Below are 144,179 nucleotides of genomic sequence, written 5' to 3' on the forward strand. Positions count from 1 at the left end.
ACCCAGTTGTGCCAAGTCTGTGTGCCACCGTGGTGAAGTGTCCATAGTGTCACCGTTTATCATATATTAATACTCTCAGAGAGCCAACACGGCGCCAGTGTGGAAATGACTGTCCTCTCAAAATGCCTCCACTTTTTTGCTGGCCAGTCCCTCCTAATCCCCTGGGGTCTGGCTTATTTCCACAGAACTCTCTGGAAACTTCTTTCAGGCAGCTCATAAACATTCTTCCTCTTGTAAAATCCCAGTGGCCATACTTCATCTTGTTTTTCCTGGGCCTCCCTTCAGGTATGCTAACAGTCCTTTTTTCTGAACTTTCCCCTCTCTGGATATTCCCATTTTCTGGCTCTTTTTCCTCCTTCCGGACTGTGTTTCTCAAAGCTTACTGTGTAAACCTTACCTCCTCTCTCTGTTTTCCCTCTAGAACAACCGGGTTTTTTTTCTTATTTTTTTTAAGTAGGCTCCACAGAGCCCAACTCGGGTCTTGGCCTCATGACCCTGAGATCAAGACCTGAACTGAGATCAAGAGTTGGACACTTAACCAACTGAACCACCCAGGCTTCCTGACGTAACCAGATTTTAGAGAAGAAGGCAACTTTAGTTATAATGTAGTCAGCTTCGTACTGCAGATGACTCCATCTCTGACTTCTACGTGAATGATTACTACTCATTCATTCATTCTTTTAAAAAAAATTTTTTTTAACATTTTATTTATTTTGAGAGAGAGAGCACACGCAGGGGACGAGCAGAGAGAGAGGGAGACACAGAACGCAAAGCAGGCTCCAGGTTTGGTCAGCACAGAGCCTGACACGGGGCTTGAACCCACAAACCGTGACATCATGACCTGAGCAGAAGTTGGACGCTTAACCGACTGAGCCACCCAGGTGCCCCTCATTCGTTCATTCATTCATTCATTCTTTTAACAAATATCACCAAGGGCTTCTGAGTACAAAGGATTGGTACCATGAGGGAATATGACAGCGTAGGCAAGTTGGTGAAAGTGTTATGGCCTGCACAGAAATAACCACCATGCAAAGCTAACTGTGAAAAGTTTGAGGAGGCAGGAATAAACTCAGAAACAGAACTATAGTGTGCAAGAGCGAGATGGATGAGGTGGAAGAGAGGGGGTGGGATGGATAGAGCAGGGCGGGGTGGGCTTCACGGAAGAAGTAGTTTCTGTGCTGGGTCTTTTCAGATACGGCAGGGGAAGAGGAGGGCCTAAACAAAGGCCTGGGGAAAGGATGACCCTGTGTGGCGTCATGGAAGCCTGAGCTGACTCATCAGTGAGCCGGGGTTTGGCCTCCCCACGGGGGAGCAGTGGCCGATGAGGTGCGGAAGGCAGGCAGGAGGGCCAGCGGGGTGCTCAAGTCCGGCTGGGCTTTGTCTAGTAGGCAGCAGAGTGACAGGACTGAATCTGAGCTTTAAGGGAAAAGACCGGCATTTGAGAGACTGTTAGGATGTCATTAACAAGAGTCACTTCGGTCTTAACCTAGAGCAAGAAAAGGGAGAGAAGAACAAGATGGATACAAGAGACCTCGCCAGGGCAGAATGGAAAGCATTTGACTGGTGTAGTTACATCCACAAGATAGAGAAGAAGGAATTCGACAAGAGTTCATCAAACGTTCGCCATGTTCAAGGGGCTCTTCTCACTGCTGCAACCTCAGAGGGAGCAAGCAAACAAGAATTGGGGCCAGCCCCTGACCAGACAAGAGGGGCGGATATGCCAGGTTGTGTGCCAGACCTGTTGACTGTCCCCCAGTGGGCACCTCCCAGGTTGGGAGGTGATCTCAGGGTTGTGAGTTCGAGCCTCACGTTAGGTGTAGAGATTACTTAAAAATAAAAATCTTAGGGCATCTGGGTGGCTCAGTCGTTAAACATCTGACTTCAGCTCAGGTCATGATCTCATGGTTTGTGAGTTCAAGTCCCACTTTGGGGGTGAGTTCAAGCCCTGCTTCAGGTGAGCTCGAGCCCCACTTCAGGGAAAACATGAGCCTCACCTCGAGTGAGCCCCACTTCTCTCTCTCTCTTTTTCTTTCTGCCCCTCATGGGATTCTCTCTCTCTGCCCCTCACTCACTTGCACTCTCTCTCTCAAATAAAATTTAAAAATCTTAAAAAATAAGTAAGCCAAAAAAAAAAACAAAACTAATTAATTAAGAGCTGTTTCTCCTCCTTCGAATCTAGGCTGGCTCTGTGACTGGTTTTCACCAGAAGTGACATTCAGGGACTTCCCAGCCCGGGGTTTAAGAGGACTGGCAGCTTCCATTTCCTTCCTCTTAGAACACTTACTTTGGGGATACTCCTTCTGGGAGCCTAGTTGCTATGTTGGGAGAACCCCAAGCCACAGTCAGGGCACATGGAGAATGGAGTTGTTCTAAGTAACATCTCCAGCTGAGCTCCCTGCGGGCCAGCACCAGCTGTGAGCCATCTAGGTGAGCCACCTTCGATGTTCCAGGCCAGTCGGCTACTTCGAGTTGGGTTCATCCCTCAAAACCAATAAACCCTGATTAAAATGCTGACTCAGTATTTCTAGGAGGACTAAATCAACATTGCGTATGACCACACCCGGCCCGTGGCCAACCATCAGTAAAGCGGTTTTCTTTCTCCTTTTCTCTTCCCTACCAGCACCTACACTCTGAGGAAGACTGTGGCTGAAGGGGATTTAAAGAGGGATAAAACGTAGGGGTTTTCTTTTTACCCTCAGCTACACTGTGGGCTACTTGACGATAGGGACCGTTTCCTTCCCATTCATGCTGCCCATGCCCAGAACAGGATCAAGCACGGAAGGGGGACTTTAACGTGTTTGTTGAAAGAGCAAGTGAATGAGAGGCCACATCTTCTGAGACCAGAGAGAAGGGTGTTATGTTCTGTTGAGGTGGAGAAGAGGGAAGTTGGGGGAAATCACACGGGATGATTTGGGTTCCTTTCAGCTTCCACACATCACACCTCCCTCCACGCATACACACCGATGGCAGCCACATCTGAGCAAGTTACCATGCTGGCCGGACGACTGTTCTAGACGGTGTTCTCTGTCTTCTCTTTCAACCCCCATATGCTGGTGTCTTTCTTATTTACCAGGACTTGCTCCACACTGACTTCAGGCCCCTCCAGACAGTACTCTTGACTCTCTTCCTGGGGGCTTGGGTCTCACGTCTTCTGTACAACTTCTGGGCCCACCTACTGTTCTGGGTTAGGACTCCCCACTGCCCCTCTGGCTCCTGCTCCCTTGGTTCACTGGGTGGTTCATAGTATGGGAGGTTAGTAATCCTCTCTCAACAGTGAGGTGTGTAGGTATAAATGTTGGATGAACTCAATCTTCTCAGAGAACAAGAAATGGTTTTCACTAAAACAGAGGGTGGCCCTTAGGAGATTGCATGCTATAGTGACCAAAGAGTAGAAGGTTTGAAATCATATTGTTATGAGTTCAAATCCCAGCTCTGCTTAGCCATCTATTAATTGTGCAAGTATAAACAAATTACTCAACCTCTCCGAGCCCTGGTTCTGATTGCTCCGGGAATTAGAGCTAAAAACCAGAAATAACATTCCCTACCTTTCAGGACTGTCCCGAGAATTAGAGCTAAAATTTGTCGAGTGCCTTTGCCTGTGGTAGGCATGCCATTGTTAGTAGCTCATGTCATTCTTAAGGGGGAGATAAATCTGGACTGTGGAATGTCACAAGGAGTTTGAAGTCCACCTGTCACTCTTTTGCTTAAAACCCACCAGTGATAAATTGGATTTCATCAAAATTAAAAAAGCCTCCTCTTTGAAAGACACTGTTGGGAAAATAAAAAGGCAAATGTTCACAATACGCATATGTGAAAAAGGATCGAAAGAACTCATATAACTCATTAATAAGAAAACACTTTTAAAAGCGGGCAAAAAGTCTTCTGAAGCTGATTTGCCCCAAAACAAATGAACCATTAAACTCATTTGACTTTATCAAGCTGTGTCTTCTAAACCAAAGAAGAGTTTTATTTTAGTAGAGAACAAACTTAAAGTTGATGGAGGGAGGAGGGTGGGAGATGGGCTAGATGGGTGATGGATACTAAGGAGGGCACTTGTGATGAGCACTGGGTATTGTTTGTAAGTGATGAGTCACTGAATTCTACTCCTGAAACCAGAATTGCACTGTATGTTAACTAAAATTTAAATAAAAGTAATTATTTTATGTTAAAAAAAAAGTGGGCAAAATATCTGAACACTTGACAAAAAGATACAGTAATGGTCATATGCAAAGACTGTCAACATCTTTGGTCATCACAAAAACGTAAATTAAAACCACAACGAGCTATCACCACATATCTACTAAAATGGCTAACATTAGAAACAGTGACAATACCCAGTGCTGACTAGGATTTGAAATAACGAGATCTCTCATGCATTGCTGGTGGGAGTGTGAAATGGTACAGCCACTCTGGAAAATAGATTGGCAGTTTCTTTTTTTAAAAAAAAAATGTTTATTTATTTATTTTGAGAGAGAGCATGCATGTGTACTTGGGGAAGGGGCAGAGCGAGGAGAGAGAGAATCCCAAGCAGGCTCCGCGCTGTGAGGACAGAGCCCGACACAGGGCCCTATTCCAGGAACTGCAAGATGGTGACCTGAGCCAAAATCAAGAGTCGGATGCTTAACTGAGCCACCCAGGTGCCCCCGGTAGTTTCTTATAAGGTTAAAGATATATGCTTATCAGATGATCTAATAATTCCGTTCCTAAAATTTCTTCCTAAAAAGAAATGCAAATGAATGTCCATAAAAAGACTTCTACACTCATGTTTGTAACCACTTTATTTATAATAGCCCCAAACTGGAGACGACTCAAATCCTGTACACATGTGAATGGAAAAACAAACTGGCATATTCGTCCAATGAAATCCTACTGAGCAACAAAAAGGAAGGCACTACTGATATGATATCAATATCAGTATTTGAGGATGGACCCAAAAACATTAGGTTAAGTGACAGAAGTCCGATGGCAAAAGATCACAAACTGAATCCATTTACAAGAACACCAAAAACAGGCAAAGCTATTCTGTAATAACAGACATGCATCAGTGTTTGCCTGGGCCAGTGATTGAAAGGGGTGGGTACTGACTACAAAGAGGCAGGAGAGAAGCGTTTTGGAGTGACGAGAATGTTGTGTGTCTTGATTGTGGGGGAGGCCACACAAACGTACCTATTTGTGAAAACAAAACACTAACAAAAACCAGAGCAGATCTATCACCCTCAAAAAGCACTCATGCTGCACCTTTGTAGTCAAACGCTCCCACACCTCCAATTCCTGGAACATCTTTTATCTGTTTTTGGTTCCTATAGTTTTCTCTTTTCTGGAGTATCGTATAAACAGAATCATAGCATCTTGTTGAGCCTGGCTCCTTTCACTCAGCATCACGCCTGCGAGATTCTTTTTTTTTTTTTTTTTAATTTTTTTTTTCAACGTTATTTATTTTTGGGACAGAGAGAGACAGAGCATGAACGGGGGAGGGGAAGAGAGAGAGGGAGACACAGAATCGGAAACAGGCTCCAGGCTCTGAGCCATCAGCCCATAGCCCGACTCGGGGCTCGAACTCACGGACTGCGAGATCGTGACCTGGCTGAAGTCGGACGCTTAACCGACTGCGCCACCCAGGCGCCCCTCGCCTGCGAGATTCTTTCAAGGGTTGCACGTATCAGTACTCCATCGTACTTTATTGCTGGGTGGCATTCAGTTGTATGGATGTACCACAGTTGCTTAAGATTCACCCATTGAAGGGCTTTTGGGTGGTTCTACTTTGGAAGGGTTATGAATAATGTTACTATAAGCATTTGTGTACAGGATTTTGTGTGAACATAAAATTTCATTTCTCTTGGGTAAATTATAAGACACTGTCCAAATTCTTTTCCAAAATGGAAGTAACTAGTTTACATTCCCAAGTAGTAATGGAGCAAAGTTCCCGTTGCTTTGCATCCTCCCCAGCATTTCGTACTTGAAGCATAATCTTAACACATCGCTATCAGTCAATGACAGCACATATACTCCCGATCAAGTATAAAACAGACATTTGGTCAGTGTAATTACAACACAGTTAATGTTGCATTAATAAATATTTCACGTCCATGTTTGTACATGCTAGTGAAAACATCTTCGTTTCAAGAATCTGTGGAACATTTGTAAAAACAGATCACATTCTAGGCCACAAAGAAAACTTTGACTCATTTCCCAATGTAGAAACTGTATCACAATTGTAATAACTGCTGAAAATAGTAACAAAAATTTAAGCAGCGATAAAAATAACCACATAGAAGTTATAAACCACTTGCCAAAATAATTATTACTTTGGGTCAAAGAGGAATTTTTCAATTTAGCTAAAGTCTATGTAGAAAATAATGAAAATAAGAGCACCATTCAACTACAAACTCAGGTTGAAATGCTTTTCTTATTACATTTTCCTTATTATGTTAGGAGGAAAAAAGGAAAACAATTCTCAAAGGGAACATAAAGGAAATAAAGATAACCAGATATTGTGACTGTCTGGTTACTGTTCTCTCTCCTGATAAATCAGACTTTTAGGGGGCAAGGCCATATTCTTTCAACTTTTTTTTTTTTTTTTTTTTTGGGGAGAGAGAGACAAAGAATGAACGGGGGGGGGGCAGAGAGAGAGGGGGACACAGAATCGGAAACAGGCTCCAGGCTCCGAGCCATCAGCCCAGAGCCTGACGCGGGGCTCGAACTCACGGACCGCGAGATCGTGACCTGGCTGAAGTCGGACGCTTAACCGACTGCGCCACCCAGGCGCCCCTAGGCCATATTCTTATTCTCCGCTACAGTGGACCCTGGAACAACATGAGTTTCAACTGCGTGGGTGCACTTATTTGTGGATTTTTTTTCCAATAAATACAATAGAGCACTGTCAATGTATTTTTCTCTTTATGATTTTTTTTTTTTTTTTTTTTTTTTTTAGGGAGGCTCCGCCGCCAAGGTGGGGCTTGAACTCATGACCCTGAGATCAAGAGTCACATGCTCTACTAACTGAGACAGGCACCCGGTCCTCCTTAGGATTTTCTTTGTATTTTCTTTCCTCTAGCTTACTTTGTTGTAAGAATATAGTATATGATACCTATAACACACAAAATATGTGCTAATTAGCTGTTTATGTTATCCATAAGCCTTCTGTCAACAGCAAGCTATTAGTAGTTAAGCTTTGGGGGACTCATAATTTAGTCAGGAATTTTCCACTGCTGTGTGGTGGGTACCCTTAACACCTCCTCCACCCCCTTCCCTGTTCAAGGGTGAACTGTAGTGAATAGTGTGCCTGCCTTCAATATGAGTTCAATATTTAGAGCCATTTTTAATTTTCCCAAAGTTCGGCATTCTCTCCTTTGAGCTTCCACAGTAGGCTGTTCACAGCTCTATTTTACCATTTATCATTTATTTACTTCTTTAAAAATTTCTTTAAAAAATTTTTTTTCAATGTTTATTTTTGAGAGAGACAGAGACAGAGAGTGAGCACGGGAGGGGCACAGAGAGAGAGGGAGACACAGGATCCGAAGCAGGCTCCAGGTTCTGAGCTGTCAGCACAAAGCTAGGTTCGGGGCTTGAACCCACAAACCTGGAGATCATGACCCGAGCTGAAGCCCATGCTTAACTAACTGAGCCACCCAGATGCCGTTATTTTAGCATTTATTAAAACGCTGCACTCACATAAGTTTTCCACATCACACCAGTCCTTTAAAAACAATTATTTGTTTACCATTCGGCCTGTGCCAGGGAACTGACAATAATCCATTTAATCCTCACGACAGCTTTTTTGAATATTCCTATTTTCCTGAAATCGAGGGTCATCCAACAAATTCCTCACAAATTCAGGATTTGGTTGCACACACCCTACTTTCAAACATAGGCTTTTTTTTTTTTTTTACCCAAACAGGTTACTTTGAACTCAGGAACAAGGTTAGATTGTCACCTTTATACGCTCAGCTCTTAGCCTAGCTCCTGGCACAGGATGTCTCAAACAAGTGACGCATTAGTAGGGTTCTATTTGTAAACGTTCCTTCCGCGTACTGTGGCGAGATGTGCTAATTACAAGCCAGCGACGTAGACTCGGAAAGAAATCCAGAATTTACGGACGCTGCAGGACTCTCGGTCTTTCTTTCACTCCTATCTCTATGGTTAGCAAGTGACCACTCTACACTCTGGAGGACTCAGCGAGCGCAGAAGAGCCCCAGGCGACCTTATTGGCACGTGACCGGAAGTCTGACTTGCTATTGGTTAATGCTGGTAAAGCCCGCCCAACAGCCTCCTGTCAGCTCCTTTAAGTAGACTCCGTGGGGAAGCGCTCAGTCTTTCGGCGACTGTGAGGTTCGAGAGGTGAGGCTCTGTTTGTGGTGGGTCCTGGCGCCTAGGCCCGGGTCTCCGGGCCCTGGAGCCGGGTGGGTCGCGGGCGCCCTGCGGTGATGACATGCCAAAAAAAGCACGTGTTAGACTGCTGACGCGGGTGATGCGAACTACAGTCTGAGCCGAGCCTCCGCGGCGGCGGCGGGGAGGGAACGGACCTGCGGGCGCATGTCCTCTAACCCACTGCTATCGTTCTTGCAGATTCCTGCCGGGCCGAGAACGTAGACCACCTTCTACTCCCCTTCGCCCTTTCCCCGAAGCCTTTGAATAAAATGGTTTGATCCCAGCCCGGGTCTTGGTGTTTCTTTTCGCGACGCGCTGCCTTTGAGCCCCCGCCGCGCCTGCGCGTGGCGCCGGGGGTCAGGCTGCAGCGCCAGAGCACGCGCTTGCGCATAACTGGGGCCGCGCGGTCCTCCGCCGGCGGCCCTTTTAACCGCGAGCCACACGTCCGCACCCGGCTGCAAGGGGGTAGGCGACGTTGTGGGAAGTGCCCTGGAGAGACTACGGGGATCCTATAGGCCCCGCTACTCCGTTTCCCGCACATTCCTAGTTCTTTTGTGGAAGTCCTGTCCTCTCCGTGATTATCGGGACCTGCAGGTTAACCGCGGCGTTGGGGGGGGGGGGCGGGGCTGAAGGGAGGGGAGTACGTGGCCTTGAGCAGTTTAAGGACCGCGGTGTACTTGACAGGAACTGGTTTCGGTCCTGATGGTGCAAGAATAATTCACCTGGCTGAGGTGTGGCAGTGATCTATTTGAGAATAACTACCATTTAGGGCCAACTGCTTATTTGGATACTGTACCAAGCATGGGAATAAAAGCTTGGACAAATTAATGTGTCCCAGTTAGCCTCAAGAAGGTCGTTGGGAAGAGAATTTCGATTTTCTGCATTGCCGGGCACGGCAGGCACCTAAGTAAACGCACACTCCTCCCGGGTCCAGATAGGGGAGTAGCGATGTCCCCCGGGTTTGGGGGAAATGTGCATGAGTTCGTAGTACAAGGCAGCACATGTTGAAGGCCGAGGATGCACAAGTGCAGTGTATCAACTGCTTTGGCCGTAATAACCGCAGGGGTCCCCAAGTTAACAGGATTGCTAGACTGTTGAGGGTCTGCCTCAGGAGAGGGAGATTTTGTTCTAAAGATTTTAAGTAATCTGCACTGAAGGTGAAGCTAGAGCTTACGACCCCCGAAATCGAGTCACATGCTCTACCTACTTTGCCAGCCGGGCACCCCGCTCCCTTGGTGTGGTGAGGACCGCCTTGCAGTTTAGAAAACCTGCCCGGTGGTCACCAGGAAATCGAAGCTGCTTTGGCAGCTGAGTGACCCAAGTGGCCTGTACCCACTGCTTAATTGTCTCCCTATTACCTAAAAAGGATTCAGTAGAAATAACTTAGATGCTTATCTAGTATTTGACATTGAGAGATTTATTTTGTGAAACAACGCAAGCGACTGTAAATCCCCACATACTATTGGGTTAAGTGCAACAGGGGACTCGTGTAATCTACACAGTAGTGCATCTAGTCCTTTGCCTTTAGTTATTGCACAAAAATTCTAATAGACCAGTGAACAAGACTGACAGGCAAATCGGCCTACACAATGAGAAATCAGAACAGTACACCGACTGGAATGATCAAATAATTTAAGTCAAATGTTTTAATGGTGCGATTAAAGTAGTCAAGGGTTCAGATATATTTTTTCAATATATTAATTTCTTTAAAGTCAGGTTCAGGCAAGGTGCTGTTTAAAAAACCACGATTAGCTTTGTCCACAGATGTAAGTCATCAAAAGTTACCCATGGTAGTTCTGATGTTGAATGCAGCTTTTAAACAATAAAAAATTGTGTTTTAAGTGTACTTCTCAAAGCAAATGATACAACTAGGGAGCCCCCAAACTTGTAAACTAAGACCTTCTGACACAAACGCACAAAATAAGATTGGCAACGTTAAAGAAAGGTCACGTGAGTTCTGAGCTAACGTAGTGTTTAATGTTGAGCAAAACTTGGTCTCAACTCTCAAAGGTGGTAGAGAGTTCTCGCCTTTGGCTGTCAGAAGAGGAAACTGCCCATAACCTCAAAACCTCCCGAACCAGTTAGATTTAACAAAGCATTTAGACGGCCTGTAGAAAGCACAGGGCACGTAGGAAGTGCCAGATAGACGTTGCTCTGGCTTTCCACCCCCTACCCCAATTCTTTATGTGCAGTATTTGCCATTTTCACATACCCTCATGTCTCAGGAAAACATTTGGGATTAGTTAGAAACCAGGTGATCGTACCTCAGTGGTAGAAGGCTTGGGATGGTTTGATCTCATGGCTTTGCCTGATTTCACATAAATCTCGCTGTCCCCACCCCAGCTGATAGGATGTTAGCGTGTGTATGTTCTATGGCTACTTGCTTCCAAAACGCACAATTTAATAGGAAAGGTAAGTTGCTACGCGTATCTCTTTATCAGTGAAATGGTTCACAAAGTTCCACTCCCCACCCCGCTCACGTTCCTGAACAGACATTCTCTGGAAGCGTGGAGAGCTGTATCACCTATGGACTAGAAGTGCAAAAACGTTCCATTGTGCACTGGCTGCCTGAGGAAAAGCTTTGGAGGAGTCGGGGCAAGTAAGCTTTGCTCGCACTGTGCTCTCGCTGCCACAAATACTGGAGCCATGGTGTGAGTCACCTGTCACCTCTGGATCCACCATGGTCGTTCTTCCACAGTCCCTTTGCTGAGTCAAAGCTTTGCAGCAGGCAGTGCAGACACCAGTTCCCGGATGCGTGGAATGACACCGCACAGTGGAATGGGCACCGGCAGGCAGAGGGCAGAAGCTGTGGCACAAGGGCAGACCAGTGCTACGGCGCAGATAGCAGCCAAGAACCCCACACTTTGAGCCAGATCTCGTAATACTGGGAAGGTCAGATCTTCACCCATCACAGCTGGTCAGCAGCCTCCACAAGTGGGTCTTTGAGGAGGCAGGAAGCGGAGCGAGGGTCCATGGCTGAGTGCATTATGGGGATACAGACGTCATCCATGTTTGGCATGACAAAAACCTTCTGTAGAAAGAAATTAAAGAATAGCCGTGTGGAAGGATGCTCGGGTTCCTCGGGCTGTTGCCCTACTCTGTTCTGATAATTTTAGGTTTCAGATAAGTTTTAAATGTACATATGAACCAACTTTTTGTGCACATTCTAAACTAATTCCTCTGCCACATTTAAATAGTTGAGGAATCACAGTGCATGAACACAGGTCTGAGGCAGAAGCAGCCTTTGATTTCATGTACATATAATAAAACTACTCATGAGTTCATAAATATTTAACACCATTACTTTAAGAGGACTGGCTTAAGTTGCTCATAATATTTCCAAATTACTATGTCCAGAACACATATTCCAAGTAAGTTTATTCACTTAAACCCTAGCAAAAAAATGTAAGCTAATTTTTTTTTCACACCAGAACCAGACAAAGCTATATATGAAAGAAATTCTACCATAATGAACACGTGAAGGATCATCAGCGATTGATAATGATGGTACTTTGACTATCATGTTTATAAACTAATTTTATGCAAGTGAATCCTGGCAATGCATTCAGTCTTCAGTAATGCCCTCTTACAAAAGCAAAAAAAGGTGGCTATGGGAGGGTGTAACAGTCACCTGTCAACTTCCCAACTTGCCTCAAAAATACCAGGAGCCAATCTCTGACCCTTGGCCTTTCTTTCCCCCTTGTACCGCAATACCCCTGAAAGAGATAACCCACTCTAATTCCTATTGTAGGTTCTAGGGAAAAGAAAAAAAAAAAACCTAAAGGTTGCCTTTCCTCTCACTAGGGTCAAACTACTTTTCTGCTTGGTGATAATATTAAGCTTCCCAGAAGTTGGTTTTCAGTTAAAGTTAATCCATAGCTTTTGTTTATTCATTTGAGAGAGAGAGAGAGACAGAGAGAGACAGAGAGAGACAGAACACGCACCACATGCGAGCCGGGAAGGGGCAGAGAGAAAGGGAGAGAGAGAGAATCTTAAGAAGGCTCTGTGCTATCAGCACGGAGCCTGACTCGGGGCTTGATCTCACAAATCGTGAGATCATGACCTGAGCTGAAATCAAAAATTGGACACTTGGGGCGCCTGGGTGCCTCCGTCGGTTGAGCGTCCGACTTTGGCTCAGGTCATGATCTCACGGTCTGTGAGTTCGAGCCCCGCATCGGGCTCTGTGCTGACGGCTTGGAGCCTGGAGCCTGCTTCAGATTCTGTGTCTCCCTCTCTCTCTGCCCCTCCCCCATTCATGCTCTGTCTCGCTGTGTCTCAAAAATAAATAAACATTTAAATAAAAAAATTGGACACTTAACCAACTGAGCCACCCAGGTGCCCCTAATCCATAGCTTTTAAATAAAAACATAATTTTTCAAAGGCGGTATCTCAAAACATACCACTGCAAAAATACGGGTCTCCTTCAAACGGTGACATTTATTTCAAAGTAAATTGTTTGCTAATCCATAAAACGTTGACAGACCTCGAATATCTGATAAAAATTTGGTAGATATAGCTCATCCCAGGGCCTCGGCTACATTATTTCCTTTGGTGGCAGAAAGCAGAAAACAGGCTTGGAGAATGAGCTCTGGCTTAGTGGACCCAACTTAGGTTTCCTCTGAACTACTTAACAGGGTTCTGTGGCTGAGGCTCTGGGTTTCTGAAATCGTACCTAAGATGTTATGCCTGTCTGATCGTAACACGTACTTTCCTGGGATGAGGGTCCATAGCTTTCATTAGATTCTCGAAAGAGGATCCTGACCCAAATGAAATTCAGAACCTCTGTTCTGCCCTGAGCTTTGAGACTCGTGTGAAACACACACCAGATGATACCACACGTTTACCTGAAACTCCTGTTCCAGTTTCTTCTCTATCCAGTCTGTCACATGAACTAGAGTCACTTCTCTCTCTCCAAGTTTTGGCCGAGCTTTCAGCTCTACATATGGTGGCTTCCGGAAACCATACCTTTTTGGAGAAGACAAGTAGCAAACAACTGCATTGAGAGGCAGACAAGGAAGTAGACAAGTACCAACAGCAAACATTCTTCGTGTACCCAGGGCTTCTCCCCATGTGAATGTTCTCTTACTCTGAACACCCCCTCTAAAAATGATTCAAGGCAGCAAATAGGAATTGAGAGCTCCCACGTCCCTGGACCAAGTGTAGGGCTGTGATGATCTGAGAACAGTTCTGACAAACTGGGAGAGCCAGGAAGCACCACTGGAAAAGTCTGTGACCTGGGCGTTGTTTTCTGGTCTTTTGCTTCTCCTGAAATGGCAAGGATCTCTTTTGTTTCTGTTTTAATAAAGATAGTGTATGTGCATTACAAAACCCAAAATATACATATGTATTAAGTAGAAAGTGAAAGATACTGCCTCTCTCAGAATCTTATCCCCAAGACAGGACCACTGAGAGAAGCGGGGTCAATTTCCCCCATACTCTTAATATGCATATGTAAACAGAGAACATTCTATAACCTGCTTTTTCATTCCATCCTCTACAGCATGCTTATTCAGGCTTCCCAGTGGAGCTGACTGGCACTCACACTGTTGGTAAAGGATCCAGACAAGAGGCTGTGTGTTATCAAACTACCTAAAAACTTCCACCTGGCATGGACCAATGTTTTAAAAACTACAACAAAAACATCAAATTGCTATAAACATATCTAAACACTCTCAAGATCTATACTTATCTGTGGATTAATAACAAATGTACTGGGTAGCACTATCCCAGAAGCCTTTAATTTCATCTTCCACTGAGCAGTGGCATCTGTAACCGATACATCTTAAAGCATGAAATTATGTAAGTGAAGGTATGTTGTATCAACTCTTACTATTAAAAATTTTTTTTCTTAGGTTTGGAAGACTGTACAGTAAGATATTAACAGTGGTTATTTTGGGATGATAAGATTATAGGCTTTTTTACCCCTCTTTTTTTTTTTTTTCATTTGTTCCTTTTTTTTTTTTTTTTTTTTTTTTTTCAATGGAATATTACTCTCTAGAAATAAAATCTAGGGGTGCCTGGGCGGCTCAGTCAGTTAAGCATCCAACTCTTGATTTTGGCTCAGGTCATGACCTCATGGTAGTGAGATTGAGTCCTGTATTGGGCTCATGCACGGAGTGCAGAGGCTGCCTGGGATTCTCTCTCTCCTGTCTCTGCCCCTCCCCTGCTCATGGGTGTGCTCTCTCTCTCTCTCTCTCTCTGTGTCAAAATAAAGAAATACACTTAAAAAATTATTTAAAAATAAAACCTAAAAAGGTATTTTAAAGTTTTTACTGGGAAATACCAGCATCCTCATCAAATGGTCAATTCAAAAAATTTTCTGATAAATCTTTAAAATTTTTTTTTAATGTTTATTTATTTTTGAGAGACAGAGAGACAGAGTGTGAGCAGGGGAGGAGCACAGAGAGAGGAAGACACAGAATCCAAAGTGGGCTCCAGGCTCCGAGCTGTCAGCAGAGAGCCCAACGCGGGTCTCAAACTCGAGAACTGCGAGATCGTGACCTGAGCCAAAGTCAGAGGCTCAAGCGACTGAGCCACCCAGGCGCCCCCAGAATGTCAATTTTAAACTGGAGTTCACAGATAGTGATGTTCTTCTGCTGGATCCATGAATAGGACATTTCACCGGTTCTCAATCCTGGCTTAGTTCTCCATGCTATGGATCCTGGGGGCTGGGTGCATCTCCATTTTTAACAAGTCTCCAGGTGACTGTGATGTGCAGTTTGATTTGAGGGCCACTAGTTCATTCGATGACAACTCCTCGGATAGACCTCCTCCCACAGTAACCAAGTGCATAGGTTCTGACTCCTTAACACCTCGCTCTAACCCAGGGAGCCTTCCCTAAGCACCTCAGCCTCTGCGGAACGCGTGATCCCCCTCTGTAAAGCAGGGATAACAGTGGTACCTATCTCCGCAGGATGTTGTGAGGCACTTACACCCCAGGCCAGGCAGAGAGTAAGAGCTCTACAGAGGGCAGCTCTTCTAACTGGTGGAAAGAACTGGCTTTAGAGAGGAGGAAGACCGAGAATAGAAACATGTGAAGATGAAGCTTTAAATGTGAATGAACCGTTCACAGAAGAAAGGAGAATTGGATTTGTGACAAACATTAAGGTTCCATGAAAAATGTGTGTAAGTGCTTCTGCCCAGAGGGCACTTTCCACAATGTCAAGGGTACGCAGGCTGGATTTTTATGGCCACGCAACAGGTTGTACGCACCATATTCGGTCAGTCGGGGGAGGTGGAATGTTGACCGCCAGGGTTCCTCTACATTCTTGCACTTCCACAGTGAGCAGCAGGGGGGTATTGGAGACTTCTTCAATCTTCTTTTTAATGAACTCTGTCTCTGTTGCTTTTTGGAAATATTTTGACTTGGTAATTTTATCAACAAACCTCATAATCTTGCTTGTTCGATGACCCCCAACATACCTTTAAATGAAGGACACAGATGTTAGTATAAATTTTGCTCCTTCATAGACAAAACCTCTGTGGTTCTTCGTTCACCTTACTCTAGACCAGAGTTTCCAAACCTAAGCACTACTGACATTTTGGACTAGGTAATTCTTTGTGGTGGGGGCTGTCCTATGCACCATACAATGTTTAGCAGCACCCTGGTCTGAGCCTTCTAGGTGCCAACAGCATGTTTCCCCCAGTCATGATAATAAAAATTGCCTCCAGACATCGCTAAATGTCCCCTCGTGGGCAAAACAACCACCAGTGGAGAAACCACTACATTAGGGAAGGTGTAGACATCAGACAGGACCCAAGTCTTGACCAATGGAGAGACAAAGTTCTTGCAGTGCAGAGAAGGCATCCCACCTGTCCTCCTTAACAGCCCTCAACTACTGAACATAAATCCCGAGTTCTCCTAGAGAAACTTCCCCATGTCTACACAGCAAATTGGAAATTGTGCTGCATCTGACAGGGACATAAAACACAGTCATTAACTGATTGTCTTTTAGGTGATGGCATACCAACTTTCAGTGGCAACTACTTTTCAAAGGGCTTAGAACTTTTTTCTAAAGAAAAATGTTACCTCAGGTGGCATGCTAGAAGGCCACGAAGCAAGCTTTTGTATCAAGTCCTATCAACCATAGGATTGCCCTAAGGAAAGAGGGTATTTGCTTTTTAAAATCCTCTGGAGTTCCAGAGTGCCAGGAAGAGTATGTGTATATGTGTAGGGAAAAGCAGTCATTCTTAAGGTCAAGAGGGTAGATTTTAAATAATGAACTCAAGTGTTAGTATCAACCCTTCCAACGTCTGGATTCTCTCCATCTTCTGTAGGATCTCAAAAGTGAACAGGTTGATATTTTCTTACAAATGCTTCTGAATCTCTGGTTTCTTTATAATCTTAGTTGCTTCAACTCACTTCGAATAATTAAAAGATTCTTACAGAGAAGCTGTTTAAGCACTCCTATTATTCCACAGTCCAAGTTACAGGCAAAGGGAGCCCCGAAAATGAAGTCCATGACCCAAAAGATCAGCTAAGCAGCCCACGTCTTCAAAATTCACCAAAGAAATCACCCAAATGTTCCAGCCTCGTAGGAACCAGCAGCTCAATGAGCAAGTGTGACCCAACTGAGGGCAGCGATGCTCTCCATCGGGCACTAGGGGGAGGTGTTGTGTAAGCTCCTTGCACTAAACACGCCTTTCAATGCTCTATTAATAATTTTCTTCACTGGCCCAAGAAAGCCATGTTGATGGGGATCTTCTTAGCTAAGGGAAGAATACTTGGGTCTTTCTGCTTTGGGGGCTGGAGTTTTAAGCACTGACTCTGGGTTCTTAATGTAAAAGTCACTCACTCAACACGGAGGAAGAAGAAAGATTATATAGGACACCCAAGTTGGTGCCCTGAGCCCTGGAGCCCTGGAAGCTGGATCCACTCACCCTTCAGCCCCTGGGAGGAGCGGTTTGTCTCCCGCGCTGGGCTCTGGAGCGTCGTCTTCATCAGAGGAGCCAGCACTGGAGGACTCCTCATCACTGTCCGCCAGACAGTACGCCCTGGGCCTGCAACTGATCAGGGCAGAGTCACCACCGTAGCCTGCCCTTCAGGCTCTGCTTAGAAAGAGAACACACATGCTCCACCGCCATCACCGCTAACATGTCCTCATTCTCCCAACCCACCCAGAAAAGAAGAGGCTGGATCCAAGAGCCCTCGGGTTGGTCAGGTTACCCGGAGACTCTTCAGTGCCAAGTGCCCTGAGAGCAGCACAGGACTTGGGCCTCAAGAGTTCCATTCTGTGCATGCGTCCGGACAGGTGGTGGGAGTGTGATGCCGTCCACACAAAATGCAGTGATCTCATCGACAGTGCAGCAGTAGCCAAGTGGCGGGGCGGGGGGCGGGGGGATGGATGGAAAGCACGATGGTTGCAAGGGTGAGGTGACAGCTGATGTTGGCGACATAACCTCCTCTCACACATGACGGGATGACGGGGATGTTTAGGCAAGTCCCTGGGCTCTGCCTGAGTTCAGTGACTCTGATACTTTCTGCCCTAGTTACCTCCAGATTAGTTTTGACTCCAGACTCCTTCCTAGTGAAGTTATGTGTCTTATCCCATACCTGCTCTAGCTCCTAAAGGCCACAGAAAAAGCCAACAATCGCAAGGGACAAACCTCAAGGGACTCTAGGAAACAACCGACAGGACAGCCTAGGAAGTTTCCCGGAGAAATACAAATTTAAAAACCATTTAAAAAAAGAAAGTGATACAAAGCCTCGTCAGTGAGCAACATTCCCCGTTAATCTTTCCAGGGATACTCAAGTTTCCAGAGGCATGGGGGTTACTAGATCACCAGCAGTGGCGAGGGCCACTCCAATGGCACTAGGTGGGGGTTCTTGGCCGGGATTCGGCCCCACAAAAGGCAGCTCCCTCCCTGGATGGCGGCTTTGCTTCAGAGAGGCAGACAGGTAGGGCCCACCTCTGAGGCTCGGAGACTTGATTGGGATGAAGCCAACGAGGGACAGAGTAGTCTCTGAACACTACTAAGCAACCAAATGGTCACAAAGCAGAGCCTTACATTTCTGATAAGGACAAAATTACTGGGAAGGCAGCAGAGCTTAGGTCCAATCCCTACAGGTGTGATCCCTACGGGGTTTCCCTCCGATGCTCACAGGGGGCAGTCATCTCCTGGCCAAAAGCGGCCAAGGGCACCCAAGGGCAGAGCACACACGCTCGTGCAGACTTGAAGGCCCAGCAGAGGCCCCAGCTAGAATGGTGGAGCTGAAATCTCCACCCTGTGAAACAGGAGCCTGACTGTAAGAGGACCTCACAAGTGTCCTCCCTGGCAGGACACCCGGATCCTCCCCGACCCCGGCTCTGAAACATTAGAGCCAGCCGTTCCACCAACAGGCTTGCGTACAGTTAAAGGGAAACTCCCTGTGCACATACAAAAGCCTCTCGTCCCTGACCATGGAGACAATACCTAACTGACTCTTTCTTCCTCCTTCCGTTAGAGTCCTGGCTAGTCCGGGAAATGCTATGGGTGTTCACTGGTCGCAAAGCCATTTCAGAGCTTTCCCTGGTTAGGCAGTCCTCACAGAGATCTTCTTTTATATAAAATGTGCACAGCAAAATATTAGTCCCAAGAAAGCCTATAAATTGGGTCTTGAGATGAGGAAAGTCAGGGAGGCAAGTCCCCAAGATAACACAACCATCTGAGAAACCCATCTCACTTGTCCATCGGCACGAGGACTGCTTCCTGGCTCTAGATGTGCCCTCAGACGAGGAGTCTGTGTCCCGCCAGCGCAGGTAGCCTGCTCCCCCTCCACGCAGCACAAAAAGCTGCCTCAAGATCTGTGACCGCAGCGAAACCTGCTGAGCCACCAGCCCCTCCTGTTCCCCACTGGTATTTGTCATCTGGCAGCCTCCAGCCCTGAGGCAAAAGATGCCAAAGGCTGAGCACTGCAGAGAGCTCTCGGGTTCCCAAATTAATCCTCCGCAGGACAGAGAACAGGATAAATTTTGCGGCTTGAAGTGAATAATTTAGACAGTGCCATATCAGTGCAAGTGGATCAGATGACATAAAATTCTGATTTTGACCAAACGGTTACCCCAATGTGGCACCCAATCCTTACTAACTAAACATGTAACTGTTTGGCTGATATTTAGTTTTATAACTCAACATGAATTTTATGATCTCGTGATGTCAGCATGAACTTCAGAGAAAGATACCCTGCACATTCTTATATAAGATGTGCTGGGGGGGCACCTGGGTGGCTCAGTCGGTTCAGTGTTTGGCTTCAGCTCAGGTCATGATCTCGCAGTCCGTGGTTCGAGCCCCGTGTCAGGCTCTGTGCTGACATCTCTGGGCCTGGAGCCTGCTTTGGGTTCTCTGCCCCTCCCCCACTCATGCTCGGTCTCTCTCAAAAATAAACATTGAAAAAAAAAAATGAAAAGATGTGCCGGAACGTTAACAAGCCTAGTTTTTTTAAAACACACCTTAGAATCCAGATGAGTATGACATCCTCTCAAAGAGCCGCCTTAAAGGGCTAATTCTAGTTTTGCTGCCTCTGCTAAAAATCTTTGGATACGTGCTTGGAGCCAGACACATAAGAAAAAATGAATTATTTTATCACTGATACTCTATCTTGGACCAAACATCTTATTTCTTGGTCTCAAGATCACCATCACCCCTGAACAACTTCTAGCAATTTCTCTAAGATCCAATCCATCTACAAAGCAGGATGATTCGCTGATACTCAGAACAGTTAAAAGAATGTCACAGGCTCTGGAGGCAGTCCTAAAAGGCAGCTTCCAAAGAATGCTTTAAGTGAAGGCTGCATAGTTACATTAAGCAGCCCAGTGAGGTGGCCACGCACGGGAGAACGTGTTCACTTTCTCTAAGTGAAATCAGCACCATGCATCTGCCACAGACACACGCGTGCACACACCCTCCCAGCTAGACCGAGTCACAGTGTGGGCTGCAGGCACTCGGCTCCCAAAACACAGGGGCTTCGGGGTGGTGGTGGTCCGGGCTACGCTGTGGACTAGTGACCCAATATGGAGGTCACAGGGGCCTCCCTACGGGGACTTGCACACCGGACCCAGGCTGCAAGGGTAACGCATGAACAGGTTGAGTGCCTTACAGGACATGCCCTACTCCAAAGCCACGGTTCCGTTAGACAGCGGCCAACATGTAGGATGTTTCCCTTACTGACTCGCTCTGGTCCTCTTCAGGTCGAATACAGTTATGGCCGCTCAGCTAGCTACCTGAATTCCACTTTGAGCACATTATCGCCCAGAGTTATGTTAATGACAGCGTGCCACAGGATGGCTATTTGGGAAATCAAGACTGAAGGAAAAATGCCTAAAAATATAAAGTATACACATATTTCAAAGAGAAAGGGCTTCACTAGAATAAAGCCACGCAGATTTCAATTTCTCACTGTCATCCTCAGGGTAATAATGTGAGGACATGAACAAACGTTCTACCAGTAAGGAGGACTTCCCACAGGTTGAGCAGCATCTTCTAGAGACTCCCCCGGGGGCACAATCACTTGCACACTTGAAGGGGGACCGAAGAAGGCGGTGAAACAAAGCAGAGGCCCCGCCAGAGCCTAATCTCTGGAGAGATTCACTGTGGAGGGAAACGTCGGTACCAAAGATCGCGTGCTGAACAGTAGCTACCACGTACACTGACGTCCGTCTCTCCTCGGTATTTAGACTCAGGGTGATTCCAATATGCTCATGACTGAGGAAGTGAAGAAGTGGACTCTAGAATCACTTGTGGGATTAGGTTCTTAGTTATGGATGGGCTTTCAGAGGCTCTCAGTGCACTCAGAAATTGTGAGCCAGATGGAGTGGGCATTTTCAGGGAGAAGGATCCAGAGCTCTCAGATTCCCCAAAAGGGGTCCTTTATGTAAAAAAGAAAAGGCTAAAGGTCCATTTTTCCAGGCCTTTTTCTCCCAAATGAAGCACTTTTGGGAATGCATGTTTTCCTTGCCTTTAAAATTAAATGACAGCCCATTACACATCAGCATATTTAACACCCTCACAGGAAGAAGCAAAACATTTATCCCAGTCTCTACTAGGAAAAAAAAAAAAAAGGTACTTTCTAAGTATATTACAGACAAATACCATCGTATTCCCGGAGCAGAGGAGATTTTTCATGCAGTCTAGTGAAACACTGCTTACTCAGAAACAGGTCCGCCTGTTCAGCCAGGGCTTATGAACTTGAGATTGTGCCAAGAGAGCCACGTGAGTAACAGCACTCATGGAATACCTAAGTGGCCAGGATCTCAGGGACTTGGATGTATTGGGGTCTCATCTGCTGCCCAAGACCTCCCTTTCTATTGGAGTCCCAGCAGCTCTGTGCTGGGCACAGGGCTGTGTCCAGAACAGGCTCCTTCCACAAGGTTCTGACTGAAGTTTGCTCTGTCCTGCTCCTGTGTAGTTAGACCTCATTTTCAAGGTTGCTTCTGCCCAGAGTCTGCTTCATCTCATAGGCTGGATGGCTGATAGTGCAGCTGTGCAGGGCAGTGGGGTGGGGGCATCCAGGCACAGGAAGTTGAGTCTGATTGGATCAAACGCCCAGCAACTCAAATCAGGGAAGTTGGCAAGATTTTCCCTCCCAGGAAAGCCTCTTAAATACCCTGACCTCAATCCTCTCAGGTCTATAAACTGAGCCTCTACGTCCAGGAACATGTTAAGGACAAGCTTCCTAGTGGTGTCACACGAGACCAAACAAGACTCAGCACCTACAGGGCATGAAATGCTACATGGAGAGTTAATAAACACCACTCACCAGAAAATACAATCCACAGATTGCCGAATCCAAATACATTTTAACAAATAGCAGAAAAATGAAAGGAAAATAGCACAGATACAGGTTAGATTGCATACGGCAGGGGAAACTTTCCAATCATTAAAATAGGAACATTTCATTAAGTAACCTGGATAAATCAGAGTAGGTAAAAGCACATTCTCAAATGCAAGACCCCCCCCCCCATCTACTGTTACCACATGTATGAATACAATCATTAGGTCAGCATCATAACTGAACAAAAATCTAAGAGTCTGTGTCTCATATTCAGACCCTGACAAGGTGGGTCCTTGTGGGGTTTTCCTGTCATCGTACTGTCAATTCCACACCAAAGGTGTAAAGAGATGAGAAATAGACTCCACTTAGCATTTTTAGTTTGGTAAAAACAATAATCAAATTTACATTTTCAGTCAGAAGCAGTCATTTTTAAGGGGTATGGAAATGTACAAGTTCCAGCTTATCCATTCTAAGGCATCTAAGGAAAAAATAAATCAACCTTCATTAACTATCGCACAGATTTGAAATATTTACTCAATCAGACAAACTGGGCAGCAGATGCAGCGTCTTCTACAAAGAGAGGAATTTACTACTAAGCAAATCAATGTTGTATTATTTAGAGAAAATACATCCCAAAACACTTTAGGAGCACCCTCTTGGCTACAAAATCAATTATCTTATTATAAATAATTCTGACTTTGTGATTACAGCAGATAGACCCCCCAGGGACCTTCGCATTGCCCACACATTGCTGTTTGTGGGTGGAAGGAGGACGTTTCCAAACGATTCCCTTCACAGAACATTTTATTGTGCAGATGAACCTGCCCCGCCGGTCTGAGTCAGTGATGCTTTCTGGATAATCGATGCTGTGTCCCCCAATGGCAGCACTGAGGCCAAAAGGTGCTGAGCAGAGGTGGGGACTCACAGCTTTTGGGGGACGAAACTACGGAACCATTCCCTGAAATCCTCTGTGGTCCAAAAGCAATCTCGTGGAAGCTCACCCAACATAACATCTGAGGCCACTACACATCAAAGCTGCTTCTCAAATGCTAGAGGGAGAGGTTGGTTCCCCAGGGTTGGATTAGTAAATCCATATGGCCCCTTACCCTTCTTTGCCAATTTCTCCAACCTTCAGGGCTTCAACAAGAGGCTCTTTCCCCAGTTTGGTCAAATTCATTTTGGTCTCGAGAGTCATCAGAAAGGACCCATTGTAGGACATTCCCAAATCGATCCAGAGTCCTGCAGAAAGGGCAAAAAACAGAAGGTTTTTTCCCCCCAGGAAAACAGGACTATCAACGACAGTATAAAAATTTATATCACATTGATGGGGCGCCTGGGTGGCTTAGTCCGTTAAGCATCCGACTTCGGCTCAGGTCATGATCTCACGGTCCATGAGTTCGAGCCCTGCGTCAGGCTCTGTGCTGACAGCTCAGAGCCTGGAGCCTGCTTTGGATTCTGTGTCTCCCTCTCTCTCTGCCCCTCCCTTGGCTCACGCTCTCTGTCTCAAAAATAAATAAAACATTAAAAAAAGTTAAAAAAAAATTTATATCACATTGAAAGTCTATAGATTTGTATCGCCTGTACTACTACTGCATGCAAGGGGAGGTCATGCGAAGAAAAGCTCCTGGAAATGGTTCAAGCGTTTGTCAGCTTGCCAACATGTAAATATCCAGTACAACAGTCACAGTGAGCTTAGCGAACCTGTCAGCATTGGAAGGATCCAGTCCTCTGGGTTCTTCTCACATTTAGTAAGAAAATACACTCCCAACAGGAGATGGCTTGACCCAGGCAAAGCCAAGAGAAAGTCTGCTGATTCCCAGCCAGTTATGAGGTGGAAGAGAGGGGCTATTCTTTTTTTTTTTTTATGTTTATTTATTTTTGAGAGAGAGAGAGAGAGAGAGAGAGAGAGAGAGAGAGAGAGAGAGAGAATCCAAAGCAGGCTCTAGGCTCTGAGCTATCAGCAAAAAGCCCAACACGGGGCTCGAACCCATGAACTGTAAGATCATGACCTGCGCCGAAGTCGGACACTTAGTCGACTGAGCCACCCAGGCACCCCAAAGCTGGGCTATTCTTTAAAGACACATGTGAGAACCACTGTCTTGAAATTATCTCATGTTGGTGGGACAGTGGAGCACAGAAAATGCTCCAGATTGAGCTCAGTATGATAAAGATAGGGACAAAAACTTTTAGCACCCTTTTCTCTCTGGAAATTGCCTAGTAATGGAAATAAAATAATTAATGTTCAAGCCCCAGAATTATCCAGATAAAGTGGGGTAACCACTTTGTACCCTAGTTTACAATACCACTGTCAATGAGATCATATCTAAGTTTGTGGAATGTCACTGGGATGGCCCACCAACAGAAGTGGTCACTGACCAGAAGTCTAAAATGCAAACAGGGATCATCTCATGACCTTCTACACCAGGATTCTGTGATTTGGCAATAGAACATGCTAGGCTGTGATTTTTCAGCTCAGGATTCTGTAACACTTCACGGACTTTCAATCAAAATGTGATCCTTCATGTGGGTGTTTAAATGTTAATAAACTTCATAGATCCTCATTAGACACATGACAACATCTGAAAGGAAGCAGGAAACTAATCTAAAACCATTGTTCACACACAGCAGCATTTTCAAGCAATTACAGTAAATAACTTATCCCCTATTTGGCCACCATTTCAGATAAAAGCTTTGCTTAACCTCAAGAAGCACTAATGGTATAATTCTTCACTAAAGGCAGAATAATTTCCATTTTGTCTTCAACAAATTCTTTTCATCATAATTGAAGGTAATTATTTCCCATGAATGACATTAAGTGATATGCAGATCAACTGTGACTGTCTTGTTTGTCACAACTCACAAAACTGCATTATTTCTTGCTTATGTTAAGCAGTTAAAAATCATCAATTAGCTTGCTCTTCAAAGGTACTGTTACTGGAAACAAAGGGTACGTCTGCTTTTATAAAGACATTTAGTCAGAATCACTTCCAGGAGAAGGGAATAGGGCAAAAGGCTAGATATTAATAGGTTTTCAACTCAATATAGATAGAATATCAATAAAGAAGATATTTATTGCTGTATAATACCTCCACTTTTTTTTTTTTAACTTGAGAATCGATACAAGTCAAACTACCTGGCTGCTGTATATATTCAGAAATAACTTCTTTTGAAAACCCTGGTCAGGCTTCCAATAAATATTAATAGCATATAGTGCCTCTGAAGATGGTCGTGTTAAAGGCATCAGAATTTTACTTCTTATAAAGTAGGTTTTGTTTGTTTCTTTAAATGAGGAGGTGTGACTATAGCTTAGTGCACTGCTGGCTTATGCCCCAATAACTGGGACATTCAGCCCAGTGATGTGTGGTCCAGAGCCCCCTCTGCTAGGAGCTGGGGTGGGGAAGGCAGAGGGAAGGCGCACATGGAGCCCTGGCATGTGGACTGGGGCTTGAGTTCCACTGGAACTTTCTAGACCTCTGTTTACGGGCTTCCTAATGGGCACAAGGGGGCTGCGCTGCCTCTTCAGGGGAGGGCGATGTCCATCCCAGCTGGGGCTCTTCCCTCTCTCTGCTGTCGCCAGCCCACTTTGCTACTTCCATGACTCTATGCTCCAGCCTAGGTTCCCGCTGTTGCCATGGCAGACGGGGACCAGCCCAGAGAAAGCCACGGGGCCAATGGGGCACTAGGTAGGCAGAGAGTCCTGTCTGGGCTGGGGAGAGCACGAAGCATGGACATCTATCTGATGGAGCCTCTGCCTGAGGAGCAGGGTCTGTTTTCGTATCACTGTGTATGCCCCAATAGGCCCACCCACAGGGCCATGTTCAGCCCTGGTTCTCAGGGAGAATATGCAGGAGTCAAGATTGGCCTGAGAACTTTTAAAACCAGATATAAACTGCAGCCATTCCAACAGATTACTTTAATATGACATGCTTGCATTTAGATGAGGGGAAGACTATTTTAGCATTAGGTGCAAAGAAAAATCTTCTTCTGTGACAATGATTCAGCAAGCCAAAAAGCATCCTGAAAAGCCTGGAGCTCACACAACCTGGAGCTGAGACCACACGGTTACATAATGGGTGAGTCAGGATGCTCCTGCCAGTATGAGTGAAAGATGAAATGAACAGTTACTAGAAAGGCTGTCTTCTCGGTGCGGACAACCTGCGTCAACAATGTAAGGATGGGAGCACGCCCTGCTCCATGACCGGGGTCTCAATGCTCACCAAGCTGAACACGACTAGCCCGGATGAATGTAGGTGCAGAGAGCTCTTTCTTTTGTGCTCTGGACAAACGTTAAGACCCTTTCGCGAGGCATTTCATTTAAAATGCTCCTCTCTACCAAAGCGTAAGAGACTCTTAAAAACTGAGAACAAACTGAGGGTTGATGGGGGGTGGGAGGGGAGGATGGGTGATGGGCATCGAGGAGGGCACCTGTTGGGATGAGCACTGGGTGTTGTATGGAAACCAATCTGACAATAAATTTCATATATTGAAAAAAAATAATAAGATAAAATAAAACAAAATGCTGCTCTCTATAACCGCCTGCTCTTAGCACTCGAGGACAAAAACCAAACGTTGAGCCGGACAATTCTGAAGCCTTTAAACAGGAGTATGGCAATCAGTGTACAGAGAGGTTCTCCAGAAAGGCCATGAAAACAAAGGGTCTCCTATTAGCCTGCTTGGGCCGCTATAACAAACGGCCATAAACTGGGTTGGCTTAACGACAGATACTTATTTCTCACCGTCCTGGAGGCTGGAAGTCCAAGATCAAGGTGCTGGCCAATTCAGTTCCTAGTGAGTTCCCAGTGAGAGCCCTCTTCCTGGCTCGCAGAAGGCCACCTTCTCACTGTGTCCTCACACGGCAGACAGAGACAGCAAGCTAGCTGGCTGGTCTCTTCTCATAAGGGCACCGATGCCATCAGGAGGACCCTTCCCCCTCAGGACTTCATCTAAACCCGGTCACCTCCCCAAAGCCCCACCTCCAAATGTCAGTACATTGCAGGTTAGGGCTTCAACATTCGAAGTTGGAGGGGGGACGGGACAGGGGACACAAACATTCAGTCTGTAACAGATCTCCCCCACGTAAGCGGTCCTCATGTGAAGAGTAGTAGCTGATGACTAACAAGTCCCTGTACCATTGGCACGTGATGTGGCAACATGGGGAACAAAACGGACAATGACGACTTCAGTCGGTTTTCATGCCAGCACCTGTGAGGAGCTCCGACGGCTGTTTTTCCGCTCTCCAGCTTCATGAGGGAAGGAGCAGTCACCATTGCCACTGCTCAGAAGGAGACTGAGGCAAAGGTCACAGCCTGCCCCACCGAAAATGTTCCTTGAGTTCTCAGTGCAAGATGTCAGAGCTGAAGCCACTGAGATGAATCCCTGCCCTCAGGCACCTTATGCCTGAAGACGGACAAAGACGGCCTACGGCCACCTGGTGCAGACTGGCCGGAGGTGTCCTGGGAGACAAGCACGCCTTAGTGAGTGTCACCAGAGACAACTAGAATACGGGTCCTTTGGCCTCCTCCTGGTATTCTATTTGACAGACGCCATGGACACAGGAACAGTCTCACTGGGGCCACATAAATCTAGTAATTTCTCGGGGCGCCTGGGTGGCTTGGTCGGTTAAGCGTCCGACTTCGGCTCAGGTCATGATCTCACGGTCTGTGAGTTCGAGCCCCGCGTCGGGCTCTGTGCTGACAGCTCAGAGCCTGGAGCCTGCTTCGGATTCTGTGTCTCCCTCTCTCTCTGCCCCTCCCCTGCTCATGCTCTGTCTCTGTCTCAAAAATAAATAAATGTTAAAAAAAAAAAAATCTAGTAATTTCTCTCGGCAGCTCACGGTTTCGCCACTGTTAAAGTAACTAAAAGGCATCAGTCTCACTGGAGTAGGTTAAACAGGGCACCCGTTCCTTCGGCGGGGTTAGAAGAACCGAAAGCCGCGCTCACCTGAACTTGGCCCTTGTGTCATCTGCTCCTCTGTTTCCTGCTGATTTTAACTGTTACTGGTTGGTTTCCACTTTGAGAATCAACATTTGGCATCCAAAGAACAAACTTCTTAAAATGGAACATTTAATAATATATTACTAAGAACAGACGTTGGAGTTACAGGTTCTGAGAAAAGCACACCAGGGACTGTCTTGTTCCTGATGCCATACTGCTCACTCAAATACCACAGAAAACCAGCATTCCTTGTATCTGGGTGTGTCTCTTAGGACTGATGCCGCTCTGTCTACCTGTAACTGTTCTCGGAAACTGCTCCGCCTCTCAAGATTGATTGAATCAGTCTCCTCTCTTCCATCCCAACCAAATTCCACAAAATGGTATTTTTCTCCCTTTCCACAAAAAAGTAATTTTTCCTTCTGCAGCATGATCCGGTCAGAAAGTGTGGGCCCATTCCTGTCAGGGCTGAGCCCCACAGTCTGGCCCTGTCACTGTGCTCAACTCTGGGCTGCTGTTTTCCTGTATCTTCTTCTTCTTCTTAATTTATTTTGAGAGAGTTAGAGTGTGCACGAGTGTGTGCGGGGAAGTGGCAGAGAGAAAGGCGGGGGATGGGGGGGAGGGAGAATTCCAAGCAGGCTCTGCACTGTCAGTCAAACAGGGGCTTGAACTCACAAATCGTGAGAACACGACCTGAGCTGAAATCGAGTCGGACGCTTAACCGACTGAGCCACCCAGGTGCCCCTCTCCTCTTGGTTCTTTTTTTTTTTTTTTTTTAACGTTTTATTTATTTTTGAGACAGGGAGAGACAGAGCATGAATGGGGGAGGGTCAGAGAGAGGGAGACACAGAATCTGAAACAGGCTCCGGGCTCTGAGCTGTCAGCACAGAGCCCGACGCGGGGCTCGAACTCACGGATAGTGAGATCATGACCTGAGCCGAAGTCGGCCGCCCAACCAACTGAGCCACCCAGGCGCCCCTCTCCTCTAGGTTCTTAACAAGGGCGTAGTGGAAGGAATGGGCAGGTCACAGATCGGCTCTGGTTCCAGTTTTCTGCAATACTCAGTGGGAAAGTAACTTCGGTCCCAGCACCTGATAAAAGCACCAGGCACTAAAGGTCAAGGTCCGGAAGGCAAGTCGTAGATGGCAGATACCACCGGTCATGACCAAAGGCATTTCTGAAAACAGACAAGGTTTCTGTTCCTGTGGGACACGGTACTCTTGCCACAGAATCCAACACCTTCTGTCAAAGCTTATTGTTATTTGGGAATCTCGAAATAGATGGCACTCTGTCTGTGGTGGACGCTCAGTGCCTATTTGTAGGTTTAAATACATGCAGTCAAAGTCCTGAAGACAAATGAATTTGTGAGCCTGAGGGGTCAGAGCCCACATCCTCGGTTCATCCTGACATTGACTGACATGCCTGCAGGTGCTGCTCTGACCCTCCAGGGCATCTGACTGCCATGCGGCCTGAAGGAAGAAAGGAGACCCACGCGTGGCCTTTTCAAGTCAGAGGTGTGTGTGGAGTGTGCAGGGGTCAGAGATGAAGCAGCAGGTGCACAGCCAGTTTCCAAGGGACAAGTCTTCCCCTCTTCCAGCCACCTGCAATGATGGGGAGCGAAGACGCCCCTGGGGAAGGTGGTCATTCAACCTGAGAAACTGGCTGTGTGTCCTGGGACTCAGACAGGCCGATGGTGGCCGACATGTGATTTCATTCGGAGGAGCTACAGACGTTGCTCCTTTTAGTGGCAAGGCCACGACAGCCGAGGATGGCCTTTTTCTTTCCGTGTATTCCTGTAAAATGGGTCAACTGGGCACCATAGCCACCTACACTCTAAACTCTCCCAGAGCAGCAGCAGCGAAGGCACCACTATCAATGGTAAAAATAATAGCCTGCACTTACCGCGCTCCCTTGGCATCACACCTTCCAGGTGCCTTCCACGCACTAACTCACTGAGTGCTAGACCAGCCTAGCCCATCAAGTCACAGTCTCCCCACTTCAGAGAGGGGTTAGCGAGGTTTACGGAAACTGCTCAAGGACAAGGAGCTGTGAATCCCAAAGCCCGGCCCCAGAGCTGTGCTCAGAACCACCGTTCATCGCTCATCCTGAGGACGGAGTGATCCAGTCAGCCTTGGCCCGAGTATCTGCACCCCCACCCCCCAGCCATTGTCTCCAACAAGTAAGTTAGGAAACAAAAAAGGGGGGGGGGGGAAGGGTGTGTGGGGGATTCCCCCAGAAGGTGCCCCATCTTTAGGGCTGTGGAAGCCTTCTTCATTGGGCTTGTATTTCCCCGGAAGGTGAGCTCTGCTTTCCAGAGTCCATTTTAGCCAGTCACTCTTGATTTTCATTTCCTTCAAAGTGAAGTTTCCCTTAGAGCAATGGAATCCAAAACAGCACATTTCCTTTACATTTATGTCTGTTGTACCATCATCACAAGCATCCTTTGCAGACTTGGGAAAACCTAATTTGATCAAACTTTTAAAACCCAAAGGCTTTATGTCTTTTATCATTCCTTTCTTTCATAACATTTCCTTCCTTATTACATAAGCAGGCAGATGTCTAAAGCTTGCCCTGAAAGGAGTTAAGTGAGCCTCGAATGGATTAAAAACTGGCAAAGCTTTGATCTGGGTAGTGAAATGTCTTGCTCCAGAGGAAGAGGAAAGAGGCTTAGGCATTTGGTGAATTTCACTCAAAGCCTGACCAAGCTGCCCTGGGAAGCAGCAGAGTTCAAAGCTACGGGGACACTCCTTAGATACAGCAAAGCCCAGCTGTGGCCCTGCTTCTTTCTTGCTGGAAATTTCTATTAATTCAACAAAGGACAGAGATAACAGACTGCTAACACATTAGGAAATACAGCACGTACACGTATTATTTACTTTCTTTAAGCCTGAGGTGTATGTTAGCTGATCATTTACCAGCCTGTTACTAGTCAATTCCTCACAAAGCCAAGAGCAAAGGGGAGCCCAGAGCCCACCAGAGCCAGAGGAAGACAGGCAGGCAGCCCTCATACACCGATGAGGTGGAGATCCTAGCTAGGTGCTCAACATACAAATAATGTACCTTTAAAATTTTCACATGTAGTTAAAAGAACTCTAGCTAAACCGTTGTTTGCAAATTATCTTTTCTAGAATTACCCTTTGTGAACCATAAATTAACCAAACCCAGGAACACTCAGATTTACCAAAGTGTAGACATGATCAAGGGGTTACAGGTGATCTTAACATGCAGGTATTAGGTGGACTTTTGGACTTGTACATAACACTCTGGTCTATCTCTGAAATCCATGTAATACTAAAAACATGGAAATATGGGCTCACTGTAGGCTGAAATATTGCTAAAGAGATCATCAGAACTGCAATAATTGTAGGGCTAGAAAAAAAAATCTCTTTATATTCACATCAAATGTATACAACACTGAAAATGATTTCATTAAATAAACTATTCAAGAGCCATCTGATACAGCTATAGAGAGACAAAAACAGATGCTATAAATTTACCAAACATTTACTTCAAAACAGATAATCACCCTCGGAAAGTTGTAATTATTTTCTCCCCACCTTGCTCCTGTGCCTTTGAGGAATAATGTCAATCTGGTTTAGGTGGAAAGAGGTGCATCTGGAAAGGAATACTACAGAAAAGAAGTCGAACACTTCCACGATGGAGACATTTTCCCGGCCTGTTCATGGACTATTCTCGCCTACCTGGCTTGCGCCTCTGATTTCCCCCCATTCCTGTGTACTAAATTTTCCATCACGGTTCTTTTATTTTTTTTTTTAATTTTTTAAACTTTTATTGTTTTTAATGTTTATTTATTTTTGAGTAAGAAAGATAGGGTGCAAGTGGGGGAGGGGCAGAGAGCGAGGGAGACACAGAATGTGAAGCCGGCTCCAGGCTCTAAGCTGTCAGCACAGGGCTGGATGTGGGGCTCGAACTCATGAGCCGTGAGATCATGACTTGAGCTGAAGTCAAGTCTGATGCTCAACCAACTGAGCCACCCAGGCACTCCTCCATCATGGTTCTTTTAAAATCACGTGACACAAAATACACACAAGTCTTTATGTCCATTTTTTTTTTTTTCTTTAAAGTAGGCTCCACACCCAGTGCAGAGCCCAACATGGGGCCCAAATCCACAACCGTGAGATCAAGGCCCAAGCCGAGATCAAGAGGCAGACGCTCAAATGACTAAGCCACCGAGGTGCCCCTTTTACATCATAATTTTATTTAAACTCTATACATCCTAATCAATTCTTTCTGCCCCAACTCACAAGAGCAGGTGTAAATAAGGTGTCAGGAGCATGTCTGAAAAATCAAATCTGAGCACCCTCCCCCAGCAGAGACAGATACTCTCAAAATATTGCTGACAACGCGTCTTCATTTTTTCAAATACTTACTGAGCGCCTACTAGGCGTGGGAAGGAACATCAAGATGTGAAACATGAAGGTCAAAGAATCTGCAACCTAGAAGCTGGGGCAACGCAAAGGTGCGAATGCATATGAAGAATGGCAGCACCTGGTAAGGGATGAAAGCTGGGGCAGGTGCACGTTGGGGGCGAGCAGGGCTGAAAGCCCTCGCAAGGGCTGCAGCCATCCGGGGCAGGGGCTATTTTCTAAATCACACAAATGCCCAGGCCCCACCAACTGGTACATGGGCATGTTTGGGCTGGGTGAGGACCTTCAAGGATCTGAGAGACTAGAAGAATTAGGATCTATTCCCTATCGGCTGAAAGCTGTGACTGTTAAGAACAAAAGACAATTGACATGAGACAGATGCTTCTTAAAAAGGCCCCAAACTCCCTCTATACACAAAGCTTTGGTATTCAATCTGCTGTGATGGAGACATTTTAAGACATTTTAACACCCGTACAAATGGGCGATTCTCTGCTAGAGGCAATTAAGAGTTACCTTGGTGATCAACATAAGGCTTGAAGGCCTGAAGGATTTTTGGCACAGCCACCCCCATGTCAAGTTCCGTCAGAGTTAGTTCATTCATAAAGTAGGGGAGCTGGAGGAAAGAAGTAAACAATGAATGAGACATTAGTTACCCAGTCAATGTTAGAACTCAACATACTCTCAGAAGGAACGAGAATAAGAAAATTCTGGGGGAAAGAAAGGAGAGAGACTTGCCAGATTTTAAAATGCATTATAAAACTACAGTAATAAAAGCAGTTTGATAGTGGTAGGAAAAAAACAGCTCAACACAGGCTCCAGTGTACTGAAAATCTCATATTTAAAAGTGGCATTACAGGTTACTGGGGAAAGTATTGGTTGTTCAGTAAGACACCTGACTAGCCATTGGAAAAAAATATTAATTTATGTCTTATACTGAAATGAGGAGTGGACTACAGGTTAAAAATAATAATAATCCATGCACATACACAAATTCAGGTGAAAGAAACATGGATGGGTTAATTCTGTCATCTTGAGGCAAAGTAGGAATTTCTAAGCATATTAGTACTCAGATTATTTTCTTTAGAGCAAATTCCGACTGATGCTATATTAGTGGGAGTCCCAGCAAGAAACAGCACACTCAAGGGGAGTAACCTGAGAGGAGAGTTGATTCAGGGGAAGGTTTATAATGTGTGGGCCAGTGTAGGAAAACCAAAAGGGACAGGGCAGGACCCAGGGCTGGCAGCTCCCTGTAGGGGAGGGTTACCGCTCCCTGTAGGGGCAAAAGCAAGGAGCAATTACCAGGTCTTGGGCAGCATGGCTGTGTGGAGAGGTTGCCTGTCTGACAGGAGTGGTGGCCTTCAGCAGAGGGAGGAGACAAATCCCTGACAATACTCTTCCCCATGTTTTTTTCCTACTACTATCAAACTGCTTTTATTACTGTAGTTTTATAATGCATTTTAAAATCTGGCAAGTCTCTCTCCTTTCTTTCCCCCAGAATTTTCTTATTCTCCTGAGTTCTTCTCCATTTAAACATTAGAACAATTTTATAAAACTCAGAATGTAATCGTGAGTTGTTGTGGTTTGTTTTTTGTTTTTTGTTTTTTTTTTCAATGTATGCTAAACATTTCCTGTGAAACGAGGTAGCATTTAGCCAGGCATGGATTTAATGCCTACTTTGGCTGGACCTCTTCAGTTGTCGATTCTGGTGACGATTCACTGGAGAATTCCACCTCTGCTTTTCTGCAGGGGTGGGAGGTTTAGAGAGGTTATGATGGCTGTGATGGACAAAATGTGACTAGAGACAGTACTCAAACGTGCATGTGAATTGGTGGTTGCTGTATTTGGAAAACCTTTTTCCAAGGCATCAATGTCATGTGGCAGTTGGCCTCCCTATCAGCCTACAGAACGCTACTTGGCCAAGAATGTAGCCAAATTCTTGCACCCTTGCCCCAGACTGTTTTGTCTATTATCAGCACTCTAATACCCAGTGAGTCAGGGGCACGCTGTGTTTCTGTGGGAACAGCAGTCCGACACTGACCAAGGGGAGTGAATGCAGAGATGGTCTGAGTTCCCAGACTCCTGTCCAACATCCCAGTCCTCCCATCCTGTGCCCTGCAGTTCCCCGCAAGGGCAGAGGAGAGACCTAAGACAAGGGAAGGGCTGTGGGACTGGGGACTGAGAAAGACTCGGTAGGGCTGAGCTGGGCTCTAATCACCAGTAAGCAGAACGGGGAGGGACTCAGCAGGACCTGGCTTCCTACTTATTCACCAGAGTGCCCAACTCCAAGATTCTAGAACATCTCTAAGCACCCTCTCCCTCCAAATCACAATTGATCTGAATCAAAACTCTCAGGTCCAGGCCCTAGCCTGGTCAGCCTCCTTCCTACTCTGTAGGGGAAGGCAAGGAAAAGTCACTCCTTCTGCTCTTTTCAACCAGAAACTCTCTTCTTCCCACCCAAAGGCACCACTGTGAGGTAAGAACCCACTGCATGTTCTTTACCCTCCCGAGTAAACCCAGCTGGACATCCAGGTGTATGGAACATTCTCAGGTTGGTGGGGGGAACGCTGGAAGTTGTCTGCGACAACAACATTCGCTGACCCGGGGCACAAGAGGCCCATGATGGACTGAGGCCCCATGGCGGTGTTGGGAGGGGCCGGCTGGGGCCAAGAATGTACTTGCTTGTTGGGGCAGAAAGTCAGCTTGCTTTAAACCATCACTGGGCACCAGATCCACACACAGGGCTGCTCTTTCACAACATGAGTCACTCTCACATGGGAGGGTGACAAACTGAGACTGCAGGGCAAGGACATCAAAGAGTTCTCCACATGTCAGGCCTTCAGGGGAAAGCAGGAGACAGGGGAGATCTTTGTCACAGCAGACAGCTGTGCGGGCTCTTGTACCGGCCGTTCACCAACACTCGCTACCAGGTTTAGTCCTTCCCGGGATATCTGGATACTGGTGATAGTAAGACTTCTCTTGGCAAGGGTGGTAGGAGGTTCAGAATTGGAGTACTATCCTACTTCTGTTTATTTCATCACGTCCAGGGTGTCCTCTGGTCTGCAGGGGGGAGCAGCTCAGGTCCGGGTGGAGGTGCCGAGGCTGGCGATGGAGGGGGCGCAGCCCCTGCCTCTGAACGGCTGGCACTACTGAATCTAGGCCACTTTTCTCCATCCTAACCTTCTAGCGCTTCTGACCTCACAACACAAAAGGCAGCTTTAAGTCTGTAAACTGAAAAAGCCCGTGACCAGCAGGGGGAGAAGATGAAAACGACAAGGACTTTCCCTCAACTCCCTCTGGGATGAGAGAGCCCACCGATCTCCGCCAGGAGGGCAGAGGTTCCATGGACTTCCAGCACCCGAGAGAAGCGAATGTGTGTAACAGGGGGCACAGTGTCCTGTCTGGAGCTGAGGTATGCCCCGCTCTCTGCCTCCCATGCCAGGGACCCCGGCCTCCACGCTCGGGGAAGGGCCTCTGGCAAAAGAGAAGTGTTGGCGCCGCTTGCGTGTCTTGACCCAGGAACTCAAGCTCTCCACCATTCTCCAGAAAGAGGGAAGAGGTTGAGTGAGCTCCAGCGCGGCTGCCTGTTTACAAACACGGGAGGGTTACCGCCACTACCTGCCCTCCTCTTGGACCCGGCTGGCAGAGCGGTTTCGACCCTCAATCTACCTGAAAAACAACAGCTGGCCTGTGTCAGCTGAGCCCCCCCAAATCCCTGCCCCGAATTCTGCCTCGAGATCCACTCTTGCAGCTCAAAGGCAGCCTCTCCTCTTCATCAGGGGTTAGGGAAGAGAGGACACTGGCCTCCGGCTGGCACACACAGCCTGCCAGGGCTTGATCTGTCACCCAGGGCTTGGTCTGTCACCCAAAGGAAAGATGAAAAGTCACATCGAAGCTTCTCCATGCCCACACTTTCCTTCTAATGCAATTTTACCTTAGCTCACCGTTTCCTAACCTGGAGTCCTTGAACTCTCTGAAGTCATGGGCAAAATTCTGCATCACCATGCATTTTTCTATGGAAAGAATCCATTCATTTCTGCGTCTCAAAGGTATCTATGACCCAGAAAGATCCACTGATTTAAGCTGCTGACTGTGCAACTTCTCAGTGACGATTTGGGGACCGAAGTGACTCTTCCTTGGCTGGGTCTTCGCTTGGTCAAAAACTTACTTCTAAGTAACCTAAACAAGGTCTCTGGGTTGGCAGAGGTGGTACCAAGTTACTCGTTTAGTGGCACTCGTGAGTAATATTTATGCAGTTTAAAATTGCTTCCAAGTGGGCCCTTGATCAGCACCAGGACTGGTTTTTTTCAGCAAAGAGAGAGCCCAAAATAAAATACCATCTGGCCAGAAGTAAAGGTCAAACCCAGACACACTTAGAGTTCCATGCTAACTTTCCCGGCCTGGAGAGGCAGCGCGACTTGGGAAAGAGGTTTGTAGTCTGGCACTTTTCTCAGCAAGGGATGGCACGGCCCCTAGACGGTGAGACTAGGCGGGCTCCAGGAATACAATTTAAGTTCCTTACTAATTGAAGGACAGCAGTGGTCTACACGACAAACCAGCTACAAAAGCTCACATTTTCCCACATCAGATTCTGGACTATCACCTAAAATAGATAACAATGTGGGCAACAAAAAGGAAAGTGTAAACAGGAACATTCATTAAGTCCCTAGGTATGGTCAGTCATAGGGCCAAGGTCACAGCTGTTGTTCTCATATGTTATATGCTTTAAGCCAAATTATTTTTCACTTACGATATAATGATACAAAACTTCCAAATTAAGAAGTATGAAAACTGGAAGCCTCTTGTGGGGAAAACGATACCTTTATTTTGCTGAGTTTCATTTGGATTTTCTTAGACACCAGATCAGACCAATATTTCTCTCCTAAGAAGTCCCAAAACATTCTTCCAAGCAAGGCATTCACCCAGGCTTCCTGTTCTTCCTCCTCCGAGGGTGGAGCCTCTGGCAACTGGCAAAAGAAAAGGAACCGAAATTAGCTGGAAAGCAACTGGAGAACAAGACAGGTGCTTATTTTTACAAAGTCACTGAAGGTTCCCTTCCTATAGAGATGGGCGATCACGGGGGTTGTATTTCTTTCCTATAAATTATAAGTCTCACATTATGTCAGTGAATAGAAAAAAGGAGAAACAAAAGCCACCACTGCAGATAAAAACTCCTCTTTGTCTGTTTTCTTCTACTACTACCAGTCATCCTGTGAACCAGCTAATATTTCATACAATCAGTTCAACCAGATTGTCCTGCCTCCCAAATTACCTTGGTACCCACTTTTGACTAATGACATCTCTGATTAAATGTCTGCCTATCTCTTCCAGCTGAGGCTTCCTAGACATATAACCATGAGGCTGGTCCTCACAAAGCAGCCCGAAAACATCCCATGCCCAGGACTCCTATAGTCAGCCAGGTTCTTGTGAACCCACAGCCCTCTCGGGCGAGAGAGAGGCAGGGAGGGTGCTTACACTGGGCCCTATACCCAGAGATACTCATTTTAAATTTTTTTTTTTTTTTAACGTTTATTTATTTTTGAGACAGAGAGAGACAGAGCATGAACAGGGGAGGGGCAGAGAGAGAGGGAGACACAGAATCTGAAACAGGCTCCAGGCTCTGAGCGGTCAGCACAGAGCCCGACGCGGGGCTCGAACTCACGGACCGTGAGATCATGACCTGAGCCGAAGTCGGACGCTTAACCGACCAAGCCACCCAGGCGCCCCAGCAGAGCTACTCATTTAAGCGGGTATCAGAATTTTCAGAAGCTCTCTCATTGATGTCCTGAACAGGTGAGGTTGAGAACCACAGCCCTGGATTAGAGAGAGCTCGCTCTCGAGAATTCTGTGTAATTCCTACAGCTCTTCTCCCCAAGTCAGCCCACTGAGATACCCTGGGTCTCACCTCCACTTGGTACAACCTGTCTTAAAACATCTAGCATGGCCAGCGTGTAAGGCGGGAGAAGGACAAATTTGAGTTAGTTTCCGGTTTCCAAGGCTAATCATCAGATGACGGACCCTGGCAAGGAGAGGGCCAGGTAGGGTGTGGCAGGGCACCTGGCAGTGCAGGTAATGCTTGTTGACCACCACCGTGGTCACTGTTGCTGCCCCCTGACCCTGCGCCAGGCCCCGTGATAAGACTGTTTCTCAGGCTCCCTCATTTATGCCCTACGATGCCCCAGAAACATGGAACCCTTACTTCTATTTTAGGGATGAGGAAACGGACTTGGAACCATTCAGTGTCCTGCCTGAGGCCCCTCATTTATCAGCACAGCCTGACTCAGAGCCTCCTTCTCCCTGATCTCCACCTGCTCTGTCCCGAGGGAGGAAGGTGGTGTGACTGAAACCTGGTGGGACAAGACATTTCCTTATGCTGAGGTCTCTAATTAGACTACGGCCTTACAGAAACAATTTGCCTTGGAAAGCAAAGAAACACAGAAATCAGCGAGTTGTTCACCCTTTCTCTTCCCTCTTCCCTCTACGGTTTGTACAAATGCATCTGCTCTGACCTTATGGGCTGTCTGCGGCCATAACGCACGTCAGACGCCCTCGCCCTCTTCACACTTTTAGTGTGTGTGTGCTCATGCCGGCGCTGTCTGTGGCGGGCAGCTGTGACTGCCCACATCACAGCTGTGTGCCTTGGCCAGGGGGACTGTACCCAGGTGGCCTGGTGCTCGTGGACCTGACGCTTGGAGATCTGATGACTTGTGAGTACCCCAAAGGCCTGTGGCATGTACCTACATGGACTTTTCTGAAGCCTGGACTTCTGAGGGTCCGAGGCAGGGGAACCGGTCACTGAGCTTGTACAGGGCCTAGTGGACTGAGTGGCACCCACCTGTCCACTAGTCTTGTCAGAGCAGATGCCGTCTCTCTCTTTGGGGGTCTGGGAGTTTGCTTGTGGTTTTTAATCTAATGTTATCGCACCTAAGGGGAGACTATCAGGGAACATTTTGTGTTCTAGGAGTCCTTTAAATTCGGGTGTTTTCACGGGTGTCCCTTAGGAATGTTGGTGAGTCTCATTAAAAAAAAAAAAATTGGGGCGCCTGGGTGGCGCAGTCGGTTAAGCGTCCGACTTCAGCCAGGTCACGATCTCGCGGTCCGTGAGTTCGAGCCCCGCGTCAGGCTCTGGGCTGATGGCTCGGAGCCTGGAGCCTGTTTCCGATTCTGTGTCTCCCTCTCTCTCTGCCCCTTCCCCCGTTCATGCTCTGTCTCTCTCTGTCCCAAAAATAAATAAATAAACGTTGAAAAAAAAATTAAAAAAAAAAAAAAATTAACTCTGGGGGCGCCGGGGTGGCTCAGTCGGTTGAGTGTCTGACTCTTGGCTTTGTCTCAGGTGATGATCCCACGGTTTGTGGGACTGAGCCTCGCATCGGGCTCTTTCTCTCCCTCTCTCTCTGCTCCTCTCCTGCGCACACACTCTCTCTCTCAAGATAAATAAATAAACTTTAAAAACAACTAAACTCTTGTTTCAAAAATAATACATGTTGGTCATTCCAACACTTCAATGGATATACAGTACCTCTGTTCTTTCCAGTGCTGTAATATCTTTTGATATTAACCAAGAATTTTTTTTTTTTTTTTTTTAAGATTTTAAGTAATCTCTATACCCGACGTGGAGCTTGAACCCAGAGATCAAGAGTCACATGCTCTACCGGCTGAGCCAGCCAGGCACCCCTAACCAAGACATTTCTAGCACCAGGTTCTAGATGCAGGAGCAGAAGTCTGTGATCACTGAGCACTCAGTCATGCCACAGGTAGGACATGGTTTTGGGAATCACTTTTCTCTCTGCCTGAACATCTGCGCCCAGCCCCCAAGGGGATATGGTCCAGCTTCTCTGAGGTTACGGTCTTTGAGTCTTATCAGATTATCTACACAGGCTTCCGAGTAAACACCCATCCAAGAACAATGTCCTCCTCCCCCGGGTATTTAGACATTGCCAAGTTGTGCCCACACAGGGCAGCGCGTGTCTTGCTTAGATCTGTAGGCAACATAAGAGGATTGGTTACTTTCCCTTCTCACGTGGGGGAGTCTACCCTTTATTAACCTTTCTTTACAACACTAGTTATTCACAGCAAACGGGTTTAGCACAAAAGAGCAAGAAACAAAGGCTATTTCACAATTTATGTTCCAAGCCAAACGCATACGATGTGGAAACAAATTTCTGAAATAACCGACAAGCAGGTTGTTTTTTCTTTTCAACAGTTCCTTCTCCAGGCTTCTCTCTTCACAAACTCATTGGAACAAAGAAAAATCCAAGAGCCAGCAAAACATTGACAATGCATCGAAGCAGCTTTATGAACAAAATCTGGCTTCACCGGGCTACTAGAAAGAACTCATTTCCGATGAATGTCATAAAAATGTAAGAGCTTACAGAATAAATATGCGTGTGTTTCCTAACATTGCTATTTGCCTGCAGGAAGGAATGTGAGAATATTCATTTCACCATTTCAACTATATACATACGTTCAGATAGGGTAACTTTCTCAAAATGACTTCCAAAAAAAGGCCTGGAGAGTCCGACGGCCTGAAGCTGAAGGAGGCCATCATGAGCGTCTGAGAAGCTCTTGGGATATAGTTTATTTTTTATTTTTTAATGTTTATTTATTTTTGAGAGAGAGACACACACAGAGACAGACAGAGTACAAGCCGGGGAAGGGCAGAGAGAGAGGGAGACACAGAATCTGAAGCAGGCTCCAGGCTCTGAGCTGTCCGCACAGAGCCCGATGCAGGGCTTGAATTCAAAAACCGCGAGATCGTGAGCTGAAGCTGGATGCTTAACTGACTGAGCCACCCAGGCACCCTGGGACATAGTTTTTATTAAAAGCTAAACTCCACAGTAAATTACAAATTTACTTAATTTTTTAGTGTAAACTTTCCTGTAACAAATGGCAGGAGGCCAAGGCCAACCTTGCTTTTTTTTGTTCCAAAGAGAGCTCAGTGCCTCTGCTCCTAAGGTTTGGTCACACACAATTTGGCGCCATCAGGGTTTCACAAAGGACTGCTGGGTCCAGGGGAAGGCACAATGGAAGACCCTTCCCCCAGGCCCGTCAACTGTTTCCCCAATTATAAAAACAATACATATTTATTACAGAAAACACCCATAATTCCACTATCTAGATATAGTTATTTAAAACATTTTTATTCTATTTCCTCTCAGTCTTTTTTTTCTTTTCTTTTTTTTTTTTTTTTTTTAACATTTTTTATTTTTTTTTGGGACAGAGAGAGACAGAGCATGAACGGGGGAGGGGCAGAGAGAGAGGGAGACACAGAATCGGAAACAGGCTCCAGGCTCCGAGCCATCAGCCCAGAGCCTGACGCGGGGCTCGAACTCACGGACCGCGAGATCGTGACCTGGCTGAAGTCGGACGCTTAACCGACTGCGCCACCCAGGCGCCCCCAGTCTTTTTTTTTCAATGTATGTAACTCTTTAGGACACAGAACTTTAAAAAACAATTGGATCAAACTAACATGGTTTTGTATCTTCTTTTTTTTTTTTTTTTTTTTTTACAGCTTTACGGAGATACAGCTCACATAACACATAATGCACCCATTTAAAGAGTACAATCTATGGTTTTTAGCATATTCACAGAGTTATGAAGCTGTCACTGCCATCAACTTTAGAACATTTTAATGACCCCCAAAAGAAACCTCGTGTTCCTGGGCAGCCCCTAGCCATTCTCCCCCAACTCCACCCCCACCACCGTCCCCACCGTCCCCAGGCAACCAACCATCAATTTATCGCCGTGAATTCGCCTATTCTGGACATTTCACATGAGCGGAATCATACAATATGTGCTCTTTTGTGACTGACCTTCTCTTCTGAGGCATCATGTTTCCAAGCTTTACCCGTGCTATAGCACATGTCCGTACGTTATTCTTTTCTATTGCAGAATAACATTCTATTGTATGCGTTTACCACATTCTATCCATTCATCAAGTGGTAGAAGTTTCCACTCTTGACTACTGTGAAGAATGGAGCCATGAACGTTTGTGTACAAGTGTTTGTATGGCCATAGGTTTCCGTTTCTCTGGGCCGTATGCCTGGGGGCGGGACTGCTGGGTCGCACAGCTAGAGGTTCACTTTGAGGAGCTACCAAAGTGTTTTCCATAGCAGCTGCATCGTTTCACTCTCCCACCACCAACATACAACGCTTCTACCTTCCCTACTTCCTCATTAATATTTGCTATTATCTTTTTTTCATTCTAGCCATCCTAGTGGTTGTGAGGTGGTATCTCATTGTGGTTTTGATTCGCATTTCCCTGATGACTAATGACCGAGTATCTTTTCTAGGCTCACTGGCCATCTGTTTATCTTCTTTGGAGAAATAGCTATTCAAATCCTTTGCCCATTTTTTAGTTGGGTGATTCACTTTTTTAAAAAAGTGTTTATTTATTTATTATTTGTGGGGGGGGGGTAGCAGTGAGAGAGGGGGAGAGAGAGAATCCCAAGCAGGCTCTGCACTGTCAGTGCAGAGCCCACTGTGGGGCTTGAACTCACAAACCACGAGATCATGACCTGAGCAAAAGTCAGACTGACTGAACCACCCAGGTGCCCCATGGGTCATTCACCTTTTTATTATTTGGTGGTAAGAGTCCTTTAACTATTTTAGGTACTAGAATATCAGATATATGATTTGCAGATACTTGCTCCCATTCTGTGTGTTGTCTTTTCACTTTCTTGATGGTATTGTTTGCGGCACAAGTTTTTAATTTTGATGAAATATAATTTATCTTTTTTTTTTTTTTGAGAGAGAGAGAGAACATGAGCTGGGGAGATGGGCAAAGGGGGAGAGAGAGAATCTTAAGCAGAATCCACGTTCAGTGCTTGATGGGGCTCAATCCCATGACCCTGGGATCATGACCTGAGCCAAAATCAAGAGTTGGATGCTCAACTGACTGAGCCACCAGGCGGCCCTACCTTATCTTTTTACAATTTTTTCTTTGGTTGCATGTACTTTTAGTGTCCTATCTAAAAAAGCTTTACCCTAACCCAAGCCATAGAGATTTATGCTTATGTTTTCTTCTAAGAGTTTTATAGTTTTGAGCTCTTCTGAGTTAATTTTTGTGCATGGTGTGAGGTAGGGGTCCAACTTCATTCTTTTGTCATGTGGATACCAGTTGTTTCAGCACCATTTGTTGAAAAGACTATTCTTTCCTTCTCCCCCTTTCCCTGAACTATTTTCTGTATCCTTTCTAACATTTATTTATGTATTTTAAAAATTTTTAATGTTTATTTTTGAGAGAGAGTGAGAGACTGAGCATGAGCAAGGGGAGGGGCAGAGAGAGAGGCAGACACAAAATCTGAAGCAGACTCTAGGCTCTGAGCTGTCAGCACAGAGCCCGATGCAGGACTTGAACCCATGAACTGTGAGACCATGACCTGAGCTGAAGTCAGATGCTTAACTGACTGAACCACCCAGGTGCCCCTAAAATTTATTTTTAAATTAACTATATGGTTTCATGGTTTTTTTTTTACTCACTGTGTAAGGAGCACTTTTCAATTCTACTTTTAAATGTTTGAAGAGCTGTCTTTGAGCAGAGAAAGGGGAAGTTTTGGAAAACCACTCTCCCATTTAAGACTTCCTGGTTTCTGTTGGATTCCTGTTTGCTTTTTAGGGTTCTCATCTGATAACAGCAAATAGGGAGTAATATCTTACAATCCAGTTCATAGGTAACAAGACAATTAGTACAACTAGTAATAATGAAGACAGGACACTCCAAACCTGGGAGGCCTACAGTATCTCTCAACATTTAGGATCTTCCCTGGATAATGAGCATGGAAATGTGTGACACAATCTGAGTATCAGAGCCTTGCTCCTGGAGGACAGGCAAACCACTGCCCCACCGATGGTCCTCTCTCCCAGGCAGGCCACTTTGGGGCACACAGAACTAGCAGCCTCCAAGAGCAAATCTGCAGGCAGCCCTGTGGTCCCCTTTCCCGGGCTAACCACACTAGGGGTAATGCTATGCCACCTGGAGACATTATTAAAAACAGAGTTTCCTTATTTTCTTGTTTTCTGAATTACTATTTAAATTTCCTCCTCAAACCAAGCAGACTACCTTGACAAGACAATAAAGCTCTGGCCTCCTCAGCCAGCCTCATGGTCTCTCAACTGTCCTAGATGTTGAGGTGCCCGAACAGCGAGAAAACGGCGCCAATACCACAGGGCTTTGGAGACTTCGGAGGCTTGCACAGCCTGTGGCTGTGGGACAAAGCAGTCGCGAGGGCCGGTCAGGGCTCGGTAACTGGTCACTAACCACTAAACAGGTGGAGTACCAGGCCTTTCCTTGAAAAGAGTGGTTTTATAATTCAAGTTTTGAGCTCCAAAGTGGTTTCAATATGCAGAATCCCCTGAATATGTTTTTAATTTCTGTAAGAATAAGTACAATATTACTGTGTTGTTTTAGTGCTGTTTAATACAAACCTAGTCTATATTTACTAATTACATCCTGGGTGTTTGTAACACAAGTTTGGCTCCTGAGCATCAGTGGCCCCATTCACCTCCTGACCTAGTTTGGCACTGGGTGAACGTTGAGCAAGGAGGCCCAGTGGGTGGATGCTGCCATTAGACTTGGAGCCTTCAGGGTAAGAGATGCTCTGACCATGGCCTACAAGGGGCAGCAGCAGGGGGACAGTGGGGAAGGGGAGAGGTTGAAGCGAAGGCCTGGAGCTGTGTCCCAAGCTGCCTCTATGAAAGAGGAGGGGACCTGCTACACTGGGTAAGCTCTGGCCGGTGGCTGACACTGGTGACGTGACAGCGTAACTTGAAAAAATGTCAAGGGTTCCTTTTTGTCTCTGCGCCCTTTCAGTTTCTCTCGGACTCATTATGTCAGAGGCAGTGGACCCTAAGAAATAACGTGGCCCAGTCTTTGGCAGGAAGAATGAACAGTAATCGCCACATCCAAAGGGTCCATATTTGGCGAGACTGTGGGGGCAAAGGCATTCATGGCTGGTGGGAACAAACACTGGTGCGATGCTTACGGAGGGGATCTGGTAATACCTCACAAAAATACATGTGCATTTACCTTCTGATGTGCAACCTCACTTCTAAGATTTTATTTTAGAGATACACCCCCAACAACACAAAAATACACATACACAAACTATTCGCCGCAACACTGTTTGTCATTGCAAAATACTGGAAACAACCTCTACGTCCCTATAAAAGAGAGAATGTCTATATACTGTGAAACATTTTTACAATGGAGTAAGTACTTTGCAGCTGTTTAAAAACAAGAGGAGGGAGAGACATCTATGAACTGATGTGGAGTGATTCCCAGAATGTATTGGTAAGTGAAAAAAGTAAGGTACAAAATAGTATCCATAATATGCTGCCATTTGACTAAGACAGAAGGGGCAATAAAGCCAGAAAGGATAAACTAGACACTAAGGAGATTGGCTTACATCAGGGATGGAGGAAGGGAAGAAATCGGGTGGGGGAGATGGCCCTTTTCTGAGTGTAGGTCTTTGCACAGCTTTGATCTCTAGAACCATGTTAATGTTTCACACGCACACAAAATTAAAAAAAAAAAAATTAAAAATGGAGGGAAAAGGTCCTTGGTTGCTCAAACTGCAAAATTAATAAGAAGCAAAACTGGTTAAGAACTACTTCCCCTGACTTAATTCAAGGAAAGCATGAAAAGAAATACAAGTAGTACAGGAAGCTATAGCAGATCTTCCTTCCCCCAAATGGCACAATGGTATTTCCCAACCCACACGCCCTTCCAAGAACTTGCTATTTCTTCAGCAAGAAGTAGAATCTATACCCCCATCCTTGAACCTGGGAAGGTACACTGACTGCTCTAAAAGAACATGATGGAAGTGATGTTATTTTACTTCCACGACTAGGTCATAAAAAGTGGCTCTTTCTCTAGAAAGACTTGCCCTCAGAACCCAGTCACCAGGCCACACGGAGAAGTGAGCTCCCAGCCAACTACCAGCATCTGTGTGCCAGCCGTGGGAGTGGGGCCTCCGCTCCCTGGATGCCTCAGCTCCTCTGGCCCCCAGTCTGACCTCCTCAGCTGACACTGTACAGAGCAGAGAGAAGCCTTCACTGACAAGCCTAGTCAAAGTACAAGTCGGTAAGAAAAATGAGTAACTGTTATGCACGTTAGGCCGCCACACGCTTCGGGCAGGCCAAGTGGATGCTGGAGGCCGGCACCAGGCCTCATAGGCCTTCTTCAAAAGGACAGTCATCCCGTTCACACAGTTCTGCCTCTCTGGTTTCCCAGCCCACGCAGACGCAGACTGGAGTCACTGCATTAAGGGTGGGGGTGGGAGATGGGGAAGCACTCAAGGAAAAGCAGCTAGAAGGATGCGTACAAACAGCGGCCAAATGGCAATGGAGATGAACGGCTGCAGAATCCGCACCAGGATGGCTCCGACGGGGTGAGAGGCCTCTGACCTCAGCAGGCCTGCATGACGACAAGCTTGGATTTGTTTGTTGTCAAGTTCTTCAATTACCAAGATTACATCGTCCCTGCCTGCTCTGCCTAAGGGGGCCAGGAAATGCAATGTGGCTTTTAAAGATTTTCATCATACTTAGAAGACGAAAAACATGTTTTGACACTTAAAGAGGTAAATGCCAAGCACTCAGAAAGGAGGTTTGCAGTAGAGAATCCCCCAGTGGCAGCGATGCTGGGTTGAGGGGCTGGGCTATGCGCCATCAGGGCCCCCCAGCCCCTCCTGGGGCTTCCACAGACCCCAGTGGGGACATGATACAACAAGCACATGTAAGAAACACTGAGGAAACAATGTTCTAAAACATGTTTGCTTTGTTTTGTTTTTGAGAAAGAGAGAGAGAGAGCGCGAGCTCACATGTGTGAATGCGGGGGGGGGGGGGGGGGGAGGCGGATGGGGAAGGGTGGAGAGAGAGAATCCCAAGCAGGCTTGTGTCAGTGTAGAGCCCGACGCGGGGCTTGATCTAGCTCGAGACCATGAGACCATGACCTGCGATGAAATCAAGAGTCAGATGCTTAACCGACTGGGCCACCCAGGCCCGTGTTTTTGTTTTTGTTTTAAATTTAAGGAACTCTTTCAAAAGGCAACAATTTTATTACATAATTTTCTTACATTAGTATGAATACAATTATCTTCCTGATTTCCCTGAGTCTGATGAGAGGCCAGACAGCTGATAACCCAGGGAGAAAAGGGATTTGGGGTAGGGGGATTTGCTGGTGGTAAACAGGACATCCCTAGAATCGTTTTGTATTACCCAACCCCGGCCTAGAGGAAGGTCAACTTCCCACTTTAGCCGGTAACTTAGGTCAGAGGGCAGAGGCAGTGGGTGAGAGGCCGGCAGAGGCATATGGTCTGTTTTTGGCTGACAGAGTCAGCTGAGTGAGGGTTCAGGGGCCTCTTCCACACTGAAGGCGATCAGTGCAATGAATGAAAACCCATGACTGGCTAACAGCGCAAAGAAGGCGGCACCAAGTGCTTCCTGTTAAGAACAGAAATACAGTCACTGTAAGAGGTCAAACACTGTAGCAAGCTACTGAACATGAGAAAAACAGGCTTTGTGCTCCACAGGCGGGAGGCGGTGCTTAGGGCCTGAGCGGAGGAGTAGCGGAGGGAGGCCTTAGGTCCAGCAAAATGACAGTCGTGGCAGCCGAGGGCCTGGGAGCCCCCAGGCCAGGTTTTGTACATGCCGTCACTTAGCAACTGTGAAATTAAGCTACTCAACTGGGTGAGCCTGTTTCTCCATCTACAAAATGGGAGAGAAGAGCATCTAATCTGCAAGACTGTTTAAGGGATCAAGGTAGTTCTATGGAAGTGCCTAAAGAATCTGGCACATGGCAGCTTATATTCCTTATCTTATCGCAGATGATCTTGAGTCAATGTCCAGCTTGTTACACTGTGGGACTAATGCGCGTGGGAAATCTTCAAAAGCACTGGAAATAGCTAAGGAGTCTGAGAATTTAAGAATACAAAGGTAACTGAGGAATGAGACCTCTATTGCTCACGAGCCTGAGGACGTCCCCACTGATTGCCCAGTTGCTCAGGTCAAAGGTTAGGAGTGATCTTTGGCTCATCCGGTTCTCTCACGCCCCAGCCCTAATTCATCAGCACATCCAGCCAGCTGCCCTCCATCTACGTCTCCCACCTCCAGTGGTTTTCCCCTCCGCAGCCCCACTCTCCACGGCCCGCTCTCAGCCCCTCACCGGCTCTCTTCCTCCTACCACCCGCTCTCCACGAACAGCCGCTTCTAACCTTAAATAGATCAACATTACTCCCTGCTCAAAAACCTCCCAGTGCGTCCCGCCCTCCTCAGAACTGATCCCACGAGGCCCCGCCTGTCACCACACTGGCCTCATTGCAGTTCCGTGAATACGCCAACCACCTGCCGGCCCCCCGGCCTCGGCCTCAGCACTTGCTGGCCTCTCCCCTGGAATGCCACTCCCACGCAGATCTCATGATTCAGTTCCTCACTTTGGTCAGGTGTCTGCCCCAATGTCACCTCCTCAAGGAGGCTCTCCCTCCTTGACCACTGCTCTAAAAAAGCTACCTGGTCATTTTCCATCTTCCTGCACTTGGCTTTCCCTTCATTCTTGCCACCACCAGATGTTTGTCACTTGCCGTCTTCCCGACCAACTAGAGTACCAGCCACCTGAAGGGGCAAGGCCCTTATCCGTCTTGTTCACTCCCATGTCCCCAGTACCTACAGCTGGGCTTAGTACACAAGAAGTGCTCAGAGTGCTTACGTAGGTAGAAATGAGTTTGAGTAGAAAAGCAGAAAAGCAGAAAAGCCACGGCCCAGGCAGCCAGCTTTACCTTCTTCCCAGCCGTGGGGCTGCTCTCCGCGCTCTGCACGGGGCTCCTTTGGGGGCTTCGGTTTTCTTGGGGGACACACCTGGCCATGTACACGCTGTAGTCCAGAAGCATCTTCTGCCGCACACTGCCCACCAGCTCCTTCTGCTTCGGCTGGGACATGACCTCCTCCACACTGCCTTTGCTGCTGCTGCGGCTGTGGGTCAGGTGCCCCGAGGGGCTGTTGTGTCTGCTATGTGAGGGCAAAACCCCTGCAGCAAAGAAGTGATGGCTGTTAATTCACAGAAAGAAAAGTGACTGCAGAGGAAACCGAACATAGAACATCGAACAACTATCACAACTGGGTTGAGCTGAAAACCAGCCAATAATGCTAACAAATGATTGTTTAAAAAAATATACGGTTTTATTTCCTAGCCTGAAAAATACCTTCCACTCTAATAATAGATAATGTTTTAGAACAGTTTTTATTCTTCTCCAAGATAATTCAGAAGACCTGAAAGCCATGAAGTCCATCTGGTAAGTCCCTTTCTCTTTTTTTCCCCCCTGGTAATCACTTAGGGTCAAATACAGAACTGACATACCCCCTGGGGACAAATGGAAAGTGGGCAGAAAGCTAAGTGCTCACCCTCGGCTCAGGGCAATTCTAGACCTACCATCTTTCATTCAACAGAGGTTTTCATCAAGCACTTTCTCTGGGTCAATTCCACATGAAAAGAAGAATGAGACATAATCCCTGACCTTGAATTTGGGCACCCAGGCAAAGAAATCACAGCTCTCTATAATAACCATCGTAACTGAAGCCCAACTGAAGGACTTTCAGGGCAGAAAGATGGGCGTGACTACCTCTGCACAAGAGAGCCCCAGGGCTGACTTTCACAGGTAGTGTCCTCCAGGCTGCCCCTTAAAGAAGTAGTTGGCATTTTCCTGGTGCAGGTGGGGGAAGAGCATTCCAGTTAAAGGGAACAGCATATGCAAAAAGGAAGGACAGGGTCCTGTAGGTCTAGAGAACGCCGAGAGGTTCAGCGAAGGTCCAAGTGGGGTCCATGGGGCAGAGGGACAGGTCCTCGGTACAAATGTGAGTCGGGAGGCCAGAGGACTCTGCATTTCTATGGTGATCTCAGGCGTGGCGGACCATGTTCAGGTTTGGGAGCCTAAGAGCACTAGCCTGAAATACTGCCCTGACTCACCTGCCTCCTTGTCACATCTAAGGTTCTCCTGTGTTTTTCTCAGAGGAGTCACAGTATGTAAAAATAAATATAATCCTAAGGAACCAGGAAAGGCAAAACCCCATACATCTGCAAGTCATTCCATCCCTGGTTAAATGATTCGGTGCAAAGGGTTGCAGAAATCAGCCTAAAAGGTAAATGATTCGTGAGAACACTCCTTAGACAACCATCAGTTCAGGGTGGGCTTCCTTCCTACCTACCTGGGAATCTCTCTCAGAATCTGTTCTCCTTCAGAGAGAACATACGTAAGAATTTAGCACACATGTCATTACCTGGTTTACTTCCAGAGACTCCAGGCGGCTTCTTGATTTCCGACTTCAGTTTAGATGCCAGAATAAATTGCCTAAACCACTCCTCTTTCTCTCGGCCAGTTCTCCCAAAGAGATACAGTATCTGATCTCGCTGGCCTGATCTCGTTCCCTCCTGAGGATGGGGTGGCTTCTTAGGGTCCTCACCTCCCAGCTCTCTCTCAGCTGGTGGCTTTTCTTCAGAAGTCTCTTTATCAGTCTGGGCCTTAGACATAAAGTCGTCTTGTCGACCAAGCTCAATACAAATGGGGTACTTTTTATTCCAAATTCGTTTTCGAGCCAAACTTTTAGGTACAAGATAAATCTAGAGTGAAAGGGAAATGATGATTTACACACAAAATTAAGAATTGGCCACACTGTGCATTAATATTATGCAGAACATGATGCAAACTTCATAGCCTTTTGGACTAAAATGAGTGCGACATAATTACTACCCTGTCTACAACACGACTATAAAAACTGGGATAAATTTGGGGCGCCTGGTTGGCTCAGTTGTTGAGAGCGTGTGACACTTGATCTAGGGGGTGTGGGTTCGAGCCCCACCCACGGTGGGTGCACGGATTGCTTAAAAACAAAATCTTTAAAAAAAGAAACTGGGATAAATGTTTAGAAGTGACCTGCTATTCCTCAAACTCATTCAGAAGCAGATGTTTAAGAATTCGGGAAGCGCTAACAGGTGTCTGTAATTTTTAGGTAACAGTGGCACAAAAAGTATTGAGTAGATCATCATCAACTAAGTTTGACTATTGACTGAATTTAATGATCCTGGGCCAACCTTACACCGGAAAAAAACAAATGAATTTATCCACCTAGATCTAGATGGTAGCTCAAGTTTATTAGCCTCAAGAGTGAATTTATACAAAAACTATTTTAAATACTTCTGCATTGGGGTAAACTTCAAGATCTCTCACATGAGTTATAACAACAGAGAACCTATAGCTTTTTGGAATAACAAATGATTTACCTTTCTCAAAAACAGAAGCATATAACCCTTATCAAAATGTAGTTATTTTACATGCCCATAATTTCCACATTTACAGTCGTTATTACCCTAAACCACTACACATAGCTTTTTGTTTGACGGAAAAAAATAACCCTTAAAACAGATGAGTGTGCTATGCCTTTGTTCCTCAAAGTGTGGTCTGCTGACCAGCAGCAAGAGTATCACCTGGGAGCTCACATAAATGCAGATTCTCAGGACCCATTCAGAGTTGCTGAAATAGAATCTGCATTTAAAAAGATGCTTGGCTGATCTGCATGAAAGGCACCATCCTAAATTATACTAATACTTTAAACACACACACACACACACACACACACACCCTTTTTGAGGGGAACAAAGGCAGTAAAGCAACCAAGATTCCAAATGCTTTTCTTTCATTTGCGTTTCCCATACTAGCTGGGCTCACCTTGCTGTCTGAAAGGTCGTAGATTTTCTGGCTGATGTAGGTAACCTCTGGCTTTGTTTCATTGTAGCTTGCCCTCCTGGATATATTTTTATTGGGTTTTGAAAGTCTTAAGGTCCCACCCTCAAGTCGAACAAAGACTGAATGGGTCAAAGTCGCGTGGTAAGTTTCTGGATCATAGTTGTAAATCTCATTCATCCATCCCTGATGAAGAAAAACTTCCATTAGTAAAATTAGAGTACAAATCTGATTGGCTATGAAAACGAAGACCACTGAGGTATTCGGGACACTGAAACCAAACCTAACTATGACGCCAGTGTCAATTCATTGGTGACCAGAGGTTGCTAAGACAAGTGCTCAGCTTTTGAAGGATAATTAGGGTGGAGGCATAATTTAGTATGTTTCTGATAACTAAAAATCTGGATTTGGGGGAGAATGATAATGTCCATTTCTCTAAATAGAAGGTTCTTTTCTCTTTTCTCTTTTCTTTTCTTTTCTTTCTTTTTTAAAGCTAACAAGCAAATCAGGAAACTCAAAAGTGTTATTCATGTAAACAGAACAAGTCTCTCCACCTGACCTCCCCTGGGGGTGAATAATCCCATCCAGTCTGGCCTTCTTAAATTAGCCAAACTCATTCTCTTCTCAGGTCACCTGCAAACCATCTTTAGAATGTCACAGATCATATTAACTCATGCTACCATTCCAGGACTGAGAGAACACCTACCGCTCCATTTCTGGCTCGCTGAAATCACACAGTAAGGCAGATGATCAGGAATTAGGCACTGAATATTACAGATATGATCAACAGTATTTCAAAATCCAAACACATATAATAACTTCAATGAGTAAAATTGTGCCCCAGGTCTCCCCTCAGTAACATAAATGTACTTATACACTGATCTTCAAAAACAGCACACACATTAAAGTGTATGGACAACACACAAAAGCCTAACACACCATAAAATTATGCTAAAGCTCCTTCTCCTCATAGCTGTGATCAATATTTATCATCTAATACTCCACCTGCCCCACAGTACTTTTTCAGATGATACAGTGTCCCAGATCTCCTTAAAAGAAGTTCTCAGGGCACCTAGGTGGCTCAGTCGTTAAGTGCCCAACTTCAGCTCAGGTCATGATCTCCTGGTCCATGAGTTCAAGCCCTGCATTGGGCTCTGTGCTCACAGCTCAGAGCCTGGAGCCTGCTTCAGATTCTGTGTCTCCCTCTCTCTCTCTCTGCGCCTCCACTGCTCATGCTCTGTCTCTCTCAAACATAAACATTAAAAAAAAAGAAAAGAAATTCTCTAGGGAATTTTAATTGATTATCTTCCACTCCCTTCACTTTATAAATGTTTCTGGAACAAGCAGAGAGGTACTAAATATCACACTGCAGTTGGGATTGCCATTCTTTTCAAAGAATGGCCATTTCCGTGGTGAGTACTTGAGTCTCACACTGAAGTCTTGACCTGAGAGCCTCTGCAAATGCAGAATCCTCAGAATTCTCTGTTATTCAATTATCCATTCATCAAAACATGCACTGTCTCTCTATGTGCCAAGTAATTTGTCAAGAGCTGATACAAAGACTTTAAAAAGGACAGGAGTTTTTTTTGTTTTTTTTTTTTAATTTTTTTTTTTTAACGTTTATTTATTTTTGAGACAGAGAGAGACACAGCATGAACGGGGTAGGGGCAGAGAGAGAGGGAGACACAGAATCGGAAGCAAGCTCCAGGCTCTGAGCCATCAGCCCAGAGCCCGACGCAGGGCTCGAACTCACGGACCGCAAGATCGTGACCTGAGCTGAAGTCGGACGCTTAACCGACTGAGCCACCCAGGCGCCCCTAAAAAGGACAGGAGTTTTGACCCAAGGCTGCTCCCAAATCAACAGAGAACTGGGTCTTCATTTCACCATGTTACCACCCTGCTGGGGTAACCATAAAAAGGTCGTCACAAAAAGTATGCTGAATGTAAGTTAAAAACAGACAAACAACCTTCGTCATGGGGTATATATGCAAAATTTATGAGCCAATTATATAGTTTTATAGATCTCAGTGGGGTGTTTTGTTTTTTTGTTTTTTTGTATGCGTTAGGAGTATCTCTTCCTCCTCCTAATGTGTCACTGCATCTATTAAAAATGTTGAATAAGCAAGCAGTGGCCACAGGAAGAGGGTGTAATCTAGGTGTTGCAATGATCAGAGCAATGAAATGAAAAAGGGGACAGGCGACATAGAGCACAATGGGGCCTGAAGTAGACTGTACTGTTAAGAGTATCAGTTTGGGTAGTTTTATTTTGTTAAGTGTAGAACTAAGTACATTTTTTGATTCATAGTGTTTTGTGTGTTTTTCCTTAGTCTGTTATAATGGTGAAGTACGTTCATCGATTTCTGAATGTTGAACCAATCTCACATTCTCAGGAAAATTATGTATTGGTCATGATGTGAAGTTGGATTATACCAGCTCACGAGAGCTAATTCTACACATCTCTCCCTGACTCCACGGTCAGTGACCTCACGTTGTTAGCTTACAATTAGCCATGGTGGGAGTTTTTATACCCTGGAAATCAGTGAACAGTATGAAGAGCGTTTCCCCTCGTCCCAGAGAGCCAGCTTACCAGCATACCACTATTATTATCCTTTTTATACACTGCAGAATTTGGCTTACTAATATTTTGTTCAATTGTCCCTCTAAGTTCATAAGGGAAAGTGGTCTATAGTTTTCTTGCAATATCTTTCAATATTAGCTAGCCTCATAAAAGGAGTTGGGAAGTACTCCTTCTCCTATTTTCTGGAAGGGTTTGCGTAAAATATTTCTTCCTTAAAGGTTTAGTCAATTTGCCAAGGAAGCCATCTGAACCTGGAGTTAGGGTTAGGGTTAGGGTTTTCTTCATTGAAAGGTTTTAAACTATGAATTCAATTTCTTTAACTGCTACTGGACTATTCACGCTATCTATTTCTTCTTGAGTGAGCTTTGGTAGTTTGATAGTTTGTGTCTTATGAGGAATTTCATAGAAGTTGCCCAACTTCCGGGTATAATGTTGGTTTGTAATATTTCCCTATTATGCTTTTAAGTCTGTAGAGTCTAGTGATATCCTCTCTTTCAATCCTAATATTGGTAATTTATACTTCTAAAACAAGCATTTAATGCTGTTAATTTCCCTCTAAGCACTGTGCCAACTGCAATTTTTGATAGGTATTTTCAATTTCATTTGATTAAAATATTTTTTATTTTCCCTTATGACTATATTTGGACCAACAGGCTAATTAGAAGTATGCTGTTTAACTTCCAAATATTTGGGAATTTTCCAGATATCTTTCTGTTATTGGTTTTTAGTTTTTAATTCCATGATGGTCAGAGAACATGCTTTGCCTAATTTCAGTTCTTTTAAATATGTTGTTGTTTTTTTTGATGTTAATTTATTTTGAGAGAGAGAGAGAGAGCGCGCGTGCGCATGAATAGGGGAGGGGCAAAGGGAGGGGGAGAGAATCCTAAACAGGCTCCGAGCCCAGCACCAGAGCCCGGTGCAGGGCTCAAACCCACAAACTGTGAAATCATGACCTAAGCCGAAATCAAGAGTCAGACGCCCAAATGACTGAGCCACCCAGGCATCCCTAAATTTGTTAAGTTTTTATGACCCAGAATATGGTCTATCTGGTGAATGTTCATATATACTATAAAAAATATGCATTTTCTAGAAATATATTTGTCTTTTTAAACAACGTTTATCTAAAAGGTTTCAAACAACATTTTCACTAAAGATCTCCTGCATGCAAGCCACCATTTTCTTTTTATTTCAATTTGGTTGCAGAAAACACTTTCTTACATAAATAGGCTTACTAGGCCTAAAGTTCTAAGGGCAAATAGATTAATAAAGGACACTTTCTTACATAAATAGGCTTACTAGGCCTAAAGTTCTAAAGGCAAATAGATTAATAAAGGACACTTTCTTACATAAATAGGCTTACTAGGCCTAAAGTTCTAAAGGCGGATAGATCAATAAAGGACTTGAAGCAGATCCGATTTTTCTGGGCTACTTCAGAGCCATGCTGAAAGGCCACGTTGCAGTTACTTGCAGAGCTACTAAAACCAAGAAGAATCCATGGAGGGAGGGATGGAAGGGCTGGTGCTTAAGACTTTCTGAGGGTCAGGGAATGATAATGAGATTAAAAGAGCAACCTGCTATCAGTGTCATCTATGAGCCATTTAGCCATACGGTCCCCACCAGGGATTGCTCTTCTTGAATTATTTCCTTCTGAGCACACATCTACCTAGAAGAGAGGCTACCTGAGGATACACAGCATGTGTGGGATACCCTTTGCGGGTACCTGCATCTGGTTAACGAGAGCAATCATTTCCACAGGGCTTCAGGGATTGGCTTCTAGCCACAAAGCCATGCTCTCAATCCAGCAGCCTGAGCTCCTTCCCAAGCCAGAGAGCCAGCCCTCCGGAGTTCTTGCTGGGGGCAGCCCGCATCCCCCCAACGTGGCCGTGGCTCTGAGACGACATGTGGCTGTCCTCTGCTGACTGCTCTGACAGGTAACAGGCCACCCTCCGCCACTTGCCAAACTGTAGAAATACTAGAACAACCTGATTTAAAGGCATGTGGAAGAGAAAAGAGAGTTTTAAGTCATACACAGTACGAAAAGAAAACCGTACACCTGCCCCACTGGAAGACACAGCAGTGAGAGGCAGGGCGAGGCCTGGGAAGACAATCTAGGAGATGCCTTTCCTTGGGAGAGGTCCAAGGGGCTCCAAGCTCCCTTCCCCTGGCTCGGGGCTTGCTTGGCCCTCCTTCTCCCTATCTGCTCTTTCAGAACCACCAGTGGCTGCGCTCCAAACGCAAAGGCTCCCATGGCCCCTCCTTCCCTTTTATCTTCACATTGCCTTCTTCCCGCACTACCATGTTCTTTTCTTCGTGTTACGGAGTTACAAGAGGCTACAGCCCACACCTGCCAACAAACAAATACAACCCACGAGTCAGGATTTCAACTGCGTGGTTCGAGTTGGATGGTCTGTGGTGGACCATCGGTGGTTAGCTTAAGCGAGGCCTGACCCTTGATCATACTTGATTACAGGACAGACTGCTGGTCCGAACACATGCCCTGAAGCCCGCCCACAAACACGAGCAGAACATGAGTCTGACACACCTGTGTTCCAATCCTGGCCTCACCACTTGCTGACTGCCAAGCTGGACGACGCTTACCCTGTTTTCTCACCAGCGAGAGCGTCTAACATGGCTCACTTCCCAGCTTCGTGCCTCCCCCGTCCCCACCTCACCCTCTGCTCCAGCTGTGATCAACTTCTCCATGCTCATAGCACTTTGCTGAAGTACAGTTCGCATATGTAAGTAAAAAGAATAAATCTTACACATAAGATTTTAAGATATTAATATTAATATTTGTAATAATAGCTGACATTTGAGCTCATATTATGATCCAGGCACTTCAGGTGCATTAGCTACTTCTGCCAATTACCCAAGGTTTTCCAAGTGAGGAAAATGAGGAGAGAGGTTATGTGCTTTGTCTAAAGAGTGGTTTAAAGAAACCAAAACAAAACAAACAAGCAAAAAAAAAAAAAAAACAAGTGGCCCGGAGAGTGGCAAATCCAGAACTTAAGCCAAGTCTACCTGACTGTGAGGCCCAGGCTCCCACCTCCCCTCCATGGCATGGCCCACCTTCTGTCTGGCTGGTCATCCCCCAGGTCACGGCAAAGGCGACACTTCTGCCAGGGAGTCTCTATGATCACCTAGGCTCAGTTCTCTATTATCTTCCTCCCATCACTGTATCTGTTAACTGCATGGTCTACTTGAGTACAAACACCACAAGACAATCAGAGTTGTAACGAGTGTTTGTTGACTGAATACCTGAACACAGCCCAATTCAGAGGGTGCCCAAGAGGATTAAATGAAATCTGTATGTAAAGCACAAGTGAATAGGACAGGCTGGTGTGCTCTTCACAGCCTGGTAAGTATTGTTCTAGCTGCCTAAGTGGAGAGAAGCAAAGGAAGGAGCTGAGATCCTACCAAGTGCAGAGAGTGGCGGGGGTTACTTTGAAGTAGAAGGCTTGGTCACTGCTCCCAAGGAGAAAACCAAGTTATAATTGCACAAAATAGCACAGAACGAGAGAATAAGCTGATCATACTTGAGCACACCTAGACTGCCTGGGTGGCTCAGTTGGTTTCGGCTCAGGTCATAATCTCACAGTGAGTTCGAGCCCCACGTCGGGCTCTGCGCTGACAGAGTGGAGCCTACTTGGGATTCTCTCTCCCTCTCTCTCTGTCTCTCTCTCTCTCTCAAAATAAAAAAATAAACTTAAAAAAAGAGAGAGAATAGGTACCCTTGGGAAGAATCTTAAGAGTTAAGATTAAAGAGTAAAAAAGAATTGAAGAGCAAAAAAGGCTTTTCAGGACAGAAACTAAATTAGCCATTTCCCTACAGCAGAGAAAGGTAGGTGCTGTGACTGAAACCAAAGTTTCCTGACTCTCATGCAGAGCTCTTTCCAGAACGTTACAACCTTTGAAAGGAGACCCTGACAGACTCAAAGGGGCTGTTTCTCGACCCACACTAGTCAGGACGCTGACTGGCTATTCGGACGCCTGGACCAAGAGGTGGCCAGGCATGATCCTCCTGCTTCTGTCCCCTGATGCATCCTACTGACCCCAAACCAGGCAGGCTGTCCCTGCAAAAAGCGATCTCCCAATACAAACCCAATTGCCTTTGATAACATCACTCAGCCCACTTTTTCCCGCAGCTTGACCAACTCCCTGGATTAAGCTGCAAACAGCATTTCCAGATCTAAGTCAAATATCAAACTTGAGAGCAGTGCAGAGACTTCAAGGCCTGCACCCCGTTCCTCGAACACGCCCAACCGTCTACTGCTCAGCTCTCTAACATTCTCAACCCTGAATTTCTTACCAAGATATTTCTCCAATTTTATTTTGTTATGGGACATGGGAGTGGGTATAAAGAGATATGCAGTCAGCAACTCATTCCATCTCAACAGCTCAACTAAAAAAACTCAGAGATTTGGGGCGCCTGGGAGGCTCAGTCGGTTGAGCGTCCGACTTCAGCTCAGGTTGTGATCTCACGGTCCGTGAGTTCGAGCCCCGTGTTGGGCTCTGTGCTGACAGCTCAGAGCCTGGAGCCTGTTTCAGATTCTGTGTCTCCCTCTCTCTGACCCTCCCCTCTTCATGCTCTGTCTCTCTCTGTCTCAAAAATAAATAAAGGTTAAAAAAAAATTTTTTTTTTTAAATAAAAAAACTCAGAGATGTTCTCAACCTACATGAAAGCAGCTCAGACAAGCCTTGTCTCTTTCTGAGGCTGGAACTGTTAAAATGGAGACAGTGCATACACTAGGGGACAATGACCACAGTCAGCTGGGCTGCAGCTGTCTGGCCCACCGACTGGTCCTGTGATCCCATCTGTAAAAGGTCAGGGGTTTCTCTTCCATTCTCTACTGGATTTAGAAGCCGTATCTGGCTGAAAGTACAAACCACAATCTATAAAGGGACTCATTTCATACTTGGAAAGATTAAAAGCTGCAATTAACCTTTTGCAAAATAATAAAGTCTGGAAGGACTACTATTATGTTCACTTTCAGTTACAGTGCCAACCAGGAGGTCAAGACCAATGCTCTCTTGGTCAGCTTGATGCTGTGCTGACCAGAGTAAAGCATCAGCCCTCTGGCCTGAGGAAGCGACGGGGCTTCTCTATCTTCAGTGTTGCACAGACTGACATTCTGCTGTCATGTGGCTGTGCTGGCACTTGAGGCTGCCTGTTACTCAGCTCTCCTGCATCATTCCTTCATCTAGCCTATCAGGGAAGGAGCAAATCCGAAACAGGACAGAGCCAGGGCTGAGGCCCCTGCTGCTGAAAATCATCTCTGAGGCAAATAAACAGGTGATCACTTTTCTTCTGTCTCCAAAAGTAAAACATAAGCAAGATTTTCTCTTTTCAGGTTTTGGCCCCTTTTAAAATTTTTTAAATGTTTTTTATTTATTTTTGAGAGAGAGAGAGACAGACAGAGAGTGAGCAGGGGTGGGGCAGACAGAGAGAGGGAGACACAGAATCCGAAGCAGGCTCCAGGCTCTGAGCTGTCAGCACAGAGCCTGACGTGGGGCTCGAACCCACAGACCGTGAGATCATGACCTGAGCTGAGTCGGACACTTAACAGACTGAGCCAACCAGGCACCCCATAGAACACTTTTCAGAACGTACTGGCAAATAGCAGGAAACGTAAGAGAAAACATTCACATTTGACCAAAAAATAACATGATCTCAGATGAACCACTGAAATAATCAAGGTCTCAGTTATGTTAACACATGATAAACATTAAATCATATCAACAAGTTTTGAAATTATAAGACAATAGATTAGCAAGCCAATAAATCAGTAGCCTCCAAACTTTTTAGATCATACATCCTAGCAGCTAGAAAATTTTGAGTACGTACCCATAATATATCCATTTGTTTATAAATCATGTTCTAATATATTACTTTTATAATACAGTAAAAAATAGAATTGAGAGATATATAGCTTTTATAAAGCTATATATAGGAATTGAGAAGTATATAGCTTTTATAAAAAGTAAAAAATAGGAATTGAGAGAAAAAGATGAAATAATTAACCTTTTGGAAATTTTTAGTTTTTCCTTTCTGAAAGCTTTGTACTATCTTCAGCTGACACCTCCAGGCACAATATATATACTTAGGATGAGGCTCATCATTAATGATAATGGATGTAAATCCGTATTTCAAATAGTCTTGTCGATAATTTCCAAGGATTTTGACAAAGGTGGTTATATGGTCATCTGTATGGTAAATATTAGCAAAGCCTATAAACTTTCTTAGAAAGAGTAAAAATACATATAAATAGAAACTAATACTTTTTTCTTGGATAGAGTCTTTAGCAACCCATCTTGGAGACCACTGAAAAGAAGCAGAAGAATGAAACAGAGTTCACGACAGCGGCCTTGGGCACCAACACACCAACATGTTCATACTCTGACGCCATCTTGTTGGCAACCTCCTTTGGGGGGTATAGCAAACCTCTTCTTAAAGGTTAAATACTGAACAATAAGAACAATCTTCGATGGACTTAGTACTTTTCTTTGTACATTAAAATAAATATTAGAGTTGAAAGATATCTAGCATTGATTTCTTTCATGATTAAACTTTACTCTTCCAAAAAACATCACTGAGACTCACCTATGCCCACAACCTCTCTCCTCACTCCATAGATGAAACTTGCAACAAAACCAAAAAGGATGGTCCTGTAACACCTAGCCGGAACTCAGGATATGTTTTCTCAAGGAAATGATGTTATAAACTTAGTTCTATAGGAGTGAACCAGAATTAGTGTTTAGCTATGCTGTAAGCTAATGGGTTGAGTGGGAAACTGGCAAAATGTTGATAATTGTGGAAGCTGAGACTGGGTGTCGGGTACATGGGCTTTCATTACACTATGCTCTCTACTTCTGTGTATACTTGACATTTTCTATGTGAAAAGTTGAAAAATAAAAGTTCAAGAAAAAAAAATCATGCTGGAGTCACCTGACCTTTTTAACTACATTGTTCCCATGGAATTCAGGACACATTTCCTGTGCCGTTAACTCTCCAACCAACTTTAAAACATGGGTACCTGCTTGCCAAGTGAGGGCTGCCTGCTTTGAAATTTATCTCACCTAATGCTTCTCAAACAACATGGGACATTGGGAAACAGACATGTTTATAAAAGCCATACATAAAACCTCAAGTGACCCATTATGGGAGCAGAATATTTCCAGTTCGATATAACGTAGAAATAAATGCTTTTTTATTTCTTGTACTCATTGTACTGGGGGTTATAAGAGACCAACGAAAAGCAACCCAAGTCTCTTTTGGCTGTAATGGGTCTGTTTTCTTCTGACGATTTGCATACTCTAATTTCTTAAAAGAAAAAAATTCCATGAAATTGAGATTAAATTTACAAGTTTGAATTTCTTCTCAAAATTGATAATGTTCTCTCTACAAAATTATTCTTTTACATATCAAAACCAAAGTCTGCATTTTGGGAATTCAATATTTAAAAAACTCTCCCTCTTACTAAATATCTAAATTTGATATTTAAGGAACCTAAGGAAAAAAGGTTCTCCAAAATTCATCTCTATTAGTCTTGCAATGGTAGAAATGTAATTTTAGTCAACCTTCTGGGCCATCTTTTTTAAAAAGAGACAGATCAGGGGTACCTGGGTCATTCAGTCAGTTAAGCTTCTGACTCTTGGTTTCAGCTCAGTTCATGATCCCAGGGTTGTGGAATCCAGTCCTGTGTTAGACTCTGTGCTGAGTGTGGAGCCTGCTTAAGATTCTCTCTCTCTCTCTTTCTCTCTCTCTCTCTCTCTCTCTCTCTCTCAAAACAACAACAACAACAACAACAACAACAACAACAACACAGATCTTCACTCCAGAAACTAACATTCTACTGTTGTGTTCTACAAGCGGTTTATAAGTCTGAAATAAAGAATTTACCCACAAATAGAATTCAAAACTGCTTGAGTCATACACTTGAACATAAATCCAAAAACCTTCTGAAATCTTCAGGAAGCTTATCATTATAGACATGGGGAAGGTCATTGTGCACGACTGGCACTGAAGCATACTCCTGGTCAAGTGACAAGTGCATTGTTAGAGAAGAAGCATTCAACTTGCTTAAGAATGCTCAGCAAAGGGGCGCCTGGGTGGCGCAGTCGGTTGGGCGTCCGACTTCAGCCAGGTCACGATCTCGCGGTCCGTGAGTTCGAGCCCCGCGTCGGGCTCTGGGCTGATGGCTCGGAGCATGGAGCCTGTTTCCGATTCTGTGTCTCCCTCTCTCTCTGCCCCTCCCCCGTTCATGCTCTGTCTCTCTCTGTCCCAAAAATAAATAAACGTTGAAAAAAAAAAATTTTTAAAAAAAGAATGCTCAGCAAAAACGAACATCCCAAAGGCACTGCTGACTCTAAATGCCTCATTCTCCCCATGCCCAGACCCAGTCTTTCCCAGGGTCCCTAGCTCAGGCTACCTAGCTAGTCCCCCCAAATAAAACCCCCAGAAAGTTACCACGCAGAGAGCGTTGCTCGAAATGATGCCCTTGGACCCTGCAGCACACGCGAGGCTCTGCCTGGAGCTAACCTAGCCCAACTGCCAAGCCTTCAGTCACATTAGGGTCTCCTAACCTTCTGGCCTTCCCTCCTGGCTGTCACGCATTCGACTTGTCACCTGGCTGCCTACGTGGCAACCTTTCTCCTATTTGCTGCTTCTCATCAGCAGCGTGAATGTATGAATTCATAATGTATGCATGCCCCAACATTAAGAACAAGCAGGCTTTGGAGGAGGTTCTCAGAGTCATTCTGTGGACTTTGTGACAACTGTTTGGCCTCAAAGAGGTTTTGACTGCTTCCGTCCCGGACCAGAGAGCTGCTGACTGGCAGGGTTGAGTGAGAGATGGCAGAGGGGCATGAGGCCTAACCAACTGCCTATCAGGCTTTGGGAACAGCTACTACTTGGCTGCAAACTGGTCTCTGTGACCCTCCATCCTACATATTCACCACTGTAGTAGGGTCACTGTTGAATACAAATGTGTACAGTGTGGATGGAATAATAAAATCACCTGGATAAAGTGCAGAACAGCTTTACTTTTCCCTCTCATCTTCATGGGAAGTCTCATAGAAGAAAAACTGCAGTGCTTTCTGGATTGTTTATGGAGCCAATTTAGGACTGTCAGCCCAGGCTGCAAGGATTTCCTGGGCCCATCAATGAGAACTTACATGTCTCAGAAGTTTAAAAACACGCAGTCTCCTAAAACAGTCCTGGAGCACCAGGACCCCTGCCTCTGCAGTTCACGGGGCTCCTGGATGGGGTACGTGGGACCACGGTCAATGGGCTGTGCCTCTATACCAGAGATCTTTATCACAGGCGGGTTTTATAGCACGTGTCCTGGAATTGTTTTTAGAGTTTCCATACTTGCCTTCAAGAACTGCACCATTACATCCTCTATAAATACCAACAGGATAGTACTGGGTCCACAGAAAATCGCTCAAAACAGCTAATTCCCTAAATCAAGCTATTTTTCAAAAAGGGGCTCTTTCACACATGAAAAAATGCTCAACATCACTCATCATCAGGGAAATGCAAATCAAAACCACAATGAGATACCACCTCATTCCCGTCAGAATGGCTAACATTAACGACTCAGGCAACGACAGATGTTGGCGAGGATGTGGATAAACAGGAACCCTTTTGCACTGCTGATAGGAATGCAAACAGGTACAGCCACTCTGGAGAACAGTATGGAGTTTCCTCAAAAAACTAAAAATAGAACTACCCTACGACCCAGCAATTGCACTACTAGGCATTGATCCACGGGATACAGGTGTGCTGTTTCGAAGGGACACATGCACCCCCATGTTTATAGCAGCACTATCAACAATAGCCAAAGCATAGAAAGAGCCCAAATGTCCATCGACAGATAAATGGATAAAAATGTGTTATATATATACAATGGAATATTACTCGGCGATCAAAAAGAACAAAATCTCACCATTTGCAACAACGAGGATGGAACTAGAGTGTATTATGCTAAGCAAAATTAGTCAGAGAAAGACAAATATCACATGACTTCACTCATACGTGGAATTTAAGATACAAAACAGATGAACACGAGGGAAGGGAAGCAAAAATAATATAAAAACAGGGAGGAGGACAAAACATAAGAGACTCTTAAATATAGAGAACAAACGGAGGGTTGCTGGAGGGGTTGTGGGTGGGGGGATGGCTAAATGGGCAAGGAGCATTAAGGAGGACACTTGTTGGGATGAGCATTGGGTGTTATGTGTAGGGGATGAATCACTGGATTTTACTCCTGAAATCATTATTGCACTATATGCTAACTAACTTGGATGTAAACTATTAAAAAAAAAAAAAAAAAGCGGCTCTTTCAACTCCACCCTGGGAACAGGTTCACAGACCTGTTTCATAAAGGAACCAAGGCCCATCTCCTGCATCGCTTTTAAAACCACACATTCAGAGAGCAGAGATCTAGAACCTGCCACCATCCCCATTTCTCTAATGCTCTGCTTGGCAGACGCCAGTGGTCTTCTCTCCCTTTGAATTCAGGAGGCCAGTGCTGTATGAGTACAGGTAAGAGAAAAGCAGACTTGCTGCCAGATGCTTCCCAAGCAGTAAACATCAGGTTTCAAATCTTGTCAAAGATGGGCCACCTTGGTGTTTCCACTGCAGTGGGGAAATAAAAAAAAACACTCTCACTAATCTGTACTTTTTGGTAATTATTTTTTATCTTCCTAAAAGACCACCCTTTTCAATCATTTTTTTTTTTTTTTTTTTTTTTTTTTTTTTTTTTTTTTACACAGTATCAGGGATTTCTTTAAAAAGAGCAACTTCATTAGGAGATGACCGGGTCAATACTGACTCCCTGCCTACATTTCCTGATAAAACCTCATGCGTTCCTTCACTCATTTATCCATCCACCCACCGACCGATCGATTCATCCAATAAATACTCTTATCATGTGCCCAATACGTGCCAGGTGCTGAGGACATACTGATGAACAAAATGGATATGGCCTGTGCATTCATGAAGCTCACGGTGTACTGGAGAAGACGGACAATAAACATACACGTAACTAGGATACTTGTGAGTAGTACGAAAGGGAGGCAGAGAAGGCCAACTGTGCCTGCAGACTTCAGGCACCCCTTTCTGTAGTGTATAGCTGTTGCTGGGAAGAATCTGCCCAGGCCAAGTCCGAGATTCCCAAGGACCCCTGCTACTTTGGAGGACCCATATGACTAGCTCACAGTGGAACGTGAAGAGAAGTTATGTATGTCACTTCTGGGTACAGGCCTTATAAGTAGGTATGCCTTCTCTTCCTTTCTCTTTCTCCTTCTGCCAGCTAGATGCAAGGAACTCTAATACCCCAGGCAGGGGTCAACAAACTGAGCCCGAGGCCTGTTTCTTTAAACTTTTATTGGAACACAGCCACACCCATTTATTTGCACATTGCAGCTGTTTTCCTGCTACCATAAGGAGTTGAGTGATTGTAACAGAAACTGTATGACCCACAAGCCTAAAATATTTATTATCTGGCCTTTTAAGAAAAAGTGTGCTGAGTCACAATATGGAAGGAACTTGACCCCATGAATCAACGTGTGGGATGGGCACCCATTCTATACTGGAGTGTTATGCAGGCAAGAAACAAACTTCTAATTTGTTACAATAGCTAGTGTTATCCTACCCTTTACGCAAAGTAAAGCACAATGTCCAATGACAGAATGTAACAGAAAATAGATGCTCAAAGTCAGGCTCCACTATACTTCCTTTTCTTATTGCAACATTTGGGTCCTAAATTTAATGTCAACACTGCTTAAATGTTTTAAAGTGTCATATTTTTAAAATGGTTTTCAAGAATATGATCTCCGACTCAGTAAAATTAATTAAGCCCGAAGAACTTTTGCATTTGAAATCTTTGGCTTACAATATACAACCTACCCTTGTAATCTGTAGTAGTGTCCCTTTTTTAAAATAAAGAATGTATTTAGCCAGGTTTCTAAAAACAGCCCTACATACCAAACAAAAGACCTCAGGCTAAAATGTACTTTTCCTCAACAGTAATTAAGGCATCCCTAACAAGGCTAAGAATGAAAAAGAACTACCACAACAATCAGAGTTCAAACATTAATCAGGAAGAATACTCATAAAATAGCATAAGATAATTTGCTTGGGTTATAGGTCCATGACAGCATTTAAGGTCGTGTTCTCTTACCACAAAGATTCAAATATATTTATCTCAGCAGCAAGGGCAAAACGCCCTCCTTAAAAGAAATAATTAGTTCTTGGCTCCCCCACTCACAAGCTGTGCAACCACGAGCAAGGAACTTTAACCTTTCGGTGCCTCCACTCCTCATGAGCACTCCCTAACTAAAAAAGGTTGTAATGAGGACTAAATGAGAGAATGCACCCAACACCTAGCCCGATACAGGTGTTCAACACCCCAGTGTTGCCTTTCCTCTTTCCATGATTGGATCAAAGAAACCAGACTGTGCCATCATATTAAAATCCTATTCCACTGGCATCCTCTGTGTAGTAAGTAAACTCTTACCATATAGCAGTGATGGGACTCAACACTGAAGATGGAATGCATTAAAATTAAAACTTCCCAAAATAATAAAGTGCTCACACCAGTTTAAACTGAATGTCATGATTGTTAGGCACTGGAGTTAAATGTCAGTACCATTTTTCCTTGCTGAATACTAACTTACTTAGAGGACACGTAATTCAGGTCGTCACAGTATCACCCTATCAGAAGCAGAGCAGCCATAACGAGTCACTTTTGTTCTACTTCATATACCAAGCTTAAGTGTGCCACATCCTCAAGACTCAGCACAAGCTTCTCTTAAAAAAAGAAAGTCACATGACATACTGCCGTGGGGTAAGAAAGAAAAAAGATCAGGGGTGCCAGGGTGGCTCAGTCGGTTAAGCGTCCGACTTCGGCTCAGGTCATGATCTTACAGTTCATGGGATCGAGGCCCTGTCGGGCTCTGTGCTGGCAGCTCAGAGCCCGGAGCCTACTTCAGATTCTGTGTCTCCCTCTCTCTCTGCCCCTCCTCCGCTCACATTCTCTCTCTCAAAAATAAATAAACATAAACAAAATTTAATTAAAAAAAAAAAAGAAAAAAGGTCAGACTGCAAAATACATGATTTCATTAAATCAAAACAAAAAGAGTATGCGAGTATGTATACACTCACACATGCAGGAATTTAAAGAAGGAACAAAACGAAGATATATATCAAAATCATTAGTTCCTTTCACTAGTGTGATAAAAAAACTTTTTTTCTTTCGGTTTCCTCTGTTTTTAAAACACTGACCATGTATTTCTTTTTAATAAGGTAAAAAGTTCATGAAACTAGAAAACAAACAGTATTTTGGACCCTTAGGATTTTTCCCCTGGATTTTTTTGCTTTTTGGGTTTTGTTTTTTGTTTTTTGGTGGGTTTTTTTTTTTGCAATAAAAAGAGATGATGCCATTTTTTGAACATTCTTATTTAAACAAAGAGGAGGAAAAAACCTTTTAACAGAGAAATGAAACCAGCTTTGAATACAAAAAAAAAAAAATACAAAAAACAAAACGAAACAAAATAAAACAGAAAACGAGTTGTGAGGAGTTGGAGGAATTAAAACTCTTGTCTCTGCTGGTAGGAATGTAAAATGGTGCAGCCACTGTGGAAAACAGTATGGCAGTTCCCCCCAAAATTAAAAATAGAATTACCGTAGGAGCCAGCGCTCCCACTTTGGGGTATATATCCAAAAGAGTTGAAAACAAGATCTCAAAAAGCTATCTATAACATCCATGTCCGTAGCAGCATTATTCAGTATAACTAAAATGTGGAAGCAACCCACGTGCCCATTGACGGATGAATGGATAAGGAAAAAGTAGTATATACGTATAATGGAATATTACTCGGCCTTGAAAGGAAAGGAAATTCAGACTAATTCTGATTATGCTAAGTAAAACAAGCCAGGCACAAAAAGACAACCTCCGTCTGATTCTTATATGAGGTAGTCGGGAGTATTCAAAATTGAAAGACAGAGTGGAACTATGGTTGCAGGCTCTGGAGGCAGAAGAATGAGGAGCTACTGTTTAAGGGATAGAGTTTCTGTGGTACAAGATAAAAAGAGTTCCAGGGATGGACTGCGGTGATGGCTGCATAACAATGTGAATATATTTAATGCCACTGAACTGTATATTTAGAAATGGTTCAGATGGTGGGGCGCCTGGGTGGCTCAGTTGGTTAAGCATCTGACTCTTGACTTCAGCTCAGGTCATGATCTTGTGGTTCGTGAGTTCGAGCCCCGCGCTGGGCTCCACACTGTCAGTGTGAAGCCTGCTTGGAAGTCTCTCTCTCTCTCTCTCTCTCTCTCTCTCTCTCTCTCTCTCTGCCCCTCTCCTGCTCTGTCTCTCAAAATAAATAAATTAAAAAAAAAATGTTCGGATGATAAGTTGTATGTTATTTGTATTTTACCACAATTAAAAAAGCATATATATATGTATATATATATACATACACAAAACATGTATATGTGCCTATGACTTACAAACTATAGAAGCTACAACTGTATATATATATTTCCAAATATTTTGAAACATACACAAAACCCTGGTTTGTTTGTTTTAATTTTTTTTAATGTATATTTACTTTTGAGACAGAGAGAGACAGAGCATGAGCAGGGAAGGGGCAGAGAGAGAGGGAGACACAGAATGTGAAGCAGGCTCCAGGCTCTGAGCTGTCAGCACAGAGCCCCACACGGGGCTTGAACTCACGAACCGTGAGATCATGACCTGAGCCGAAGTCGGGCGCTTAACCGACTGAGCCACCCAGGCGCCCCAAAACCCTGAAGTTTTTAAAATATGTACAAATAAATACAAATGGAAGTGCTAATATTTTCTTCCTGCACCCTAACGGATCTTCCCAGCCCCCCTAAGGAGGCCCGAACCCTGAGACTGTCACGTACCGGAAGGTGATGTCTCTCTCTCTCTCTCTCCAGCCCACACCTCACTGTGCACACAGGAAAGAGCAGTACCATCAGTAACCACCCCCGACACCAGTTTGCCTTCTCTTCCTCCTGTCCTTCTCTGGCTTTCCACGAGTGCTGAACCCTTCTCCAGGGCCCCAAGCACATGCAATCCTAACAGACTCAGCGAGTAGCAAATCCCTGGAAAGTTTAGAGAGAGACTGAAATCCGAACCGCATGTAAATGCTACTCACTGGCACCGTGGAGGATCCTTGAAAAACTCCTCAGTCAACTGGTAAAACTTGAATTAGAATGAGGTTTACCAGAGAAGTCTCCTGGGTGCCCCTGGAGCGAGGAGAATCCAAAGCCTTAAAAACACGGCTTATGTGAAAACCATGACCGTCAACTAAGACCATTAAGTTGGATCTAAAATCAGGCTGTTTGGGGGAGAACGGTGGGGGGCGCTAGCGGGCTGCTGCAGAGGGACTTACCTTCAGTATTTCCGGTTCTTTGATATCCAGGGACCTCGTGTTCCAGTGTTGTAGGCTTTTATGTAATCTGTGATATTTATGAGCACTTGGTGGTGTAAAAAACCAGATCATGCACACCGCAGTCATGAACCCAAGGCCAATTCCCAGAAAGAGTCCGCTCACGTAATGGGGGAGGGGGAGGATGAGGTACCCATAGACACACATGATAAAGAAGCCCAGCGTCTTCACCGGCAGCTCCGGGTGCTGCACGGCCGAGTGGGCCTCGTCCTCACTGTCCAGAGTCGGACCGTCATCCGCCGGCACCTCGGGCCCGGCAGGGAGATCTGGGCGCTTGTCCGGCGCGCTCTCCACCTCCGCTTCCAAATCAAAGTCCTCGGTGTACAGTTCGCAAAACTCCTCATCCTCTTTGCTCACCAAGGCAGACAAGGAACATTTCTCAAGAACCAGGGAGCTTGTCTTCAGGCCTAAATCCTTCAGACCCCCGCCCTGGGCACTCTTCGGTTCCGCCTCTCTTGAGGGCGGCTCATCGGAGGACCTGGGGGGGTCACTTCCGGGGCCGCTGGGGTCACTCCCATAGGGGTCCCCCTCGGAGTCACACTCCTCTTCCTTGATGCTGTAGTTGTTATTGCTTTCCAAGTGACCGTTCAAGCTGGACAGATTGGAGAGTTCTGAAGCACTTGAAGATAAGGCTTTGGGCCTATGGCTGCCACTTTCCTCCCCTATAATTTTACTAAGGAGCTGAAAAGGCTCATAGATGACTTCTGAAAGGCGACGCTTAGTGTCTTCGATTTTAGCCTCCATCTCGGGCACTTTAAAAAAGGAGCGCGTATCGGAGGGAGAAGTCAGTGGGGAAGAAGGCGCCGTTTTGGAATCTCCACCTGTGCTCCGTGGCTGTGTGAACTGCTTGAACAGGTGTAAATTGAGCTTGGAGTCCGGTGGTTTATAGGACACGGTATCCGACTCCTGCCTGGAGGTGTCTGTGGACAGAGACTTGACTAATGTCTTCATCAAGTGCCTGTGCCTCGAGGGGTGTGGGGACTCTTTTGGCTCCACCTCGGTCGACAGGGACTTCACAAGGCTCATGAAGGGTTTTGCACTGGAGAGGGTGGAGGCTGAGGCACTGGACGACAGGATAGGAGACTTGGAAGGAGAGGACAATGGGGAGGAAGAACTGGTTTTCTGCTCAGAAAGGGATGACACACTGGGAGAGCTAGCTAAGGGCCCGGACGAAGATGACCCTGGGGACAGAGCCAATGGCACTGTACTTAATACTTGCACTGCCGGAGGAGGGGACTCCAACAGCTTTACAGTGTTCTCGGAGACGGGCAAAATGGCAGGGGACACGGACAGTCCATCTGCCAGGATGGACTGAGCAGCAGGGCCAGTGGAGTCATAGCCACCCTGGGTTTCAAAATAGAGGTCTTCCTTGGCCTCGAGCCCCGTTACAATGCTTCTTTGGTCGTCCAGCCCCTCCTCGAGGTACTCCCTGAACTCCTCCTCTTCTTCCTCCTCCTCCTCCCCGGATGCCGAGAAGTGAATGGCGATAGTGTCTCGGGACACGGACCTCTGCACGTGCACTCTGGGGGCTGATGGTTTTGGCATGTCAATGGTTTTCTCGGCATGGCGACCATTCAGACTTGTCATTGCCGGCTTCATGAGGGCTCAGGCTCTGCAAAAACAGCAAGAAAACCAGAAGTCAGAAAGTCACTTCTCCACAGGAGAGACTGTCATGTGCACACTGGAGCACAGATGTCGCTCACTTCCAAATGGTGATTATGCCTTGACTTGGCAGATGGCCACTGTTTCTCACTTGAGCAGGTCTGATGGTTTAATTTTCACCAGATAAATCCCAGTTAGGCATTCTCGTTTATGAGCAAACTCCAAACTGGTATTATAAATGCCATACAGTCCGTCTCACTTTCGCAACATCTGAGTAATCGTTTCCTCCCTCTTAACTGGCTCACTTCAATCAGCAATTCTAGATTTCAACACTTAAAATACCTGTACAATAGAGGTTACCAGCATCACTTTCGAAGTCCAACGAGATAAAATGCGGCATCCTGGTGATTTTGAGGATCTTGGAGCAAAAATTTCACCAGTGTTTTCTAGCTATAAAAAGTCAACCCAGGAGGATTATTGCTTCCATTGCAATTTTCTCAGCCATCCTAACAATTATTTGGTTTGCCTCTCCCACCAAGACTCATACTATCTTGCCACTGCAAAGAAGCAGCAAAGTCTCCAAGGGCAGCAAGGGAAATCTGTCAATGAATTGCTATGACCTGTTGGCTTCTTTATTCCCCAAATGGCAGAGTATTTAGGCAGCCATGAAGACATGGGCATATGCTGGGGCTTCAGGATAAAGGAAACACATTTTAAACTGAATCCACGATTCAGAGGGCAGGAAAATTAAGGATCAATGCCGTAACCCACCACCAACCAAGAACTCGAAGGGCTACGGTCAGAGACGTGGAAGCTATGCTTTCTGCTCTTCTGGAGCTTAGCAGCCAGCTGGGGAGAAGACAGACACCTGGGCAGCGGAACTAAAGTCACCAAGCCAACTCTGTGACATCTGGTACATTACTTCTCTCCCCATTGACTAATGGGCACCACACATCATAACAGACCCTACAAAATGGAAATTAGCACCACAATCTGGAAAGAAACCCTGTCAAAGGAGCAAGAACACACTTGAGGAATGAATTTCAGGTGTTCTGAGGAGGCTGAGACCATTGTAGGAAGCAGGACACCGCGCTCAGTGTTTTAAACTGATGGGTCAGGGGCACTTGGCTGGCTCAGTCGGCAGAGCTATGCAACTCAATCTCAGGACCATGAGTTCAACCCCATGTTGGGTGTGGAGCATACTAAATTAAAAAAAAAAAAAAAAACCATTAAAAAAATAAAATAATAAGCGGATGGGCAGGTTGTGACAGAAAGGGCATGATTAGAAAGAGGGGAAAAGGTGTGAAGATGAGCATGGGCATGGTTGTCCTGCCACACGGGTCTGTCCTTTACCTCCAAGGGTGTGGGTGGGGTGGGGTGCTGGGGAGCACTGGGAGACCACCGGTACAAGAGCAGCATCATGGGAAGTGGAAGAGCGGCCCCGGGAGCTGCCAAATAGGGCTTCTGGTACTTTCTCCTTTTCCAGTTGATTCTGTGGGACCCCGAACAAGCCTAAACTTCTCTGGTTCTCAGAATTGTCATCTGTAAAATGGAGAATCAAGAGTTCTTTCCAAATCTAAAATCCTACATGTTTATGACGATTGTATACCACCCAACGTAATACACTCAAACAAGTCATCTACCATCAACGATCAACATTACATTGCTTGCTTGTTTCTTCAATTTGAAGAGCTCCCATATTGAAGTCTTCTGCCAAATATTAATTTCCAAAATGCTGGCAACTGATACTACTAACAGGAGAAAAGGCAAACCCATGGTGGGAGGGGGGCAGGCAACAGTGATCCTGGGTCCCTAGAACAGAAGATATCCCAACAATGACAAAAATTACCATTTAAGGGCCCAGTCACAACATGGACACATCTGAAACTCCCCTTTTTTAGTATGAATACTTAAGACAAATTACTTTCACTGAAACTTTCCAACAGAGCTTTGCCCCTGCTCATCCATGACCCTCAGACTCTCCTATCACCAGTGCATTCAGGAAAAGGAGTTTAAATCCAAGAGCTGAGGGCAAGTTAGAAAGACAAAGCCTCCGGTCTAGGACCATCTTCCCGGTTATCTTTGAGCCAACAGGTTTGTAAGCGTAGTAAGAAAAATACCAAGTGCAACACATATTTTTCATTTGTCACCTAGTTTTATAAGGGCAATTTAAAAAGAAAATGATAGAGGTAATTTAAAAAGAAAAGGTTGATAGTTGATAATTCTCAGTAGGCTGAAAAATGAGTTTCATTTAAACTGCCTTAATAACATCAAGGACCACGTGTAGGGCTCTGCTGTTCTGAGGCTGCCTGATGGCATGGTGGCTGCAAGTTAAAATGACTGCGGGCACAGGTGCAAATACAGAGCACGATGTGGGGGCTGGACAGTGTGAGCTGGTCTTCTGGGGAGCAAGGCGAGAGTGGAGAGGCCTGTCCGTAGTTGAGGGTGGGAAGGCCTAGGAATCGGCAGGCAAAGTCAGGTCCAGGAAGGGGCCCACGGGAGAAAACAGTAGTGTATCCAGGAGCCTATGGCACAGTGAGCAGGCACCTGCCCAGGAAGGAGCACCATCAGGGGCCTGCACGCCCACCTCTCCACAGAGTCAGGCCCTGACTTGCCAGTTGAAGGGACCTCTGCTAATCTCTGATCAGACTGTCTCAAGGCCTGTGTCAGCCAGCAGGGCCCACGGGGGACTCCGTGGAGAGCTGGATGCCAGAGAGCCAGCTAAGGGCAGGCAGTCTGGCTCATCATCTAATGTCTCTCTCCTGGGCTCAGGTAAGTAGCCTGAGAGATCCAGAGTAAACTCCCCCAAATCCACCCTGACCATTTATTTCACTGGTGTGCTTTTTGTGTTTGTTTGCTTTTACAAATACATGCCACGTGAGGCCAGAGCAGCACTGCTACTGCTTAAATACAAGAAAATCTCAGGGCTCTGTTCACTCGTCTGCAAAATGAGGGGATGAGACTAAAGAAAAGCTGCTTCTAGGACCAAAATTGCTGGATAATTGAGTGTCCTGGAACCAGAGTGGATACTATGGGTTCCAGACAACCCACCAAGTGGTCACTCCCTCCTCCTGGGGACTACTGCAAGCCTCCTCCTCTCTGTCCTCCCATTGGCTGGCTGCTGGGGCCAGCAAAACTGACCCTCCCACAATCACAGCCCCGCAGGACAGCCAAGGTCAAGAGAAAAAAGCACCTGACTGTTGCCCAGGAAGATTATGTGGTTTGTTCAAGGCCGCAGCACTGACTAAAGGAGGGGGAGGGACAGTTAGACATGGGCTTTTGACACTGATGTCCTGATGCCTTTTTCACCACAGCAAGCTGCTTCCTCTAGCACATCACGCACATTCTTTATGACTGCTTTGTCCTAGCACCCGCCGTCTGTGCTCCTCCACGGACAGCTCTCCCAGGAACTAAGGGCTCAGTTCTCAACAACCAGCCTGTGACCAGCTGCATGGAGAAATGGAGAGTCGTCTCATTGTCTATCCGACAACCTAGTATCCTAAAAAAGTACCTAGCTCACTAGCGCCTGCCCTCCACCACCCAAACTCAATTATAACTGGGCTTCAAAAAAGGAGACAACCTTATCAAGCCCTTGGGAACTGAAATGCCCGAAAAGGAAATTTCCTTCCCAACAGGTCTCCTTCTTCCAAAGCCACCAGCAGATCACAGGACCCCGGGCTTTGACCCTGACTCCAGAGTCCTCAGAGGGGGAGGGCCTATATCTTACATTGCCATATAGGATTTCCTGCCAGAGATTCACTTAAGCAAAAGTCTGATTTGGTCATGAGCAAAGTGTGGCTGAAGATTTACTGTGTCCAGCCCCAGAATGGATGGGAATGTTAGAGACAACACTGAAAAACTGAGGCCGGAGGTCCGGTGTCTGGGAGGGCAAGCTGTATTATCAGGCTCACCATTCTGCTGAAAACTAACACTGAATTCAATATGAAAAAGAAAGGGAAAAAAAAAAAAACCCAAAAACTTCTGAAAAGCACTGAAATTTTAACAACTGGGAAAGGAATAACCAGGCCGAGACTACGGAAAATGGGAACCCGGAGAAGAGCTCTGGAGAAGCCATTCTTGCCCTCAAAACACTGGATGATTCTGACAAATGGGAACTATTTATTTCCTTATTTTTTTTTTAAATGTTTATTTTTGAGAGAGTGAGAGAGAGAGAGAGAGAGAGAGAGAAAGAAGTGTGAGTGGGGGAGGGGCAGAGAGAGGGGGAGACACAGAATCTGAAGCAGGCCCCAGGCTCTGAGCTGTCAGCACAGAGCTGGAGGCGGAGCTTGAACTCATGAACCGTGAGATCATGACCTGAGCCGAAGTTGGTCGCCCAACCGACGGAGCCACCCAGGCACCCAGGAACTTGAATTTTAGTGCTCTTTTGAGCAGAAATCAAAGTTCAGGGCTGGCTGAGATACAGCACTAGCTGAAGACCCTTCCACAATGAGCTGCTCCAGAGGGCCACACGTGCTCAGCAGTGGGTGAACAAGGAGAAAACCGGCCCTCTTCGAGTTGAGAGCTTTGAGAACATAACGCTAAGTGAAGTACGCTGGTCACAAAAAGCCAAATGCTGTGTGAGTCCACTTATTTGAGCTTTCTCAAGTAGTCAGCTTCATATAAACACAGAGTAGAAGGCAGTTACCGGGGGTTGGGGAAGGGGAAACGAGGAGATGTCTCACGGGCACAGACTTTCAGTTTTGTATGATGAAGAAGTTTTGGAGACTGGTTGGAAAACAATGTGGATCTACGTAACACTACTGAATTGTACACCTAAAGAGTTAAGATGGTAAATTTAGTGCTATGTATATTTAACCATAAATTGGAAATAAAAAATATTTTGAAAAATATTCATTCAAAACTTCACAACGATGTGATATTAACACTGTGAACTACTTATCATGCCAACGAAAACAATTCTATTCAAAAAGCTCACACTGCTCTTTAGTATTTACCATACGGTTACATTTTTAGGTAACAAGTGCAATTGTATTTATGCTCCCATACTTTGTGGGGGTCAAAAAAACTTTAGAGCCCAATGGCCCCTGCACCTTACCCACGTATGTTTCAGGGAAAAAGGATATTTGAAACTCTTTTGCTGATGGGTCTTTCCTAAGGTCTTGACTGCCATTCTCCATTAAAGTTACTATGCCTTGTAAAGATGGTCACTGCTCTCATTAAGACTGAGAAAGCTTCAAAGAAGGGCTTCTCTCCCTAGCATTTATGCAGGATTCTATCCTATCCAGTCTAAAAACAAGGAATAAATCAATGGCTCTCATCTAACCTGAGCTTATAAAAAACAAAGACCTTAAACAGGAAGGTAGTAGTCAACTGCCCTATCATGAAGTCTGTGAGGCTCTCAAACTTAGTACAGTTAGAGTTAGAATATGAAACATCCATGAAATTTATTTTACTTCTAGTCACTCAAAAAGGTCATTGTCGTTAATTAGGCCATGAAAAGCCAATCAATGATAAATCAGACTATATAATGAAAGATGAACAACTATTTCAAGACTCAATTTTGGCATTTATTAACTCAAATATAATAACCTCCCTGAATTCTGATGTTTTTTTTTTTTTTTTTTTTTTTTGCGGGGGGAGGGGGCTAATATTCTAATAAAAACTGCCCTTCCTACCTCCATCTGTATTTGAAACAATTCAATCCTGGGATTTTATAGAGTCATAAAAAGAGAAAATAGTTCCTTCCAGGCTGCTCACTTATCAGAAACCCATCCCACTTGGTCCTCCCACATTAAAACAAATAGTGATGTGGCCATTATGATCAACATTATTATTACTTTCTAATTCATATACTAGATTAGAAGGAGTGCAGGAGGAAGGAAAAAGTCAGAGGGGGAAGCAAGGAGGGAAGAGAGTGATTTTGACTGCGAATGGAACTGGCTTCCAGATAAAGTGTGTACAGTAACACAGCAGATCTTAGGAAACAAGCCTGTTTGGAATATGCCTCATTTCTCAGGAGCATCACTAATCCTTCAAGATCATTATTAAAATGCTTTGTCTTTGTAAAATTCAGCCTGTTAGATATTTGCTGCCTCTGAACAAGCTTGCACTTGGACATATGATGTATGAATACCATCTGCTAGCATGGGTTGAGTCAGTCAATAGTTTTAATTCAAAAACTTCTCTTGGCAGGGGAATAGAAGCAAGCTGCATTGTGTTGCAGAGGATGGCTTAATACCTCTTATCTGTGCATTTTTTAATAGGATTTGGTTTTATAAAAAATCCGAAAGAGGCCTTAAGACTCCATTTTTCCACCTTGATGCTGCTGAGGAAACAGGTGAATCTAGTCAAACCCATCATAGTAGAAAGGTCTGATTTAGTCTAAAAATCTCAAGTGCATCTTAACAGCTATCCCTTGATTCATTTAAATTCAATGAAGCAGCTGAGAATTGCCAGCAGCCATTCTAATCTGTTAATACTCCACCTCGCAAACAAAAATCAATATTGACATTGTAGATAATGAACTAGCTCGGGCCTCAGTTTCATTTAAGAAAAGAAAAGAAAAGAAAGAGAAAAGAAAGTACTCTACTTCCAGCACAGGCAACCCTCTCAAGACACTTGGACTGACTGTTAGAAACTCAGAATGCCTTTCCCATTAGTTCTTAGATTCTGAGACCCACCCTCCAAAGTTTCTTCCAGTCTGGCAGGGTTCAGCACCACAAACAACACAACACAGGTTTCATAACTGCTAATAAACAACAGGTCCACCCTCTTGGGCCACAAGGCGTGGACCTTTTACCGGCCGCAAAGAAGGTCTAGCTGGGAAGAATGCCATATCCATGGAGGAAAAAGGTGTTCAAACGCATCGACACGATTAGAATTTTGCTTTACAGACTGCTAGATAGATCTAATAATGAAATCCAAGTTCAGTTCACAGTAACTCATTCAAAACCAGGTCACGCCTCCAGCACAACCACACAAAGTCTATGGAGGTTTACAAAGGTTAACGCCGGTGCCACCCACTGTGGGGAACTCAAGGAGACAACAGATGGACATCGTGTATGACATCTATACGAAAGCAAAAAGGCCCTAGAGTAAAATAAAAACCTAGAACAGGTATGCCCAAATCAGATGGTGCTAATTAAGTCAAGAAGTCTGGGAATATATATATATATATATATATATATATATATATATATATATATTTTTTTTTTTTTTTTTTTTTTTTTTTAAAGCAGAAAAGTTATGGCTGGGGGCGCCTGGGTGGCTCAGTCGGTTGAGTGTCTGACTTCAGCTCAGGTCATGATCTCGCGGTCTGTGAGTTCAAGCCCCACATCAGTCTCTGTGCTGACAGCTCAGAGCCTCGAGCCTGCTTTGGATTCTGTGTATCCTTCTCTCTCTGCCCCTCCCCCGCTCATGCCCTGTCTCTCTCTCTCTGTGTGTCAAAAATAAACATTAAAAAAAATTAAAAAAAAAAAAAAAAGAAAGAAAAGTTATGGCTGCGGCCTACACATGAAAAGAATATTGCAGTTATGAAGCATCAGAGCATGGAAAGGCACAGAGATGGGAACAAGAGGGTCGCTGAATGGTTGGGTTAGCTATGGCTGAGGGGCTGCACTGGGGGGTGTGGGAGGAAGGCTAATATTTGAATTAAGGGCAGGGAATCAATTATTCAAAACCTTGAAAGGCTAAGCATTTGGATTTATACTTATTTATTTTTTTGAGAGAGAGAGCGTGCATGAGCGGGGAAGAGGCAGAGAGAGAGAGGGAGGGAGAGAGAGAATCCCAAGCAGGCTCCACATTCAGCATGAAGATTAACGTGGGGCTCGATCCCATAACCCATGAGATCACAACCTGAGCTGAAACCAAGAGTTGGACGCTCAACCGACTGAGCTACCCATATGCCCCTGGGTTTGTATTTAAATCTTAGGAAACAGAACCCCTGTAGATTCTTGAGAAGTGTGAAAACTGGGAAGAGATGTTTTTGTTCAGGTGAGTGAGTGCCTGGAAGCTAGGAGGCAGGTGTTGGAAATCTGGAAGAAGGGTAAGAAAAGAGTCGTTAGTGGCTGTGTTCACCAAATAACACATTTCAAAAGCTGATGTTCATGGGGTCTAACGTTAACAACACGCAAATCTGGGAAAGAGTTATAGTGCTCCTTATTCAGTTTTTATTTTTTGCAACTATTTTAAATACTGAAATTATTTCTAAATTAAAAAAAAAAAAAACATCAAAAAGGGGCACCTGGTGGCTTAGTTGGTTAAGCGTCCAACTCTTGGTTTCGGCTCAGGTCATGATCTCACGGTTTTTGAGTTTGATCCCCACATCAGGCTCTGTGCTGACAGTGCAGAGCCTGCTTCGGACTCTCTCTCTCTCTCTGTTCCTTCAACACTTGTGCTCTCCCTCCCTCTCTCTCTCAAAATAAATAAATAAACTTTAAAAACAACAACAACAAAAGCAGCGTTCCTCACCATTATTTGGCTTTGGATCTGTTGGCAAACGTTGCTCCCTCCTACCTCCCACTGTTGTACCAGACAGAATGATCAAGGCCAGTTACAGGTAGTAACAGGAGGCAGCCTAAGTTTTACCTTCCTTGAACTTTTTAAAATTTTATTTTGAGATAATTATAGGCTCACAGTAAGTTGCAAAGGAAGTGCAAAGAGGTGCTGTGTACCTTTCACCAACCATTCCTTAAATTTTCAAGCCAAATCAATTCCAAGTGGTTAAGAAGTCAGGTTTTAGGGGTGCCTAGGTGGCTCAGTCCATGGAGCATCCGACTTTGGCTCAGGTCATGATCTTGCAGTTTGTGGGTTCAAGCCCCAAGTTAGGCTCCACGCTTACAGGGCGGAGCCTGCTTGGGATTCTCTTTTTCTCTTCCCAGCTCTCTCTCTGCCCCTCCCCCACACAAGTGTATGCTTGTGTGCTCGTGCACATACTGTCTCTCAAAATAAATAAATAAACTTAAAAAAGAAAGAAAGAAAGAAAGAAAGAAAGAAAGAAAGAAAGAAAGTAAGAAATCAGGTGTTAACCACAGACCACCAATCCATCCCTGTAAGAAAAATGCATCTACCTAAGAGTGGAACTTCCCCTTATAAGGACTTTCTGATAGTCTTTCTTAAGGTCTTAAATGGTCAAGTTTAGGAAGGTATCATCAATAGATAATTCCCAATACAGCATCAATAGATACGTAAACAGGCAATTCAACTAAAAGTTCAAATGGCCAATGAACAAACAAACGAAAAAGGCTCAGCTCACTGAAAGCAACAGATAGCTGGGAAACAAATCAGTGAAACAATTTTAGTCATCGAAAACCATCACTGAAATATAATCTGTGATGCTCTCAAAGGCACACTGAGACAAACTGATTATTGTTGCCCTAATGGTTGGAACATGATTAGTAAAAAAACTTTTCTGAAAACAATTTTGCAGTAACTATTAAGTCCCTCAATAATGTTCATTCCATACATGCACTAGGCAAAATCAGAGGTGGGTGGAGGGCGCCTGGGTGGCTCAGTTGTTTAAGCGTCAGGCTCTTGATCTGGGCTCAGGTCATGATCTCACCATCCTGAGATGGAGCCCTGTGTCTGGCTCCGCACTGGGCGTGGAGCCTGCTTAAGGTTCTCTCTCTCCCTCTGCCCCTCCCCCATGCTCTTGCACTCACTCTCTCGCTCAAAAAAAAAAAAAAAAAAATAGAGGGCAGCAGGCAGCATTAATGCCAGTCTTCTCTATATAATGGGCATATCAGTAATTTTTACTTTCTAATTTTAGACCAAATACTTCCAAAATGTGGGAAAAAAAATTACATGTAAATGCATGCCAATCTTTAAAATAAAATCACGATCTTTGGAATATAAAATTGTACTAGCCCGTCCCTCCCTCACCTTACCCATGAGAAAACTAAGGCACAGAAAAGATTCATTTTTATAAAATGAGTCACACCATATGTATACATGCGATCTGTTTTTATACACAAGACTCCACAGAGAAGTAATCTAGCACATGGGTATCAATGAGGCCTTTGGCTTCAGTTCTAATAACTTGGGAGGAGTGTGACCCTCAGGCAAATTAAAGCCTCTGTTTAAGGGTCTTAAGCCTCTGTTTCTCCATCTGTAAAATGGGAACGGTAAAAGAGTGTTCAGATTAAATAAAACAATTTATGTAAGGCACTGAGCATGGTCCCTGGTATAGAACAAGCATTCCTTAAATGTCATCTGTGCTTGTAAGTATTTCCTCACATCAACAGAGATTCTTTTACACATGATTTTAAATAGCTAGATAAAATGAATATTCTATAACAGAACCATTTCATCACATCCACATCACTTGGAATTTTTTGCTGTTACAAACAATGCTACAATACATTATGATTTTATACACAGATACACAGCCTTTGACTGCCTCTCTGATTATCTCCTCAGTAAATAGTTTTAGAAGCGGTATTAGGGGTTAAATAGCATATGTACAATTTCGAAACAAGTTTTCCAGCTCATTGTAGAAACCTTCTAAAACAGATGTATGCAGAAGAAAAGTGAAGTTTTCTCCTGCTCCCCTCGAATCAACAGTTTAGAATGTATCCTTCCTTCCACTCGTTTTATTTGCATTTATCAACACACACAAACACATAAAACTGTTTCTGTTTTTTTGTCTTAAATGAGATCATACTATACAGATTGCTTTGCAGTTTGTTTTTCACTTACTATTTCTTGGACTTCTCCCCATGCCTATCTATAGAAGTCAGCAGGTACGCACACACGCACATGCTTTTTCCACATAGTACAGATATACCATCATCCACTTACTCATTCCTTTGATAGAAATTTGAGGGTTTTTTTGAGTTTTCACTATCAGAAACAATGCTATCTTGAAAAGCCTTTCCTATAAATCTTGTATACAAGTGCAACTCTATCTGTAGGGTACATTCTTAGAGGTGGAATTGATGGCTCAAAGGAGGTGCCTGTTTACAATTTTGGAACTGTCTTGCCAATTCGCCCAATTTGCTAACGATGTATGAAGCATCCACCTTGAACTTTTGTCAAGACTGAACATCGTTTTTAATTTTTGTCCATCTGATTGATAGTAAAAAGGCATCTCAATGTTTTGATAATCACTTCAAGCTTTCCCCCCTCTATTTCCCTTCTTCTGTTAACCAGTCATGCATACTTCTTTGCTCAAGCATTTTTCCTACTCACTTTATGAGTCATGGACAGTTACCACTTTCTCTCCTGTGTGTTGCAATATTTTCCCCCATCTCTGATCTGACTTTTAACTTAATTTTTAAATATATAAAGTTTTCTATTTTGAGGTGTTGAATCTCTCAGTCTCTTAACTTTACAGTTCTGGGTTTTATACTTCCCAAGGAGGCCTTCCCCATTTCATCAGCATAAGAGCATCAGTCTCTGAAATCATTGCAGAAAATGATGACAATAGCATATACAACACACATACCGTTCTCTGTTCCTCATACAAGGATCAAACTCTTTAGAAAAATGGACTGATACGAACAATAATTTCTCTGTATTTCCTAGCCATAATAAACGGTCAAGTATTTGGATCTTTCCCCTCCAAATCATATTAGTACGCTAAGAAAACCTAGTTTATTTATTTTTTTAAATTTATTTTATTTTATGTTTTTTACTTTTTAAAATTTACATTCAAATTAGTTAGCATGTAGTGCAAAAATGATTTTAGGTGTAGATTCCTTATAGAAAACCTAGTTTATATATCTGAATCCATTCGTATCTACTGATTGCTTAGCTTTTCCACTCTCTGAGAAAGGAAGTAATGGGTGGAGGTAAGTGAATGTGACTTGAATGAAGGTTTCACAGAGGCATATGTGAGCTGGCCCTGGTAGACTTGACGGGCTAACCACAGAGACTCAGGGATTGAGAGTACATTCTAAGTGAGGGACAGAAGATCAGGAAAGGGAAGGAGGCAAGAAACCCAAGACCATGATGAAGATCTTCAAAGTCACAAGGTACTGCATTCCTGGCAGAGGCATGGTCCTGGATGGCCAACTGGCCACACTGAGGTTCCTTCTAAAGAGGCCAACTTGCCTGCAGGCCCCATCAGATAACATTCCCCCATCCTACTCAACCACCATTGTGGATGTGACAGAGAAGGTCTTGAGCTGAAGGCAGCCTAGTGATAGACCAAGTCCAAAAGTTCCACCCAAGTGTGAGATTCTGATAACTGTTCAGTTGGTAGAAGCATCAGCCACTGAAAATTCATACCTAGTGAAGCCATGAGGCAGCAGGGTCAGGAGCTCGGAGGGAGACCATGCCACTCAAATGACAGTGATGGAGCTCACCCACTTCACCTCCCTGGGCCTTGGGTTTTTTCACTGTAAACTGAGGGGACCCTCCTGGTCTTCAAGGAATTTTCCAGAAAGCTCTAAATTCTCTATGTCTATGGTTCTATGATTCAATATTCATGGAACAGAACCTAGAGTCTTATTTTCTCATTTCGCCAAGAGAAATTCTTGGCAATTGCTCAAGTCAAGTACAGGAAACCAGAATACACTTGAACTGATGGATGTGTCTAAGGCAATTAAGTCAAAATATTTTTCTAATAATATTGAAACAGTTCATCTCACATTAAGAAATACTTCTAGACCTTGTCTTGCTTAGACCAGCTGTGGAAACATCCCTCACTTCTTCTGGACACAGGTGGAGAGTTCGCTGAGTCTCCAAAAGACGAGATGCAGATACTCAGCGCTTGTGTGTGTGCCGTGGCAACGGAAAGCTTCACTCTCTTTTGGATTCAAATTATTCCTCCTCCAGGTTCCCACCTATCCTTACAGGGACACAACTCCATACCCTCTCACGACAAATGATCTCCCTCCTCCACTGCCTAGCGTTTTTGGTTTTGTTTTCAAATGGGAAGAGAGCAAGGTAAGAGAAAGGGAAGGGCTGGCCTAGTTTTTAAGATGAAACCACCATGTGTACCACCCTCTGTAAATCATTAACACTGCTATCCACTGTCTGTGAGGCGTCCCCACCCCCAGGCCCGCGAGTCACTCCCACTGCCATGGACCTCTCCATGGACCTCCATCCCACCTGCGGTGGGGGGTCGGGGGACGGACTTCTCCAGATCCCAGTCAGGAGGGATCTGAGCATGCAGACCTGGACTAGGACATTGCTGTTTCCAGGAAATTCCTGAATGAGCTCACTGATTTCTTAGTCAGATCTCCTAGTGGTGCGATTCCAGGCCTTGTCTCTCATCCAGGCCTCCAGTTTTGTCTCCCTCCTTTCTCCCTCTAAGCAGATGGCCCTGCCCCTAATTCACTGGGAAGGTGGTAGGAGTTGCCGTCTTGTCTCCCATACCCAATTATGCACACGAATCACTATTCTCATCCCTTGGCTAGAAATTCTTCTATCTGTTCCTCTCTAATCCACACCCACACACAGATCTTATCTAGGTCCAAAGAGGTCTAATTCTAAACCGAATGGATCCATTTGTCCCCTCATTCCTGCCCACCCAACCCAACCCCACACTAGGGACCACTGATTCTCCAACCACCAAGGATCCAACCCCAAAGGTCATCTCTGATGTTCCCTTCTTTATTCTCCAAACCTCTTTTCTTCCCCACATCCTCTTGACAGAGTTCTTTTATCACCTCACACCTCAACATTTCCTTCTGGCTTCATCCCCTGTCCCATCTCCACCCACATGGCATCCTGCCACCAGGCTTGCCTTCTTTAAACACTACTCTCATCACGTCATTCTTCTGCTCAAAAACCTTTCGTGTTCTTGTGTCTCTTTGGCTTTCAGGGTCCAACATTACATGGCCACCCTCTCTCTCAACCTTATTTTCCGTTACTCTCCAACGTGTTCCCAACGTTCTGGTTGGGTTTGATGAACTATCTCCTCCTTCCCACCTCCATTCATGCAGCTCTCTGTATTGGAAATGCCTTGCCTTGTCAAGTGCTAGCATCCTCCATGAAGCCAGTGATGCTTGAATTGAACCCCAGGCCTTCCTCCTAGACAACTCCAGCCTCCCAGCTGACCCCCTACAACATTTATGCCACACAAGTAATCAACAGCAAGTGTATTCTCAACCAAGAGTAGTTGACTTTCAAAGGTTCATCAGTAAGTCAGTTGTGTGAAATTCAAAATCCATTTATCCTGAAGGAAAATACATGGGAAGTAGGTTCTAGGCCATGAAATGTATGCAATCCACAGTGTAACTTAACCGTGATACAAATGTACCTTTCCAACCACGCAGAAGATAACTCAAAAGAAAAACACATTCTGAATTCAGATAATTCCAGGACGAAGGCCTCTGTCCATACTCCAGAAAGAGACAATTCTAGAGAATGGGAAGCCAAAAGCCAGGGTATAAATCGAAACACTTCTCATGCATCTGCTCCAACCCGACCTCTAGAATCTGAACTCCAATTTCCAATCTAGCCCAAGGACAGGAGTCTGTTTTAACTCATGTGCAAAATTTTCTCATTCAATAGAAGCAAGACCCTGGAAAAATACAGAGGAATTGGACCTGTCTCTGCCCCTAGACACATAGGAGCCAGGTAGCCGTCAGAGGACATGCTTCCTCCTGGGGCACCTCCATGCAGCAGCAGAACTGCTTTGGTGACTTCCAAGCATCGCCATGGCAAAAGGCATCAGGGAGAACACGGGGAAAAAATATTTTTTACTGTTTATTTTTGAGAGAGAGTATGAGTATGAGTGGGGGAGGGGCAGAGAGAGAGAGAGAGGGAGACACAGGATCTGATGCAGGCTCCCGGCTCTGAGCTGTCAGCACAGAGCCCGACACGGGGCTCGAACTCACAAACCACGAGATCACGACCTGAGTCGAAGTCAGATGTTTAACCGACTGAGCCACCCAGGCGCCCCAAGAACATGGGGAAATTTTAAATTTGTCCAGAGAATAGAGCAAGGCACACAGATAACTTCTAATTAGGAACCTGGTGGCCACTCCTCAGTGGGGATTAGGTTCTAAGGTCAGTGCAAAAAGCAACCAATAGCCAAGATTTCCCCACAAAGTACTGTATAAATGCTTCAGGTGACCTTGTGCAGTCACTGTTGTGCCAAGTCAAGTCTAAGAAACTTCAAGGCCAGCAAAAGGATGGAACTAAAGACAAGACTGAATGTGGCTGGCCGTTCACCCCACTCCGCCCCCAGGAAGGCTAACAAAACTCTAATGCAGATGGGAAGTTCCAGAAGCTCCCGCTCGCCTGCAGCATTTGCTCTTGCTTTAATGTCAAGTCTCTGTGACCTTAATACACATTAATAGGTGTGCTGGGAAGATTAAGGTGGAAGGTGGGGAGTTTTCTGAAGTCAGAGAAACCTGGTTAAGAATTCAAACTCAAGCATTCCAGCTTCAGATCCCTGCTACACTGCTTACCAGTGTGTGACTGGACAAATTACTGCAAAAAGCCTCTGTTTCTTTTGGAGAAAAATGGAGGTAACAGTGCCTACTTCAGAAGGGCTGCTGGGAAAATTAAGAAATACCATTTAGCATATGTAAATTCTTAGTATCAGCATCCACAGCAGGCGGGGCACATCTTCGTTATCCTTGCCCATTGGGCCATGTTATCAAGGACCAAATGGCTGGTCTCCAGCCTCTCTAACCACCTAAACTAGAGACTGTCCTGTCTGACTTCAGGTTTAGTTCTGGCAACTGTGACCATTAAGAATTATAAACACAAGGGCAAAACAGAAATATGGAAAGGTCTATAAATTGTAGTGCAACATGAAAAAGCAGAAGTTGGGACGGTGAGCATTAAAACAAACAAACAAGAAAGAACATACAACTAACAGGATCCTAGGAGGCTACAGAGACTAAATATTAACAGTCGGCGCTTTACTGTAAGTTGTATTTTTTGCTTTTACTGCAGGGCTGGTTAAAAGGACCACTTTTAAAATGAAGGTGCTGAATGAGGTCTGTGGTTCCACCAACCTCTTTTTTTCCGTCCCTTCCCCACTTTGGCCACATATTTTTGCCAGATTCTAGCAAATGATGTTTAACAGTGATTGGCTAATTCTGTTTACTATTTTTCCATTTCAATGCTGATCTAAATTTTAACCAATAATCCACATTCATAAAGGGTTTACAATAACATTATGAAATCAAATCACTGACACAGGTGTAATGATGATAAGCATTGCTAAGTAAGCAAGAAACAATCAGTTGCTTAACTCTGATAGTCAAGGTCAACCTCATTCTAAAAGGTAGTGAGAGAACATTCAGTTTAAGGAGGGAGACCCGATACTACCTCTAATAACAATGTCTAGAGTTAGACCAATCCTGTCTCAGAAATTCTTATTATGTCACCTACAGCCAATCAGAACTTGGAATCAGCATGAAACCATACAGGCTTGCAATTCCAAACAGAAGAAAAGAAACTTGATGATTTGGGTAGCTTTTGTGTCCTCATCCTGGGTAATGCATAGTTTCTATTAAGCCTTTTGAAATGCTGAAAACGGCCCCCTGGCTCCCATGGGGTTTCTTAGCAGTTGTCAGGTTGGAACCACCAGCCTAGGTCAGCTCTACCTAGGAAACTGGTGGGACAGCCGATTAGCCAGCTCTAAGCACCTTCTTATTCCTAGTAATCAAAGGGCAAATGAATCTTAGGATTGGGCGGAGGGGAAATGTACCAGAAAATCTTAGGAAATGTGTTCATGCAAAAGACTCAACCACCCCTGCCCATCTCAGGGCTTATCATAATTGAGAAGAGGGGGATCAGAAGACAAATAATCTGAAAAAATTCCCCGGTAATCACAGCCTATGTAGGTGAACACACATGCCCCTCAATATCTACCATGGAATTGAGACTCACTGGTCTAAATCAACTTAGAATATCAGGAACACATTATACTTACTAACTTACACACACACACACACACACACACACACACACACACACGGGAAAGGGTGATGAAACCACCAGGAAGTCAATTGGAAATACAGTACCTGCCATTCCTAAGCACCAGTAACTAGTTGATCCAGTCTACATCTATGTTAGAAGGCACTGCCTTAGAAGCAACTGCTTTGTAAGAGGCAACTGCTCTGTACCTACAGTAAAAGGGCGGGGAGGTGTCTCTCTGTCAAGGTTAATCAGTGAACTACCTCAGACCTGTAACAGAGTATAAATTGTGAAATCAAGAGAGCCTCATTTCAGATGAGGAATCAGAGGTGGGCCACTGCTTCCATGGGCATAGGACACAACTGGACTGAGTTTTGCTCTTGGTCTTTGATACACCTGACTGCACTGTTTGCCCCTTGAGTTGTGGCCTCATCTCCTGGGGCTGGTCCTAGTTTCCACCCCCCACCAACCCGACCCCAACCCAGACCCTAGGTATAGAGCTGACCCCAGCCAGGGAGGGCCTCCACAGCTGTCCATTCCTGAAGGTCTGTTTCATTGCTGTCTCAAGGACCAAAAGCAAGACAGAAGGCAGCAATGAAGGGCAAATGAAAAAAAAAAAACAAAAACAAAAAACAAATGTGGATGCACAAAGTAACGAGAAAAAGCTGTTTCTTGGTAGATAAGGGGGAATAAGCACCAGGAGCGGTTCATAACCAGAAATACGAGTACACGGCTTAGAACCAAACTGCCTAATCTAATTCTGGAGGCACTATAAACCTGATGGCTGTACTGGGGCCCCATGTGACGTTTCAAAGAAGAGAATGCTGTAAAGTTGAGATCTTGATGATGTTCTGCTCATGGGCCCAACAACTGCCTAGAAGCAGCTTCCTGCCCTTTCCAGATGATTAGCGCTGTGTTGTTGGGCTTCGCCCTCCAGCTTCTGTGGGTCCTCAGGGAGTACACTCGGCCAAAGCAAAATGCCAAAACAGAAGCAGCATTTTCCGGCCATCCATGTGTAATTAGGATACCATAAAGTCCCACAGCAAAAATTCAACACCCAAAAGCAGAGCCTGGGGCAGCTGAGACTAGCTGGGAAGTGCCACATCTCGGGAGTGGCCTCACCGGGACTGCATCTTCCGATCTGTCAAATGAGAGTCGTGATGGTGAAAGCCCAGCCCTCAAATTGCCAGGAGAAAGAATAAATGGGACAGCACTTCATAAACTGTGAAGCTTGGGCACTGACAGCATAGAAATGTTATAATTAACCACAGGGCTCTCTCCCCATGGACAGGATGGAGTAAAGAACACCAACGGAATATTATTATTTCTTCTCAAAGACCTGTTTGGCAGTTACTTTATTAAAAAAATTTTTTTAATGTTTATTTTTGAGAGAGAGAGAGAGAGAGAGAGAGAGAGCAAGCTGGGGAGGGGCAGAGAGAGAGGAAGACACAGAACCCAAAGCAGGCTCCAGGCTCTGGGCTGTCAGCACAGCGCCTGACGTGGGGCTCAAATCCACTAACTGAGAGATCATGACCTGAACCGAAGTCAGACACTTAACCTACTGAGCCACCCACGTGCCCTGGCAATTATTCTATTTAAATAAAGATGCCACATGGTTATCTTCAGAAAATAGAAGGGTTTTTTTCATCCAAAAACTTTATGCAGCCACTTTCTGAGCTGAGACGTTAACTTTTACACAGGCCTCGAGGCCTCAAGGCCTTACCAAGAAGATCTCGTTTAAACCAAACAACTCGGAGAGGTAAGTACTATTATTCTTCTCACATTTTGCAGATGTGGGAAAAGGACGAAAGTGGTTTAGGCAACTTACCAAGGCAACAAAACTACTGACTAGCAGAGCCAGGGCTCACGGTCCAAGGCCATGCTCTACACCTCTGCACTTACTGCCTCGCTCAGGTTATTTCCAAGGACAAATCAATCCATGGTCAACAGAAGCTCTCTACAGGTGCTCTGTGCTTCAATAAAGACTTACATCTATTCAACATTTATTGAGCACTGGCTGCACGCCAAGCCCATCATTGAAAGACAAAGACCTTCACACCGTCTGTCCAGGGAGAGCATCAACTCCAGGGGGAACCCTGAGTCTAAAGACACCTCAGGAAAGCAATGAAGAGTACTTTTTTTTTTAAGTTTATTTATTTATTTTTGAGAGAGGGAGAGAGAGCATGCACGCATGCACACACACACAAGCACGAGTGAGCGGGGGAAGGCAGAGAGAGAATCCCAAGCAGGCTCTGCACTCTTAGTGCAGAGCCTGTGATGGGGCTCAAACCCATGAACCATGAGATCGTGACCTGAGCCGAAATCAAGAGCCAGATACTCAACCGACTGAGCCACCCAGGTGCCCTGAAAAGTACTTTTTAAAAAGTCCCAGTACGGGATTCAGCATCCGACTCTTGATCTCAGCTCAGGTCTGGATCTCAGGGTTGTGAGTTCAAGCCCCAACCCACGTTGGGCTCCACGCTTGGTGTGAAATCTACCTTAAAAAACAAAACAAAGCAACTTGTAGTAATTCACAGAACAGACTATAAAATACTTAGTTGTATTGTTATAGGCCCCTCAAAGCCTGCTTGGGATGACAATCAACCTATTAAGGAAATATGCTCCACATCGGGAAGACTTTCTTATAGTATAGTACACCACAGTTTACAGCAAAAAGAAATCCGGCAGGACCTAATCAGCCCTCAGCACTACGTGGTCTCCCCACCTCCCCTACTTTATTGCTGTATATAAGTAAATGTTCTATTGCATGTACTAAAATTTTAAGAAAACCCTAAAAATACTGCACATCCCTTTTTGTGTGCTATGGGAACATATTTCCATCCTAGGGAAGTCAGTCACGATTAGCTGGGACTTCCCTGAGACAGTGAGAGGCTACATCAGATGAGGCTGTGTAGCAAATGTTCCATCCACGTTATTGATTACCTGGTGACTTTATTGATATCTGTCTTCCCTTTTATACTAGCCATCTCAGGCAGCTGCTACCACAGATTTTCCCTATGTAAACTACCCCACAAAATGTTCATCTAAATGTCTTCAGGGACTACCATATGGAAACTGACTTCAAAAACAACATCCAAAGACAAGCTCTTATTTTCTTCTCAATTTATTATGTCTATAAAACAAGAATTTGGAGTTGATTGTAGATCTAAGGCTCTCTCTTTTATTTTAAATGTTTATTTTATTTATTTTTGAGAGAGGGAGAGAGAGAGAGGGAGAGAGAGCGCACGCGAGCGAGCGCAAGCAGGGGAAGGGCAGAGAGAGAGAGAGGGAGACGAGGATCCAAAGCAGGCTCCATGCTAACAGCAGAGAGCCTGATGCGGGGCTCGAATTCACGAACTGTGAGATCATGACCTGAAGTCAGATGCTTAACCAACTGAGCCGCTCAGGCGCCCTAAGGCTCTCCTGACTTCACAATTTATGCACTGTTACAGGTCTGTTTGCACAAACATTTTAATTTCAGCCAAACCTTTCTAGCTGCACATGTGGGATTTAAGCTCTAAGAGCAGAGACCACAATTTAGCATCCGGTACTTGCCATTTGTATCCTGCCTTACAATGCGCAAAGCAGTACTGGAATAGCCCTCAGGGAGCTTAGAGAAGGGCTGTGAGAGATATCATCGAATAATCAACGCAAGGGCTCTGAAGTAACGTGAAGGGTACCAGGAGGGCACAGCCTGTAGGGAAACCTAATCAGTTTGAGGATCAGTCACGGAAGGGTCCCTGGAGCAAGTGGGAATTGGGCTGACATCTCAAGGATGAGTCTGAGTTGGCCAGGACTGTAATGCGGGCAGTCCAGAAGGGAGCATGGCATGAGCAAGGGACCTGAGGCAGGAGCACAACCTAACAGAGGAATACAAAGAAGCCCCTTGAATGTGGGTACAGTGGACACAGCATGAGACTGGAAAGGTAGGCAGGGACCAGGTCATGCAGGACTTTGAAGGCCACACCAAGAGCAATGAGGAACAGCTGAAGGGTCACTGTATGTTGTCTAGAGGCAGGTACGGAGGTGATCAGATGCACGTTCTGAAAAGCTCACTCGGTGCAGTGTGAAAACAGACTGGAAAGGGACAAGAAGGGACTCAGAAAGGTCAGTTACACTCTTACATTTTAGGTGAAAGGTGACAGTAGCCCAGACAAGGGAGGTGGCTGTGGAGATGAGACAAGGGGCCTGAGAGAGAGAAGATGAAATGGGTGGGATTTGGTGGGTGGGCTAGGGAAGGAGGAAGAAGGTATTTCCAAGGACAAGCCTTAGGCTTACAAGAGAGACAGTGGTCAGTGGTCCCATTTATCATGTCTGGGAATAAGAGAAGGATCAGGTTTAGGGGGAACGGAGTAGGTGCAGTTTGGAACATCTTTTTTTTAATGTTTATTTATTTATTTTGAGAGAGAGAGAGAGTGCAAGCAAGTGGGGAAGAGGCAAAGAGAGAGGGGGGAAAGAGAGAGAACCCCAAGCAGGCTCCATGCTGTCAGCACAGAGCCCAGCACAGGGGTCGATCCCATGAACCATGAGATCATGACCTGAGCCAAAATCAAAAGTCAGACACTTAACCGACTGAGCCACCCAGGCACCCCCAATTTGGGACATCTTGAGTCTGACACTTGGTGGCCTCCAAAGGTAAGTGTCAGAAAGGTGTTGAAAGTTCTGATTCAATAACTAATACTATTACACATCCACCCAGAAGGGAGACTAATCATTCTTTACAAATACCCAAAACCAGTAGAAAGAGAATTCGTTGAATGACGAAGTATTTTCTTGAAGTGACCTCTAACGATACTGTGCAGGTAACATATGTAATAAAACCATTTCAGAAATGTCTGCCTACGTTCAACTTTTTGGAACGTCTTTCAGAGAAATTGAATGCCATCTACTATCCTACACATGCAAAAAAAATCTTCAACTTTTGGGACCCTAATTTAAACCAGGCAGCAAACAAGAAATTTCAAAATGGAGCAGGAAAAATAAGTTTCCTAAAATGAGGAGTTGGCCGGGGGAGGTGGGGGGAGGGCAGGGGGAGATCTTGGCATCACCCAGACAGCTCACTTGGCATGCACTAATTCACTCAAAGTTCTGAGTTATGGAAAACAAACTCTGAATGAAGATTTAAGTCCCAGAGACATCAAGACACTCCTCATTCCATCTTTGTGGCCCTAAGAGGCTGGAATTGTGTTTTCATTTCAAATGAGGAATGGGAGACGAAGAAGCTGAGAAACTTGCCTAAGGCATCATTGCCAGTAAGGGCAGAAATGCAAAGCAAACAGGTCTAGGCAACTCCCTTTACCAATGCCCACCACCACCAGGAAGAGGAAGAAGCAGCTATTTCCTTGGCACTGATCCTCTGCTGTAGAGGTTGAAAATTGGGACGTTTGTTTTGGAAGGTGTTTTCTGTTATCACCTGTAGTTCAGCAATTACATTCTTAGCCTCAAGATAACCTTAATTTTTAAAGAGTTTTCTTTGTCAATTCAATTGTCTCTGTTTCGGCTTCTTAAAGGGTTTTTGCCTGGTTGGACATATAAATCACACCCAAGGGGTGCCCGAGGGGCTCAGTTGGTTGAGCGTCTGACTCTTGATTTTGGCTCAGGTCAAGATCCCAGGGTTGTGGGATTGAGCCCCACGTTGGGCTATTCGCTAGGCATGGAGTCTGCTTAAGATTCTCTCTGCGCCGCCCCCCCCCCCCCCCCACTGCTCGTGCTCTCTTGCTCTCATACACAAACAAACAAACAAACAAACAAACAAATCACACCCAAAAATGCTTTATAAGGTTTAGTTGTGATTGCTTATAAAATTTGGATCCAAATGTAAACTCAGATCTGGAAAAAACAAATGTTTGTTTTTCATCAAATGCCTACTGCATGTTTCCAGCCCAAATCCACTGAAACTATGGTGAATAAGCCGCCTCTAACTTACAGAACAATTTTTCAAAAACCACTTATTCTTAAGCCAAACTCAGAACTTTTTTCCCTGAAGAAGAAATGCTATCACGTACATTCCTTGCCAGGCCACAAAGCTTAATACCTCAGTCAACCAAGTATCCTGTATGTTAACAGGAAATATTACATAGTCCTTACAAAGAGTGTGTAAATTATATAGAAATGGGGGAATATGCAAGTGAAATCACGATAAATGAGGAAAAAAACACAAACTAATACACACACTGATTACACAACGTTTATAAAGGTAAGCGTGTCGATATGCTAGAGAGAGCTTAATTTTCCTCTGTATCGCCACCTACACATACACATGTATGTCAGTATATGTATATAATGCATGTGTGGATGTGTGTATAAAGGTCTTTGTCAACAAATGCTTACGGTCTACTAGCCCTCCAAATATCTTGAAGCACTGCTCAACTTGGGACTGCTGCCCACGGTCCAGCCCCCAACACCCAGCCCTGACACAGACTCTCAGGTGGGTTGCTGGCTCAGGGACCTGGCAAAGTGGCTGAGGGGACACTGAAGAGGAGGAGGGCAGAGCAGGAGTTACAGAGGGAAGAGGGGAGCAAGGGACAGGTGGCCTCAGGGAGCTGAGGCAGGCGCCTGCCAGGGTGGTAAGAGCATGCTTTTCCAACTCAGATGGGGAGCAAACCCCAGCTCAGCCCCTCACCAGCTGTGTGACCTCAAGTTAGGTACATAATATTTTCGAGCTTCAGTTTTTTATCTACAAAATGGGAAGAATAAAGTCTACCTCACAGCAGCTGTGTGGGGATGAAAGGAGTTCCACATAAGCCCTTACACAGGCTTCTCCTTGGAGGGCTAGCCCTCTTCCTCCCTTCGCAGGTGTCGTCACTGTCCTGGTCTGCAAAGAGGTGGCAATAACAACAGGATGTTGTACGGATGAAAGGAAGATGTATGGTACTGGGTCTGTCCATTGTGGCCCTTATGCAGATACTGGTTATGAAGACATCGCTCATTTTTTTTTTTAAGACATCGCTCATTTGTCAAGTTAAAATTTATTGGAAACGTTTGCTCATCTTACAGAACACTCGCAGAACAAGTTGTGATCCAAGGTTTTACTATATACTATTTCCTAGAAGATTGATTTTTTCAATGAAATCAAATGACATTCAATTAAAAATGACATTCAGGAGGGGCACCTGGGTGGCTCAGTCGGTAGAGCCTCCAACTTTGGCTCAGGTCACGATCTCGCAGTATATGAGTTTGAGCCCACATCGGGCTCACTGCTGTCAGCACAGAGCCTGCTTCAGATTCTCTGTCCCCCTCTCTCTCTGTCCCTCTCTTGCTTGTGCTCTCTCTCTCTCAAAAATAAACAGAGCATTAAAAAAAAAAATGACATTCAGGAAAGGGGCACCTGAGTGGCTCAGTTGGTTAAGCATCCAACTCTTGATTTCGGCTCAGGTCATGATCTCACCATTCATGAGTTCGAGCCCCATGAGTTCTATGCTGACAGCGCAGAGCCTGCCTGGGATTCTCTCTCTCCCTCTCTCTCTCTGCCCCTTCAAAAAAAAACTACATTGGGAGGGGGCAAAAATAGCCTTAGGCCAATAGCTATAACCTGTCACCCTGTACCCAGGTCCCTGTATCTGGAACTCATGGCCAGTCTCAGGTCAGTTGGCCTTTGGATGTGGGGACCCTTCCAAGGAAAGCATTCAGGTTGTCAGACTTTGTGGAGTAACAAGTGAAGAGTCAGTTTGTTCATTTTAAAGACCGCCAGGCATGCGTAACATCAGAAAACCAGGCTCGGTGGCCAAAAGCTCAAAGCCAACCTGAGAGCAGGGAGATGCTTGGTGGGCTTTGAACCACCAAGAGGACAGCCAGAGGCAACTTTATTTCTCCTCCTGTTCTTGCCACAGGAAAAGTGATAGTAAGCAAAAGAGGTTACCAAGCAGATAAGGTCAGTCATTCTCTCAAAAGGTCATGGATACCAAAGTCCCAACTCCTCAAAAATCCTTCAAATTAATCAGTCAAAATCTCTGCAAAGAAGGGGCCCCTGGGTAGCTCAGTCAGTTAAGCATTGACTTTTAATCTCGGCTCAGGACATGATCTCATGGTTTGTGAGATTAGGCCCCTCATTGGGCTCTGTGCTGACAGTGTAGAGCCTGCTTGGGATTCTCCCTCTCCCTGTCTCTCTGCCCCTCTCCTGCTCATGTTCTCTCCCTCTCTCTCTCAAAACAAACAAATAAACTTAAAAAAAAATCTCTACAAAGAAGCCTCACTGAATTCCACGGCCCGAAAGACGAGTGTTACTCCCCAAAATTATTAATTAACAGCGGGACTCAACTCTAATGTCTCCTCCAGACGAAGACTCTCCTGACAACCTTAACCTTAAAGCACGGCCTCCCTACCTCCTGGTTCTCTTTATTTTAAAGAACAATATTACTACCTAACATTGTGTTATATGGCTACTTACTTGCTACCTCTCAGCCCACAGAATACATGCTCTATGAGGGCAGAAACTTAGTTTATTCACTGGTGTGTTCCCAATGTTGTGCATAGTAGGCACTTAAATATTTATTGGTTGAATGAATGAATGAACACTGCACTTAATACCTAAGTAACCTGTTTATGTCCTTTTCAGAAAATTCCATACAGTACAGAAAATAAATATATCGTTTACAGTCTAGTATATTTTTAGCAACTGGGCATCGGGTTTTAGCTCCAGAATGTAACATATTATAAATATATTATAACACTTGCTAGGAGAAAGTGAGATCTAGCTTTATACCCGGATCATCTCTACTGGGCAGTATCCTTTGCAGGAGCACAAGCCTTCCTAATGCAGACTGTGAACGTGGTACCTCTCCTTTCCAGGGAACCAATGTATAATGTTGTTTCTGCTGGGAAAATGCATTTCCTTTAGGAAACTGAAATTCCAAGCCAGCCGTTAACAAAGAAAAGGATCCTGGGGCGTCTGGGTGGCTCAGTCTGCTAAGTGTCTGACTCCTGATTTCGGCTCAGGTCATGATCTCACGGTTCGGTTCGTGGGTTTGAGCCCCGCGTCGGGCTCTACATACTCTCGCTCTCTCACTCTCTCTCTCTCATTGCCCCTCCCCTTCTTGCTCTCTCTCTCAAAAATAAATTAAAAAAAAAAAAAAAGAAAAGGATCCTTCAAGAGAAGGGGGGAATACCCCTGGGTGGCAGTGACTTCTTAGACCTTGATGGCTTAAATAAAAGCCCCTCTGCAAGTCGCCATCCACCAGGGGCCCACAAGTGGAAATCGCAGAGCTGTTGCCACCAACAGGACTCCAAGGTCTACACCTGTGCTCCCAGGCCTGCCTTTGGACCGGAAGCTGCCACCCTCGGCTTGCCTCACATGCCAGGCCCATTGGAAGTGGAGCAGAGGCCCTGAGAGCAGGATGCAGATCTAATACATGTAGTTTGTATAAGGCACTTTCTTTAAAATATATATATATTCTCGGGGTGCCTGGGTGGCTCAGTTTGTGAAGTGGCCAACTCTTGGTTTTGGCTCAGGTCATGATCTCACAGTTTGTGAGTTCAAGCCCCACGTCGGCGCTCTGTGCTGACAGTGCGGAGGCTGCTTGGGACTCTCTCTCTCTGCCCCCACCCCCGCTTGTTCATTTTCTCTCTCTCTAAATAAACAGACTTTAAAATACATATTTTTAAGTCTATTTTTTAAAATCTATTTATATATATATATATATGTACATATATTCTCAAATGGTAGAACTCTGAAGTCATGTTGTGCATAATAAAGTACGCAATATCTCCTTCACAACTAATATAACAAGCAATTCATCTCACATTAATTTTAGGCTCTTAAAACCCACTTGGTCAAAGGCTGCGTCAGTCGTTTCACTCTAAGGGGAAAAGCATATGAGTAACCAGGGAAATAAATGCAGAGTCGGTACTGCTTTTTCATATACACATAATAAATAATTGCACCTAAACAAAAAGATCTCCAAAAAGTCCCTCACAGAAAACACTGGCCCCAGCTTTTGAGGGGACTGAGGAGTTGCACCTTCTGGAAGCACTACTCTCAACATCTGTACAACTCTCTCAAAATCAGCCTGGCCGCACGCTCCAGCCCTGCTAAATCTTACTGTCCAACAAGCCACAAAGCACACTCCCAAGCGAGCGCCTCTACCTGCCAATGAAAAATGCCAGCTCCTTCCTAACGTTCTCTTCAAAACCTTGCATCGTATTATTTTACGTCAAGGGTTTTTTGGATTTTTTCTAACGTCTATTTATTTTTGAGAGACAGGAGAGACAGAACGTGAACCGGGGAGAGGCAGAGAGACGGAGTCACAGAATCCGAAGCAGGCTCCGGGTTCTGAGCTGTCAGCACAGAGCCTGATGTGGGGCTCGAGCTCACAAAGCACAAGACCGTGACCTGAGCCCAAGTCAGACGCTTAGCTGACTGAGCCACCCAGGCGCCCCGTCAAGGGTTCTTAACATCTACATGCAAAATTTGGTCTGTGTGTACATGTGTTTCCTAGGGAGACGGTGCATAGTGTTCAGAGGTTGAAGGGGTGTATTTTCCAAAAGTGAAGACACCACTCTTTCAAGGGGTTCCAGAACTTTTATCTGTTATTTTGGGAAACCAAAGTTTCTCAGAGCCACCTCTGGTGAGCGACGTTTCTATCAAGTTGGGCACTATTTCAGATCAGACACGTTTTCCCAGGAAAAATACCAGGAAGCCAAAGTCCTAGCTGCAACACTTGTTCTGGGGGTGTGGATCCCTGGCATTTCTGGGGTGCCCAACAAGAACCCGTTGGGCCTCACAGTAAGGTAAATCAAGATGGCGAGTCAATGTGAGGTCTGCGCTTAGGGTGTTGATTCTTGAATTTGCTTTGGACTCTTGGATGTTGGCATTTTCCACCGCGGGGCTTCGATGCTTCATGATAACTTACTATTTTTTCCTCAGAGACGCGTTATTTTATCCCGCTTCATAAGAAAGGCCAAAATTAATGTGGGGTCAGCTGTGCTTCGGTGTATCACTCAAAATGCAGGGCACAGCTCCACAGAAACTTTCCTTCAAGGAAAGTCTTTTCTTTGAGCACTTCCCCATCAAACGTAACCCTTAAGGCACTGTTCCCACCATTCTCTGCCTCCGTCAAGAAACTATGTCCTAGGTATTTAAAAAAAGTTTTTTTCAATATCCTGTAACGATGCAAACATGCACATTCCCCCTCCCATTTTTTAAAAATTGACTTTCCATTTTTGTTTTAACGAACCACTGCTCTCTAGGAGCTTTTTCTAACATGGAAATTTAAATATCATACAAATAAATTTAAATATCGTTCAGATTACATGAACTCTCCACTTCCACCAACCCCAGCTGCCAGACCTGCTGTGATCACACATCCTTTGTTTCTACAAACCATATAACAAGGTGACCTTGTTACTCTGAAAATCTCACTTTCATTTCAAGTCCACCCAGTTACCAATCTTCTTTCACACATGCGGCAATTCTCGGTCTCTCTTCGAAAATGTGGCCGAAGGTATAATAAAAGAGAGGCTAAAAAAAACCCCTGTTCCCTGCTTGTTCTCCTGGACCACAATCTTCCTCTGTCATTTCCTTTACACCAAAAGGTACCACCGTATTTGGAAAATAATCAGTTTTGGAAAAAGGTACCTTTACACTATTATTTCCAGAACAACAAGATGTACAGAAGGAGAAATTACAATCTGCTGAGAAAATTGCAGAATAATTTCCAACGCTATTTGCTATAATTTGACAATTCTATCTTAAGAGTCTAAGAACTGTATCATCGTGAGATGTCTCACAGCCATTATCCTAATTGAAATCTACTCAAATGGAATAGTTGCTTTTCAAGTCACATGAAGGTACATATAGACCAGAGATCCTCCCTATTAAGTCAAGGGATGGTTATACCTATAAAGTACGTCACCAAAGCAGTAAAGATCTTAGCTTCAAAATATCTTAATCATTTATCTTGATCTGTGCACGCACCAATCTAGAGAACTTCAAATGTTGACATACACACAAAATGAAGTATTGAACAATGCTCCTTTAAAAAAAATCAAAGTCAGGAAATGCAGACATGTTCTATTCATCTATCTGGTTTTCACTCCCAAGTTTTTGTTCTCCACACATTTTTATTGTTTTCTTTTAAACACACTGGACTTTTGGGGCGCCTGGGTGGCTCGGTTGGTTAAGCGTCTGACTTCGGCTTAGGTCATGATCTCGCGGTTCGTGAGTTCGAGCCCTGCATCAGGCTCTGTGCTGACAGCTCAGAGCCTGGGGCCTGCTTCTGATTCTGTGTCTCCCTCTCTCTCTGCTCCTCCCCTGCTTGCACTCTATCTCTCTCTCTCTTTCTCAAAAATAAATAAACAGTAAGAAAAATTAATTATAAACACACTGGACTTTTCACTTCTCTGTGTTCACCGAAGAGAAAAGTGGAATGGATAATCCCAAACAACTGACTTGGGAACGCACTGCATTTTTCAGTAGCTTCCCATTAAAATGGGTCTGTGTGGGAGGAACATAAACCAAGCAGACTGGAGTGGGAAGAGAGCCCCTGGGCACAACAGGGAGCAAAGGGAAACCAGCTAAAGGCTTAAAGACCAGCAAGAAATAATCTACTCAGATAACTGAGAGCCGATGCCATAACTTTCTCTGTTATTTAAAATCCACAGTGCTGACTCTTCATTAATTTTGGATGAATTTCACGGTAGGTTTTTTGTAATTACCAACAGCTTGCATTACTAGCTCATGAGATGGCTCTATCAATTCAGAGATCTGGTTTCCTAAGCAGAGCCTCCTGGATCACATGCCCACCTCCATGTGAAGGTTAATGCTGCCAAGGGGCTAATGAATCCTCAGAAGCAGCAAGAGTAGGAGACCTTCCTCCCAAACCGTTTCAGGGCCGGACCCCTGACTCCCCAGAGCACTAGGGAAGAAATTCGGAGAGGGGAAGAAGCTTAAGCTACGCAAGGTAGAAAATGATCACCTTTTACTGCAGTTTAAATTTCTGCTTGTTGCAATAATGCACATTTGTCGCCGATGCTCTCTTGTATGTTGGCCTGCCTCTGGAAGAACAGTCTTTCTGAAAGCAATAACTTCTGTCTTTTCTGCCTCTGGCAACATTGGAATAAGGAATATAAAACAGAATCCTACTTTCATGAGCACAGCTTGCCATCACAGGATACATATGAGGTCCACAAAGAAAGGTAGGAGCCTGTGACAGCAATGGCATATGTGTGTTCCTGGCCAGTCAGAGGCCACCAGAGCAGATGGCTGACTTCTGGGATAGAAGGGGGTGAGCTGAGACCCCCGGCATCCCAGGTAGGAGCAGGCTCCACCATCCAGAACCACACGAATGGAAGGACCAGCCTCTGGGTTCTCTGTCTAGCTCAGGTCCCCCTTTCTGGCTGCAGATAAGAATTACCAGACCTAACAGAAAAGTCAGTGACAGGGAACAGATTAACTTAGAACTCATTAAGAAAAAAAAAGGTGGGGGGAGGAGGAAAGGGAGGAAAATGAGGTGATGTAAGAGATAAACCCAAGAAAAATGAAAAGAGAGGCTTATGAGAAGTTAGGGAACAGTCAGGACACTGACCAAAAAAAAAAAAAAAAGACTGAAGAAACCAAGGACAAAATATCCTGGCACACGGTACGTGGCTTGTAGGACAAGTTTATCCAGTGCTCTCCCAACAAAGGATACCTTAAGGACTGGAAAAGGGGAGAGAGGACAGTAGGGAGGAAGGAGAATCTCAGGGACCCAGGGGTAGCCAGGGAGGACCAGTGAGAAGCCAGGCTTGCGTGCATGGACTCCCGCCCCTTAGAAACCTGCAGTCTGTGCTCTATGTTCTTTCACTTCTGTTAATCTGCCCCTCCTTTCTAAATAGCTGGCCTGAGAGTTTTCTAGATGAGTGGTACGGAGACTTTAGAGCTGGAGTCCCTCCTCAACTTTTCTCCTTCAAGGGCCGTTTGGAAACCTGATGAACATCAAAGACCCTACCACCACCAAATACAAAGACTTCACACTCAGTTTTCTAGAAGACATAGACTTCTCCCCTCCCCACCCCCCCAAAGGTTTTTTAAAACCCTGCTTGAAAGAACTCGTTACATGGTTCTGAGTGACAGGTTAAAAACTTTTTGATGTACACCCTTTGGAGGGTGGGTGCGTGGACTTTTAGAAGTCTGGGCAGAACAAAAGAGAGCAAGATGAAGTCCTGCCCCAAGAAAACAGTCTTAGTGCCTCCCAAATTTCCATGGTTTGTTTGTTTTTTTCCTAACTCTTGGAGCAAAGACCTTAATGGGAAAATAGGTGGTTCCTTTCTAGACTCTCTACAAACAACCAAAAAATTGAAAAGCAAACATTCCAAAACATACTTAAGTGCTTGCTTACGTTAAAAAAGAAAGAAAAACTGGCACACTGACTTACAAGCTATTAATCAGGAAGAAAACAATCTAATTAATCATTTGTAATTAAGAATTTATCGTGTTTAATGCCATGCGAATGCATGCTTTTAAGATTCTTCAAAGACCTCCCTAAAAAAGAATGACAAAGTGGGTGAAGACCTTCAAGAGACTCTCATTTAAGAGATTCACAGAAGACTGACTTTCACTGCAAAAGAGTCTGGACCTGCCCCACGACAGTCCCCAAGTACAGCCATTGCCTTGGGAGCAGCGTCATCTGCTGAATGCTCAAAGGATCACTGGGTAATCAGCCCATATTAACTTAGTGTGGGGATAATCCACTTGATAGGTCCTATCTCAAGCCCCAAAGAATTTGGCTTGAAATCATCGAGCCGGTTGGACGAGGGGTTCTGAAGCTAGTTTCGGGGCTTCCTGCTTGTCTGGCAAGGCCACTCCTTCCCTAAGCAAGAGCATCACGGTAGGTTTTTTGTAATCAGTCAGAGAAACTGATGTGTACCCTACAACAACGGGCAGAAATACAGACATGGATGAACCAGGTAACTACCCTCCTTTAAGGTAGCAAAAACCTTTCCTTTCCCCTTTAAATACCAATTTGGGCACCTGTGTGAACTCCTAAATTAGGAAAATGCAGCCAAAAAAAAAAAAAAAATCACACTTTTTTCCTTAGCTTGTTATAGAGTACCCACCTCACTCACCACTTACTAACCACCACTGTGCAGTGTTGGGTGACAGGCCACAGTACCCAATTGTAGCACTGTACAAGGGAGCCCAGAAGGAGCAGCATGCTATTTCTGGGAGAGGAAATTGCAGTTAATGGGTCAACTCTGACAGATAACACAAAATGGCTAAAATTCTTAGGCCACAGTACAGCTAAGACTTGTAATTTCTGGCAGACTTCTTCTAAGCTGTGGGTTATAGAAATATACATTTATTAAACATGTTTAAGAATTTAGTTTTTGCGATTAGCACTCTGGCATTATAAGTTCATACAGTTTGAAGGACCTCTTGACCATCTGCTCCAGAAAATTCCGGGCCCTGCACTTGCTACATTTGCTGCCAAAGCAACTCTATCACCGAATTCAGAAACTCAAGGTATGTTTTCTCCTTCCATAAGATTTTCATGCCACAAATCAGACCTCATGAAATAAAATTTGCTTCAAGCTGTTAAGCCTCTGCCAACACCCCTCTTGATCACAAAAGCTAGGCTGACCAAATGAGGTTGGTCTCTGGCTCAGAATATGATCAATAGTCATTTCTGTTGGGAGGTTTAGCCTTAAAAAAAAAAGTTAATGCTCCTGTTTTACTATTAACCTACCCCATCAGGATCGAATACCACTCATCACATCCCCATAGACATTATCCTACCCTGGGAAATTAAAACAAAAGCAACTCCTTTCCCATGGGTCTTCTCTGACTTATTTTCCATTTCGATCTTGCCTCTGAACTTAGCCAGGGCAAGCAGCTCGACTTTCCCCGAGGACAACTCCCTTCAGACTTCTAGTACAGGTACTGCAGTGTCTGCTCTGAACTCTTAGTGGGGGGAGGGGGGAGGCAGACGGAGACCAAGAAGGAGCCACGTTAAATCAGTCATTGCTATGGGGTGATACTCAAGAGGTCATTTCCATCAGGCATCTGGATTTGAAGACACCAAGATGGCTCCTGTTCAGCTTCCATGATAGCAGTTCCATCATTTTTATCAAAGGAAACAACAGTATAAGGTAGGAGATGCTCCAAGAGCAGGGGCTGTGGATCCAGCCAAGCCTAAACCCAAGCTCTGTGCTTATTTCTGGGCTGCGGTCGTAGGCTCCCTTGCCCTCCGCACACGGCTTTACCCTGTCCACAATGTCAACTGGCTTTTCCTTATTTGTCATCATTAGGTCCAAACAGCACCCTGTCCCCACGACACACACACACACACACACACACACACACACACACACACACTTCCCTCTACCTGCTCTCAGAGATGAAATATCAGCAAGGTAGTGCTAAACTTACCACATGGTCCACTTCTAATAAGTTGCCTAAAAACGTCTACATGATCTACGACATCTGCCAGGGGCCTCTTTTAAGATCTGTCTATGGAACACAATCATTGCCACCTCAGTCTGGTGGGCTGTCTGTCCTACAATTACATACCTGCCCCTGCTCTTTCCATCACAACAGGAATGCTCGCCACGAGCTTTCCGTGGTCAGGGCACACAGAGGGAATCTCTCCTGTGATTTTCCGTGGGGCCAGGGGTGCCCATGCCACTTTGCTCTATTCCAACCTACCAGCAGATCATATTTACCTGTTAAGGTTTCCAGTGCCTGGAGGCATTGGCTGCTCAGCCTCAGGCAGGAGTTTACAGATACGTGACCCCTTCCCTCCACACTGTTCTCAAGCAGCTTTGGTGCTAATTTCCATTTGAGACTTTCTGGGCACCACTTTGGTGGCCACACTGCTGCTGAGTCACACAGGTCTCTGTGTTGTCAGCTTCTGTAGATTTCCTGTACACTTTTCTCTTTTTCTTTTTATACTTTTCTCTTCTATCCCCTTAATATTCAGCTTAAAGCCCTTCCAACCAGACTTGCAAGTCTCCCAGAAAAGACATCACTCTGGTCTTCAATAAATACCTCCTCTCTGGTTATTAGATAACCTGGTCTAGGGACCCAGTCCCTTCTTCCAAAGCAAAGCAAAGGGAAAAAAAGTTACCAAGGAAACCAGCTAATGACATCCCACATCATTTTTCTCTTTCAGAATCACAATCACAAAAGTTGTAGAAGAAATTTAACCTCCATCTCTGCCTCAAGTCCATTTCCTTTCTAGAACTTCAAAGTTCCAGTGTAGATCCAGATGTCTCTTATGACTCCCTCCCATGTGACAGGTGATCTGAGGAGGGAGGCTCTTCCCCTCACCTGGAAACTGGCCTCAAGGAGAGGGCAAGTCACCCCACCTGCAGGGCCAGGTCTAAGTACAGCTGCCTCCCCAACAGGCATTCTCCCCAAATCAGGAAGCTTCTTCCCCTCCCACTGCTGCCTAGAGCCCTCTTCAGGGCTCATCTGGCATTATTTTTGAGTAATACCAGGGGCTATTAAACACCTGCTGAACACCTCCAAGGGCAGAGTGCTCTGGTTTGTCGATGGGAGTGAGGACAGGGGAGGGGGGTGTGAGAGGGAGGAGATACAAATACGAACAGGGCACAATCCCTATCTTCTAGAAGGAAAGTAAGACTACTCTATCCCTGACTGTGGACCACATGTGGAAGACTCTAACCTTGAGGCCTCAATTTGGAGACCCATGCTACTGATGACGTACTTCGGCAAAGAGAGCCACTTCCTGAAGCTGGAACAGGAAGCCCTTCCAGAAGAGAGGGCCACCCTTACAACCTGGCCCATACGAAGGTTTCGGAAGGTAGGACAACCCCCAGCCTGGGGACTTGTGTTTGCTGCCAGGAGGATGTGGAGGCGCAGAGGAGACGGGCTGAGGGCCCGGGCTGTCTTGGTCACCTCTTTCTTCCCAGCACATAGTAGATGCTCAATGAGCATGTTTCAAAAATGGTTGACAGTTTTCAAGAATAGATTTAAGAGCAAATCAGGAGAACAGCTTTTCTGAAAAACAGGCACCAAGGGAAGTGTAATACCAGTGAGTTGCAGAGTATGTACAGCCAATGTTTTCTGCCAGGAGTAATTTACATTTGTCTTCACTGCAAATGCAAGCCGGCCCTTACCTAGTCCTTTACGAAGTGATATGATTTTTCTCTTTAAACCTCTCCTGAATGGTCTCTCTCTCTCCCATTTCACTGCCACTGCTCTGGTCCAAATGACCACCTTTTTGCTTGGAAGACAGCAGCATCCCCCTCATGGCTCTCCCCACGGCGACTTCCATCTATTTACCCCACTGTCATGGGAGTGATTTTAAAAAATGCCCTAATGCGGGGGCACGTGGCTGGCTCAGTCAGTAGAGCATGTGACTCTTGATCTCAGGGTCTTGAGTTCAAACCCCCCATTGGGGGTAGAGCTTACTGAAAAAAAATATTAAATTAAAAAAAATTCCTAATATGAGCATGTCACATTCTTGCCCAACACCCCAAGAGAGCCTCTTGTTGCTCGTGGGTTAAGATCCATATTCTGAAAAGTGCTGTGTGATCTAGTCCCTCCTGCCTTCTGCTTCAGCTGGGCCACATGGCTCTCTCCTCCTAGTTTATGTTCCAGGCACCTTTCTGTTCCCAGGAGGAAGGGACGGAGGCCTGCTCGGAACCACCTGCTCCCTCTTCAGGAAACAGCTCCGCCCGCTCACCTCGCTCCCTTTTGTTCTCGGCCTTTGTAGCCCTTCTCACCATTTCTCATGACATATTTTTTAGTAGACATCTGCTTTTCTCCTTCTCCCAGGAGGGCAAGGACCTCGTCAATTTTGCTCACCCCCATATACCCAGTACCTGGCACACTATCTGACCCATTGTGCAAGCTTCTTAAATGTTTGTTGGGTCATAAATGAATGAATGAATGCAAGTACAGTAGAAAACAAGGAGCAACTTGAGAAACGCTCTTTAAAATTTGGGTTCATTGAAGGGATCGAACAGTTTTTATAGCAGAATAACTCAGAAAGGGAAATAAGGGGGAAAACAGTCCACGGGAATTCATCCTTGGAGTATCCAGTGGGTTCAGATCCATCTTACAAAAGAAGCAAGTTCTGCGCCCTTGACCCAGACTTCAAATGCATTCTCCTGTCAAGTTGCAAGGGCGGCCCTCTAGTCTGGATGGGCCTCCTGTCCCAGCCTCAGGAGGCATCACTCTCACTGAGTATGTGATCGGGGGCGCGGGGCTCCAATTTGAGACCCCAGGTTACAGGCTTCCGTGTGCAGCCGAGTCAGGGATGCCTACTTTTCACAAGCAAGTCCATGAGGGCTTGTAAGAAATGTCCATTTAGGATTCTGAATTTTAACTACCAACACCAGTCCTGTAATTAGGCAGCATGCAACAATTTTTTTTTTTCCTGGGACCATATCTACCATATAATTTTATATTCCAAAGATACATTTACACTGATAGAAAATCCACCAATAATGCTTCAAATTGAAACTATCTTGGAACAAGATTAGGAAAATGTCACTAATTATTGCAACAATGATAGATCCACGGGGCTCATTATGTTATTCTTTTGTGAATTTAAGAAACGTTTCCAGGGGCGCCTGGGTGGGTGGCTCAGTCAGTGGAGCATCCCACTTTGGCTAGGGTCGTGGTCTCGCGGTTCATGGGTTCCAGCCCCGCGTCAGGCTCTGTGCTGACAGCTCAGAGCCTGGAGCCCGCTTCAGATTCTGTGTCTCCCTCTCTCTCTGCCCCTCCCCTGCTCTCAGTCTCCTCTCTGTCTCTCAAAAATAAATAAACATTAAAAAAAATTTTTTTTTAATGTAAAAAATGTTTCCAGAATAAAGAGAAAATTTTAAAGGAACGAATGCAATTATATACAAATTTGATCAGTTCTAACAGATACTCTGCAGGATAAATACAAATTTTGATATGGCTGGGTCTATACTATTTTACTAAACATCCCAAACCAGGCCAAAGAACCAAAGCCAGTGACTCCTTTTATGAAATTTCTTCCTATATGATCCTGACGTGTGGCGGCTTCCCTGAGAAAGCACCACACCAAATCTCATAGGGCATGGAGTTCAGGCAGGCACTGCACTTAGCAACTCTGAGTTGTCACATTTGATCACCAGCCTCTGGCCTCTGTCTCCTCTTATAAGGAAAAAAAAAAAAAAAAAAAAAGGCTAAAAATTGACCTCCCGTGTCCAAACACGAATGCAGACAACTGCAGGAAGGAGCAGAGGAACACTGCTTCTGGTCCCCGCTTGCTTCCACCCGAACACAGCACCCACAGCCTTTGGAGCAGAGGCCCCATGGCAAGTGCTCCCCATGCACAGGTGCTCAATGTTAGCGCATGACAGACGGACCAACACTGAGCTACCGCAGAATGCGTCCAGCAGACACACATATTAGCTATCTTAGTCTCCTCTTCAGCCCTGCGGTCACTTTACACACGGAATGATGGAAAATGCTGACCGAGAACAGTGGCTTACCCACTCCAGGTCAAGTTCTCCACTGTGTGAGAATCAGCAGACCCTCGCCCCCAGCCCTTCCTATACATGCCTGGCACTGTTCTCCAGACTTCGCAGACATCAGCTCATTCAATCCTGATGGCAGTTGGAGGCGGGAAACTGAGGCACCACGAGGCTAAGAAATCCTCGAGGCCCCTGAAGCAATGCCTGGCTCCTGAGCCCTGGCTCTTCATCTCTATGCACGGCTCTTCATCTCTATGCACGGCTCTCCCTGGGTCTCCCTGTGACGCCTCCTTCCCCATCCTCGCCCCTCCTCCCCACAGCCACACTTTCCACATGCCGCTCCCTCTTGAAATGCTTCCCTGGACACTCCCCATGCTGGCTGGCTCCCTTTCTTCCTGCTCAGTGCACTGTTCTTCCCATTCAGAGGAAGGAGCCTTCACACTTCTCACAGTGTAATATATACACACAATGCATACATCTCGACTTGTTTATTGCCTGCACTAGATAATGTGCTGTATGCCGGGCAGAGACCACATCTGTTTTGCTCCCCACTGGATCTCCAACACCAGGCACAATCGTTGGCTCTGGTAGATGCTCAAATATTTATTGACTGAGTAACAGTCATTGTTCAGTCAGTCCTTTCAATGGCAAGATTTTTAAATTCTCTATTTCAAGCCCCAAATGATAAATAGAACCATCTTTAGGAACACTGCTTAAAAAGACAGCATTAGATGTAAGAAAGAATTTAAAATTGAATAAGAGAACAGGCCAGCTTATGTCAGCTGTAAGAAACAACAGAGAAATGAAACTCAGAAAATGCATATTGTGATTCTGAAAGATTATTTGCAGGAGCAATCCAAGGGGTGGGTTTAAATCTCAAATCCCAAATAAGCTTACCACTGAAGAGGGTTCCTCTTGCCCTGGGCCATTCTCAGTTGTTAGGATAAGCCGGGGAGGCACTCAATTTGTTAGCTCCAATAAACTTCTTAGTAGGGCAAAGCCCTCAGAACCAGCATTTCAGGCAAACCCAAAAGAGAGAGGTTACCTGATTGTTTCAAAGCCAACCCACGTTTCCTATCCCACCAGCTTCCACACGGAAAGGCTGCTGGATTCTGCTCTCAATGGTCCCACTTATGCTCACAGTGACCCAGGTTCTGGCTTCTGTTCATCAAAGAAAAACTTTGCCTTTCAGGGACTTAAGTCGCCTACAACTCCCATAGGGGTTATTCTTTACCTTGAACAAAGTTCTCCCAGTACACAGCAGATGTCCTGAACAAGAACTCAAATTTAAACAGGTGTTGCGTACATGAGAAAAGAGTAGGATATTTGTGACTCAAAGCAGGGGAAATCTAGGAGCACCTGAATGGCTCAGTGAGGCATCTGACTCTTGACTTCATCTCAGGTCATGATCTCATGGTTTGTGACATCGAGCCCCAGGTAGATTCAATATTCTCTCTCTCTCTCTCTCTCTCTCTCTCTCTCCCTCCCTCCCTCCCTCCCTCCCTCCCTCTTCCCCACTCATGCACTCTTGCACGCTCTCTCTCTCAAAATTAATAAATAAAGTTAAAAAATAAAGCAGGGGGAATCCTGCTTTTGAACTGGAAAACTCCTAGGGCACATGGCTTGAGAGGATTCCCAGACAAGGCAGGGTCCATCGGAAACAACCATAGCGCTCATACAGGTAGCAACATTAGCCCTCATCCTTGCTGTGTGATCACAGACAAGTTACTTACTTCTCTGAACCTCAGTGTTCTCATCTTAAATAAGACTGATAGTGGGATCTACTACTCATAGGGCGATGTGAGATTTAAAAAGTAGAGACAGTGCCTGGCACACAGCAATTCTCCATCAATGATAGTCGACTCATTTGTTATCACCTGACTATTGTTTTCTGCTTTACAAAGCACTATCACAAACACCCAAGTGAGACTTCAAGGAATCCTGAACGAAGTGAGTGTCTTTCAACCATTTAATTTCTCAGATCCTTAGTTCATAAACTGGCATAATCTACGATACTGTGTTGGAGGGGGTCGGGGGAGGAGACTGAGAAATCAAGTCCTCATTTTGGAAAAGAGACCCTTGAGGCTCAGAGTGGTGAAATGAGCCCAAGAACTCACATAATAAAACCCTAGGACTAGAGCAGGGCTTCCGAAGGCCACTCTAGTGCTGTCTCTACCTCACCTACTGCTAGTCAAGGGCTTCTGTACTTTCATGACCAGCTAGCCTCCTTCTGATTAATCTCCCAGACACTTTGCCCAAAGCAATTAAACATTAGAAGTTTTGAAAGGGGAAACACAGAATCTTGTATATAACCTTGAGGTGCTTTAAACTTCACACGTGAGAGCATTCGCATCAGTGTAGGTTTCCAATCTTCTTATAACGATATTTCTTTTTAACTCAGGATTTAAAGTTGACAAAAACCTTAATGAATAGGCAGGACAAAGGGAGTTGTCTGTCCATGGCTCATCAGCTCCTGAAGTTAACACTTCTCATGGGGACAAGAGTCAGCCAAAGGACAGAGTTCCAGGCAAACTGGAAAACGCTCCTCTGGCCCACAGATCATGGATTAGTGCCTAAACTCCAAGTGGTAAATCTTCTGAGATGTCCCCAGCTTTTCCAGAGTGACCCACCACTTAACCCTAGCCCTGTCATTCAATAGCATCCACTGATACTGGGTACTCACTATGTGCCAGGCATGTGAGCGACTTCGTGTAATCCTCACGACTACCTATAAAGAATATGCTACTATGGTTCATCTGAGACCCCACTACTGTACGATGTACCATTATTTTATGTGCAAAAAGAGGACATCGCTGCCAACTACAACTGTGAGACCCCATACATCATGAGACACTTATCTTCACAAATGTTAAGATGAGACAAACTGTACATATCTTAGCACGGCTGAAATGTGCATACTGTCCCCGTTTTACAGATAAAGAAACTGAAGTATAGAGAGAAAAAAAAAAAATTCGCCCAAAGTCACAGAGCTGCTAAATGGAAGCACTGGGATGCCCCCTGGTAAGTATGGGCAGTAAACTCAAATCTCCCAGCAGCCACGTGAATTACCCAAAACGGTACCAGGCAGAGAGGCAGGACACAGGGCGCTAATTCTTGGTCCACCGTGAGCATATTAACTGTAGCAATTCTCTGAACATCTCTGAACCTGACCTTCCATATGTCCAAAGAAGGCACTGTGCTAGAACTGCGATTCCTCTTCTGGGAGAAGCCATGGAGTCCAATGGAAAAAGCAGGCTTTGGAATCAGAAAGTTCTAGACTGAAATTCTTGCTCCACCGTCTAACCCGCTTATCACTCTAGACAAGTTACTGAACTGCTCTGAGCCTCAGTTCCCTCCCTCTTCCATAAAATGAGGCTACCACAACCTATCTCCCTTAGAGCGCTGCTCAAGGACTGGAGATATGTATGTGTATATATATCTCCTACTGGAGGCAGGGAGAGGGGGAGAGGGGGAGAGGGAGAGAGGGAGAGGGACAGAGAAAAGAGAGAGAAAGAGAGAGAGGGAGGGAGAGGGAGAGGGAGAGGCAGAGGAGAGAGAGGGAGGGAGGGCGAGAAAGGAGTACATAGCAGAGTTGGAATTAAACAAATGCTCTCTTTTCTGTATTAGCTGCCTTCTGCTTTGGGACAGGATCAAACAACAAACGTTCCCTGCAACCTCAACAATTCCCAAGGGGGACGCTCAGGAGAGCCCAAGGGTCAGACAGAAGAAAGCAGATGCTGAGGGATACTCAGGCCCAGAAAATGAAGTGGAAACATCTGGCGGCCAGGGACGATGTTTGTTTCATGAACTTCCAAATTTTTGAACAAATAAATTGCTAGAAGGAAGACGGAACAGGAGCCAACACCATGAAAAGATACTGGCCAACAGATACGAGGATGCAGATGGGTTTATACCAAACCTGACACAGAAAACCATTCTCTGAAGTTTCAGTTTGACACCAAAAGTGATCTACAGTGGGAAGACTCTCCCCTGTTGTTCTGTTTTGTTCTTACACTAAGTAATATTCGGTGTATTTCTCCCTTTCTTTCCTCAAGGACTTCAGAAGATCCTTAAAAGAGAGCTTTTTTGACTTGGCGGGAAGGCGAATCATACCACATGTAGAAACAAACTCTCCACCCGTTTTGGTTTTTTCCACCACAACCCACAATGCCTGGCAGTTTCTGGCACACTATCGGCTCAATAAAAATTAGCTGAATGAATATTTTTCAACTCTACGCGATTTCTTTTGGATGAAGACTCCAAAACATCTTGTCCGTTGATTCTACCTGAAAAACCTAATCTCTCCTGCTGCTTTTCCAGAAGTATTCTAAAAACATAATCTCTAATAAACAAACAATACCTTCGGTATGTGTGGTATCTCCAATCCTGTCACAGGGCCACATGCTACTTTCTTCCAACCTCCAAGCCCCGGACACTCAGCCCAAGCACACTCTTGCACTTCCCTTCCCTCCCTCCCTCCGTCCGTCCCAGCCCCCGGGGGGACTTGTCAGTTGTTGCAATGACCACCATCTTGATTTGAATCAGGTTGCTAATCTCCTTCCTCTCAGGCATAGCACCCCTTCCTGGAGATAAATGCAGGCCAAGTTGAGTTCGCCCACAGCCCTCTCTGCACATGGACTTGAGGCCTTCACGGACACTCCCGGAGAGGCCCGTGTGAAAGAAAGAAGCTGTATGGCAAAAGGCCCGCTCTCTCCCCAACACCTTGGGAGGCTTACTTGTTTTCCGTAAGTGTAGACCAACTACCAATTCTTGGAAGAACTTGAAATACCAAAACAGCTTAAGGGTTGAGTAAGAACTAATAGAAATGGCTGTCTGACTCTTTCAATACCTCCTTTGAGACAAGCTTCACTGTGTCACCTGGTTCTAAACTCACAAACCCGGCCTGCTCAAATACCCCCTATCCTGGACTTCAAGGATCATTTGCCCCTCTGATTTTCCTCATTGGTCTCCATGTAAAAGTCACTCATTGTTTTCCTTCCAGCTTACATCTGGCTCCTGAAAGGAATCCTTTAAATCCTTTGATGAGAACCATCAAAATGTGCAGAAGGCCGACTCCTTTCAATTCCTGTGCAGAGCAGAACCACGGTGGACTTCAAACAGGAATGTGGTACCACCCCTGCCTTCAAGGAGCCCACGCTTTCCCTTCAACTCTAAAAAAGTATGTCCGCCCGGCGCAGTGTCTGTAAAAACGTAGTGACAAAGTACTTCATAGCTTCGGAGAGCGAGCGAGGGTGGAAACAGACTTTGCCCTTACATTTGATGCCCCGTAACCATGACGACCGATGGTTTAAGTAACCATCAACCCACTGAGGGGCTACGTTTTCCAAAAACCGTTTGCAAAAGGGGAAAACTCCCCTGCACCAACTCCCGCGTCGGCCGTGCGATCTGGGCGGCGTGCGTGGTGCAACCGGAGTAGCTGTGCGTTCCTCCTCCCGGTGCCTCGGTCTCGCTGGGGTGCGAGCCAGCGGCCGGCAGCCCCAGCCTACACCGTCACACCCGCGCTCCCGGGCAGGGCACCTGGCGTTAGGCCTCAGCCCAATGTCACTTGTTAACCTTCCGATCCCCCGGCTCTCGGCACGCCGCCGCCTCCTGTCTGAGGCACGCAAACCACCCCACCGCCACCCGCGATTTCCAAGGAGTTGGAGAAAAACAACCTGAGCGCTGCCGGCCCCTGACAGATCCGCGTAAAAGTAACTGCGGTTCTCGACTTCCAAGCATTTAGTGACGCGGGCGAGGGGGGCGGCAGGAGCCGGGGGGCCCATTCATAAAATTACGAGCTGTTTTCCTTTAGTTTGCGAGTGGACGGCCCTCCCTGGCCCGGGCCGAGCCCGGAGCCCGGAGCCCGGAGCCCGGAGCCCGCGGACGGCAGGCTGGAGGGGATGGGCCGGCCGGCGCCTCCGTTTGGGGTCAAGCCCAAACCGCCACGCCCGACCCCAAACGAACGAGGCGTTCGCCCGGGGGCGTCGCGGGTGGGCGTCTCCCGTTAACGCCGCGTCGTGACAGCGGGGCGGGATCCCGGGAGGGGGACGATCCCCTTGCCCCGCAGCACCAACGGCCGCCGGCCCCCGGCACAGTCGGGACCCTGCGGGGTCGGGCCGCCCCCCGCCCGGGCCTTCTCCGCGGGCGCTCCCTCCACCGCGCCCCGCCCGGCCCCGGTCGCGCTCACCCCGGCTCCGCTGGCTGCTTCATTGTACTGCGCCGGCGCCCGTGCTCCGCGGCCGCCGCGGCTCCGGCTCGGGCTCGGGCTCCGGCCGCTGTCCTGCCGCCCGCCCGCCCCCGGGCACCGGCCGCCCCGCCCCGCCGGCGGACCCGCCCCGCGCCCGCGGCCGCCGCCACCAACCAGAGGGCCGCAGGGGCGGAGCAGGCCGCGCGCCAGACACGGCCAATCCAGCCCCTACCCGCGCGCCGAGGAGCGACCGCGGAAATGGGCGCGCGATTGGTCAGGTCTGTTAAAGGGACCGCCGCCCACAGGGCTAGAGGGGCGGTGACACGGTTACCTGCAGAGTCCGGGTGGGAGGGGTAAGAGCTCCTCTTCTCTCCCAGCTCAGCTGCGGCGCTTTCTCCAGTTCTTTGCACTTACTAATTTCCTCTTCCTGCAGCCTAGCAAACAAGTGGGGGCAGAACGTGCCCTGGCCGAAGGGAGAAACTGAGGCTGCGAGAGCCAGGGGTTTCCCGGTGGGCGTATTCACTCAAATTTGGGTTTTAGAAGGCCGTCATCTATCCCGTCCAATCCCAGAAATTCGCTTCAAAAGACACATCCTCAGCTTCACCCTGGAGGATTTTAACATAAAGATCCCTGGGTCCCACCAGAGTCTCTCATTTCCTACTTCTGGAACGGGACTGGGGAAAATACGCATTTTTCAACATCCCTCCCCCGACGTGAGTCTAATGTAGGTGTTACAAGATCCACACACACTCAGGTGCGTATTTCGAGTCCATCATAGTAATGGAATTCAAAGTCAGCTGCCAAAAATAAAGCTAAACTCTCTTTTATCCTCAAAATCAGTAATATGGCTGGGAGACTTTCTAGCTGGGCTGGAGGCCACCTACTAAGAAACTCAGAGCAGCTGGCTGAGTGGGTCCTGCTAAGAACTGAATTTGAAGGGAACTGGGCTGGGATGAGGTAACAAACCAGTCTTGTTCTCTGAGTAGTAAGACAATGCTGAAATATCTTAATGGCAAACACACCCTTCCTCATTGCTGTGACCAGACCCAGTCATAAGCCCAGGAGGGTGCCTTGCCCCTCTGGAGGTCCCTTCCAGTGCCATCGAGTCCTGCCTACTCTCCCAGCCCCCCTCCTCTTCTCATCCTCCGTGTCCCAGGTATGCATCTGACTGAAAAGTCACTGCCTTCAATTTCAAGGTCAGCCTCTTCCACCTAGACCCCTCCTATGAGGAGCAAATAGCTTCCACAGAACAACCCATATTTTGCTGTAATATCTGTTGGGTTCCGGGTTTGTCAGAGATATCTCCACACACACATTGATCACCCTTGTCAGGGTTAAGTCTCTGGGTTGCTGATATCACTGCCTGGTATTACCATGTCTCCTCTTGGTTCCCAAAGGAAAAGGAACTCTTCCTCAACAGGAGAGGGCTCCATTCATGCATATCTGGAAATGTGCAACAAGGGCCATTATCAGTGGAGAAACAGCTCCCAAACTCTTCTTGGCCATATCTTAAAACCTCCACCTCAGTGGGGGGTCGGAGGATAGGCCCTGAAACTGCACCACTTGAAGCTGGCAAGATGCATCTCAAGAGTCCCCACCCCCCCCCATGCTCATTTCAAGCCCTACATAAATATTAGATTAATTAATACTATATCAACCTGACCTCGAACTAGAGTCCAGTAAGATCCAGCATGAACACTCAGAAGGATCCCTTCTTTTTGAAAAGTGAGTAACTTGGATGCTTTGAAAAACAAATGGATATATAATAACATAATAATATTAACACTTCATACCTAGTAAGAACCTGCTCTGCACCTTACTAAGCCTAGGACTTTGTACATATTGTCATTGAAACCTCGCAATAATCCTGTGTGGTAGATAGGATTGCTGTTTCCTCCATTTTATGGATGCAGAAACTGAAGGCCAGAGAGGATTGCTGATGAGTCCAAGATCACAAGACTAGCTAAAGAAAGAGCCAGCATTCATGACCCTAATCACCAGGATCCTCCTAACTGCTCCGCTCCAGTGCCTGCCAAATGCCCTTTGTTCCTGCCAGAAACAGGATGGATGGATAACTTCAAAAGGCAAAAAGAACAAATATCACTAATCTTCACCAACAATGTAATATAGAAGCACCGCCTTGGAGTTTAAGTTCCCTTGCTCGAACTTACATCTATTTGACTTTGAACAAGATGTATAATTAAATCTCTTTGAGCCTGGATTGCTCATCTATAAAGTGGGATAATAGGGGCGCCAGGGTGGCTCAGTTGAGCGTCTGACTCTTGATTGGCTCAGGTCATGAGCCCAGGGTTGTGGGATGGAGCCCTGCGTCTGGCTCCATGCTGAGTGTGGAGCCCACTTAAGATTCTCTCTCTCTCCCTCTGTCCCTCTCCCCTGCTTGTGCGCTCTCTCTCTGTCTCAAATAAAATAAAGTAGGATAATAACCAATTCTGCCTCCTTGGGCTGGCATGAAAATCAAGTCAAATAGAGAATATATATATATATATATATATATATATATATACCTATACTTTGAGCTTATAAATGAAAAGAGTAATTTCAAAGTTTGGCATCTATGACTCATTATGGCAACCTATGACACAGGTCAGGGATCGTGATGCTAAATTCAGATATCACACAAGATTCTTTACTTTATCCCCCAAATAGCTGCTTTACATGCTTTAATTTTCCTACCTATAGTAGAAGTGGAAGTCATAGAAATTCAAGCTCAAGTTTTATTATTGCTCTGGCATCAGCCACCCTTTCTCCCAACCGTCAACCCAGTCTTCACCTTTAGCTAACATAGGTTCTGGTGACTTGAATTATCCCCAATTATGGCATTTCAAGATAATCCCTATTTTCTCCCCAAACCCTAAGCAAACAAAAATGCTATAAGATTTTTAATTCAATTTTTTTGACACTGCATTTGTACTTTTGAAAAGAGAAATGGTTACAAAGTATACAAAAACAAAAAAAGTTGATCCACTTGTACACCTAAAATAGGCTAGGGATCCATTGTGCACAAGCTGTACCCTTAATGAGCAATCACTGAGAGCTCAGGAAGTACCAGGTGCTTAAGCACTGGGGATGGAGACGAAAGTAACTATTAAAAAGTGTTAAAAAAAAAAAAGGTAGAATTTGGCCACTAGATCTAGTAGAGAAAGATCTATCAAGTTGATAGACCCTTATAGGCTTCCGTATATGTAAGCCCAGGAGCTACAGGCCACAGAATAGGCACTAATGCCCCCCTGGGGAACCCCAGTAATGTTTTAGGGGTGGCCAGGTGAGGGCCATTAAGAAAAGAAACCAGGGGTGCCTGGGTGGCTTAGTCGGTTAAGTGGCTGACTTCGGCTCAGGTCATGATCTCACAGTCTGTGAGTTCGAGCCCTGCGTCGGGCTCTGTGCTGGTAGCCCGGAGCCCAGAACCTGGAGCCTGCTTCTGTTTCTGTGTCTCCCTCTCTCTCTGCCCCTCCCCCATTTGTTCTCTATCTCTCTCTGCCTTTCAAAAATGAATACATGTTAAAAAAATTTAAAAAACAATTAAAAAATAAAATAAAATAAAGAAAAGAAACCAGAAAGGAGATAAAAACCCAAGGGAGAAGATATTTGGAGAAGGAGGAAGTGGTCAATAGCAACATATGCCTCAGAAGGTTCAAGTTGGAAGAAGCCTGAACAGTAAACTTGGGGATTTGGAAATTAGAAAGTTATTGGGTCACAAGCAAAAGCAGTATTGGTGGGGCTAGGAATGCAGAGGACCCCCAGAGCTGGGGCTGAGGAGAAGAGCTAAGAAAAGAGAATGAAAAGGTCAGGCAGGAGAGGGCCCACCGGACAGGGTCCCAGGAGGCCCACAGGGAAAGGGAGCAGGCCTGGGGCAGGAAAAGGGTCTGGTCTCCCACTGCAGTGAGCTAGACACTGATAAGAATGGGTGTGGGTGCAGATTCATTCATAGGTGGAAGGCAGGAAGTTGAGGAAATTCCTGCCTGCTGGCTTCTTTTTTTTCTTTTTAGCTCTAAAGTGAGAAGCAAAGTCATCTCTTGAGAGTAGGTGGGAGGTGATAACAGGGGTTTGAAGGAAACAGTGAAGAACTGAAAAAGCCTCTGAGAGGGAATGAAAGAAGGAGCTTCGAGCTTCCAGATTGAAAGGAAGACTTCTAAAAAAAAAAAAAAAAAAAGAAAGGAAGAGTTCTGGGCAGCCCCTTGGGCCCACACACTTGAGGCGGCCACAGGACCGTGGAGGACTAGGCAGCTGGGCCCAGGTGTGGAGAATCCAGAGTCTCCAATTTACAGGGTTGGGAACCAGAGGAAAACAAAACAGTGGGTACTGACCACAGAAGGGTTGAAATGATGGGTCATGGATCCTATGTTGGATGGACATAGAAGGAAATCCAAGGAGGAGGGGATAGGCAGGGGCAAATATGTGGGAGCAAGACAGGTGAGAAGACCCAGGTTAGCTATCATTCGGAGTGGGATGTGGAGGCAAGGTTCTTCACAGAAGAATGATTCTGAGGAATGACAAGGTCAGGTGTGGCCACAGAACTGGAATTTCCAAAGATGGTCAAGTCCCGGTTTCCGGTACCTCGGTTCCTTACGAAGAATGATGGGCGACTGTGCACTCACTCTCTGTTCACTCTGCACCAGCCCTGGGGTGACTCTCCAAAATGATGGGGGGCAGGCGGGGAGAACATATTGTGGTCTGGTTTTCCTTCTAAAATAAAAACCTGCTAATAATCAGGACTCTTACCATCATCAAAACATGAGCATCTGTGGGAAGGGATGTTTGAGGGAGTCTTCAGGGGCTTTAGAGAGGCCTCCACCAGTGGGCTGATGCTCTGTGACTAATTCCCGGTCATCAGGGAGCAGCGAACTGCAGGTGATGTCACTTATTTACTCTGCTAGTTAGCACATGAGACCTGGGGTTATCAAATATAAATGTCTCAAAGCTCTGTCATTCCCAGGGTCACTGGGGGAATGGTGGCTTCCAGCTGATGTGGAGCAGAGCCAGAATAGAATTTCTAGGGAGGGGGTACCTGGGTGGTTCAGTTGGTTAAGCATCCAACTCTTGGTTTCGGCCCAGGTCATGATCTCATGGTTCGTGAGTTCGAGCCCCAAGTCAGGCTCTGAGCTGACAGTGCAGAGCCTGCTTAGGATTCTCTCTCTCTCTCTCTCTCTCTCTCTCTCTCTGCCCTTCCTGCATCACTCTCTCTCTCTCTCGAAATAAATAAATAAACTAAAAAAAAAAAAAGAATTTCTAGGGAGAGATTCTTTCTCTGCCCACTCTATGCCTTGCCTCTCAGACCCCCACCCCCAATGCTTACAGAGAATGAATACACAATACAACAGTTACTCTCTTGCTTTCCCTAAAACCTTGAGGTCACCCACCATCCTCGCTGCCTTCCAACCACCAGTCCCGCTGCTCCACTCCAGCGTGGGAAATTCAATCTCCAGCTTGCTCAGAATCACCCTGGAGCACAGTTCTAACTCCAGGGATGAGAGGGCCGAACAGTGCAGCCAACAGGTGTGGCCCCAGCCCTGCGTTTCTCCTCCCCACCAGCATATATCACCCCTTAAGTAGCAGAAACAGGAGGGCTCAGCTGACCATTTAGCAACATATACACCCACCTAAACATGGGGGAAGGTTGAGCTTTTTTGTTTTTATTTTTGTTTTTTTAATTTTGAAAAGGAGGTTCATATGTTTTCTACTTATATTCCCTGGTATATTTCCTACAAGTCAGTAGGAAATGTCAGCTCCTGACCAGGTTGTTAAATAGAACTGAAATGGAAGTGGAATTGCAAATCTTTGCCATTTCCACATATGTATTCTACTCAGCACCCACGTGATTCACAAGACAACGATGGTCTATATTTGAGTGAGCACTTAAGCAAAGGAAATGTTTGAATCTGTGCTGGCCAGGGTGTCCTGGAATGTGAGAGATGTCCTTTGAGACAAAGCTCACAGACAAATACATTATTGTGGAGTATGAAGCCGGGAAGCATACCTGAGGCTCAGGACTCAAAGCAAGAATGAAGGCAGAGGCATTTGATGATGTGTCATTGGGGTGGCCACATTCCAGCTGCTTGATTTGGAAGGACTGAGAAGCCCTGCGGAAAGCATCTCAGGACCCACATCTGGGATGGGGGACAAAGGGGAAGGCATTTATCCAATGGCCTCTGACCCCATTGGTGAAAGGCTCTGCCCTGATTCCAGGAGGCACTGGCCTGGCTCCGAGGGGCTGTTGACAGATGCCCTGGGGCGGGGTGGGGGGGCTGCTGAGAGGTGCCAGCTGCGGGCCTGAGGCAAGACACTGTCAGATTGCACCTGCTCTAAGCTGGTAGGAGTATTCACAGAACTGGCCACTGCAGCAGTAGCTAGAAGTTCTCAAGTGATGCTCAAGAAGTTTCTGGTACAAAGTCCATTTTCGAAAAGAGAACCTTGAACTGTCCCCCCAAAACCGCCATCTTAGGGTATAGGGATATGATATTTCAAATGTCTTTTAATGTTGTTGTAATGTTCTTTTTAGGGAATCAGCATCAGGCTAGCAGCTTTTGGGGGGTCATTTGGACCTGGGTTCAAGGTTTTGCCTTTGTCATTTCTGAGCCATGTGACCTTGGAGAAGATATTGAACTCCCTTGAGCTGCTGTTTTCTCATCTCTAAATTGGAGATACCCACATCATATGTTATTGCAAAGATTAAATATATGTACAAATACTTAATATAGCAGCTTTGCATAATAGGTGCTCAATTAATGGAAGCTGTTGTTTTTCACTCTAGGGAAAATACGCTCTGGCAGTGGAAGAGGACAATGGAGTGACGTGTTTAAGCCTCAAAAATAAAAGTGAAAGAAGACATACCATGGTTGCAGGGAACATAAAAGGACTTCTAATACTTTAAACAGCCAAATACTTTAAACCCAGCCCTGGGTTTATAGTGACTACCTATCTTGGAGTTTCCAGGAAAGCATCAATATCAAACATTGTTTCCGTATGTAAACTCATATTTGAGAGGAAGTCACCTTGATCTTGGACCAGAAAACAGCATTAGAGATATATCCCATCAAGAAGGAGAAATGTCAGCCCTCTAGTTTGCCTTTGCTCTGCCAGCTGTTGGAGAGTGGGAAGCACATCTCTTCTTTAGAATGAGGTCCTTCCTCCCACATCTCAGTGGAGGGGGTGGGGGTGGGGTGGGGGTCAGCTTTGTTTGCACAGGTGTGTTAATTAACAGCCATGTAACTTTCAGAAGAACCAGATACTGGAAGCACAATGAATGCCGCCCAGCAGAGGAGGAACCCAAATCTGCAGGTGGAGGGCTCCCCTCTCACTGTCCCCTCCAGTTCCTTCTCTAACCCCTCCCCCAGCCCCCCCCCCCCCAAGTACACGTCTCTTCTCTGGGCCTGTGTGATCCACCACAGAAGGAAATGGTTTGGGGTTTTTTATCATGAAAGTGATAGGAGCTCAATTTAGAGCATTAAAAAGCCAGAAACTTAGAAGAAGTAAAAAAAAAAAAAAAAAAAAAAAAAAAAAAAACAAAAAAAAACAAAAAAAACAAACCAACAAAAAAAAACCCTCACTCATCTGCTTCCCACTTATTAATAACTGTCAACATTGTATTTCCTTCTGTTCTTTTTAAAAGCATAGTTTGGTTTACATAGCTGTTATTTTACACTATATACAATGTTGTATTGACTATTTGAAATGTAACATTATAACATAAGGGGAAGGAGGGCTTGGCTTGGGGTCAGAAGGGCCTGAGTATTAACCTCAGCTCTGCCACTTACTCACTATATGACTTTGGGTGTATTATTGGCTTTTTCTCAGCCTCAGGCTGGCATCTGTATAAGGACAATGATAGACACATCTATTCTTTGACACTAGTTTTCTATGTGGTCCTGCCTGGACTGTAGGACCTAGACTATGGTCTAGACTGTAAATTCTGTGAGCACAAAGTTCTTCTGTCTGGTCCTCTGCTAAATCTCTAGGGCTGGGCTCTGGTGGATAAAGATGGTCACAAAGTCTTGGTCATTCCCCCTATCCAGAGGCAGCATCTATTTCTCTGCCCGTTGGAATCTTGGGCTAGCCTTGTGTGTAGCCAGCCTCCAAGATGTTCCCAGTGATCCTCACTTCCTGGCCATTCATGCCCTTTCATGGTCTCCTACTGCAAATCAGGGCTGGTCTGTGTGACAAAAATGTACGGCAGAGGTGATGAAGTCTGACTTTGAAGCTAGCTTGTAAAGGCCTGCCTTGATCTCTTGGATCACTTGCTCTGGGGAAGCCAGCCACCATGTCACAAGGACACTCACACAGGCTGTGGAGAGGCCCATGTGCAGAAGAACAGAGTCCTCTTGCCAAAAGCAAGCACAAATTTGCCAACTTTATGAGTGGGCCATCTTGGAAATGGATCCTCCAGTCCCAATCAAGCCTTCACATGAGCTCAACTCTGGCCAACATTTCGACTACAATCTCATGAGATACCCCAAGTCATAACTGCCCAGCAAAACTGCTCCATGTTTCCTGAACAACCCACAGGAGCCATGAGAGATAAATATTTATCATCATTTTAAACCACTAAGTTTTAGAATTATTTGTTACGCAGCAGTAGGTAACTAACTAACACACCCCTATGACTGGCTTTAACCAATAGAATGCAGCAGAAGTAGCATTCTGGAACTTCTGAGCCTGGGCATTAATGGGCCTGACAGCTTCCACTTTCTGGCCTTTGGAAATCAGTCACCATGCTCTGAGAAGCCCAAGTCACACGGAGAAGCCATACAGAAGAGCACTGAGGCATGGCAGGTGAAAGACCCAGGTAATCTCCCAGCCAACAATTGGCACCAGCTGCCATCTCTGTGAGTGAGCCATCTTGAAGGGTCTAGCTGAGTCTTGCCCCAAATAACTGGAGCCTCAGCCATCACCATATGGAACCAAAGACCCACACGGCTGAGGTCCGCTGGCCCACAGATATGTGAGAAATAATAAAATGGCTGTTGTTTTAAGCCTCTGAGTTTGGGGGTGATGTGTTTTGCAGCAATATTTAACCAAAACACTGGCCTGGTACTTAGCACATAATTAGCTCTTGAGAAATGTCTGGTGAAAAAAACGGATGACTTTTGTGGGGCTTCAGTTTCCTCTTCTATAAAATCACAGAGGTTAGGCCATTCCATGCCTTCCATCCTGCATGTTTCCATCTCTCTATTGTTTTATGACTGCTCACCTGGCTGCCTGCCACATGGTCACTTTACTATTGTAGGAGGACTCCAGCGTGCGGTATCTCTGTTACTCACCCCCACGCCAGTTCCTTCCTCTTTCTTTCTGTGGCACACACGTACTCCAGGCACCTGGTCCTCATGAAGCTGTCCTGGGGATCTCAGTCATCGGCCTGTGTGACTTGGCAGGAAGAGATCAGAGAGGCCTCCACCCTACAGGTAGCACCTGCTCAATTCAGGCAGAGGAAACTGGAAATGCTCCCAGCAGGTCCCTGGGACACACGGGCAAAGAACAGAACAATCACAGACTACGTTTTCCATCTACCTTCCTCAAGGTCAAGCCTTGCAGTTGTCTTTTGGCTAGAAAACAACTTGGCATCTTTGATAGCATCCAGGGCCCCAACAAAGTCTCCTAGAGTAGAGACAAAGTCTCCTAGAGACAAAGTCTCCGTTTCTGAGAACTGGTGCTCAGCTTCTGCTTTATTAGGTCCCCTTGTTTGCCACAGAGGTGCCGCAATTTTATCAGCGGTGCCTATGGCCATTTGGGGTGGTAGATCTCTATCACTTCCATTAAAAATAACTGGGGTGATTGGGTGGCTCAGTTGGTAAAGCATCTGACTCTTGATTTCAGTTCAGATCATGGCCTTCTTGTTCCTGAGACTGAGCCCTGTGTCAGGCTCCGTGCTAATAGCATGGAGCCTGCTTGGGATTCTCTCTCTCCTTCTCTATTTGCCCCTCCCCCACTCATGTCCTCTCTCTCTCAAAATAAATAAACTTAAAAAAAAAACCACCCCTCCCCCCCATAAAAAACAAATTCAAAAGGCGGGAGAGATCAAGTAGTTAGCCTGAAGTCACACAGCAAACCCAGCTTACCGGTGGAACTCCTTTCCTCCCATTTTCTGATCACCCACCCCACCCTCCTACATCCATCCACTTCGCCAGTCATGGCACTCTGAGCAATCATGGTGTGACCCATTCAAGTGATTATTCAGAAGAGCAGTTGGTCCTTCCTGACTATAAGTCATCCCCAACTCATTGTCATCATCATGTAATTAGCAAGGCCTCTCTCATTAAGCTATGAAAGCATCTGTTCCAGGCTTTACAAAGTCACCCAGTTTCTGGAGGGTAGGGGAGGGACCGTGATGTTATCTATCTATCCAGACAGAAAATGGTCATGGCAACCTACTGCCTTCCAGGTGTTCTGCGAGGTGCTGGAGATATGTCAGTGAACAAAACCCAGGCCCTGCCTGCAAGGAGCTTGCAGTCTAGCGCTGGAGACCTTCTTCCTCTTTGTGCAAGTCAGGATGGTGAAGCCACATACCCAGACCCAGCTCACGACATACGTCTCATACACTGTAGAGCAGAGCAGAGGAGAAAACCTCCCCCTTATGTTCCAGCCTCACCCACCTTCCTGCTTGTCAAATCCTTGATAGCTGAACTCTGCCAAATCTCAGGTCACTTCTCTTTCTTGACTCCTCAAATGGAGCTCTTGGTCTCTGCCACCCCCATCTTAGTCCATGCCCCTCCTCCCCACACTCACTGGCTCGAGTCAAGAACAATGAGTTACTCTTGATTTCACCCTCCCCTGGGCACATCCAGTCCATGGACAAGTCCTGGTTTGGGCACATCCAAACTCTCAAATGTGTCTGCCTCTCTCCTTCTCCACAGCCACCATCAGTGCTCACCTGGACTCTGCTTTCACCTTCACTCAGTGCTTCCTCATCGCAGACATTCAGGCCTGGCCAGCGAGGCTGCGTTTTGTCAGTGCGTTCACTCCCCCGCTCTCTGGGACAGCACTGACCGCTCTCCCTACGGATGCCCAACACCGCCTCCCCCCTCTTAACCGCTAACCCCATCATCTCCTTCCCGGGACGTAAGTACCCAGGGAGGCAGAAAGTCCCCTGTCTTCTCCACGCCAAGTCTCCTGTGGCCTCTTCATGCATGCCCTCTGTTTACTGTTCTCAGTCCTTCCCAAGGTCTAACCTCGCTGGCTTCCTAGGAGTCTGCTGATCTAGTCATTCCCCCCCCTGTTTCTCTTGCATAATCAGTTTCTTTCTCTCAACTGGATCCTTCCCGCCAACACACAATCATGCCCTGTATCTCTCTTCTGAAAACCCCCTTCTCTCCGGTCCAAGACTCCCTCATGTTGTCCCATTCTCTGCCATCCTTTCTCAAAAAAAAAAAAAAAAAAGTTCTCTTCCTCTCCTTTCATCCTCTTTAACCTGCTCCAAAGGGGCTTCTGCCTCCACTGTTCCCCTGGAGTGGTTCTTGTCAAATCCTTGATATCTGAACTCTGCCAAACCTCAGGTCGCTTCTCTGTCTTTCTTGTTAGTCCTTTCCCAAACCTCTACTGCCTACCTCTCATCTCATCCAAACTTCGCTCCTTAGTCTAGTTTCTCACATCCTCTCTGAGCCGTGGTGGGACAGTGACAGCAAGCTTTGTCACCCAGGTCAGGTCACACATTTCTGGTGGTCTGTTTCCTGTCCAGCAGGTGGGGCATCCATCTGTCCATCGGTGCCAGGAAATGTAAGGGTGGGGTGTTGGCCAGGGCAGGCCCTGGGATGTCTGCTAAGAGCACCAAACAATGTCCCCACAGGCCTGTTCTCTTCATCTTATACAACGGGGGCTGGGAATGGTCAATGCACTACATTGATACGGGGGTGTGATAGGATTGCTGGTGTTTCTTTTTTCCCCCTCTTAATTTCCATCATTAAAGTTCTAATGGTTGGGCAATAAAGGTTGGATGCCAACAATTAAAATGCCTGATAAGAAGAGTTAGCTCTCATCTGCAAGGATCTCATCTGTGGGTAGAGTGCCAGGGAAGAGGTGTCCTCGATGGGGAGCAATCCATGGAGGTGACCTGCCTCTGGCACGAAAGGACGTGACAGTCCGGGGCCTGTTGGCATCACTCAAGACTCCCACGTAGCTGTGATTATATGATTGTATCTCAGTGACCTTTCCAAGCGCTTGGCTATAGAAGTCACGTATCTGCTATAATTCTGGTTAGTGTTTCTGCTGACAGAGTGCCCAGGGAACAACTTGAAACCTCCCTGCCTTTTCTCCCTTTCTGGACGTCAATCAGTATCAGACCCCAACTTTTTCAACCCTTTTCATCAATATCTACCTCTTAATTCTCAGGCCTCTTCACTTTTGCTAGAATCTTCCTTCTCTAAAGGTGAATTGAGTCCTGTCACCGTGGCGACCTGTTTCCTTTGGCCCTGGGTTGTAAATCAGAGAGGTCTAGGTCCTGCTGCTGCTGTTTATCTCCTCTGTGATACTTACCAAAAGAGTGATTCCAGTCATTATTGGCATCTCCTATCCTGGACGGTGAGCTCTGGGACGGCAGGGATCAGCTCTTGTTTCTCTCTCCTTCCACAGGGTCAGGCCGTCATAAGAAGGGACCTCTCTGGGCCTGTTGGGCCAGGGGAAACACCCCTCTTCTCATAGACACATGTTCTATCCACCTAGAGCTTAGAAGGGTCCTGTCTACCTCCAGCCCTGTCTATCAGAAGGAAAAGACAAAGTTCCTATAATTGAGGTATTTTTAGGCTAGAAGCTGCTGGGATGAGCCAAAGTTTTGTTCTCATTCCACGGTGGTATGACAGACATCATTTCTTTGTGTCTCAGAAACTTCAAACCAACAAGTCCCATCGAGGGAACAAAGCAGGCCCATGAGAAAAAAGAGGTGTAAATTCTGAATCCATAGGATGGAGTTTCCAAGGCCTGGAGAAAATTCTTCTCATATATGGTGGGAGGAGGGTAGTGATTCCAAGGACTTTATATCCAACACCGAACCTAATAAAAACCTTGGGTAGTGGTATTTGTTTAAGACAGTGAACTCTCTCCCCTTAAAAGACTTTGGCTCCTAAATCACATGGCATATATAAAGATAGAAACTCCTGTTTCTGTGACCAAGGCAGGGAAAAAAAAGAGGGAGAGGGCGTTCTAGCTTTTGTTTTGCCTTAAGGACTCTCTTTTCCCCAGAGTATCTAATATTAAATATCAAATATTAATCAATTTATATTTATAATTACTCATATAGTAAAAGCTGAAGACAGCCTATATTTACTAAACACCTACTTTGTTCTTTTTTTCTTGCTTTTCTTTTTTTTTTAATGTTTATTTATTTTTGAGAGAGAGAGAGACAGATAGACAGACAGAGTATGAGCAGCAGAGGAGCAAAGAGAGAGGGAGACACAGACTCCGAAGGAGATTCCAGGCTCTGAGTTGTCAGCACAGAGCCTGACGTGGGGCTCGAGCTCATGAGCCGTGAGATCATGACCTGAGCTCAAGTCGGACACTCAACCAACTGAGCCACTCAGGTGCCCCTTTTTCTTGCTTTCCTTAGTTGAGATGTAATTGATATATAACATTATATTAATTTCAGGTGTGCAATGATTTGATTTATATATTTACTGCAAAATGATCACCATAGTAAGTCTAATTAACAACCAACACCACACATAGTTACAAAAAAATTTTTTTCTTGTGATGGGAACTTTTCAGATCTATTCCCTCAGCAATATATGACAGTGTATTATTAATTATAGTCACCATGCTATACATTATATCCTCAAGACTTATTTATTTTTATTTTTTACTTATTTTTTAGGACATATCTATAAGTGGAAGTTTGTGCCTTTTGACCCCCTTCACCCATGTCACCACCCCTAACCCCTGCCTCTGGCAACCACCAATCTGTTCTCTGCATCCGTGAGTTCTGTTTTTGCGTTTTAGACTCCACATAGAAGGACTCTGGAGGACTGAAAAGCCAAAACCTATAGGGGAGGATTTGCAGCCTTTCCTCAGGCTCCTCTTCCAGATCTCCCCCCAGGGGACCAGCCGCGCTGAGCAAGTCCTGTGTGACAGGCCCGTGCTGGCAGAGTTGACCAGGTATCCTGGGGAAAGGATACGGGTGGGTGGGTAGAAGGTGCCAGCCCATAAGAAGTGCCAGGAGGGAGACATGAGAGTAAAACCATGGAGGGGTATGTACGCAGGGTGACAAAGGGTATAACTGACTTTCATTTTGATGCTGTGACCTCTCCTGGGGAGTCTCCAAATGCTCAATGCTCATCATGTCCAGAGCACACAAAACATTTTCATTTTTAAATTTAAAATGATAGGTGAGGGGCGCCTGAATGGCTCAGACGGTCGAGCGTCCGACTTTGGCTCGGGTCATGATCTCCAGGTTCGTGACTTTGAGCCCCACATTGGGCTCTTTGCTGTCAGCATGGAGCCTGACCCTCCCTTGCGTGTGCTCTCTCTCTCTCTCTCTCTCAAAAAAAAAAAAAACAACATTTAAAAATAAAATGATATGATAGGTGAGGTTTCCTACTATGAAGAGAAACACTGAACAGTTCCAGAAACTCAAAGCCTGCACCAAACTATGGTTGGGAAGTGTCTGCATGAAACTGTCATAGAGCACTGATTGTAATTCAGAAGATTCTCAGTAGGTTAAAAGAATGAGGACCGGATACCAAAGATTCTTTCCAACTCTATGACCCTATTAAAAATAAATAAAAGTATTAGCAAAACAAAATGGATTGATATGGTTTGGTTATAGGGAGACCTTAACTCTTATTTAATGAGGAGAGAGAGACGAGAAGACTATTCTGCAAAGCTACCCCATGTTTCCTGCCTTTCTCACTAAATTAGGCAGAAGAGGAATTATGGGTCTGGCTTCTCTTACAGATTATAAGATTTTTTTTTATAGCTATATTTGAAACTTTTCATCATAGAAAATTCCAACCATATACAAAAGTAGAGAGAATAGCATATTCAACACCTGTGTACCCATAATGGAGTTTTATCAGTGATCAACACCCACTTAAGTTCTTGTTTTTATTAATCCTCTACTCCCCCCTCAACTGGATTATTTTTTTTTATGTTTATTTATTTTTGAGAGAGAGAGAGACAGAGCGTGAGCAGGGGAGGGTCAGAGAGAGGGAGACACAGAATCTGAAGCAGGCTCCAGGCTCTGAGCTGTCAGCACAAGTCCGACATGGGACTTGAACTCATGAACCATTAGATCATGACCTGAGCCGAAGTCAGGCAGATGTTTAACTGACTGAGCCACCCAGGCACCCCTCAACTGGATTATTTTTGAGTAAATTCTAGATAATATTATTTCACTTGTAAATACTACATTATGCATCTGTAGGAAAGGCTCTTTATTATTTTTTAAAGGTTTTATTTAAGTAATCTTTACACCCAACGTGCAGCTGGAACCCACAACCCTGAGATCAACAGTTGCACGCTCCACTGACTGAGCCAGTGAAGCACTCCTGGGAAAGGCTCTTGAAAAATATGTAACCACAGGGGATCCTGAGTGGCTCAGTCAGTTGGGTGTCCAACTTTGGCTCAGGTCATGATCTCATAGTTCATGAGTTCGAGCCCTGCGTCGGGCTCTGTCCTGACCTTAATATATGGTTGCTGTATAACGTGCAGCAATCAATGTGTTTATGAAGAACTTGTAGTGACACAGAAAAATATTATATCAAGTTTAAAAATGATTAAACAATTATACTACCATATAGCCACAATCATGTAAAAAAAAAAAAAAAGTGTCCAAAGTTAATATACCAAATGACAGTTTGTTATTGAGTGGTAGTCCCCCCTCACCAAGATTGGAAAGTGCAGAATAGGGAAAAGAAATGTAAGATTTGATCCCTTAAGAAGGGAGCAATCGAGTTTTTCTTTTGAAAGACCTCAAGATCTAACCAACCCCAACTATGGGCCACCAAGCCTGTTAGCGTCACCTTGTGGTCAAAGTAAGCAACTACTCTTAGACAAAGATGAAGAATTAAAAAGACCATTAAAAGGTATGTATAGCTCCATAGGCAGCATAAATGTCACGCTAAATTTTCTGCCAGGGGACTTCCAGCCCAAGGTCCATCTCAGTATGTGGGCACAGGGTTATCCTGGGGACCTCACATAAATGTCCTCAGGTGAGAAACATGGCTCATGTCATCTCATATGACATCCTGCATGAATCTAGCTCACCTGTCCCATTGGTATTCTATGTTCAGTCTGAGCTTTTCTGGAAACTTGTGCTCACTGTGTGTGTCCAGCTTATAGGGGATCCTGAATGCCCCAGGGTTTACCACCAGTGCAGAGAAAACCCAGCTGACACCTGCCCACCAGAAAATCACCTGAGAGAGGAGCTGCCTAAGAAGAACCTGCACCTTGGTCACCATAGCTCTGCCCACACCAGATCCTTCCCAGGTCATCTCTGTTCTGTAAGGAGCTAAACCAGCTGCCAAGTCACCTGTCCTGTAAACTGGAGGGAGTAGACCTGAGGCTCCATGAGGTTGATGCCCGGATCAGCTGCATTAGAGCTGTTTGGGGGACTGTGACATAATGAGTTTTGTTGCTTCCGTCCAGAAATTCTGCAGGGGGGCCTGGGAATCTGTAATTCACAAGACCTCAGCAACTTCAGGGATCTGGGAATCTCCAGATGACGTCCCTTACAGAATTGTCGGTCTCTCTCTTCTTCCTGCAGAGTCTGGAAAACTTCCTCCAAGTACGGCATTGTTTCAAGTGCATCCAAAAGTAACACATATATCATCATGGTTAAAAGCAGGGATCTGGAGGCGAGTAGATTTTCTCCTGGATCTGTCCCTTAACCTTGCTCACCCTTGTTTTTTCATCTCTGAAATGAAGATAATAATAGCATACTTACCTCACAGGGTTGTTGTGCAGTGAAGATTAAATTATTTATTATAATCATTTAATTATACTTACATTTAAATTTAATTACAATTATTATTATATGCAAAGCCTGAAGCCCTTAGAACATGTCTAATACATAAGAGCTATTATAAGCAGCTATTATTTTAACTATTATCATTATTACTATTATATACAGATGAATATCTTTAGATAATAATAATTTTTGTCTTGTTTTGTTTAAGTTTATTTATTTTGAGAGAGAGAGAGAACATGAGCAGGGGAGGGGCAGAGAGAAGGAAGACAGAATCTCAAGCAGGCTACGTGCTGTTCGCACAGAGCCCGATGCAGGGCTTGATCCCATGGACTGTGAGATCGTGACTTGAGCTGAAACCAAGTATCGGATGCTTAACTGACTGAGCCACCTGGGCACCCCTAGATAATGGTAATTTTTAAAAGATACAAACCTCAAATCTTGAAAAAGAACTTATGATATATATAGTTAATATACAGGGTTCAAACCATCCCCCCATTTCCACTCCCAGAATGAATCCAGATGGAATACCCAGGACAAGAATTAGCTGCACCATCTACAGAGGCAATGGTCTCTGAGGAAGGGGACACCACTGTAGGCACCTGAGATGTTTCTGGTGGTCCAGGGACCAGTTGGTCATTAAGACCCATGAACCACACCACTGTTTTGACCCTGTCCATGATGGGTCAGCTGACCCGGGTGCTCAGTGCTCTGGCTGCTCTGTTTCTTTCTGAAATGAATTAGCTGCAAATGAATTTACTGTACTTCCTGCAAGGGTGGGAACGTTGTGCCTTTCATCTCTATGTGCCCGGCCCCTAGAACAATGCCTGACAAACAGAAAATGCTAATAAATTTTGTTGAGGGGCGCCTGGGTGGCTCTGTTGGTTGAGTGTCCGACACTTGATTTCAGCTCAGGTCATGATCCCATGGTCGTGGGATCGAGCCCTGCTTCGGGCTCCATACTGCGTGGAGCCTGCTTAAGGTTCCCTCTCTCTCTGTCTCTGTCTCTCTCTCTGCCCCTCTCCTCTGCTCATGCTCTCTTCCTCTCTCTAAAAAAAAATTATTTTAGGGGCACCTGGGTGGTTCAGTCAGTTTAGGGTCTGACTTCAGCTCAGGTCATGATCCCATGACTTGTGGGTTCGAGCCCCACGTCAAGCTCTGTGCTGACAGCTCAGAGCTTGGATTCTGTATCTCCGCCTCTCACAGCCCCTCCCCCACTCATGCTCGGTCTGTATCTCTCTCAAAAATAAGTAAAAACATTAAAAAATTTAACAGAAAAATTTTTTTAGATATATGTTGAGTGAATGAGTCAATAAAAGTGGCTTCCTAGATTATTTGTCCAGCTCTTGATGGCTTGATTAGTGAGCCTGATGAAGTGAGCTGATAAAGAAGTTCTGGGGAAGGTAAGGCCTGAACTAGAGCACTGCCTGGAAAGACACTCTATTGATGAGTAAGAAAGACCCTTCCCTGCCCTGCACCCCACACCTGGGCTTCACGGGGCTGTGCTGGGGACAGTCACAGCCGCCCCACCGGCCCTTACTTCCAGCCCTTTCATCCCTGCTGGCTGGGTTTAAATGGGCACCTGCCGAGGGCTCACAGGCCATCTGTGGACTCAAGGCCCACAAGGTGAAGTCTGAGAAGTGGTTTTCATCCGAAGTCCCATCACAAAGAAGCAACATCTCAGAGACAGGGATGAATGGGGCTGTTGGGAAATGGGGTACGCTTCTCAAAAGGTCGTCTTCAACCCACCTGAGGAGCACATAGCTGTTCTCAAAGGAGAGGGCTCAGAACAGAGAGGGCCACCCTTACCTTCTCTGGCGATCAATCCTACAATTCGTTTGTATTTATTTATTTATTTATTTAGAGAGGGGGGAGGGGCAGAGAGAGAGAGAATCCCAAGCAGGCTCTGAGATGTCAGCGTGGAGCCTGACGTGGGGCTAGAACTCACACTGTGAGTTGATGACCTGAGCTGAAGTCAGACCCTTAACTGACTAAGCCACCCAGGCCCCCCCCATCAATCCAACAATTAGAACAGTCATCCAGGGGCACCACAGCAGCTCGCCAGAGATCTGGGGAAGCGAGAACACCAACCTGGGCCGTCACACAATCAGGATCGGCCACCGTCCTAGCGTCCCAGAATGCCTGAGGAAGGATGGTCGCCTGTCTTGGGAGGAAGCGGCATGGCTCGGGAGAAAGAGCACTGCCCTGGGGGTCCAGGCAGGGCCCATGACAAGACAAGCCATGACAGAGAGCACAAGACAAGCCATGACAGAATCACTCACTCGCGAAAGTTTCCAGAGCAGCCGATTGAAGGATGGATGGACCTCTACCCCTGGCTGTAGGAAGGTTTTGAGGACTTCCTGCCCTGAGGGGACATCAGGAAGCAGTTTCTGGGGCCACTGCAAGAACCAGCAGGCCCTTTCTTCACAGCCCTAGGCTCTGGGCATGTCAGACTCCTCCTAGGCCTTTGCTGTGGACCTGTCTCTGCCCACAGAGCCCCCTCGGCCTCCTTTCACGTTGCAAATTAAAGGGGACCCCCATCTGAATTGGATCCTCTTTCAAACAAAGCAATCATCAATAATGCTTTTGAAATAATTGGAGAAATTTGAATATGAACTGGGTATTAAGGATATTAAAGGAATATTGTGACTTATGCTCAGTGGGCTAAGAGTATTGTATACAGGAAAATATCCTCCTTTTAAAAATATGTACTGAAGCGTTTTTTTGTTTGTTTCTTTGATTTTTTTTTTTTTGAGAGAGAGAGAGAGAGAGAGCATGAGTGGGGGAGAAGGGCAGAGGGAGAGAGAGAATCTTAAGCACTCTCCATGCTCAGCATGGAGCCCAATGTGGGGCTCGATCTCAGAACCCTGGGATCACGACCCAAGCCAAAATCAAGAATCAGAAGCTCAACCAACTGAGCCACCAGGCACCCCTGTGCCCCTGTATTTAGGGGTGAACTGCCACGATATCTGAAATTTGCCTAAAAAATTTTTCAGAAAAAAATCTGGCAAGATTTTGAGTCCTTAAACACTGGTAATGAGCATGTCAGGTTTTCTGTAAGTTTAGAAATTTGTATAGTATAATGTGGTAAGAACAGAAGTCACCCCCTCTGAGAAGCCTTCCCTGATCCTCCAGAATTGGACTGAGTGCCCCTCTCATGGGCTATTGTTGTTCCAGGACAGGAACTATTGTCACCAGGGCACTTACTGTCCTGAAGTCAAGCACCTGTTTCTCCCACTAGGCGAAGACCCTTGGGCGCACCTCCTAGAGTCTGGCAGGGAGTAGAAGCTAATAACGAGTGCCAAGAGGAAGAGAGGCAGAGGCTACGGTCTCAGCACCCATCTCAGTGCCCACCAAAAAGCAGGTCTTCGGCTCCTGTCTATGAGGCTGAACTTTCTAAGCAGCAGCTTGGTCTTCCTCCTCCTTCCTCCCCGAAACCTCCATCAGTGTGACAGAAAATGGGCCGGCTTTTGCAGCCACCTTCACGGACCTTGTCTCAAGCATGTCCTCAGCCAAATTGCTGATGGAGATTGATGTTAAGTATTTATGTCTACCCCCAAAACAGTCATGCATGGATGTTCCTGGCAGCATTACTCACAAGAGCCCAAAGGGGGAAACGACCCAAATGTCCATCAACTGATGAATGGATAAACAAAATAGGCTACACCAACACAATGAATGATATCTTATTTGGTAATAAAAAGGAAATGGAAGTCCGGCCTGAGCGCCGAAACATGGTGATTCTTGAAAATAGGATGCTAAGTGAAAGGAGCCGGTCACAAAGGACCGCATTCTGTCTGAGACCCTTCTATACGAAAGGTACTGAAAAGGCAAATCCCCAGAGACAGAAAGCAGATTGGTGGTTTCCTAGGGCCAGGGGCATTAAGGGAATTGGGAGTGACTACCAGCGGGTACGGGGTTTCTTTTGGGGGTGACAAAAATGTCCCAAGATTGATGGTGGTGATGGTGGCACAACTCTGTGAATATACTAAAAGTCACTGAGTTTGTGCACTTTAAAGGGATGATTTTTATGGTATGTGAATTATATCTCAACCAAGCTGTTATTAAACATATCTACATATATGTTTATGGCTGCTACCCAGTCTATACCCCCTGGCGGTATGGCAGACAAAGAAGGATGTGGCATTGGCTATCTCCCCAATTTAAAATAGAATAATAAAAGATGAACTTGGCAGGGAAGGGGGGTGGTTAGTATGTAACAGAGCCTATAAATAAGACCTTGGCTTTTAGCTGTCAGATGCAAGGTGCTGATTAGGGCTGGTTATCTGTGACCCTGTAAGGGCTGAGGTTAGATCTCAATCTACTCACTAAAGAGCAAGTGTGATGCGATGGAGATAGGAAGGAAGAAAACTCCTTCCATGATGCTGGAAAGATATAATTAAAAACATAAATTATACTTTCTAGGCTTTGGAGGCATTCATCATGCTGCTTTCCACAGGCACGCACAGATAAAGCGGTTTGAAGAATTCTATTAATTATCTCAGGAAAGAAAAGGAGGGGCCACCGTTGTGGGCACCATGTCTGGAGGAGGAAGGGAAGGAAAAAGAACAGAGCCGTAGTTCAGTACGACTCAGGGACGGGGAGAGCTGGAGGGGGCTTCACAGCCTGGTGGGCCACACCAGAATACATTTTGTGGGCTCACACAGCAGTAGAGATTTGCTTAATCAGTTGCTGTAAGAATGTCAGCTCTGGGAGGGCAGAGGTTTTTGTTTATTTTGTTCATTGATGCATCCAGATGGCTGGTGCTCAGTAATTTTCTGTGCATGCAGTGAATAAATGAATATTTTACAATTAGGAGGTTTGAAGACAGAGTACTAGGGACCAGCCTGAAACAACTTAAAAGTTGGACAAAATACATGAAACAATGGTTGTCAAGACATTGGACACTGGGCAGCAGAGGACAATGACCCTTGGGAGATGGACAGATGGAGGGAGCCCTATGATTGCTCCAACTAACTGCCCGGAGGGTTTGCAGGCCATGGTGTGGGTGGTGGGAATCAGGTGGAACTTGGCAGCCTCCCTGAACTGAGGAGATGGAACCAGGTGGCCAGGGCAGCTATTTTGCAGGACAGAGACTTGGAGAAGAGAGCTTCACAAAGAGAAAGTTCCAGAAATCTGCACAAGGTCCCACTCAAGTCACCAGCTAAGTACCGATCAGCCCAACCATGTGAAGAAACTACCAGAAGCCAGAGAAAGGACCACCTGAAAGGAGCAGAGAGAAGAATCTTTGGAGCCCATACAGGACCAGGAATAGTCCATGTTGCTACCAGCCAGAGTGGAAAACCTTGTAATTTGTGGGGCTAAAATGTGATGGGGGTGCCCCCCCCAAGGTCTCCATACTTGACTGGCAGCCATGCAATAGGGGTAAGAAGCCAAAAAAAGTACATTAGAATAAGGAAGAGAAGCCCTTTGCCTACATCATCCATCTAGTGCTCCTATTGACGGAGCTTAATATGGTGCCAGCTGCAAAGAAATGCTCGGAGTCCAGGGCAGACAATGAAGAATAAATCTGGAGCTGCCAGGGAATACATTGGTAACTGGTACAGTCACAATCTGACATCCAATAAAAAATTATCAGGTATTCAAAGAAGAAAAAAAAAAAAAACGATCCACAATGAGTAAAAAAAATCAATCAGTAGAAACAAACGTAAAAATTACATAGATAGTACAACTGGTAGACCAGGACATCAAAACAGCTACGATATACCCTATGTTCAGGAAGGTAGTGGAGAGTGAGCATGTTTAGTAGAGATATGGAAAATAGGGGGAAAAAATCCAGATGAAACTCCTAAAGATGAACAATACGATGTCTGAAAAGATATGCTGGGAAAAAGATATGCTGGATGTTATTAATTTCAGATTAGACACTGCAGAAGCAAGGATGAGTAAACCTGAAGACATAGCATTAGTAACTACCCGAAATGAAACACAGAGGAAAAAAAGGGGGGAAAAAATGAGCAGGGGGTCATTTCCCTGCTTCCCTTATCTCCCTAGTGCAGGGATTGGGATAGTTTTTTTTCCTTTTTCTTTTTTTTAATGTTTATTTATTTTTGAGAGAGAGAGAGAGAGAGAGCAAGCAAGGGAGGGTCAGAGACAGGGAGACACAGAATCTGAAGCAGGGTCCAGGCTCTGGGCTGTTAGCACAGAGCCTGATGCAGGCTCAAACTCACAAACCACACGATTATGACTTCAGCCGAAGTCGGACACTTAACCAACTGAGTCACCCAGGTGCCTTGGGATTGTTTTTCTCAAAGGGCAGATAGTAAATGTTTTAGGTTTGTGGGCTTTATGGTTTCCACTGCAATCATTCAACTCTGCCTATTCAACTATGCTCGAAAGCAATCCCAGACAGTACGGAACAAATAGGCATGTCTGTGTTCCAATAAAACTTTACAAAAACAGTCAGCCAGTGGCCTTAAGTTTGCAGATCCTGTCCTGAGAGTATCCAGTGGGCACCCTGACTGCTCATTCAGCACCCCTAAAACTCAGAGGGGCTGTCTGGCTCACTAGATGAGAGCCCACCCCAAGCTTCCGCCCTGTCTCCTTCTCTTCCTTCCTTTCCCCTGCCATCTGACATTTTCCTTCCAGCTCCCATCCCCCAGGGCCTTCAAGGATAGCTAGCAGATAAGTGAATTTATCCGGCCATTGTGATTTGCTGAAAAATGGCCCCTCAAAGATACCACATTCTAATCCCTGAACCTGTGAATGTTTCCTTATATGGGAAAATGACCTTCGCGGATGTAATTAACTTAAGGACCTTGAGATGGGAAAGTCATCCTGCTTTATCCCAGTGGGCCCTCTATGCTGTCACAAGTGTCCTTTTGAGATAGAAGCAGAGGGAGATTTGACACACAGAGGAGAGGACAATGTGAAGACAGAACAGAGGGAGATGTGAAGACGTTGGCCCTGGAGTGATGTGGCCCCAGTGAAGGAACCAGCAGCCCCTGGGAGCTGCCAGAGGCAAGGAACAGATTCTTCTCTAGAGTCTCCGGAGGGACCACAGCCCAGATAATGTGTTGACTTATGCCTTGTGATGCTGATTTTGGATTTCTGGTCTCCAGAACTGTGAGAGAAAAGAAACTGAGTGTTGCTTGAAAGCCACACAGTTTGTGCTCATTTCTTACAGTAGCCCTAGGTGACAAATACAGCCATCTATAATTACCTGCAATCATCAGTACAGTTAAATGGCCTCCCCCTATCCTGGCTAATGTAGGTTTAGAGCCAAGTTAAGTGAGGCTTTCTGGAGCCTTTGCCTTAATCTAAAGCAGGCCTCATGGGAATGGGAAGGCGGCCCACTCAAGAAAGTGGATGGAGTCCCAACCAGGGAGTCAAGAGATCTGAGCATGGCCTGCTCTGCCCTCCTCACTGACTGAGCCCAGGAAAGTCCCAGCTTTTGGTTTCCTTGCCTGTAAAACTCCCAAACTGGGGTAGAGGAAGTGGTTTTTATCCAGCTCCAAGTACCATTAAGCTTAAAGGAAATGTCGACGAGGACCCTGTGCACAAACATTGTGGTTTTACTACCTGTGGGGCTGGGGGTTTTGTGGGGGGTGGGACATAGTAATTCTCAGATACTACACTGGTCGCCATCCTGCTCTAAGTTTTAGGAATAACAATACTGATATTAGGAGCAGCTACCCTTTACCGCGGGCCTACTATGTGCCAGGAGCCGTGCTAAGCATTTTATTTGTGCCCATATCCAAAGACGTGAGGACATGGGAGAGTGGAGTTTGCACTTTTGGAACCAGAAAGACCTGGTCTGGAATCTCCAGATCTGCCACACTTATAGTTATGTGACCTCAAGTGAGTGACTTAGCCCGGCTAAGCTTCAGCATCCTCACCTACAAAATGGTGCTGCCTTGCGCTACCTTCCTGGGAGGTTCCAAGCATCAGATCTGCCTTCTGCAAAAATGTCTGGCACGGCCCTCTTATTACCATTTGTTCTTTATAACCAGCGGTGGATTTGTGGCAAACACACACGTCCATGAGGAGATTGCCGATGTCTCTTGGTGTGGGAACATCTAGGAGCCACTGGCATCCATTCAAAAACACTCCCACTCCTGCCCCATGGCTGCATTACTACAGAATCTGTCTTCTGTAATAGCACCGAGACACCTGCGTATGTGGTAATTTTTTTTTTTTTTTTGCAAGAGCTGAGCACCTAATTTCCCCACCTAAAATTTATTCTCCCTTCTTTTGTTATTATAGACGGGGGAAAAGACATAATAAAAACCCTCTGAGTCTGGCAGAGAGAAACAACATGAAATGTGATTTGAAACTGGGAGTGATCATAGTGTCTACAGTTCTAATAAAGTTAATAAATCAAAGAAAAGCTTTTACAGCCAGGCTCAAGTCATGCAGAAGGGCCTGAATTCAACAGAGGGAGCTTCACACATCCAACGATTTTTTTTTTTCTCCCCAAAGTGCCGCTCTGCCTGGACTTTCTGTCCTGGCTAACATTCCCACCAACCTCCCCCCACCCCACCCCCTGAGACCCTCTGGTGTTAGACTCAGGGGTGCCCTCCATATTCCCTTTCTTGCTTCATCAGGCCATCTGGTCCTGCCTCTCACAGCTGCGGGATGTTTCCCCCGGCCTCACTGTCCACCTCCCCTGGCAGAAGCAAGACGTGTGCCCTTGCCTCTGGGCCTGCAAACTTGGCTGAGCACTCCAGGGCAGCTGCCAAGGGATCTTTTTGAAACACAGATGAAAAGATCATAACAGTGGCCGTCAACTACTTACACCCTATTGCGTGCCGGCCATCTCGCTCGCATTTTCATTTCGTCTCCAAAAGTCTACCGGGTACCAGGCTTTACTGACGAGACACCTTGCTTCAATGACTTGGCCAGATCGCCGAGCTGGTAAATAGGGGAGCTGGGATTTGAGTCCAGGTCTGTGGGACTTTTGAGTTTGTGCTTCTTTCATTTCACTGGTTTCCCTCGCGGGCTTTCTACTGACCACAGCTGAGTTTGCCAAACTCTGCCACTGGGAACACCACTACGTAAGATGTTCATGATGAGTTTTCTTTAAAACAGCATCCACAGCGATGAAATGTGTATATGGTGGTGGTGGAGGTCTATAGTTACATAAACCGGGGACATGTTCCCTATGCTGCCTTGTCTTGGAGAACTTCCGACATATTAGTATATTGAAGGCTTTGATGTGTCCTGAAAATAAAATCAAAGAACACTTTAACCTAGAGTCTTCCAAAGGCATTTTGCCACGGGACCCCTTGAAGCCCTGAACATCTATCCATCGATCTGAAGGAGAACTGGTGTTCCTTGGCACACAGTCTGGGAACCACTGGCCCTTGCTTCAAATGCAGGTCCTTAACCTAGCTCACAAGCCCCAGAGCGGGCCCTACCTGCCTCTCCCAGGTCACCTCCTCTTGTGACTTCGTGCAACCTTCTGCTCTAGCCACATCTCACTGCTCACATTTTCTCAAACATATGAGGGTGTTCATGCCTCAGTGCCTTTGCATGGGCTGTTTCCTGGGTCTGGAATGCCATTTCCCTCCTTCTCTCCTAGATGTGGAAGACTGACTAAAATGCTCCATAAGTGGTTTTCCCAGGGCTTCTAACCGGAGCTAATTACCTAATTACTCCCTTGATGGCACCATACCTAGTACTTACCTAGTAGGACATGTTTCTCTTTGTAGATTGAAAGAATATTTGTTTTCTCACGGCTTTCTCCCGTGGAAGGCTGTGAATTTCTTGAAGGGCCAGATTGTGCTTTCTTTAGTTCAGAATCAATACCCGTAGAGGGCCTGGTACACAGTAGGAGTTTGCCAGCTGAACCTCCTATTGTCTTCTGGTCTATTTTCATAATATCGTTTTCTGATTATAAAAGTTCATGGACGCCTGGGTGGCTCAGTCTGTGAAGCGTCGGACTCTTGATTTCTGCTCAGGTCATGATCCCAGGGTCTTGAGACCGAGCCCCATGTCGGCGTCTGCGCTGAGCATGGCACCTGCTTAAGATTCTCTCTCCCTCCATCTGCCCCTCTCCTCAGCTTGCACATGCTCTCTCTCTAAAAAAAAACAAAACAAAACACAAAAACAAATAATAAATTAAAATGTATCCCTCATTAAAAGTCACTGCTTAGGTGATTTCCAATATTTTTGTACTATAAACAAGGCAGTGATAAACATCTTCCTACATAAATATTATCTGTGGGTCTATTTGTTGCCTCAGGATAGATTCCCAGAAATGGACTCACTGAGCCAAAGGGTGGGAAGGTTTTTAAAGCTCTTGGAAGGAGTTACTCTACGGAAGGACTGTGCTACTCCCCTCTCCCACCAACAGCTTAGGAGGGTGCCGTCTCATCACACCCCATAATTATGACCACTTTGGATGAGAAAGAATACAAGAATAGTTGCTGTCAAACGTGAAAGAAAAATTGCCTAGCTGGGCGGTTCTTTAAGAGGGACATTTAGCAAGCTTTTGAGGTATAATTACTGTTTAATCAAGCTTAGGAACATACGGACTCCTTATTTTCTTTGTGCGCGTGGTGGGTGACTTTGCCCACGCAGTTAGCATCCATCAACACTTTGTCCGTTCTCCCAGGGTTCCTGCTGCCGACGTGCTTCCCTGGAGGAGCTGCTCTCTCTGGGTGAGGGATGTAGCTTCTGAGTGTCCTCCTCCCCAGAGGCTCAGCCAAGGGGCAGGTCCCCCCACCGAGATGCTCACCCCCACCCTGCAGGCTCAGGGCTGGCTGCCCACCACCTAAGCTCAAAGCTCAGTGTACTTGGCTGTCCTATTTCACACTTTTTCCTTTCTGCCTCTAGAAACTCTGGGAAGTAAGGATGCCCCTGGCAGAGCTTCTTAAGTTCTGGATCCACCTGCACCAGAAGCTTCTCCAGGCCAGCTCATTCCTGCCTTAGGATGGAAAAGGCCCCAACTCCCTCCCTTGTGCTCAAGGGGCTGTGGGTCTCCACAGTTCCCGTGTGGTAGGAAGGGAAGTTTGCGGGAGGAGGGAACCACCAGGGACTGAGTCCACAGGACAACAGCCATTCAAATGCTAAATGTGCTCATCCTCTGACCCCAAATTCCCAGTCCAGAAATTCATCCCTGAGAATACTCACACATGTGCATAATGGCGTTTGCAAGAACTTTCCCTGTTGTTAGCGGTGGCGGGGAGGGGAAAGCCCTTTAATGGGCAACTGGTTAAGTAAGTGAAGGTCCTCCATATTATGGGATGCCAGGCAGCTGCACCAGGCAGTTAAAAATAATGAGGCAAAAAAGACAATGAGGCGGACCTGTGCCGGCTACAGGAGACTATCTGCTGTTAAATGAAAACAGCAGGCAGAAGAAAAATATGTTCAAAATGATCCCATTTATGTAAAAGAAAATACTTATTTTATTTAACCAACATTTAATGAGAGCCTTTTCCAGGCCGGGCACCGTAGATAAAAAGGGAACAGCTACACAAAGCCCCTGCTCTCGTGACATGCACATGACCAGGGTTTATGAAGGAACACAAAGTAGACCAGAAGGACCTGTTCCCATGGGTTATTTCTAGGCGGGGCGTCTGGGAGCAGGGACATAGTTTTAATGAGGGTTTTTCTATTTTCATCTCTGTGCTTCTATATTGTTTGAATTTTCCCACAATAAACATGCATCGTATTTGTAATTTTAAAATAATACACAATGAGGGAATTAAATGAATGAGAAATGCAGAATTGGGGCCCGGGATACAGCCGGGGCCGGAGACACAGGGCTGAGCCCCATGTCCCCCTTCTACTCTTCGCACGGCCCAGAGAGGTGGGCCCTCCGTCGCTTCAGCCTTCCGTGGGCTCTTGGGCTTGATCTCTAGTCTCTTGAGGAAAACAAGTCAGAGAAATGGAGATAACCATTCCACCATGGGGGTGGGGGTTGGAGCTTCAAGTTGACCCCAGCTGTTACGACCTGGTCTTCTTAAGTAGTTTCTTGCAATTGAAAGTGTCTGAAGATGATAGTTCTTCCTTTCTTCTTCTGGAAAATTTCCAGACCTCAGAAAAGTGACAAGAAATAGTACAATGAACACTTGTATATCCTTCGCCTAGAGTCACACTAGTTGTTAACATTTTGCCCATTTGCTCCCTCTC

The 144,179-nt window shown here is 45.5% G+C and overlaps 1 protein-coding gene, 2 long non-coding RNA genes and 2 other non-coding genes across 8 annotated transcripts; 4 read left to right on the top strand and 1 right to left on the bottom strand.

Annotated features, from left to right (window-relative positions):
- The first annotated feature begins 7,962 nt into the window (after positions 1-7,962).
- Positions 7,963-15,584, top strand: LOC125927368 (uncharacterized). The gene is made up of 3 exons (XR_007459314.1): positions 7,963-8,961; positions 13,868-14,176; positions 15,281-15,584. It is a non-coding gene; the product is annotated as an uncharacterized LOC125927368 (long non-coding RNA).
- On the top strand, positions 8,418-8,487 carry LOC125927730 (small nucleolar RNA SNORD104). The gene has a single exon (XR_007459417.1). It is a non-coding gene; the product is annotated as a small nucleolar RNA SNORD104 (small nucleolar RNA).
- On the top strand, positions 8,680-8,812 carry LOC125927750 (small nucleolar RNA SNORA76). Its single transcript, XR_007459436.1, has one exon. It is a non-coding gene; the product is annotated as a small nucleolar RNA SNORA76 (small nucleolar RNA).
- Positions 9,996-115,301, bottom strand: TEX2 (testis expressed 2). 4 transcript variants are annotated; one of them, XM_049637642.1, is made up of 13 exons: positions 115,181-115,301; positions 73,174-73,362; positions 70,162-71,830; positions 52,146-52,346; positions 50,701-51,040; positions 49,206-49,453; positions 37,254-37,400; positions 32,950-33,049; positions 23,224-23,356; positions 17,248-17,373; positions 15,580-15,789; positions 13,212-13,332; positions 9,996-11,398 (listed from the first exon to the last, which is right to left on the bottom strand). In XM_049637642.1, the coding sequence occupies exons 3-13, from the start codon at positions 71,815-71,817 to the stop codon at positions 11,276-11,278; spliced, it is 3,405 nt and encodes a 1,134-aa protein (XP_049493599.1). In that variant the 5' UTR covers positions 71,818-71,830; positions 73,174-73,362; positions 115,181-115,301; the 3' UTR covers positions 9,996-11,275. The 4 variants fall into 4 exon arrangements, with proteins under 4 accessions (XP_049493599.1, XP_049493597.1, XP_049493600.1 ...); XM_049637640.1 differs by lacking the exon at positions 73,174-73,362; XM_049637643.1 differs by lacking the exons at positions 73,174-73,362; positions 115,181-115,301 and adding an exon at positions 114,001-115,161.
- LOC125927370 (uncharacterized) lies at positions 84,452-91,758 on the top strand. The gene is made up of 2 exons (XR_007459316.1): positions 84,452-84,669; positions 91,589-91,758. It is a non-coding gene; the product is annotated as an uncharacterized LOC125927370 (long non-coding RNA).
- Positions 115,302-144,179: the final 28,878 nt, after the last annotated feature.

The sequence above is a fragment of the Panthera uncia genome, chromosome E1, assembly GCF_023721935.1.
Source record: "Panthera uncia isolate 11264 chromosome E1, Puncia_PCG_1.0, whole genome shotgun sequence".
NCBI classification, from domain to species: domain Eukaryota; kingdom Metazoa; phylum Chordata; class Mammalia; order Carnivora; family Felidae; genus Panthera; species Panthera uncia.

Coding starts and splice junctions, on each gene's coding strand:
- TEX2 (XM_049637640.1), bottom strand. CDS start 71,817: ATGAAGCCGGCAATGACAAGTCTGAATGGTCGCCATGCCGAGAAAACC. Junction 33,050..37,253: donor TGAAACTCAGCAAAATAAAG/GTATCGTTTTCC, acceptor TCTTTCCTCCAG/CTCCCCTACTTTATGAATGA. Junction 11,399..13,211: donor AACTGGAACAGGAGTTTCAG/GTAAACGTGTGG, acceptor TTCTTTCTACAG/AAGGTTTTTGTCATGCCAAA.